This window comes from Amblyomma maculatum, chromosome 1 (assembly GCF_055883805.1).
Source record: "Amblyomma maculatum isolate TAMU_Amacu chromosome 1, ASM5588380v1, whole genome shotgun sequence".
Classification (NCBI taxonomy): Eukaryota; Metazoa; Arthropoda; class Arachnida; order Ixodida; family Ixodidae; genus Amblyomma; species Amblyomma maculatum.
In genome coordinates, this window is record NC_139344.1 from 388,914,827 (window position 1) to 389,059,005 (window position 144,179).

Consider the following 144,179-nt stretch of genomic DNA (forward strand, 5'->3'; position numbering starts at 1 on the left):
TCTTATAGAAATGTAGTGCGCGTTAAAAAGACCTACAAATGTCAGCCTGATAGCAAGTTGACACAATAGCACAGCGCCCGTGGCGTAGATCGCTCCAACCAGCGATTTCGTCACCATGGCCACAAAAAATGACAAGGAACCGATTAAGGATGAAACAAGAAAAACATAAGAAAAACATGGACCCCAATATGCACGATGACAGAAGACAAGCCAAAATCCGAGCACTCAACAGGGAATGCATCGACAATCCCAGCATAGCCTACACGGACGGAGAAAAATACCAATAACAACGCAAATCGGTCGCCGTGGAAGCGGGCACTGGAGGGAAAGAAATATGCAGTGCAACAATAACCAACCCAAGCATAGAGGCAGCTGAAGAAGCTGCGATCGCTCTGGAAATAGCGCACAGCGATGCAACAGGACAAAACCCCACTATAGTGACGGACTCCAAACACGCGTACCGAAGTACACAAGGGGCAGAATTGACAGAATCGTCAATCGTATCCTATAAACAACGACAAGACATATAAGAAACACTAAACACAGTATATATAGTATGGATTCCGGGACAAGAGGGGATGAGGGGCAACGAGGCAGCAGACGAGTTAGCTCGAGGGTACGTTGACGGAGCGGACTCAACACTGCACCACGGGCACCTTTGACCCTGTTATCCCCGCGTGCTAAGATATACTAGATCATTACGGAGACCAGCGAAAACGCTACCCAGCCCCACACAAAAGGCTAACCCAAGAGGAGGTAGTAGACTGGCGCAGCTAACAAACCGGCACCCGTCCACACCTAGATAAATTACACATTTTCCCTACACAATATGTAGACGAATGACCGTGGTGTCACGGTACACCGACACTGGAGCATGTAACATGGACTTGTCCTGAGGCAGACTCGGACCACATCGTAGACAACCCGAGTGTGACGCAGGGGGAACACTTGCTGACCAGCGATGACGAGGAAGAGCAACGATTTCTCGACGTCGAGCCACAATGACAGCGGGGAAGTGCGGCTTGCTAGACCTAGGATCGACCACGGCGCACAGGTGACCAGCAACGGTCACAAACACATCGAATCTGTACAAAATAAAGTTTTTTCCACCCATCACCTGAGAACCAGACGGGCGCAAGGCGGTTCGTTACAAATTTTCTCTCGACTGCGGCCTCGGTGATAGACACTGCGTCGATACCCAATGCGCGGATTTCATTGCGCTAGCAGTCCGGCCGCGAAGAGCGCATTGGCGGAGCAATCTACTCTAGACGTGCCACTGGCGCTTTGTTATTCGGTGCACTCGCCTATCAGGGTCACATTTGTGAAACTGCAACACCCGCTACATTTTCTTTTCAAGAATTTTGTTTTTTCCTTTATTACTTGGTAAGCGAGCGCCTGCCAACTCTGCAAATACAAAGTAGCCCTTTAAGTTTAAAATAAAAAGTTGATTAACGTGATCGTTTCATTACAAAATAATTGAAGTATTCTGCGTCTTGCCTCGTGTTCACCGTAGACCGCAATATAGCCGCTGGGTTAAAACAATCTAAAGTTAGCTATCAGTTTTTTTTAATTTTGGCCCTCCACTACTATAATCCTCTCTCTCTTTCCCCTTTCACTCACACCTTCATCCTTTCTCTTATGACCTAGTTCAGGTGTCCCCCACAAGTGTGACAGATACTGCGCTTTTCATTTCCTGTGAACCTATTATTATTATTATTATTATTATTATTATTATTATTATTATTATTATTATTATTATTATTATTATTATTATTATTATTATTATTATTATTATTAATGTTATTATTTGTTGACCTTAAAAAAAAAAGCCCCACCCGGTGTAGGAAATGTATTGTCATATTCTTTCATTCACTTTAAGGTGAAAGAATGTATTATTCGCTTTCTTCTTCTACTTCTATATAAGTAAAACAGCACAAGCACATAAAGCGAGCAGTACGTCTACTTGCGATTTTTGATAAGGATTGCTTGTTTTCTTTAGACAGCTTCACTCCTATTAATATGAAGGCATTTCTTGCCTCACAAGTGCTGTGACCACGAAATGTGAACAGAATATGTCACCATGAGCTGTCAGTTAAAGAAATAAGGAAGAACATGTCTACTGCAGGACTCGAGCCAACATCCTTCCGTGTCTCGGCTAAGTACGTTAACCACTATTATACAACAGTTTTTGTTTTCTTTATTGCATGAAAAAACTTCCGAATAGGAAAAAATTTAACAGCTCATGCCTCAAACCACCGGGCTGCCTAATGCGAGCTCGCCATACCTAAGCAATTCCCCATCATCACAAATGCCAAACCTTTAGAAAGCATCAAAATCTCAGTACGGTGGCCAGCTAAGCTAATTTTTTTTCTTTATTGCTGGTCAATAAGGTAAATACGGGCACGAAAATCACCAGCCTACCGTTTGCTAAAGCTATGTAATAAAATGTTTTCAAGTTGATCAATCCGTCGACCACACTCATCCACTGAGGCTGCTCTGGCCGACTGCGGAAAACATTTCTGAGAAATGTCACACTTCCAATGAATTTGTCCCTGATTGATCATACATTTTCTTCTGCGTGCCTAAATGCCATCCGTTTTTTCCAAATGCTGTGGAGGCCCAGCCCTATAATCATGTCGTACGAGACCTCGTCACTTTGTAAGGGTAGAAACCGGATGCCATAAGTATTAATAGGTAGTTATTTCTTTAAGGTTCCTTGTAATATATCCCGGTGAAAAACATGATCCCAGCCGTCTATAAAAACGCAATTGATGGTCTCTGTGTTTATTACAGATTGTGCAGATGAGGGTCCACAGTACAAATATACCTTTACCATTGTGCTGATAGCGCCTGTGCCGCGTCTGTGTCTGTCCGTGACGTCACTGGTCACATGTGTGCTTGCTATATAAGATGCTGTTCGCGTGAAATAAAGGGTTGTTGTTATCGTGCCGGGATCGGGGCAAGTCTCAGTTCCTTCTTGCCCGCTGCCCGGCCGCGCTCGGCGTCCGGCCAGGGACCGAACGCGACATGGTGTCAGAAGTGGGATCCTCTGGCGTTTGAGAGGCGTTGCCTTAACTTCCCTCTCACGGCATGCCCTCTCACGGCATGTTCGCGGTTCCAGCTCCGCCAAGGTTTGACTTCGACCGGACGTCCGAATGGCCTTCTTGGATCCAACTCTTTGATGACTACCGCTTCGCCTCGGGCCTAAATCAGCGAAATGAAGAAGCGCAGGTCCGGACGCTACTTTATACGATGGGCAGGCAAGCAAGAGAAATCTTCTCTACTTTTTCATTACCCGAAGAAGAACAGAAGCAATACGAAGTCGTCAAAAAGAAGTTCGACGAGCACTTCGTCGCCGCACGGAACCTTGTTTATGAGAGCGCGTGCTTTCACCGTCGCACTCAAGAACCTGGAGAGTCCGTCGACCAATTCGTTACCTCGTTGCACACGATGGCGGACCGGTGCGACTACAAGGAAAAGGAACGCATGATTCGCGACAGGTTCGTGGTCGGCCTCAGGGACGCTAAGCTCTCTGAGTCGCTTCAAATGGATGCGAATTTGACTCTCACCAGCGCTTTGGCAAAAGCGCGTTTAAAGGAGACCGTCCAACGACAGCAGCTGCAACTGCGAGAAACCGGCAACGAACCCTTGCTAACGGCGACCGGCAATCTTGACGCGGTCAGCAACCAAGGGCAGCCCAGAAAGTATTCTTCAGGACAGCACTCGGACAGCTCGTCAAAGAACTATTCATCTGGAATACAAGGTCCGCGTCCCAGAGTCAAGTCCTACCGACCGGGCACCCCCGGGTCATGCCCCAACTGCGGTCAAGGAACGCACCCCAGAGCCTCGTGCCCGGCAAAAGCAGCCAAATGCAACTACTGCGGTTGTTCCGGACACTTCGCAGCGGTATGTCGAAAAAAGGCTGCACGTGATGGAAAGAAGGTACAGCTTTCTTCTCTCCATATGGACAAGGCGGCGTTCTTCGTTGGCGTAGTGAACGGGGAGTACTCTAATTCTCGGTATGTACAGGTCGTCATTAACGGCACTCCGGCGTTCGCAAAAGTTGATTCCGGTGCCGAAGTTTCTGTTGTGCCCTCGACGTTTCCCGGTTTACCTACCAGGCTAGAAAAGTGCGACCTAACCCTAACAGGTCCGTCGAATGAGCCACTGAATGTTTTGGGAAAGTTTCATGCCACTATCCAGTGGAAACAAAACACTGTACAGCAAATTGTGTACGTGGTCTCACCATTACGCTCCGTACTTTTGGGTCTCCCAGCGCTTGAGGCTCTAGAAGTTATTAAATTTGCGGACTCGGTCAGTAGCGCAATAGCTGTCGAAGCTTCCTACCCGCAGCTTTTCAGTGGTCTAGGAGCGATAAAAGGAGAATACAAAATTAGACTAAAGCCGAACTCGACACCTTTTGCAGTTCATGTTGCGCGTCGCATAGCCTTACCTTTGCGTGACCGAGTTAAACAAGAGCTCGAGCGTATGGAGCGAGATGGCGTGATCCGCAAAGTAGAAGAACCAACAGAATGGTGCGCAGGAATTGTGCCAGTACTCAAACCATCTGGAGCGGTTCGTATTTGCGTTGACTTGACTCAATTAAACAAAAGTGTACTTCGCGAACGCTATGTCATGCCGACTGTGGATGATAGCTTCGGTCTTTTAGGTGGTGCGTCTGTGTTTTCGAAGCTGGACGCCAACTCTGGCTTCTTTCAGATTAAGTTGTCGCCCGAATGCCAGTTAACTACGTTCATAACGCCAGTTGGGCGATACTGTTTTCAAAGACTGCCGTTTGGAATAACGTCGGCACCCGAGATCTTTCAGAGGAAAATGTCGCAGATACTTGAAGGAATCCCAGGCGTGATAAACCTGATGGATGATGTGCTCATTTTTGGTAACGACAAGGCTCAACATGACGAACGCCTGCGTCTAACTTTAGATCGTCTCGCCAGTGCCGGTGTTACGCTAAACAAAGAAAAGTGTGCCTTTGGGGTAACTGAGATAAAATTTCTTGGCTGTGTGCTTAGTAAAGATGGCATCAAGCCCGATCCTGAAAATGTTCGTGCTATCAAAGAACTGGCGACGCCAGCTAACGTGTCTGACGTTCGACGGCTGCTCGGTATGGCTAATCATCTAAGATTCATACCAGATTTGGCTTCGAAAACGGCGCCTTTACGTCACTTGCTTTTGAAGGGTTCCGAATGGACGTGGGGACCAGCCCAAGAGCAAGCGCTGTCGTACGTCAAAGACGTTATCTCTTCGAAGCGCGTCATGGCTAACTATGATGTAAAGTACCCTATGATTCTTTCCGCTGACGCGTCATCATTCGGTTTGGGGGCCGTATTGATACAAGTTCAACCAAACAATGAAAAAAGACCTGTTGCATTTGCGTCACGCTCGCTGACGCCTGCCGAAACCAGATACTCTCAGATTGAGAAGGAAGCGTTGGCAATGACTTGGGCGGCAGAACGATTCGAAGGGTACATCAAAGGTCTTGAAATTGTGTTTGAAACCGACCACAAACCACTTGTAACGTTGTTGGGAAAATCACCTTTAGATGTTTTGCCTCCTCGTATTCAGCGCTTTCGCATGAGACTTATGCGGTTCAGCTTTACGGTTGTGCATGTCCCGGGTAAGAGCCTCGTTACTGCAGATGTATTGTCTAGAGCCCCGATTCAGGGAAACCAAATTGATGCTCATGCGCTGATTGTTGGCGAAGTCGCGAAATTCGTTTCGGGCTGTTTGACAAATGCCGTCGAGGCTAACCTTTTTGAACGAGTCAAAGCTGAACAAGCAGCCGATGAAGTCTGTCAAGCTCTCACAAAATTCAGCCTGGAAGGCTGGCCCAAGTTCTCATCACTGTCGATGGTGTTGCGTCCATACTGGCAGGAAAGAGCAACGCTGACAGTCGCTGAAGGCGTGCTACTCAAAGGTGTGCGGCTGGTGATTCCACAAAAATTACGCGCAGAGGTCTTGAGGCGCTTGCACGAGAGTCACCAAGGAATCGAGAAATGCAGAGCTCGAGCCAAAGAGTCCGTATGGTGGCCTGGATTGAGTTGCCAGCTGAGAGCGTTGGTAACTGATTGCCCAGTGTGCGCGGAACACAGGCAACAAAAGTCGGAACCAATGATTCCGACAACCACTCCACAGCGTCCTTGGCAAAAGCTAGGTGTTGATCTCTGCCATATTGAGGGAAAATGGTATTTGGTGGTAGTAGATTATTTTTCTAGATACCCAGAGGTAGCCTTGCTATCTTCGACAAAAAGTGTCACTGTCATTATGCACCTCAAAAGTTTCTTTGCAAGACATGGCATACCAGAGGTTGTCATCTCGGATAATGGAACACAATTTGTATCTCAGGAATTCCAGTCTTTTGCTCGCGACTATGGCTTCCGCACTGTGACGACGAGCCCCAGATACCCTCAGGCAAATGGGGAAGTAGAAAGGATGGTCCAAACAATTAAACGGCTGATTATAAAAGCTAAGGACCCCTATCTTTCGCTGCTAGCGTACAGGGACACCCCAGGGCCACTGGGAAAAAGCCCTGCAGAGCTTCTGATGGGCAGGCGGCTACGCACAACAGTCCCTGTCCCTCCCAAGAGCCTTCTGCCCCAGAAGGTGAGCCTGAAAAAGTTCAGAGATCGCGATGTAACCATCCGACAGCGGCAGCGTAGGTACTTCAATAGTCGTCATAGGGCTCTTCCGCTGCCAACCCTCAAACCAGGAGCGGAAGTATGGGTGACAGACTGCAAAGTGAAAGCGCGAGTCCTACGTCCTGCACAACGTCCGAGGTCGTATGTAGTTAGAACTTCTACGGGTGTAGTTCTAGAAAGAAACAGGAAATTCCTGGTGCGCTTTGTTTCCCAGCAGAATGACTGCGAGGAAGGAGGAGGTAGCTATGAGTTTCCGCAGGCATATGATAGTCGGGTAGAAATGGAACAGGAAACTAATCCATCTAAACCGAAGGCACCGGCCGATCCATCCGATACCCCCTTGCCACAAACTAGCCCTCCTGGATATAGAACACGATTTGGCCGTCATGTCCGACCGCCAGACCGATATGGGTTCAATGACTGACTGTTATGTTGTTTTGAGCATTGGTTGCATCCATTAAAAAGTGTTCATCCTTTGTTGGTGGCAGTGCTAAGTTTGTTGCAAATGCCAATGTATCTTTTCAGAGAAAAGGGGAGATGTGCTGATAGCGCCTGTGCCGCGTCTGAAACATTGTCTGTCCGTGACGTCACTGGTCACATGTGTGCTTGCTATATAAGATGCTGTTCGCGTGAAATAAATGGTTGTTGTTATCGTGCCGGGATCGGGGCAAGTCTCAGTTCCTTCTTGCCCGCTGCCCGGCCGCGCTCGGCGTCCGGCCAGGGACCGAACGCGACAACCATTAAGCCACGTTTTTACGGGACAGCTCCTCCGCATCAAAGTGCACTGCTCACGGAACTTTGATGACCGTGGAGATTTGGCGTGGTGGTCCATCATATAACTCTTCAACGAACTAAATAGTCCCATAAACAGAAATAAATCACATGATATATGACTTTTTTTTTTGCAACAGACACAAAAACGAATATCATACGGTATAATTTCAATGTCCTTAAGAGTTCTTGCCGGAGAGGAAAACATGAAAACAAATAAGAAGCATACTGTGCTGCGCGCACGCAATGAACAGTCTACGGTTTCTTTATCCAACGTCATAATCGAGCGTGCTGCACGCATAGCAGATGCCAAGAAACATCCCTTTTGCGCATGTCGACTTGGACAAGTACCTATACTTCTGCAGAATTATATCCGTAAAAGAAAAACAAACGGAGCTTGAACTTACCTTTCGCGACGAACAAGGCGAATTCAATGCTGCTGTCGCTCCGTCTCCCAGTGCGCCGCATTGGAAAGCCGTAAAATTTTCGTTAAAGATCCCCAGGTGGTCGAAACTACTCCGTAGCCCTCCACTACGGCTTCTCTTTCTCTCTTTCCACTTTCCCATCTTCCTCCCTTCCCTTACGGTGCGGTTGAGGTGTCCACAGAAAACAAGTGAGAAAGTTACCGCGCCTTTCCCTTCTTATAAAGCAATCAATCAATCAATTAGACAGCATGAGCCATTAAAGGCTTTCGCCTTAATAGCCCAGAAGACATAATATCGTAACCTAGTTAAGTTAAATTGGTTCACAGGAAGAGAAAGGCGCAGTAACTGTCACACTTGCTCTGTGGACACCCGAACTGCGCCGTAAGGAAGGGAGGAAGGTGGGAATGAAAGTGGAAAGAGAGAAAGAGGAGCCGTAGTGGAGGGCTACGGAGTAATTTCGACCACCTGGGGATCTTTAACGTGCGCTGACATCGACGGACGCCACTTCGTTTCGCCTCCATCGAAACGCAGCCGCCGAGGTGGGGTTCGAACCCGGGAACTCCGGCACAGTAGTCGGGCGTCTTACCACTGCGCCACCCCGGCGGGGTGGGCTTTTTAACGTGCACTGAAATCGCACAGCACGCGGACGCCTGGCTTTTCGCTTCCATCGATAAAGGCTCCCGCCGCAACCCAGATTTGATCTCGTCATCCCGCATCATTGCACGAAGACGTCGAGCGCCCTAACCGCTGCACCACCATGGCGGAAGAACGTGGCATTGCTCTTGTGGTGTAGGTACACCCTACCTATGGTAGGAGCTGTGCGATGTCAGCGCACGTTAAAGATCCCCAGGTGGTCGAATCGTAACCTAGTTCAGAGGAAAACGCTGAACCACAGACACGTGTGTCGTCGAGTGAAGTGAATTTATCGGATGTCGTCTAGTACACGCGATCGGCAGTGCAGATAACTTCGACGCTGCTCTAAATACAACGCCGTTGCACTGGTTGCAAGTGTGAGCGATATGGTTTAGAAGCTTGCAGGCAGTCAGCGCATGGCACGGTGCAAGTTGCTGCGAGCTCACTGCACTTGCAGCAACCATCGCCAACATATCAGCCTACCGCTGGGACCTGGCTGTCATGTCACGGCCACAGCTGATTTCATTCACTCAAACCACGGTTGAGAGCATCAAAATCGTGGCTCGCAAATGCGCCAGGCACGTGGTACTCGTTTTATTTTTCGGGCTTTCTTTAGAGCTTGGAAAAAAAGATACACGTAACACTTTCTTTATCTGAAATAAATATATTAGGGGTTTAAGAAGGTGCTCTCCAAATTCGCAAATCATATTTATTTTCTGAAGGCAATAGTTAGTAAATCAGAAAAAAATTAATCGTAATTACCCCTTTATTAATTGCAAAACTACTTGTGCTTCGCAAGTTTTCCGGCAGATGTATACAAGTTGTTTCTCTAGTCCACCTCAAACGTTTTATGTTTTAGCCCTTGGCTAAATTTAGCTCGGACACCCTGTATAATGCCGCTGAACATGCTCGGCCGTTTATCCCAGCAGAAGCGGCGAACAGCAGCATTTTTGAGGGGCGCCGTTGAACAATTGCAGCGCCACCTAGGCGGTGCAGACTGCCTATTGTATGCGTGCCTGCATGTGGGTGCTTGCGTGTATGCAGACGGTGTGTTCTTGTCGGTCAGAAAACTGGTGCATGACCTATGCGGCGTCGCATACTGGAAAACCGTGCTATGAACAGCGGAGAGGTCACGACACTTATAGCGAACGATTCCCGCGCATCCTTCCATAGTAGCTGGTAGTTTATTTTTTGGTCCCTACGTGTTTCACTGCCGCTTAACACGCAGTTTTCTAACCAGGGGCATGAGTGGGATGGATGCGTACGCACCCTGTGGGAAGGAGCACTTTTCAACAAGCATTAGTTGTCAGTTCAGTAGGGCGGTCGGCGCGTAAGCAACAGGAGGCGGCGTCTTCCAGAGCGGCGCGATATGGCGACCTTTGACCGTACAGTTTGTTTTGTGAGTTGGTCTGCTTGTTAATAACCTCTGGCAGTCTGAAAATTATCGCAACTTTATTCTCTGATCGCAACGTCAACCGTGGTGCCTGGTATTTGTGTGTATTTTTTCAACCTAGAAACTTGTAATTTCTTGGCCAAAGCAATGAATAGCCACGTTCAGTTTAAGTGCCGTTGCGGTTACAGGTCACTGGAGTTACAGGCAATATTTTTCCCGAAACTTTGTCCACCGTAAACTTCAGCACATCTCCGTTTTCCTAACGCTTGAGGGAGGAGCTAACTGAAGGAATCCTTTGTACAGAAGGGAGTTGATATATTCCAAGTGAGATGCGTGTGTTTTTCTTGTTACTCTATTATTTCGTGTGTAACCAGCCTTATCAGGGGACACTGGCGGTACTATAAGTTGCCTTAACCCAGCCGCCCCACTCAAGCTTGAAAGTTTAACATTATCTTGACCAACACATTCAATGCCTTAATTACAAGTTGTGGGCAAAACAATCAGCCACGGTGACGAAATAAAAGACGGCCGATATAACCGATGGCACCATAGAGCAATCACGAATGTAAATAAGATTAACATCGGCATGAGGGTACTGTCTCATTTCGTGCACACTGAATTACTGCGAAAATAACGTTTATAACGCAAGTTAGTGGAAGTCAGCTACAGAAGATATGAATTTCACGAAGTTTTCCGATAGAAATATATGAAATTTGTTGCAACGATAAAAATTCTGACAAACTGACGCCCCTGTGAACGCGTGAAGTCGATTATGATCCAAACACCCTCGTTGCATTATCTTGTTCTTCGTCCATGTTCTCGAGCAGCGTGGCGTCATCGCTTGTATTAATTTTCAGTGCGGAATTTCACGTTAACTTTTGACTGCCGCGCCGTGCTTGATTCTCTGGGAGTGTAACACCATAGGAAGGTCATAGATCATGCTGGAGAGTGTAAGGTCTTTCTCCCTCTATAGGTTGGTTAGACAGGGTTGCAGGTTCAATACCTGCTGTGATGGCCAGATATATTGATGAAGGGCCACACAACTGCCTATGCGCCGACGTTTCAGGCACTTTTTTTAGCGTATGCGGCCCTCACTAGCGATAGCCATTTCAATCAAGGAATGATAGTTCTAGGACACGCATAGTAGATAAGCTCCGATGGCAGCCATCGCCACGGAAGTGACTCGAGCGGTGCGGTGCGCTCTTTGACGAAGGGCTGTGTTATGTGCATTTCCACAGAAGCAAAGCACTGCTGCTTGCTTCTCTTGCTTTAGGAAATAAGTACTGGGGCGGGCTTGTCCTGGTCGTCCAGCGCTAGACTGCGGAGCCTCTGCTATCAAAATTGATAAATCGTTCTTGATATATCCGCGTGTAGTGCTTCTTTATTACTCTTGGCGTTTCTCGTACTTGTGGTTTGCCGTTCTTTATCTGTTTAGGTATTTTGCTCCTGTATTGCTCTTACCATTTCCTTCCACATATGGTTTCATATGTCTGCTTTTAATTATGTATCTTCTTCTTTTTTTTTTCTGGTGGTCACTAACACTGTACGAACAGCGTGTTGATGTGCAAGTCTCTTAATCCATTTTATTGCGAAAGCAATACTTTCACTTTCCAGCCCTTCGCGTAGCGAGGCGGTAGCTGCCATTGACCTTTAGCGTGAGAGTTGGCGCGCCGCCAAGCACAGCTGCGCAAAAAACAGGGGCCCCAACTCGCGCCGTGAACTCACGAGGTGGTAGCTACCAACCGCGGCCTAACTCCCGCTCCCTCCGTGAGGGAGCGCTACAGCCGGAGTGACGTCATCCCAATTGCCGCAAAAACAGGCACCCCAACTCGCGCCGTAGGCTCGCGAGGCCTTCTAGGGCACTGTAGCGAGGCGGTAGCTACCAGCTGCGGCCTAACTCCCACTCCCTCCGTGAGGGAGCACTACAGTCCGAGTGACGTCATCCCTGAGACTGTTGTGAGACCGTTTAGAACGACGTTTGGGGCGCCGGTTCGGGTACGCCCTTACACACCGAGAGTTAAGCCCAACGTTGATCTACGGTCGGGCAGAGCTGCATTTGTGCCACATGCTCCTAAAGCTAAGAATTACGGGGCTGCAGCCGCAGCTACCGCGGGGGTTCAACGTTGGATACTATAGGATGTGGCCTAGCGGCAGGTGGAACCAATGCGGTCTCCAGGGAGGCTTTCATTTCTGCTGGCGTAAAGAATGCCGTTGCAGCCGGTGCCGGAGCGGCAGTTGTACATTCTGCCTTAACCTCTCCCACAACCACGTATATCTTTGCTGCCACGGCACTCCTTGCCTCGCTACTAGTTATGCATAGAATAACCAGGTAGCACCACGCAATAAACAATAGTTGAACCATATGCCGGGGCCAGAGTGAATCACTGCATAACCATAGGCATAACCACAAGCACCACAACCAGCTATACCACCAGCTGAACCTAGGCAGGCGTAGCCATAGCTATTGCTTTCGCAATTACCCGGCTTAACCAAGCTAAGCCACTGCCATTTTTTTGGTGGCAGGTCGACACCGGGATGATGATTTTTGATTTGTTAGGTTTTCCTCTTGTTAAGGTAGTTTTTCTTTTCTGCTGTGTGTTTTATTCTTTAACAATGCAAGGGTAATCCCACTTCTGCATAAGGCCTTTTGCGAAAGCTGGCAGTATTTCTGAAATAAATAAATAAATAAAATGAATCTGCTATGATATCGCCAAGCCGCACTCCGCGTGCGATGAGGGTGAGGCACCCAACAAACTAAGCGGTACTTGAGGCAGCTTAGCATTTTAAAGATGTATTATATGTGTGTGTTTTCGTGAGCTTTGTCAATAATTCCTGAGAAGGTAATGAATTCAAAATAGAAACGAAAAACCTTCTGTCGCGGCAGGCACAGTATGATGTAGAACTATTCCAAATATCCAACCAATTGATAAGACCCATTAATAAACTTTTTAGTCCCAACGGGGTGTTCGAAGCTGTGACATGACGATGCGAGATGTTTTTTTTTTTTTCGATTTCCTTATGTAATGCAACATGCGGAAATCTGACGCCTTTTGCGTAAAGCCGCAACTGCGCCCAAGACAAGCGTAGGAAATTCGGTACAGAAAAGACGTATGGTGATTAGTTGAAGTGCCGACGCCGCCAAATTCGAACTTCCTGCTCGACTCTGATATGCAATGACTTAATTCGCTAAGCCACTCTTGAAAAAATGCTGAACCGAATGGGGAGCGAAAGCTTTGGCTGCATGCGACCGAGCTTTGTATCGAAAATAACCAGCGTTCGGTTGAACACATCAGTTCTGGCCTGGGACACCACTGGCCAACGTCTGCCGGCCTGCGTCTGATCGAGGGGGGGCCCCCGCCATCCGTCCCAAGCGACGGAGGGCCGAAGCTTCTTTATCCGCTGGTGTAAATAATAAAATAGCTGTGGCTTCGCTAAGGTTAAGCGTTGATATCTCGAAGCGAAAAGCCGCTCGTCTATCGTTGCGCTTTTCATATCTTCGCTGCCCTTTAGCCAACCCCCAAGCTACTTATGCGCCGTCCGACTGTTGCTTCTTCTCCGTCTATGGCGAGTGTCTGCGCCTGTTCTATGAGCACGCGCGCCCTTAATACAACCCCCCCCCCCTCCCCTTACAAATGCGCACTGAGCACGGTTGCGCCGAAAGTATGATTGATTTATAGGAAGGGAAAAGCACGGTAACTGCCTCACTTGTTTTCTGTGGACACCTTAGCCGCGCCGTAAGGAAAGGGAGGAAGGTGGGACTGAAAGTGGAAAGAGAAAGGTTAGCCGTAGTGGAGGGCTACGGAGTAATTTCGACCACCTGGGGATCTTTAACGTGCGCTGACATCGCACAGCACACGGACGCCTCCTCCTTTCGCCTCCACTGAAACGTAGCCGCCGAGGTCGGGTTATTGCGACACCTAATCAGCGCCGTAAGGGAAGGGAGGCAGGTGGGAGTGAAAGTGGAAAGAGAGAAAGAGGAGCCATTGTGAAGGGCTTCGGACTAATTTTGACCACTTTAACGCACACCGACATCGCACAGCACAAGGAAGCCTACATCGAAACGCAGCCGCCAGCGATCGAGATCGAACTGGGGAACTCCGCACACTACTCGGGCATCTTAACCACGGCACCACCGCAGCGGTGCGATCGGCGTTCTAGGCAAAATCCACTTTCATGCCCTGCGCATGCAAGTCAGATGAAGCTATACGCACCCTTTTCCCACACGCCAGCCCAACGCCTCCACCAGAAGTTTCCATTTTCCCAGTAAGAAACCCTGATCCAGACCTGGATCGCCCATTCTGAAAGGGAGAACTGCAAGCAGCCCTCGGAAGAGGCTGAGCTCGCGCCACACCCGGGCATGACCGAGTCAGTTGGCAGGAGCTTCGCAATTTCGACTCGGCAGCCCAGGATGCCCTTCTCGACATCATTAATTCTTACTGGGAGACCGGAACGGTACCGGATAATCTCAAGCTTTCTCTTATTCTTCCTACCCCTAAACATGGCAAAAACCCTCGACTTCCTAGTAATTTGCGTCTAATCGCCCTGACTTCACATCTCTGCAAACTCATCGAGCGCCTGCTGTATACCCGAATTAGTCACTATATTGAATACGTCAGTCCTGGATTTCATCCAGCTCAAGCCGGCTTCCGCCCTAACCTAGGAACGCTTGACTGCCTTTGGCTTTTGCGAAGAGGTCTGAATAGAGCTAATCGTAAAGCGCTACCTGACTATCTCCTGGCTGTCGATATACACAAAGCCTTTGACAATGTTCGCCATGAGGTTATCCTGGAGGAACTCGCCAAACACTTTCCTAGTACTCGTGCCCAAATCTGGATCCGCAATGCTTTGTCATCTGGACCCATTCAGCTACATGGCAAAGCTCCGGTATGGGTGCCCAAAACCTATTACTCGGATAGGGGTGTACCTCAGGGCTCCATTCTCGGACCCATATTGTTCAACTTGGCCATGAAACGCGTCGCCGAAAATCTGGAAATCAGCACAAGCGCAAGATTGCCGATAATATTACCGTCTGGACTGAGGCAGCGGATTACGTGGACAAATTGCAGAACCGTCGGTGCACTCGGCCTGGCACCAGAATTAGAATCCATGACTGCTGATTCGATTCAGAAAATGTGCTGTCTTATAGTTACGCGAGTCAAATAACACCAGTCTAATACCGCGTGCCCATCACCAGATGTCCCTTGCATGCGCGGGGAAATATTCTATGCAGACTGACCTTCAGGCGGCCCTTCTTTGTCTTGAGAATACACTAACCAAAATTGGCCTCGAACTCGCACCGCATAAAACAGAATTGATTAGTATCGACAGAAAACATAAAATCAACCCCAGTATGCAGATCCATCTTCACATCGGAGGCAACACCATCACCTCCACAAATGAGCAAATCCGCATTCTTGACCTGCCCATCTCAAGCTGCAACAGTCCCCAGAAATGGGTTCATCAGCTACAACGCCTTTGGCCAGCACTGCTACACACTGCTCGTCGCCTGTCCAACCGGCACGGCGGTGCGTGGCAACATGCCTGCCGTGCGATGGCCCGAGCAGCGGTGCTCGGAAAAATTCTGTATGGCACACCCGTCCTCCAACTATCGAAGACTGACTTCGCTAAGGTCGAACGCCTTCATCGCGCAACACTACGCACTATTGCCGGTCTACCTAAGTACACTCCTACAGCCGAATTGGAGCGTTTGGCCGCTCTTCCACCGCTCACTACCATCGTTACCGATTCACAGACGCGTCATCGAATACGTCTAGAGAACACTGTCCAAGGGCGTCACCTGCTGGCCTGCGATGAACAGCGTAACGACAAAACACCAGCCCTATATGCATCTCTTCCCCTTGGGAGATGCCAATAGTCACACGCCTCCATCGCCGACCTATAAACCGCGATTTTGTCATTCCCCGGGAGCTCCTCGCTGCCCATTACCGACAAGAGCGAATCCCTGATACCACTGACATATACACCGACGCATCGATTACAAGCGAATTTGCATCTATGGGCTGGGTATGCGATGACAACCCTTCCCTTTCAGGCGCTTATGCCTGCCACCTACCTCAAGGTACTCCTCTTCATGCTGAACTTCTCGCAATTTGGGGAGCCTTGTCAGGAGTGCCTTGCACCGGAACTGGTTTAATACGTATTCTTACTGATTTCTATGAAGCTTGCAAGGGAATCGCTACTCCGGGTTCACAAGATGCAACAGCTACGGCCATACAGCCCCTCCTTAAACGCCACCAACTCGGGAACAGAACTGTCACTATTCACTCGGACGAATCAGGGGGCAATGCGGCGGCACACGCCACGGCTGCCTTGGCAGGTGGGATGTCCACATTTACTTCCCCGCCCCCCTTGCTTCATCCTTACTCGACCTTGGGCGGGCAACTCACCCCTTCTCTCGCCCTTATGCACTATACTCGGGCCAGTCTTCGTAGCCTCAGTCAGCATCGCATGCAGGCGGCCACACCAAACCCACCTTTTACAAGAAAAACCCACCTCACCCGAAGTCAAGAAGTCTTTTTGAATAAGCTCATCGCCCATGCGGCTTACAAAGCACGTATTATGGCCCGCTGGCGTCAGTATACGGAGAAAATGATTACGTGCCCCCACTGTACGACTCCAACTCGCGGCGGCATATCTCATCTACTCTGGGATTGCCCTGCTTTTTCTACTGGACGCTCCGAGATCGAACCATATCGCCTAAACTACCGTTCCCTTCTAGGAACTGATGCTAACACGCAGATGATATTTTCCAAGTATGGCTCGCTTAGTGGCCTGGTTAGAGCAATGTGATTCGAGTGACGACCTAAACAATGAAGATTCTGTCTACTCCCCTTTATCCCCATCCTTGTGCCATGAGCCTTCCAATTGAATAAAGGACATTCAATCAGTCAATGCCAGCAGACTTTCCTGCTCCACTCAGTCAGTTCGCCGCACCGGCGCGCGCATCTGCTGGGATGCCGCTACTATCCTCCTCCCCGTTTTAGCGAGTTAGCGGCGAAACACCCGTGGAAAATCTCAGCTGGTTGCCATGGTTACGGCGCATAGTACACATTAGACCTCGTTTAGGCCTTCGCCACCTTTGTACTTCCGTAATGAGTCCTGCTGTTGAAGGAGTCCCACAGCCGAGCATATCTACTATGCACAGCGCAAGCTTAAGTAGTGCCTTGCTAGATTTCATGTCAGAGTCTTGCGCTTTCAGCCTCGCCTAACCCATCCCTTCCAACCTTTTGTGTCTCGTGCGTTCCACAGATGGGGCCACGTGCGCCGCGAGTTCTTTCATACCGCGGTGTGCATCATCGTCGTCTTCGTCGTCGTGCGCTGGTACGAAAGCACAACTGCAGTCTTACAAGAAGCCTGAGCGGCTGCGCCGATAGCATTGTGCTCTCGTGCTAGCGCACGACGATCACGACGATGATGATGCACCGCGCGTGTTGTTTCATCTCTCTCAGTGCATCATCGTCGTCCTACGCTGTAAACAAAAGTGACTTTTTCACCGCTTTACGACACTCAGCTCATAGTAAACATGTCAGACTGTGGGACGCCAGTAGCCGACTCATAACGGAAGTACTAATGTGGCGAAGGCTGGGCCCAAAAGCGGTTTAGAGTAATTGCAGCATAGCTACGCTCTGGTACGTGTGGAGGAGAAACACTCCAGTAAACAAATTATAGAAAAACTAACGACTAAAACCTATGCGCCAACAGAACAAGAATAAATGCTTTATAACCTCTTATAACAAAAATTATTTTATTTTAATTATGGTTAAACATTTTTAAAACTTTGCAACACTTTTGTGGCGCCCCCTTATGATCAATATGTGCCGCTTTGTCTTCTTCGAAAGTGAGGCTTGGCAAGCCTTGTCGTGGTGCTCGCGAGGGAGGCAAGGAAGCAAGGAAGCCGTTTTCCATCGTTCTTGTCTCGCTGTCTGCGCTGGGGCTGCCGAAAATGGTACGAAGTTAGCTCACTTTTCTTGAAATTCGCCTTTTCCGTAGTCTTCGTCTTGCATGCAACCTACTTCTCGGTTATTGCTTTTTGTTGGGATGCTTCTCAGGGACCAGATTACGGAAGCCTAACCCTAGTTTCTCGCTCACCAAGCTGTCGGCTCCTATTCGCCAACTGCCGGCTACAGTTTACGTCGTGAACGTGCCTATGTGATGAGTTTGGTCATGTAATTATGCGGACTGATTGTGAGTGACGACCATAGCTACTTCTCGGTTATTGCTTTTTGTTGGAATGCTTCTCAGGGACCAGATTACGGAAGCCTAACCCTAGTTTCTCGCTCACCAAGCTGTCGGCTCCTATTCGCCAACTGCCGGCTACAGTTTACGTCGTGAACGCGCCTATGTGATGAGTTTGGTCATGTAATTATGCGGACTGATTGTGAGTGACGACAATAGCTACTTCTCGGTTATTGCTTTTTGTTGGGATGCTTCTCAGGGACCAGATTACGGAAGCCTAACCCTAGTTTCTCGCTCACCAAGCTGTCGGCTCCTATTCGCCAACTGCCGGCTACAGTTTACGTCGTGAACGCGCCTATGTGATGAGTTTGGTCATGTAATTATGCGGACTGATTGTGAGTGACGACAATAGCTACTTCTCGGTTATTGCTTTTTGTTGGGATGCTTCTCAGGGACCAGATTACGGAAGCCTAACCCTAGTTTCTCGCTCACCAAGCTGTCGGCTCCTATTCGCCAACTGCCGGCTACAGTTTACGTCGTGAACGCGCCTATGTGATGAGTTTGGTCATGTAATTATGCGGACTGATTGTGACTGACGACAGTAGCTACTTCTCGGTTATTGCTTTTTGTTGGGATGCTTCTCAGGGACCAGATTACGGAAGCCTAACCCTAGTTTCTCGCTCACCAAGCTGTCGGCTCCTATTCGCCAACTGCCGGCTACAGTTTACGTCGTGAACGCGCCTATGTGATGAGTTTGGTCATGTAATTATGCGGACTGATTGTGAGTGACGACAGTAGCTACTTCTCGGTTATTGCTTTTTGTTGGGATGCTTCTCAGGGACCAGATTACGGAAGCCTAACCATAGTTTCTCGCTCACCAAGCTGTCGGCTCCTATTCGCCAACTGCCGGCTACAGTTTACGTCGTGAACGCGCCTATGTGATGAGTTTGGTCATGTAATTATGCGGACTGATTGTGAGTGACGACAATAGCTACTTCTCGGTTATTGCTTTTTGTTGGGATGCTTCTCAGGGACCAGATTACGGAAGCCTAACCCTAGTTTCTCGCTCACCAAGCTGTCGGCTCCTATTCGCCAACTGCCGGCTACAGTTTACGTCGTGAACGCGCCTATGTGATGAGTTTGGTCATGTAATTATGCGGACTGATTGTGAGTGACGACAGTAGCTACTTCTCGGTTATTGCTTTTTGTTGGGATGCTTCTCAGGGACCAGATTACGGAAGCCTAACCCTAGTTTCTCGCTCACCAAGCTGTCGGCTCCTATTCGCCAACTGCCGGCTACAGTTTACGTCGTGAACGCGCCTATGTGATGAGTTTGGTCATGTAATTATGCGGACTGATTGTGAGTGACGACAATAGCTACTTCTCGGTTATTGCTTTTTCTTGGGATGCTTCTCAGGGACCAGATTACGGAAGCCTAACCCTAGTTTCTCGCTCACCAAGCTGTCGGCTCCTATTCGCCAACTGCCGGCTACAGTTTACGTCGTGAACGCGCCTATGTGATGAGTTTGGTCATGTAATTATGCGGACTGATTGTGAGTGACAATAGCTCGCATTTCGCTCACAACATGCTCGCGAAGGAAAATGGCGTCTGTCTATAGGCGGCAGACGGCGTTCTGGTGAGACGTTATAACGGCGGCGCGACGCGATCAACGGCGAATGACGGTATACACAAACCCGTTTGGCATGCGTGTGAGGTGTTTAGACGCATATTCCAACTCGAGAAGGCTGGAGTGCAGTGGCTGTGCGACGCAATGAGCTGAGATGCACATGAGATGTACTGCTGACTTGTGCGCAGTCAAGCGGCGCCATGTACTGTGCGCGCTGTGATTTTTCACCTTGCAAGCCGCCATTGGCTACGAGGCGAACGTTGACCTCGCGCAGCCAGCAATAGCCGTGGCGGAGGGCATTTGCAAGTTTGCGTGCTGTGGAACTTGCGGTTCCCCATGAACAACAACACGGCGGCGAAGAAAGGCTTCCTTCGCCACGGCAGGTTGTGTCCACGACACACATCGCTATCAGGGTGTACGGGACAACGCTTCAAACAAGGCAGCTGTCAGGAGCTGCAAAGGTGAGTACGGCCTCAACAAGCATAGTGTGTTTGACCGCATTGCTCGGGTACAAGTCCGCACCTCGACAGCAGAATAAGCTTGCGCTGTGCCTGTTTTCAGATACTTGATGTCAGCCTGAAGATTTGTGCCCTGAACCCCGCTGACTCGGACCTTGCCACAATGGTTTCTCCTGCCGGTATTCTTGACTGCAAAGAGGTTGGCAAACCCGCTGCGTGCCGGCGAATTTTTTTCGGTAAGCAGTAAGAAACCCCGTCGGTCTTCAGATGTTCAGGTCTAGTGAAGTTAGAACAATGAGGTACGCTGCTCTTTGGAAGACAAGTTACAGTATGATCCACTTGCCTCACGTTTATTACCATCCTTGAGTTATAACAGCTGAAACGTAAAACACGTAGTACATTGTAAACATGCATGCTAATTCTGACCTGAGCAACGATGATAGCAATTCGTGTGTATAATGCTTTTATTGAGTAGGAATTGGGCACCATTTGTACTAATATGAAGTTGAAATTCTCTCTTTACAGCAGCGTTTTCTTGAATATCACGATCATGCATTGTCTACTCGACCATAAACGTCTTGTCAGCAAAACCTGGCAGTGGGCTACTTCATGTGGCACTTTTGCTGTATAGAGGAGCAAATGATATAAGGCTTTTGAGGTCAGCAGCGATGAAGAATATGGTTAACCACGGGTCATTTTAAATTGTCCAGATGATAGAGGTGCCTGCTGGAGACGTTTGTGCCGACGCCAGAGAATCCCAGTCCGGCCTCTCCAGAAAGGTTATACAATTCACATACACTTCCATGAGATCGATGATGGATCACTGATTCGGCATGATGAAGAGATTGTTCTGGTCTGCCAGCCGGAGTGTGCAGCCCACATTATTGCAGCATGTGCCACGCTGCATGACCTCTTTGGACGCCTACTTATCTGCGGACGAGGAGGATGTTGCTGGCTTGGGCAAGAAGAGGTCACGTCTATGGGATAACAGTTCCGTTATACATATACCTCCAAGGAAAAGCCATGCACATTGATGTTATGAACCTGATACCGAGAACCCGTCATCAGAGGCTGCCACACCTGCGTATGGTTCATCGACAGCTACAGCGCCAATCCCAATTCAGCAGCTGAACTTGATATACCACATCTGACCAAATCACACAAGCAGTCAAGTGCGAGATCATTTTCTTTTTATATCTGTGTCAAGAAACCTGCCGTGGCGAAGAAACATTATCTCGACTCGGAACTTGCGTCGAAATACAACAACCGTCAAGTCAAACTAGCCTTCTTCACCCTCTTGACTGCCCCGCCGGGGTGGCGCAGTGGTTACGGCGTTCGACTACTGTGCCCAAGGAAGCGGGATCGAATTCCGGCCTCGGCGGCTGCGTTTCGTTGGAGGCGAAACGGGGAGACGTCCGTGTGCTGTGCGATGTCAGTGCACATTAAAGAGCCCCAGGTGGTCGGAATTTCTGGAGTCCTCCACTACGGCGTCTCTCATAGCCTGAGCCGCTTTGGGACGTTAAACCTCTGAAACCAAACCAAACCATCACCCTTTTGACTATTGCTCGTAAGCGTGTAGGTTTCTTTGTGTGTGCGTGCGTGTGTTTGAGTGCCCAAAAAAAATGTTTCACAAGAAGGCAGCAATTGTTCATTATGCTTGTAGGAATGGGAAAGTCTCAAAAAAAAAAAAAGAAAAAACGTTGTAGCAGCCCATGTATTCAGTGTGCCCCTTTATTCTGCCGACATTTCGCATATTTTAACATGCAGCCGAAAAACAAACTGCCTGCTGTAGCATTGGCAGGGATTTCTGTAAGCATCAGAAAATACGCTAATTGTGCTATGCAGAGGCAGAGGGGACACAAAAGAATGATAGTTTGACTGCAAGTTGGTGCGGTACTTTTCGCAAGTTTGACATATTTCAGAAGCAAGCAGCAAGATATTGCGAATAAAATGGTGCTACGCAGATACAAATCAGATGCCCCTAAAGAATGCTTAATGATTAAAAGCTTGCCCAAAAGTTATCGCAGATTTAAAATATTCAGCAGCAGGAAACCAAATATCGCACATTACAATACAGAAACATGACACAAGCAGTGTTTGTACAATTTTCGCACTGACACCGCCGCGGTAGCTCAGTGGTTGGAGCGCTCGATACTGAAACAAAGGACGTGGGGGCGAATCCTGGCTTCCGCAGCCGATTTTCGATCGAGGCGAAAAATGAGGCGTCCGTATACTGTGCGATGTCAGTGCGCGTTAATAAACCTCAGGTGGCCACAGCACTCTTTGCGCGTGTGTGCCCGCCTTATATTCTCATTCCACAATGTTCGCATTTATTTAGTTTTATTTATACACAGTACCTACAGCGCCCTCACAGGGGCATTATTGTAGGGGGGAAACATCATAAATAAGAACTAACATCTAGTACACAATAAATTAGGCAAATGATGCGGTCTACACAGAATACAGAAAACCCATGCACTGTGGAAGCAGAAACAAACAAAGAAAAAATAAAAACCATTGCAGAAAGGCAAACATACCCTAAACACGCACATACACAACATACCCTAAACGCATTTGACAAATGTAAGGTATTGGAGCTTAAAACTGTTGTGACTGCATATTTACGTGTCTTTTTATCATCACTGCGAAAAATACTTGTCCAATAACCTAAACGTATTTCCGATTTGGGTCGTTACGTAGGCATGTCGCCCAAGCCAATATTCTGTAGCTTCTTAATTGAACTTTCTACCAGTAATTTTCGCTCTTATCGAATCTGTAAGAAAAAGTTTTCGGTGGTAAAAATTCAGCCATGGCACCAATTGTATGCCACTTCTGAAAATGTCATAGCTCGAAATTCAGGGGATCGGTATGAGCTCGCGGTACATTCGGATGCCTGAAAATGTTTTTCTTTTAAATATTTTTTATCAATGCCCGGCGATGGTCGTGCCACAGCTGAAAAAGCTTTCTATAACAGATCAATTCTTTCGTTTTCAAGAGTTACCAGTATTTATGTTGTGGTTGTATAGTTCCTTCACTTTCAAGTGTTACCAATATTTTTGCTGTACAGAAAAAAATGTCAGAATGTTGAGTCATCTTCCCAGCTCACAGGTGCATTTGCGATAACTGGCATTTTCTGTGCAGCCCAAATCCGAGAACCTCGCTTGTGGGCGGGCAGCAGCCAAGAATGCAGACGCAAGCAAAGGAAAGCTCCAGGCCTTCCGCCCTGTTCAAAACCAGAGACCAGTGCTCCGTGAGCAGAACCAACGCTCTGGAAAGGTGACTGCAGTTTCAGATCTGTGCACACTGTACGAACTTAGTGCGCTCTTATTCAGCGACGACCATTAAGAATACCTCACATGTCTTCGTCAAGTCTCCTATCACTGCTTGCGCATACAACTGCTTTGAGCTCATACGATTGGTTATGAGGAAAAGAGCCGTAGAAACGAAGTGTGGAGGAGGAGGAGGAACAAAACTTCGTTTTAGTCAGAGAAGTGTTGCACACAGGTTCCCTGGATCTCCGCATGCCCCCACTCATGGGCTAAACGTTCACGTGCGGTGTTCGTCAATAAGGTATACGCGGGCCCGGCTGAGTGCGATCTTCAGCCTGGTCTGATCAGCTGATCGCAGTGAGGTCTCCCAGTTCTACCAAGTTGGATAGAACATATCTAGAAAGTGCAGAAGCGACATAAACATCAGGTTTAAGCAAGTGGGAACGCCAGTGGCTAACGAAACGGTTCCTACCTAAAACTACAATTCCAGCACGTAATGCTAGCACCTCACCGTATTGAGTATTCCCTAAATTTTCAGGTGGAAACCGGAAGCCTTCCCTGCACCTGTTTAGTGTCCTACCTCCGTGTCAATGGTTAGGGAGCCACATCGGCTGGACCACCACTTTTACGAATACGGCCAGGTTGCTCGGCAGTTTCTATTTCGTTCAGGTGATTCCGCGATACTACGCTATTTCAGCAATATAGGGTTCTTGTGTAATTCTTCGCACGGAATCCACTTGACAACAAGCATTTCACTTTAGGTCCAGGGACCCGGTTAAAGGTAATGGCGCACGAATGCTGATCCAAAGGGCATTAGTACAATCCCGACCACGGCACTTTTTGATAAATCGGAAAGGCAAGGCGTCCGCTTAGTGTGCGGTGTCAGTGCCCGTGAAGAACCTCAAGCGGCAAAAATTATCCGCAGCCCTCCACTACGACTTTCTTCGTAATGGAGGGCTGCGGACACATACTCTGCCCATCGCACATTTCGCGGTATCTGAAAAAGAGCGGCAGTGCGCATGCGCAATGACCGATTTTACTACAGGCGCTCCGCGTGTTCCTCAGCTGGCTGCGGTTGCTACAGAGGAGAAGAGGGTAACTGCATCCCAGCAGATGCGCGCGCCGACGTAGAGTAAAGGGTAGTTTCCGGAGTATGCATGCGTGCGCCGCCGAGCACAGCTGACAGAGCGGAGCAGGAAAGCGTCGGCAGGCATCATATGGTACGGCATAAAGGGGAAGGGGGTGGCTGCTCCTAGCCCTACGGGGTAGGTCCAAGCCCTTTGCGGCGGGGGCTAGCCTGCCACTGGTGGTTGTGCCTATTGTAGGCCGTCATTGCACCCACCACTGCTTCGGTTGTGGCGGACGATGGCTGTTGCGACTCGCGTCTTTCTCTTCCTCTTCTTTTTCTCTTCTGTCCGCACGAAGAGCCCCGCCGGGATGGTGCAGTGTTAAAGGCCCACTGTTCACCCTCTTGTCGAAAATATTTTCTTCCTCGGTGACTGTGAGACTTACCCCTAGAACGCAAGGCCGCAAAATGTTTTTCAAAAGAGTAATTAATAACGCAGTTACATCCACCGCAATCACCCGATTCTGTCATGCTTCCCTCCTTCCGTTCCCTCGCAAAGGTTTTTCATTCTCCTGCCCGAGGTCGTCTAGCCTCCGCAAGACAAATTCCCCTTCCTCCTCCGCGTTTGGCGGGAGGTGGGGCATGGCACTCCGCGAGCGCGAAAAAAAAAATGGCCGAGGGAGCGCGCGCCGCTGGATTCAGTCTGGCCGTGGCGAGGGAAAAGCACGCAGCGAGCGTTAGACACCCATCCTTCTCCCGTCAGTCAGCGAGACGGACCAATGGACGTCGTTCGCGGTACCTACGTCATTACTGTGGCCCGTCGGGCTAGCGCAGGAAACGGGGAAGCTGGCTTCCCAAAGGAGAGTATGAGAGAGCTTTGAATTGTATTTTTGATCCTTGCGGCGCGCGTGTCACTGTAGCATTTTGCTCAGACTATCTCCGGTACCTGATCGAAACACTGGGCTCCTTTGCTTAAAAGGGCCTTCCCTGGACAGTGGTCCTTTAAGACGCTCGACTACTGTGCCGGAGTACCCGGGTTCGAACCCTCGGCGGCTGCGTTTCGATGGAGGCGAAACGAAGAGGCGTCCGTGTGCTGTGCGATGTCAGCGCACGTTAAAGATCCCCAGGTGGTCGAAATTGCTCCGTAGCCCTCCACTACGGCTCCTCTTTCTCTCTTTCCACTTTCACTCCCACCTTTCTTCCTTCCCTTACGGCGCGGTTGAAGTGTCCACAGAAAACAGGTGAGACTATTACCGCTTTTGCCCTTCCTATAAATCAATCAGGCAGGCAGCGGAGGTGACTCAGCTAGAGCTAGTAGTAGGCCCGTACATTTTCTTTTCCTTCTTCCTACAGTCGCAATAATAAGAAGAACGGCATAAAAGTGGATTCTGCCTAGAACGCCGGTTCCCCCGCCGCGCTGTGCTGGAGTACCCGGGTTCGATCCCGACCTCCTGCATCTGCGTTTCAATGAAGGCGCAACGGAGAGGCATCAGTGTGCTGCATGATGTCAGCACACGTTTAAGATCCTCAGGTGGTCGAAATTACTCCGGAGCCCTCCACTATGGCATCTGTCTCTCTATCCACTTTCACTCCGACCTTCCTCACTTTACGGCAGATGGGAAAGGCGCAGTATCTGTCATACTTGTTTCCGTGTGCATCTGAACCGCGGCGTAAGGGAATGCAGAAAAGTGGGAGTGAAAGTGGATAGAGAGAGAGGTGCCGTAGTGAAGGGCTACGAAGTAATTTCGACCACCTGGGGATCTTTAACGTGCACTGACATCGCCCTGCACACGAATGCCTCTTCGTTTCGCTTACATCAAAACACAGCCCTGGGCGGTCGGGTTCGAACCCGCGTACACCGATACAGTAGTTGGGCATCTTACCACTACACCACCACGGCGAGGCTTACATAAATGTTTTGCTTATGCTGAATTTTGGGGAAAGAAAGGCGCTGTATTGCACTGCTCAATGAATACCTAGACTTGTCCGAGGTGCATATGTGGTCGGTTCGAATCCCTATCACTAACTAGCCTCGCACATGACTATCACATGGACGCTAAATGGAAAGCCAAATGATGCGCACTGAACGCTGCACAAAGTATGGTTACGTCACAGCTAGTTTTGATATGAAGTCATGTGTACGCACGGTCTCAGATACCGTTTTTGTGGGTTATGGCGGCGGCGACGATTTTTCGGTTGAACGAGCTTTGCACGCTCGCGTAATGTGTGGCCAACCACGCATATACTTCGATAAGCTTTGGCTATAAGGCGCATCGACCAGCTTGCGATGTTGGCCAGTCTATATCGCGCATTCGTTAAGGTCACAAATTTTCTTTCTCAACCAGCAGGTGCCCACACAATGCAAGGACACCACAGCGAAGACGCTGTCCGACAGAAAGGAGAAGTCACCATCCAGGCTTAAGAAAAACGACGACAATGACTGCCCTGAAACGGAGCTAGAAGCACATTCTACCTCCAACCTACCAACTGGGGTCCCGGACATTGATTTCGAAGATGGCAAAGATCCCGTGCTCTGCGCTGAATATGCAAAGGACATCTACAACTACATGTTCTCGCTTGAGGTAAATCTGATTGATTGAATGGAGCATTTGTTGTTTTACTTGTTACCAAACCATGAAAGAGAAAATTCCTTGTTGTGAAACGGGACTATCGATTTTCCCGGTGACAAGATGGTATGAATGTGGGATTGGAAGAAGCTCTTAAAAGGTTCGGACCAGTGATTTTTTCGGTGAGAAGGTGGCATACTCAGGTTAAAATGTATGAAATTCTGAAAAAGTTCTCAGCAGCGATGCACCTCGTGCCAGCACCATGTGTACGGTTGCGTCGCGCCGTTGCTTCATGACGTTCTGGCAAGAAAAGTTTCATGAAGTATTTTCGTTTCATTAATATGCATTCCAACGTATCAATGTATTGTGACGTGCAGCATCATATGCCCCTGCATCACTCGCTGAAATCGCGGTGTCCGAGAGATTGACAGCAATTCGACTTATTTTCCGGCCAATGGTTCCTTTCATGTGGCAAACGTCTAGAATCCCTTGTCAAACAGCATATCACTCACTGTGTAGACTATCCATCAAGCTGAGCGAATTCCAGTGTAGTCCTGCTCCCTCTGAAATCAACACTATATTTAGTCGGTGTCTGGCAATGGTCTCTTAAGGCACGAAACGAACAAAGCAAAATGTCTAGTAGTGGTGCGACATAAGTAAACGAAGTTCAAGCAAGGCAGTTTATTGGGCTAGTTGGTGGAGTTTGCTCACTGTGGCGAAGCTTGAAGCGCAAAAATGACAAGGACGCCCTGTGTCTTCCTCATCTCCTTGTCATTTTGATCTTCAGGCTTCGCCAAAGTGAGCATAACTAAACAAACCACCCTACCTCTGACATTTAACACGCGTTCCCAATGGGTATGTGGGATAGACACTCGAAAAGTTAGTTAAATCCGCAGCTCTGCGTTAAAGTGTTAGTGTGCCCTGGTTTTACCGTGCCCTGGTTTTGCATGTGCTAATGTCATCAACATATCTGGGAGGTTAATGAATCAAAAGAAAATACTGGCTCCGAAACAAAAACTTTTAGATGAAGCTGTAAACAAAGTATGTGCAAATCTAATTTCTAAAATAACAAACTAACTAATGCTTGCAGGTTGCGGCTAATGCGACTTTTTTTTTTCTTACCTGGATTGCAGAGAAAATGGCCAATCCGAGCTCGTTTCCTGAGCTCGCAGTTGACAGTGACTCCTAGCATACGTGCTAACGTCGTTGACTGGCTGATTGAAGTTCACTCTTTTTACGACTTGCTACCGGAGACGCTGTTTCGGTCTGTCTCCCTTTTGGATCGCTATTTGCAGGTTGGTGATGCTCTCAATAACACCTGAGACTTCGTGTCGCAAAATACGGTTGAAACAAAGGTCCTATTTATTACATCACAAGCGTATTGTAAATTTAACGAAATGATGCTTAGAAACTGGCAGCTAGACAGCATGAAAGTAGACCACACATTGTAAACGGTATGATTTAGGATTTATTTATTTACAGATACTGGTGGTTCCTTTGGGGGACTGTAGCAGGATTGCAGAACAACAATTAACAATGAAAATGCGTCTTTTCAATAATAAAAAGTTATGCACTCAGCCACAACAAGACATGAACGCGTGACACAATGGTATATACTGGAGAAAGGCATGTTCATGCGAGAAAAACAAAGAAACCAAGCACTTTGCCAAAACCAAAATAAAAGAATCCATTGAGTGGTGCAGAGCAATCATAAACGCTTCTTGAATGCAAATATGGAAAGACTGTTCAGAAATGTGGTGACAGATGGAGAATTCACAAGGTTTGGGGCTAAGAGTTTCATTCCCATGTTTAATATAGGAAAAATGAATAACTAAATGTGTCTCTGTGGAATCTGTGTTCCACCCGGTTATTGTTGTATTTGTTCTTTGTAGCTATCAGGATGGAAGAAGACGAACTTTCTGTCGTCAATTTTGAGTCAAGTATTGAAGAGCTGATAAAAATAGTGTAAGCATAGGAACTTGGCTCGCTTTCTAACTATGGGTGACCAAGCTTTTCGTCAGCTAGGAGTTTTGAAGGTAAAATGTACCGATCATATTTGCTCTACACATCTGACTGCTTCACGTTGCATATTTTCCGACTTAGTTATACAGTAGAATCTCGATAAACGGAAATCGGTTAAACGGAACTACCGCTTAAACGGAACAAACGCCTCGCGATTGGTTGGTTTTGTATTAAGCCAATATAAAAAAAATCTCGTTAATCGGAACTCAAATTTTGCGACCACCGCGTTAACGAAACCGAAAAGCTCGAAACCGCAACTAGTTGGACAAGCGCAGTGCCATCGCGGTACGCATCAATGCTCCCCTCCTTCTCCTCCCCGCGTCACCACTCCGGTTTCCGTCTCCGGCGGTTTCCGGTTTGCTCTTACACTGCCCTCCGCATCGCTCGCTCGCGTTCACCGCGGTTGTGTTCATTTAGGCCTAAGCCATAGAGCCCTAGAGCATTTGTTCGGTCCGATGGCAGCGCTAAAACGACCGCACAATGCACTTGCGTTGGAAAGGAAGATGGAGATCATCAACGACTTCGAGAGTGGTGGCTTCACGAAAACGGCGCTAGCGACGAAGTAAGCCGTCCCCAAAAGCAGCCTAACAAGAATTCTTCAGGAATTCTTCAGGAATCCTTTTACACTAGCCAATAAGTGGTAATTCCCACTCTTTTGACATTTTTTTTTTAATTTCAGTACTAATACTACTGGAACAAAAATTCCCTGCTTATTTTTCTCTAATAAAGTTTGTTCTCATAGTGTACCGTTTTCCTTATTACCTAGATTTCGCAAATTGAGATCCGCTGAGACTGCCAACTGCGCGCGCGCGCGCCAGCCGCGTAGGGTTCACGCGGAAGCGGATTGCGCAATGCTGAACCTATTCTCTCTTTAAACGAAACTCCTGATAAACGGAACATATTTTCCCGGTCCCTTGAGGTTCCGTTTATCGAGATTCTACTGTACTTGTTTTAGTACAGGAGACCCAACAAGGTGGATGTTAACATCAGTTTGAAGCAGATTTTGCAATAACGTATATGAGATATGTTTCTCCCATTTCAGTACGTTCTTGAGGGGTACGTATTAAAAGATATTTAAATGCCGTCACTTTCTTAACTTTGGATTTGTGAAGACGATAGTGGACAGTGAGAGGCTCTTTTTCTAGCTGTAGACATATCGACTGTATCACCGGCGTTGATGACCAGCTGCCATGTAGCGGGCCAAACTGATATCTGCGCAAGAACAATGCTCAGGGTCTGCGGATCCTCGGGGCCGTTGATTACTTTATAAATGATGCAGTCACGTGCAAACATACGAAGAAGCATTGACGTTATGTAGGAGATCATTAATGAAAAGTATAAAGAAAATTGGAACCAGAACTGTACCTCGAGGGACGCCAGAAGACATCAGTGTTAATCTCTGCGGAAACATATGACAAAAAAAAAAAAAAAAAACCTTCAACCAATTAGCTAATTATTAGTTTCAAAATACCTAACCAATTTATGGAGAAGCTTAGAATGTTAGGTGCGACAACATTCCTGTAATAAATGTAAGAAAATATCACATCCAATGCGGCTTATTTTAAAAAATGGCATGGATGATGTGAAAACCCACTATACTCTCAACGACGTGCCGCGGCTCCGCAGTTGGTTTTCCGGTTATCTGCTGAACCCAAGTTCGCGAGAACGACATCCGATGGTGGCAGCCGAACTGAGAGGAAAATGGTATGAGCATGTGTTCTGTAATATCGTTGCATGGTAAGAACTCTTGGAAATTGAAATTAACCGGAAGCGAAGCCGGAAGTAAGGCGTCCACCGTAGGGATTACGCAGCTTCCATTCGATAACCGTATACCTACTGTACCAACCACATGAGTATAGACAAATAATAAAGGGAACAATGAAAAATGTTCTAGAAAAACTTTTAGAATTAGCGCATAGTACCGAGCACGAGTAGTCTAAAGCAAAAGTTTTTAGTCCTTGAATCCAGTCAGCCTTGGACCCTACTTGATAATAGTCAATACTTAGCACAGCGCAAGGATGCAATATCATACAGCTGAAACACTTTACAGCGTATAATGCGCCATAGCAATTACTCAGTACGAGGCTTCACAGTATTTGTAGGGTGAATGCGGTCGACGTTTAAATTTCCGCTTTAGTGATGGCATTAAAAAAACTGCCCAGCGTTAACGTGGAGCACAATGTAACACGATAAGCGCTGGATCATCTATGCTGCAGAGATGGATCATTTTGGCAGTTCTGGAGACAGCTACACGGCTGCGCAATGTGGGCATAGAACTTTGAGAAGTTCGCTGCCTCATGACTATTCTGTCTCCTTCTTCGTGCCTCGGCGCGGTGATGCAATGGTAAGACGCCCGACTACTGTGCCGGAGTACACGGGTTCGATCCGGTACGCCAGCGGCTGCGTTTCGATGGAGGCGAAACGAAGTGGCGTCCGTGTGCTGTGCGATGTCAGTGCACGTTAAAGATAAATAAAAATAATAATAATTGGTTCACAGGAAGGGAAAGGCGCAGTATCTGTCACACTTGCCCTGTGGACTCCTGAACAGCGCCGTAAGGGAAGGGATAAAGTGGAAGTGAAAGTGGAAGTGAAAGTGGAAAGAGAAAGGGAAGCAGTAGTGGAGGGTTACGGAGTAATTTCGACCCCCTGGGGATATTTAACGTGCGCTGACATCACAGAACACGGACGCCACTTCGTTTCGCTTCCATCGAAACGCAGCCGCCGTGGTCGGGTTCGAACCCAGGTACTCCGGCGCAGTAGTCGAGCGTGTTACCACTGCACCACCCCGGCGGGGTCGTTAAAGATCCCCAGGTGGTCGAAATTGCTCCGGAGCCCACCACTACGGCACGGGGTATTTAAGCTCCACCTTTAAAAGTACTACGGGACAAAGTTAATGAGTATACCGTCTACGGCTCTCTTTCTGCTTTCACACCGCCGGGGTGGCGCAGTGGTAAGACGCCCGACCACTGTGCCGGAGTTTCCGGGTTCGAACCCGACCTCGGCGGCTGCGTTTCGATGGAGGCGAAACGAAGTGGCGTCCGTGTGCTGTGCGATGTCAGCGCACGTTAAAGATCCCCAGGTGGTCGAAATTACTCCGTAGCCCTCCACTACGGCTCCCCTTTCTCTCTTCGCACTTTCACTCCCACCTACCTCCCTTCCCTTACGGCGCGGTTCAGGTGTCCACAGAGCAAGTGTGACAGATACTGCGCCTTTCCATTCCTGTGAACCAACCAACCTCTAACAAGTGTGACTACAGTGCCTTAATTTCCTTTCACGTGAACCAATTAATAATAATAATAATAATAATAATAATAATATTATTATTATTATTATTATTATTATTATTATTATTATTATTATTATTATTATTATTATTATTATTATTATTATTATTATTATTATTATTATTATTATTATTATTATTATTATTATTATTATTATTATTTTCTCCTTCGCAGAGCCAAGCAGTTGACAAATCGAATATGCAGCTACTGGCAGTGTCGGCCCTATTAGTAGCAAGCAAGTTTGAAGACGCCACGCCAGTTCTAGTAGGTGATGTGGTGGACGTCTCTGCTTCCAACTGCAAGAGAGGAGATGTGTTGGCCATGGAGAAAAAGATCCTCTTTGCAGTCGACTGGCACCTTGAGCGACCCTTGCCGCTGGACTTCCTTAACCGGAACTACAAGGCTGCTGAGGTTAGTGTGTGGCACGCTTCTTTCTGAAAATAGTTCGCTGAGTGCTGTTGCTCACTGCGTCGCTCTCTAGGGAAAAAACTCGAGTTGGGGGGGGGGGGGGGGGGGGGCAGCGAAGCGGGAGTATAAGCCGTAATATAAATGTTTTTTCTGAGATGCTTGTAGCCAGTTGCTTCTATTCAGTGTCTGGTAAATGTTCAACTCCTGGCATGCTTGACCTATTGGCTCACAGATATATGTGCTTGAACACATCAAACACTTCATTAGGGTCTTATGATGTTCCCTTCATTATTGAATTATTTATGTATGTTTTGATGAGGCCTCCACAAAGGTGTATATTCCTAAACTGAGGGTAATGTAAAATAAACCACAACCGTTGAGTACTGCACAGGCGGCCATACTCCTCTAGTGACGCTGGTAGACTAAAGATTAAACTCTGCGCATTTTTAAATAGTCTGGTTCCAGGTAGCGGTTACCCCAGCGTTTGCTACCTGTGCATAAAAATAAACTGCTGTACTGATAAGACAGTATAGCGGAGCTGGTGAACAAAGTTCTGAATGCTTGCATCTTTCCTTTGCGGCAGCTTCTGGCTCCATCTACAATCAAAGCGGCGAAATTATGGGGTATTTAAGCTCCACCTTTAAAAGTACTACGGGACAAAGTTAATGAGTATACCGTCTACGGCTCCCTTTGCCAATTTGCATTCGCGTATATCTGCTAATATGCTCTTTTAGCCACTGTAATCCCATAATATGTATTATTTAACTGAATTGAAGTTTATTTGAATCCTATCGCACATTATAGGTATCTGACTCTGGAAGCGCGAGGAAAAATGTCTCAAGGGCGTCTTGACAAAGCCCACACTCCCATAGCGGCATCACGCAACACAGGCAAACACCTCAGTGACAAAAACAACAATCAAAAGCAGCAATGACACTATGCATTGAGAATGATTAATGTATGCAGGTCAGCATACTGCGCAAATGAGTCAAACGCAAAGAATGAGGCAAAAGTGGCCAAATAACTTAAAACACTAAAGTCAATTTACAAAAAAAAAATTAAATCGCACGGGACTGAAATCAATAAAAAGAAAAAAAAATTACAAGAGCTCAACGCTGCTGAACCAAATATGGAGCGAAAGCATTAGCTGCGGGTGACCGAGCGTTCTTCTCTTTTTCTTCCTCCTCAGCCCATATGGAAAGTACCGCTTTAACCAAGCCATATGAACGTGCCTTAGTGGCCTATAGGGGTAACGTGAAGGCCGGGGTCCTAACCGGCTGCTTCTGACATAACCGTCCCATGTGAAACGAGAGTCCCAAGTTGGCAGCTCCTGCCAACTTAGCCGTGGCTCCGACCGCGCCACGCCAACCGCTTGAGTTGGGAGTAGGGATAGGTAGCTCCGGAGCGAGCCGGATATTCGGAGCCGCTCCTTTCCAAAAGGGGGACTAGCCATTTGGCTCCGTAAAGTCGGAGCCGGATCTGCCGGAGCCGTCGGACCTTTCGGAGAGCTGGTTGCTGGTTCTCTCGTTCAGTGAACCTCTCCGTCACAGGCGGTGGTGACTTCCGCGCCATCTATTAGCTATGCGAGAAAGCAACCTCCTGCCCTTTCTCGCAAGATTCACAATGATGTCCTCGCCCTCGGCTGTATTTTGAACGGAGTGCGCCGTTCTTTTGGAGAGCGAATGAGGAGGTTCTTTTACTTTTGTACTCTGGATGGACAAGACCTGGTTATTTGGAGGAATATGAGAGATGCCTTTGCCCTGCAGTAGGTATAGTCAGGTGGAGGATGACGGCGATGATGATGATGACTATGGATGTAGATCTGCTAGATGGCTGAACGGTGGTTCGTTTGAAAATCCGGTTCTCTCTCGTTCAGTGAGCCTTGTCTGTCGGAACCGGGTGAGATTTTCAAAACGCAAAATGAAAAAGCATCTATAACGCCCTTCCTTGTCAGTGCCACAACCAACCCATTGCCTTCGGATCTTCCTGCAGATACCGCGGGCGCACTGCTGCTGGTGCCCGTACTTTTTTTTTTTTTTTGTCTTGAAGTTTTTGTCTTTTCGTTCCATGCCGACGAGTGGGGACCTGTACTCGTACTCGTCCGCTGTGTAAAGTGGTCCGCGGCAATCCCTTTGGCTCTGTATGGGTAATATAGTGTGACACCCGATGCCACTGAAGGGGGAAGTAAAGAAGCCTTAATTGGCAAAAATTGCGCCGTTCATTGCCATGCTGCTGTTCGAACGATGCCTCACGACACTCATCGGCCGTGCGTTGTTCGCTGGTGCAACAACACCATTTGAAGACGAAGTCTTTCGTGTCTCAAAAGAGAATCAAACGTGCAGTTTACTCTTGATGAAATAGCGCGTGGGATGAGGACGAAGATAGAAGGGGACCCAGAGAGTACTGACCACAATTATTATACATCTGATCGGAAGAGAAGTTAAAGAAGTCAGTGGGAGGTAAGAAGAGGGAAGTAATGACTATATGCCCGTCGCGCTAGTCACACAACTGCCGTTCGCTCCAAACACAAAGGAACATCGCACCGGCAGAAACACGATAGTTGCCGTTCTGCCATCCAATGCCTCCTGACTGACGGCGCGCGAACAAGGCGAGGCGCCGAGAAACCAGCGTGCCGAAGCACAGTGAAAAAAGAGAGAGAAAATGCGAGCCAGCGTCAAAATGCCAAATGCCACCGCTTGCTGGTTCACGTGGCGGCCAACACTGATTTCACCTTGTATTACTATTATATATATATATATATATATATATATATATATATATATATATATATATATATATATAATCCGGCCCATAAACATGTCCGTGCGTGCGTTCATGCGTCCGTGGCAGCTGTCAATCAGAAAAATGAAAATTTTGTCTCCACCGGGAATAGAACCCCCATCACCTCGGATCCCCAGCCGAGCGCTTTAACCAGCTGCGCCACACGCGGGATCTTGAAACGCGCCTCGCAATTCTCCTGGTCTAGCTGCCGTGAGGATAATAGTAGCGATGACAATGACGCTGCAAATAGTGATAATGACAATGATAATAACGATGAATTTAGCTGGTAATGATAGTGAAAGCAAACATAATGCACCGTATGCAGCAGGAACGCGCCGGCTTTCGCATTTCTGCAGTATAGATTCCACAGTGCTCTGAGAATTTTTTTTCTTAAGTTGTGTGAAACTAAATTTATTTGTTTCATGAAAGTTTAGCTCCCTCCTTAATGCGTAAAGACCGCTAGTTATTCCGTCTAACAAACAGAGCAAACAAGTTATTAGAAATGAGCTGCACGTTTGGAGCGTAGCTTCCGGCATTTCTTTCCTATAAATCTCCAGCCGCAACGCTGTTGCGGTTGCGGTTTTGAGCCCTACGTCAGGGTGTTCGCTCATTGCCCCGTAGCGTCAATATTCGTATTTTCATTGCATGTATTTTCACAAAATTCAATACCTGAAAAACCGACTATTATATATATGCCAGACATATGGTTCTTGCAATATAAAATATTAGCTGCACTGATTTCACACACTTCCAGTTCAAAAACAGCACTTTACGTTGGCATTTCATTAAATGAGGGGATCTGGAGAAAAATGGCACTCCCTTAATACGCCTCATATACGTATGGCCGAAAGCTTCGCTGTTTGGGTGCCTGCAAAGAACATACTAAACGCTAGCACTGATTTCTTCGGTCTACTCAAAACATCGCATTCCATAAAAACAGATGTATAGTTGCTTCGTGATGTAACACGAAATATGAGAAGCATTGATATAATATCCACAGGTCCCAAGGCATGTGGAAATTGGTAGCAATGAGAAGGCCGACGTAGCCGCTGCACAAGCTGACAAGAAAGAAGTCAAGAAAATTAGCATGCCTTTAGTACACTGCATAATGGGAGATCAATTGCAGTATATGTGGAAAGAATTAATCAGTTGCTTCTGGTAAAACGCATTTTTGGAGAATAGTTGTTGTGCACGAATTAAGTACGTCTCAATGGCCTGACTTATTCCCTTCTTCAAAAGTTATGGCACCTAAAAAAAATAAAAGAAAGCTACACCATGCTTATTCTGGGTGAGTGTTTTGTTTTATGCCTACACATATGTTTGTGAAGTTTTCTGGTGAGTATGTAGTACCCTTTCTGTGTCATAAATTTCTATACTGAAGTCATCAGTGCTTACTTTCTGACACTCTTTCGCCCTATATTTCCGTGTGTGAATGATTATTATTATTGATAATTATCAGAAGCCGACTACGGCTCCCGCGTTTCGATAGAGGCAAAATGATAGGCGCCCTTGTGCTGTACAATATCAAGGCAAATCGGAGAAACCGAGCTGTCGATTTTATCCGAAGGGTCCTCTCCTATATATGGCGTCGCTTATACGCTTAGTCTCTTTGCGATGATGAACATGACAACCATACCAAATTTCGCAATAACCCTACTGTGGCTCTCACTTCTCCGTGTACAGGCAAGCGCCATCGAAAAAAACACGGCACTGTACATTCTGGAGTTGAGCCTTACCAACTACGTCATTGCTTCAGTGGCTCCCTCGAAGCAGGCTGCGGCAGCTTTGTACTTTGCGTTGCTGCTTCATGGAAGGCCTGAAAGCTGGTACGTTGCATTTGCACTGCTCGCGTTTTGTAGACTCACCATTAAGATTGAGCGTGCGGGCAGCACTAACTGCAAGTTCCTTCATCACGCAGAAGAATATGAAGAAATCTTTATTACGCCAGCGTATTTTGTTTTAAATTAGTAGCGAAAATATTGGTATTCATTTCATATCATTTCATTATTTCTAGCCGATACGAAGGAACTGTTCGAATGTTGCGTCCAAACAGAATGCTATGCCTTGCGCGTGATATCTTTGGATGCATATATGCATCATGAAAGCAGTGACCGACAACCTAATCCCACATGGGATATTCGTTCTGTTTCGCACTGGATGGCCTCTGCCTATTGGCACCCTGTCACAAGGTGTATAGCTGTATTCAAGGATGGACCAGGTACCCGGGTCCTCTCACCCCGGACAAGGCAGAATCGGGCCAGAAAAAAAAAAGCTTGTAATCATTGTAATAATGGTGGACATCCAGTAATTACGACTCAATCTAAGTCCGTATTTCCCGCCAGCGAGATGACTGTTCACACAAATGCCCATTATTAAAAGATCATATTCGAATAGGTTTAATAAAGAAGCTAGGCTGTGCTTTTTTTTGGTTTGTTTTGTTTTACGAACGACCTATCAAAATCTTCTACACACTGAATGGTGGTCGTTCCTAGGATATTTTGTCCAAATTGTCGCATTAAAGAAATAACCATATTTTCTTCCATGTTACCATAACATGGACGCTAGCAATAATTCTAGAACACCCTCCAGCATGCTTGAACAGGCCCAAATTTTCGAGAAAGAATTAGTAGCAGTCTAGTTCAGGGAGTCCATTGGGACCCTCATCTTTCTGGATTGTAGAGTGGAATAAGGGAAAGGGTTGGTAGTAATTGTTTCTGCTCTCTTTTCAGCTGGGATGAAAAAATGGCATACTACAGTGGGCATACGGAGCAGTCCCTCCGACTTATCGTCCGGCGAATGGCTCAGCTCATGCTGGACGCACCAGACAAGATGCAGACGGTTTGTCTATTGTTATTTTGTCAGTACATAAACGCTAGAAAGCTGCATTTCGTTAACGCTAACAGCTCAAGTGGTCTGAGAGGAAAGTGGTACATAAACTAGTCGAAAAAAAACTACAGAACCGTGTCAAAAATACAACACAATGGTATGTAGTTCTGTCGTAAATGTCAGATTTTTCTGTAGTTCTGTGGTACTTTTCTGTAGTTCTGTAGTCTTTCTGTAGTATATGTCTGGTGTCTGTAATTAAGTAGCACTTTTCTGTTGTGAATACAGAAATTTCTCATGTCACTACAGTGTGTTCTGTTGTCGCAACAGGTTTCCCGTCAGAAACCGCACAGAAATTTTGTCGCAACAGAAACTGTTATGTAGTTCTTTGCGACAGGGAAATAATAAGCATTAATATTTTAAAGTTGAGACGAGTTAACGTTCACCTTCATATGCGTTAAGTGGAAATGTAATATTTGTTGTGGAACTGCACGATACTTTTTATAATCTACTTTGTGTTCTCTTATGATCTAATACAACGGCCCTTGTTAGTATTTTTGCACCGCATTTCCACACTTACATTTTTATTTCATGTCATTACTATTATAGCACGAGGCTATTGTATCATAGTAATTCTTTGTTTGGTTTCTGATCTATTGGTACATTGTGGAAGTCATTGACACAGTCATAGGAGGTGAGAGGGATGTTCATGCCTTGGATCTCGGTAAGCTTTCAATGTCTGCCAGGCAAACTTTGCCTGTAGTGCTTGTCTAACAGCCTCTCTAGCGAATGGCGAAATCTATGCTTCCATAAGACGAATGCAACTTTGGAGAAAATGTAGGTTTAAATTTTAATTTCAGTCAATGAGTTTAGGAAAAAGCCAAGAAATGAATTTTCCACCGAAACATTGAGTTCGGAAGACAATCAATCCTTTTTGTTTAAATTCTAGACATGGTCGTTATAAACTGTTATTTGCTCTGTTCGGGTTTTTTCTCGTCATGTATGCCTTCACCAACCGAACCTTCTTTTTTCATTCAATTAAATCAAAATGCCCAAGCACAGTCGAGTTCAGTATCACAGGCAACAGGATATCACGCTCTGGGAGGTTCCTTCCATAAATTCGGTTGTGAACAACGTTGAGCATCTCGCTTTTAATTGAAACAAAAGATGGTCCATGCAGTAAATACTTGCGGCCTGACGCGATGTGAAGGCTACACTGGGTTCCAACTTACACCAATGCATTGAGCGCCGCATGAAGCGTGAATGTACATTTACTGGCTTGAGTGAACTAACAATTATTCCTTATAATGGAATATTTAGAAATGACTGTTGCGCATTAATTAATTGATGACTCACTGAAATAAGAAAATTCCTTCCTGGTTGTCCAGAAATAGTATACTGCTTGCTGAAAGGCTACCGGCAACCGTCGCTCTTTAGTCGCTGCTCATGAATGCTCTTTATCCGTGCCGCCTGAATATGACTCATGTAGTCCTTTTTTTGCACTAAAAATATTAGCACGCGTACCTTGGTTATTATTTTCAATACTTCTGGCAATACACGTGGTCATATATTGTTCTTTGTTATGTTGAAGGCCGCTTACAAGAAGTTCAGGAACACCAAGTACGACAAAGTTGCCATCCTGTCGGCAACTCGCGTCGAGAAGCTCCGCAAGATGGCTGGACGAGTCGGCTGATGTCAACGCCGCATTTTGCAAGGGCTTCGGCACAAGAAGCCGCTGCTGCACTTGGAAGCACTGTTGCTTACCGTCAGCCATTCTTCCTGCCCTGTAACTCGGTACGCTTCTAACCGTTTGACAGAGGAAATAAAACTCAAATGCCCCTGAACCGGCGCTGTGTTGCGTGCGTTTCGTAGTGAAAGTTTTAACACCTATTAGGATTTGTATGACTGTAGTTAAGTAAAAAATTCAGTCAGGTATCCTAGTCGGTGCCTAATTACTTACCAAGGAAAGCTATTCCATTAGACTGATTTACCATTACCGTAATCTTTATCCCTTCTTGACTACTTCACTGTGTTCTGTTTATTTTTAGTGAAGTTTATTTCGCTAGCCGGCACCTGTTGTAAAAGCATCAAAAAAAGAAACGCTTACGCAATTATTTTCAGGCACTGATGCTTCAAAATGCGGTAACGCCCACCACGATGGCGCAATGGTTAGGGCATTCGACTGCTCACCCGAAGGGTGCGCTCCAATTCATTAGACGTCTAACGAGCGACAGTTTCGTAGACGTTATTGTAGACGTCTACACGTTCGCGTAATGGAACGCGTCTATGTCGCGCGCTACCTCGCGGCATAAGAGCTTAACTAAAACGTATTATAAGGTATTTCAATATTGCTTTTTTTTTTAATTTAACGATAAAACAGGTGAAAACCACGCTTTTAACTGTTCATTTTTTTTTTTGCATCGAGAATATTGCGTGTTTATTCGTCACAACGCAAATCTACTGTTGGGCGGTTTACTTGTAGCAGACCGTACCAACTGTTAACGCAATCGGTCCACCCACGGCTTGACGGAAGAGTACGTTAGCGATGTTTTCACTTTTTTATTACTAATGTTGAAGTGTACATGCTTCTAGGATGTCTCATGCACGCAGCTGTAAGCATGAAGAAATCTGTACGCTTGAGAGGATTACGGACGAAAGGGCATAGCCGGCTACAGCAAAAGAAAAACTTTGGGCCGTTACATCTGTCGTCAGCAGTAACTAGGCGGGACACCCAAAGACGGCAATTCATTTTAGTAATATATAGCCAGGCTAAAATATGCGCAACAAGCGGGCATCGTCAGGTGAGTTCGTTCTTCAGAGATTAACTGAAAATGCACGGAAGAGTTTGCCATGGCTACTACCGCAAGGGAAAAACACATGCGTGCCGTACCGTACAGCAGCCATCCTGACTCTCTCTGAGGTTCTCAGAAAGCGACGAGTTCGTCGATCCGATCAAGACTCAAGTAAAAGTCACCGTCAAGTTAAAGAATACGAACAGCATCCAACTATTAGCAAAAATCTCAACTGCACGCTTTCCTCTTGAGCGATTCAAGAATATGCAATGCTATGAATCTCACGACCATGAAGACAACTTAATTTGCCTCTGGCTAGCGTACCTATTGAGTTAACAACCCACATTTCAAATATCGTGCATATGCATACACCGGCGTTCGCAAAGAGCACGACCACCTTACAGTCACTGCAACCACCACAAGCATGACTCGCGCAGCGCGATCTGTGCGCTGTCCGCTATGTTCAGACAGCAAAGTAGCCTGCATCGATGTTGACTTTGGCGAAGCAGTCTTCGCGAGACTGCTTCGTGAAAATCGGAACGCGTCCCAACATGGCGGCTGCCCGGCAGCCGTCTAAGTGGACGTCTAGTAGAGGTATTGGAATGCACCCAAAGATGAGGTATCGAATCCCTGTCGCGGCGACCACTTTTCGATGGAGGCGAAAAGCAAGGCGTCCGTGTGCTGTGCGATGTCAGTGCACGGTAAAGAACCCCAAGTGGTTGAAATTTCTGGAGCCCTCCACTATGGCCCCGCCGGGGTGGTGCAGTGGTAAGACGCCCAACTACTGTGCCGGAGTTCCCGGGTTGGAACCCGACCACGGCGGCTGCGTTTCGATGGAGGCGAAACGAAGTGGCGTCCGTGTGCTGTGCGATGTCAGCGCACGTTAAAAATCCCCAGGTGGTCGAAATTATCCGTAGCCCTCCACTACGGCTCCCCTTTCTCTCCTTCCACTTTCAGCCCCACCTTCATCCCTTCCCTTACGGCGCGGTTCAGGTGTCCACATAGCAAGTGTGACAGATACTGCGCCTTTCCCTTCCTGTGAACCAATTATTATTATTATTATTACTCCACTATGGCTTCATTTTATTGTCATAGCTTTAAAGTAACTGCTTTGCGAAAAATCAGGCGTCGTCGGCACTGCATGCACTGTGAGCGAGAAAAGCAAATTAGACGGTCTCTCAGATGTCTCAAGAGGAGAACGGCGAAAGGCTAGCTTTCAACTATCATTTGCCTCTCATATTTTGCCTCTTCTCTTTGCCTCTATTCGAAGTCATGAGTCATGCCTAGGCATTGTAATCACTGTCATTCATCGCTGAGAATTTTTTTTAGTTTCCAGTTAGTTGCAGTCATGCAAGTCCTATTGGACATTTCAAGATATTGGACATTTCGTAGTCATAAGTCATGCGTAGTCATAATTATGACTACGCATGACTTATGACTACGAAATGTCCAATATCTTGAAATGTCATAATTATGACAGCTCGCAGGTAAGCCTTTTTTACTCATTTCCAATCGGATGTAGTCATTACACGTCGTCATTTGACACATTGGTCGTTTCGTAGTCATGAAGAGACATGCCTAGTGATTGTAGTCATTAGCACTCATCGCTAAGCATTTTTACTAATTTCCAGTCAATTGCGGACATTACAAGTCATCGTTTGACATATTGGTCGTTTCGTAGTCATAAGCAGTCATGAGTCATGACTAATAATTGTATTCATTACCACTTGTCGGTAAGCATTTTTACTCATTTACAATCAGTTGCGGTCTTTACAAGTCATTTAGTCATTAATGATAATTATTAGCCATTACCATAAGTCATGAACTCAATCGATGTTCATTTATAACTTTTATTCTTTACCTACCACCATCAATAGTTTTCATTCTTAATCGCCCCCCTCACACGTTCACTATTTGCGAGCGCACAGATGCGACGCACAGATCACGAGCACAGATTTTTGCTCCATGAGCCCAGAAAGGCTTTCGCCTTAACATTGCAGCCAATTTATCCCAGTTAATCAAATGCTTAAAGGTCAACTCGGGTGGTTTTTCCATCATTTTCTGTTTTTCCTTGAATTACATTCCTCGGCACGTCCTGACTCCAACACAAAAAAACCGTTTTCCGAAATTCCAATTAGAAGTATTTTTAAAAAAAGAAAAACAGCAAATCGAAACCGAAACTGCTTTCACGGCCAGAAACGACGTCCCAGGTGACGAAATGGTGACGTCACACTCAGTATTAGAAAAAACACTCGTACGTGCATTGGATGGTGCAAATAACGTATGGAAATCATGAAGCATTGCATAAAATGTCTGAGGTAGTTCAATATAAGCCTCACAATTTCATAATCATGCGGAAAGTGGACAGTAACGCCGGTATACTGTTTATGACGTCAGAAACTCAGTGTTGCCGGCAGAAATAGTCTCAACTTAAGCCATGAAAACAGCATATTTTAAAGTCGTGTTGCGCGCGAGCGGATTATCGTACGGCGCCCAAATTTTGTAGAATGCGTCAGGACGGAGAGAAGAATATACAGTAAAATTTTTATTAGAATATTCGAATGTCAAAAAACCTCCGGAGTTGCCCTTTAAGGTTGAAACTGAAACTTAAGGAAAATGAAAAGGTTCGAGGCTAGGCTTCAAGAAAATTCGGTGAAATCGGTGATTGCCGACCGTGATTGTAGCGCACGATAAAATTTCGGACCGCTTAATGACTGCGCATCAATGGAAATGAAGTTGACGTTATGCGTTCTGCAGGTGGAGCTATATGGCATCTAAACATACGCGATGATAACTTGCGGCGATAACATATAGTTCCTGGAGCGGCCAGCAAATCGCATCTGTCTTAAAGCCATGAAGTTGTGGCGGTTGCCTTCTGGCAAGAGCGACCAAAACGAAATGCGCCGTCATTTTCTTTTATTAACGCGGCATCGTTATGCTTTGTCAGACGCGAAACCTACCACAAGATTTTTGTCCGGAAGTGTCTCCACCGGAAATGCTATCATTTGTGACGTTGCGCACGGAGGCTCACCAACTGTTTTTAGAGTAAAAATAGGGAAAGAAAATTGGGATCCAGGTAGGAATTAAACCCGAACCACCGGCGTGAGAAACAGGAGACGTTTGAAGCTGAAAAAGGCGCGTCTAGTGAATGCACAGTTGTCCTAAACACAGTTGTCTTAAAAGTGTATTAAGGCGAAAGCCGTTAACGGATAATACTCTCTGCCACGATTCTCTCACACACGTCCATCACACTATAGTTGATGTGACGTCACATATGGTTAGGAGGAAATTTTGAAATTTAGTCACCAGGAACAATGTCAAACTGATGACGTCATCAGAAAAATAAAAATCCTGTCACCACTGCGAATCATACCTCCATCCGTCGGATTCCCAGCAAAACGCTTTAACCAACTGCTCCACGCCCTGGATCGTGAGAGGAGGAGGAAAAATCTTTATTGATTGAAAATTCAGCCAGACCCTCACAGGAGGGCCCGCTAGTCCAGAAGCACTCTGGCCATTCCCTCTAGCTTGGCCCGATCTACCAGACGTAGCCGATCGGCAGGTTGCGTGGCTAGAAGAGTGACCTCCCTGGAGGAGGGAGTGGGGTTTTTGATGGGAGGAACGCTGGCGGGATGTGGGTGGTTTGTGGGCATTCCCACAGGTAACGGTAGAGAGCAGGCGGGGTGGCGTTGCAAGTGCTGCAAAACGGCGGGAAGACCGTGGGTGAAAGATGGCGAACTGCGGAGATGGGAACAAATGTGTCTGTAGTTGTCGCCAATACGTGCTTTCGATGTAATTGGGCGTGTGATCGGGTGACAGGTATGTGACGCGGCAACGACGGTTGGGGTGGACAGTCGTATTGTAGTCAAGACTTTGTGGTCAAGGTTGGAAGCAGGTATGTTGTGCGGCTCGTCTTATCCTCAGAAAAGCCCAGACTTAAGCGCTCGCGCATCAAACGGGAAAAAGTAGCAGGGGGCTACAGCATAGAAAACCGTTCATGAAATGCGCAGAAGGGGTAGTGCATGAAATCCCCCTCTGGTGTGGACGCACAAATGTTTGACAAAGTGGGCGCTACGTTAATGAGCGGATCAGGGAGCGCAACAGAAACGTTTAGCAAAATAAAGGGGGTCAAATTTAGCGCAACATATGAGGTCACGTCCGTCACACTCTTGTGAGCCATATTTTTCTGGGCGCTGCCCGCTCCTGCCACCACCATTCACCATTCCGTTCCTACGCAAGCTAGCGCTATCGCAACTTCCTCTGCAGTCTCTATGTTGCGGCCTGTGATGGCTGCCGCGGATACCGGCGCCCCTCAGCCATTGACTACCGAGGCTACCACCGCACCTGTTCTGCCACTTGCCGCATCAACATAGACTACTTCCTTCGCTCCCATGTTCTTGAACCTAGAGCTTCGGCTCGTTTGGCCCTTCTTTCGACTTTAAATTCTGGATGCATGTTTTTATGAAAGGGAGGGGGGGGTACTAAGGTGTTCCTGCTTTCCCTACTAATTGTGACTCTTCTTTTGAACTCCTCTGTTGCATCCGTCAGTCGCTGCTATCTCTTCGCCGCGCAACTTTCCTATGGGCCCATGGACTGCCTCCCGCGACCTTCCAATGACGTAATTGCTCTCTTCGTTTCTCCGACCACAAATCTTCCTTCATGACAGTCAAGCACTGTTAGTGGAGTGTTTCTTGAAGGAATATGTGAGAAAAATAAAATGGTTGTCAGTAATAATACATACAAGACTTGCTCGAAATATTTGCCTCAATCAATCGAAAAGGTGAAACAGCTTATGAGCTACGCTCAAATTTCGCATTAGGAAGTAACATAATCGTTGCAAAAAAATTTTTTTTTTATCGAGAAGAAAGAAATCATCAGCGTCAGTGACACATCGATATCTCTGTATAAGGCCGAGAAAAACTATTTCTCATGCATGTAACCATGTATGTAACAGCACATCATTGCCGAAATTTGTAACCCTTCTAGAAGAACTACTACACAACACGTAAACCATTTCGAACCAAATATAACAAACCAATTACAATACTCAAACTGAAAGCTATCGTATTACTACACTATTTACCTTGATTAACTGCATTATTACCTAGATATGCTGTGTATGACATTGTTTATCACCTGCTACCTGTTTGTTTTTCTGTATTCATGTATTTGTACCCTTTGTATCGCCATTATTGTAGTCATTATTCAATTATATGCCCATCCTGTGAAAATCCCAATGGGGATTGACAGTATCTGAAATAAATAAATAAATAAATAAATAAATATCAACCAGGATTAGTGATGCCGCTCCTTGCATGTACTACGGGCATGCATTTTAGGGCTCTTCCAGTAAAGCAGTTGTGAGTTGCGCTCAGTCCCATTACGTTTCTTGCGTTCTCGCGTCTTCAAATTAAGGAGGTCAGTACGTGGATTATCACCCTTGCAGAAGCTGTTCTTCTCATCCATTATTTTTTCAGTCTTGGAAACGAAAAGCAAGGCGCCGGCGTAGTGTGCGATGTCAGTACATGTTCGAGAATTTCAGAGGTGATCGAATTTCTGGAGTCCTGCGCTATATAGCACCTCTCGTAGCCTGAGTCTGCTTGCACGGTGTGCGTGTGCGTGTGGGCAACTACTGTCATCATGCGCAAAAAACAATGTGTGTGTGTGTGAGGGGGGTGGGGGGGGGGGGGACGGCTGACAGTGACCTGAGCAGCCCCTTAAATGACCCGAGTTTGAACTCCTAGGTCAGTGCTGACGAACACGGCCTTGCATTGCTCGAGAGCAGGAGCTTGTATTGGACTCCGGGATGGCACCTCTTTATTCCTCAATATGTTTTCATAAGTGGCTGTTTCACCACACAGTCTACGTTATGGGTAGTAATCGCCAGTGCAGAATTCTGACAACAGGTCCTGAGTCATCACAGATAGCGTCTGGAGTCACCTTCAGGTGGTCTCCTGCTTTGTCTCGAGGTGGCAATATCATCCTTCCAAGTAATGCCGCGAAATGATGCTAGGCCATCCTTCGAGAAATTCTCAGTAACTACCGCGTCGCCTGCTCGGCTGACAAATCCTCGAGCTTTGATGTGTGCCGCTTTGTACCAGGGTTTTCCGAGTGAGCCGGCACCTCATATAAATTGAATAATTCTGTCTAAGTGCCTAGTTTGACCCGATATGTTCATCGCTGCCTAAGAAATTCTGCACGTCTGCAGAATTCTGCATCTTGGCTGTATGTGTTGTGTAAAGCTTTTGCCGTAGCTCTCCTTCTCCCCTCGTGGTGTTCAGAATACATGTTCTTAGGTATCGGCTTGACTCAGTGCCTTAGCGTTTCGTTTAGGTGTCTGTGTTTTTGTATCTTGTGGTGGCAACTCGATGACTAGCCTTAAGCGATCAAGTATAGTCCTTCCTGCTTTGATGCGGGAAAGGAGTTTTTTTATATACTTCCGTTTTTCAGTTTGCACCTTTTTTAAGTTTTTTTGAAGGATGTTGTTCACCTTGCAAAAGCTCTCCTCTTCTCATCTATTTCTTTTCCTTTAAGATATCTTGCTCACAAAATAAATGTACAGTGAAAGTTAGCGCTTGAACCAGTATTGTCTCCTTCTCCGTCAACGTTTGTTTTTCCCTGATATAAATTTCCAATGCATTACACAGTTTAGTGTAACTCACCACTTCCTGTCTCATAACGCACCGCATGCCATAGACAAATCACACTAGCATTTGCAACAGGACGTTTTAAAGTCCAGAAAAGCTACATCTGAAATCTGCGCGTGCTTCTTCAATAAATTTGGGTTTCAACATACAAAACGCTGCCCCGCCGGGGTGGTGCAGTAGTAAGACGCCCGACTACTGTGCCGGAGTTCCCGGGTTCGAACCCGACCACGGCGGCTGCGTTTCAATGGAGGCGAAACGAAGTGGCGTCCGTGTGCTGTGCGATGTCAGTGCACGCTAAAGATCCTCAGGTGGTCGAAATTACTCTGAAGCCCTCCACTACGGCTCCCATTTCTCTATTTCTACTTTCACTCCCACCTTCCTCCCTTCCCTTACGGCGCGGTTCAGGTGTCCACAGAGCAAGTGTGACTGACTCCTGCGCTTTTCCCTTCCTGTGAACCAATTATTAACATGCAAAACGCTCGCTCCTGCTTCGGAACCGATTGTGTTCTTTAGAGCCCATAAAAACAGTGTAAATCCGGAACCCGTACGGTTAAACACACTGCGTTTCGTTTGCAGAATATTGGACATATATTTTTACTGTTTTATTTCTCTTTTAGTCAGGCTTGACTCCTTGCTACATGTCATAGTCTATAGAGTGCCTCAAATTCTTTTAAATGCTTATAATGCAAGCTAAGCTTGCAAGTCGTGTTTTTAGGAATTATATCTGAAGTACAAACACTTTAGAAGAAAGGATCACACGCCCTTGCTCAAACAGAAGTTTCAACCGCAGTGATTTTGTTATCAAGCTAGGCTATGAAATTAATGATCTCTCACAGCTTTACATTCAACTCCTTCGCCGCGCTTGAAGAATGAGCACCAGCTGTTTGCATAGCGTTGCCTTGCATCTTAAAAATGCTCTGCAAGGCAACTGCGAAGCAGCTCTGCAGTGCAATGAAAAGTCGATACTGAACGCTCATAGAAACCATGAGGCCAAAAACTCAGCTTTGGCCCAGCTAAGTCCCGGAGTTTAAGTTATCAAAACGGCCAGCTTGAATTGTAGCGTGTGCCTGCATGGGTGCACATGAGCAAACAGCACGATGCAAATACCAGAAACTCACAGGAAGCTCTACTAGAAAAAATAAATATAAAAACATTGTTGTGTTTCTGTGTCAAAGCAGTTCGTGTGCTTTTACGCTGTCTTGAATTAGGCTATGATCCGACGTTATCAGCGCGACCCTTTTCAAAATTCAGAAGCAGTATCATTGTGTCTATCTTGTTGTATTATTTGAGCTCTTTGCAAGAACGAGTATTTTCCAGTTACAGCCTCCGGAGTACTGTCTTCCAAAAAGAGACTGCCCCAGTTGCTATTGTCTGGGGCAATGCCAGTCTCCTGACAACTCCACTCGACGTCGTGCACCTCGACAAGCGCCGCCTGCACAATTAGTTTCCGTGTACAAAGTTCCTGTTCCCGGCTTCACGCATTTAGACCTTGCATGGATCTTCAAAGCCAAGGGCCACCTCTACACGAAAATGTTTGAAATGATGAATGCCTACTCCGAATGTAGGAGGAAATGTCACATTGCTTGATTTTTATAGATTTTCGTCTATGAATGAACGAATGAATGAATGAATGAATGAATGAATGAATGAATGAATGAATGAATCCTTTATTTGAATGAAGGAATGGTTATCGGCCTCGGTTTGGGTAATTAGGAAGTTAGAAGGAATGGGAGTGTAGCTTCTTCGCGGTTCTTCAAGCTGTTTCTCGTTGCTTGCCATATGCTGCCGATCTGCGCCGACCTCTGTAAGTCTGTAAGTCTCTGCGATCTGTAAGTCGACCTCTCTCACACTACTGGAAGCAGGCCGTTCTCACTGCCATACCTGGAAATATGTTGTAGTTGGGTGCCTGATAGAATCTGATGTGCTAGGGTGGGCATGTCGTCTTAAGGAATATGCATGATTTTGTTTCTTCCTCGCGAATATGATGCGCATTGCCATATAAGATGTTTTAGGTCTGCTGTACGCTGTTTCTGACAGTGGGTGCGTATTGTCACTAGTGGTTACAACGCCGTTGTTAACAAATGAGGAGGCATTAACTTCATTTGAATAAACTCTTTATTGGGCGGACTTGCGCCCGCAAACGAACTAAGCAATCGGCAGCGGCGACAGCAACAATCGTGCTTGACGGTCGTCGAACAGAGAATGCAGTTTCACTTCAGCGCTCAGTTTAAAGGCGTCGAAGAAAGATCTAGATAAAACCGCGTACTGTGACTAGCATACCCTGGGACATTGTAGAATCACACGTGCGTTGCTGGAATTTTTCGAGATACGTCCCGAATGATCTGCCGCCACAAAGGAAATGAAAAGCCGCGTCCTGCGACAACGAACATGAACAAGCAAATAATATAGAATTCATCCGTGCGTTCGAATCAGAGTGATAAGGTTGCATGCCGGCAGCTGCCGAAAAAAAAATAGACGTTAGAATGGTCCGCAACACTATGTTGTGTTTGAGTGTTTCGTGCGGTGTGGTGTAGGCTGGGTTTGATGTTACTTTGTGGAGAAATATCTCTCGTGGTCTCGAGTGACCCCTTTTGTGTTGTCAAACACTGGCGTTGGTGTTGCTTCATATAACCTATACCTGCTGTCATGTTTTACTTTGGTGCGTACATAGTGAATCATCGCTCTGCCAGGGGAGGTTTTAGTGAGCGTATGGATATACGTCTATCGGCTTAGGCATGGAGTAGAGATGTGGGACGTTGTACCTGTCAGCAAGCCGACCCGCTTGCGCTGCGACCGCGCGCGGCTGCGTTTCCCCCGTCTGTGCCAGTATGTCCCAATGTCCATATAATTTGAATATCTTTTCCAACTTCCCGCATTCGCTTCAGCCTCTTTCTGATGTCGTTGGCCACTGTGTCTTCTGTAGTTGGTGGCGTCAGCTCTGTAATCTCTGCGTTTGAGTCAGTTAAAATTCGATATCCATTGAAACTGTCTTGTGGCTGCAGCTGTCGTAACAGTGTTTATGGCTCCCCATATGGCAAAGCAACTGGGCTTGCAAAACTGTTCCTCGGGTAGGTGGCATGTGCGCTGTCAGTTGTGTTGGGGCGCTGGCACAAAAACCCATGCCGCACTCACCCTTTCATTTCTAATTGCATCGTCAGTGTAGATGTCTACTGTGTTCAGCGGTCTTGTGAGGGGCGTCCTCTGTTCTAAAAGGTGCCTAGCCACACATTCCGTCTACTAATAGGTCGTTGTGGCCTTAGTGCGATTACCGGTGCCTCGAACGGGGATGAGGTGTCTGTACCCAGGGGCTGTCCCATACCATGATCTGCTTCCCTTGCGTCGTGTTTTCTATCGGAATCGCATTCGTACTTTTGCTTCCCGCATAATGTCTCGTATGGGTGGTATGCCGTCCAGATTAAGAAGCTCTTCATTTCTCGTGTGCATAGAAGTCCGGTAATGTTGTGAAGAGTGACCGACCCTATGTAGCTTTTTGGCGTCTTTCAGGTCACGATCAGAAAACTCATACGCAGGTGCCGCGTACAGAATCCTGCCGACAGCAACCACTCTAGGCAGTGTTTGGCGCGAGTTTTGCCGGGCTCCGCCCTACTTGTTTGAAAACCTGCGAATCATATGCAACATCGGAGTCCAGTTACGCTGAAATGTACAAATCCATTTACGAGGACTGTTACAACAAATAGAAATCTGCGCCCCCAAACGTTTTGTCTACCCGTTTGCAGACATGATGTTGTGTTCTCTAATATGCAGTGTAATCTGTTTTTAGGCGTTAGTAGCATTCTTGTCATCTATGCTTATGAGTTGTGTCTTTTCAGGCGACAGCTGTAGTACCAATGCTTCTAAGCTCTGAGTAAGGCTAATGATTGCTGCTTCCAACTCGGTCTGCATGCTTTCTTCATTTGGGTAATCCACTGCTTCTGTCCATAAGGCGACATCATCTGCGTAGATGGTGAAGCGGGCCGAAGTGCCTCTCTCGGGCGCTTCTGCTACGCAGGTCATGGCCAAATGCTGTCAATAACTCGCCAAGTACTACCATTGTGTTGTCAATTGTAATTGTCGGCAATGGTAGTGTGGGTAGCTCAGAAGCATGCGGGAAGAACGTGTGGATCGCTTTTTTTCACTTGTGAGGCAGAGTTTTCTTGCAGTAACAGCTCTGTCAACAGTAGTGCACTTTTCGTTTTCCTCAGCAGGTTTCGTAGAATTCCCCGCAGCTTTGTAAGTTCCGGTTCGCGGCCGAGCATCGCACAAGTTCTGGGCCATGCATCGATTTCGAGCTGTTTTTGGTAATCCTTGATGAGTCAACACTTTTCGATTAAGGCTTATGAGATCCCGGTGGCGCTTTCCTTTATATATGTATTGCTGCGTAAGGATGTTGACCTTTCGCCACAAGTTATGCAAAAACATTTCTTTCATAAACGTATACACAAACAATCAGGATTTTAGTTTGTTCCGATTGTACAAATTATGGTAATTAACATCATATTTTTGAGCACAGCTTTTGTATAATAAATCTATTTGGAATCTTAAGATTCTAAAACTTTCATCACTTTCGTGGCAGACCCGCGATCTGACCATCCATTTTTGGGGATTTTAGGAAAGCAGTTTTTATCAGGCAGTCAGCGCGCCAACACGAAGCAACGTAGCCAAAATGTATTGGATTATCCAACTGAAATACCAGAAGCATCCGAAGCTCATAAATACAGATATGTTTGTCTTATATACGTTACACTTCTGACAAAGTTTTCATCTTTCGTGCATGCCAATGTACGTATTCTTTTCCTGCACCTAATTTTCAATGCAGGCAAAAGAGAACTGAGCCACATTGAGCATTTTAGAACACTTAAGCCTCGTCGAAGTATAGCATGCAAGATAAAAGATGTAAAAAAGAAGGACCTACCAGATGACGGCACATTATGCCATTCGATAAAATGAGGAGCATTTGACGAAGTGCTAGGCAATAGCTCATCTCAGAGCTGCTCCCCTTAGGATGATAGGATGAAAGCTACCGCTGGAGAAGTAATAAGCAAATGTCGTGCACCCGAGCCTACTTTCCCCTCATGGGGCTCCAAACGTCCTGCTAATGCCTAAGTATGTAAGCTAACATTTCATGGTATACCAAATATCCTCGCAATTTTCAAAAGCAAGTTTTTAGTTCTACAGCAAGTAACAGAATTGTCAAGGACCTGTAGCCTGTACCAGTTACTTACCACACCCCTCTCCGTGCCCCCTACTTGCTGCTACAGTTTTCTATGACGAACTGAGGCAATTCTCGTGTGGCTATGTTTAAGTACTAGCGCCACTGCAGAGGGTAAGCAAGACATGCTGGGCTTTGCAGAGGCTTGTTTTGATTCATCGGAAAATACAGAACGCAGGAAGAAGACGAAGAAGCAACGTAATCTGGTCGTCAGCAGCGGCCAGCCTAGTCAATGATGGGCCTCGTCATGATCATCAGCCTAACTGCGTCTACTTAACGACAAAGGCCTCTCCCAGCGACTTTCTAGGCTAGCTGCGGCCACTATGCACAGCAAACTTCCCGATTTCACCGCCCCAAGTTTTATCTGACAATACTGCCACGCTGTATATATATATATATATATATATATATATATATATATATATATATATATATATATATATATATATATATATATATATATATATATATATATATATATATATATTGTGAGCCTTCTGTGGACCTTCTTTCATTTGTACATACCATCATCATCGTCCCGCGGCGCCAGCTGCGGCGCGTGCCTGGGTTCGTGATCGGATTAAAACGCTAGACGAGGCTTCGTTGTCCTTGCCGTCACTACCTCGCCGTCTCGACCTAGCCTTCTTTTACAAGATATATATATATATATATATATATATATATATATATATATATATATATATATATATATATATATATATATATATATATATATATATTAGTTACGTACTGAATGCGTAGCGGAGTGTTTATTTACGGAGTAGGGAAACGAACGCTTCCTCAAGGCCGCCGAACAGCTTCTGCTTCTGCCCTCCCGAGACGACCCAAAGCACGTGACACTCACACTCTCTTTCTCTCTCTCCCTCTCTGTTTGTTTATGTGCGTGTGTGCAAGCGCGCTCGCTATATTGTAACCCGCGCTAACCGTGTCAGTTCTGGAGGGAGAAGAAGACGAGGTTCTGCGGAGTGCGCGTGGTTCTGGGACGCCGCTGCTTTTGCCTGGTGAAGCGCCTGCTCTCTGCCTCCTGTGCCTCAACCCCGTCCTTTGACCCTGTCCTTCTGGACTGCAGTCCGGGTAGCGATAGAACCCGTGACATTCTGGTGGAGACGCGGGGTAAATGCAGCACAGCCCCTCAAAACCCGCTACTCTGAGTTCGCCCCCAAGTCTCAGCCGCCGCCCCTTCGACGAGGAGGCCGAGATACGTGCCAGCCGGCGACTTCAAGGACTTGCTCCTGAATTTGGTCTGTTGCCGAACTCCGGCTCACCACAACTTACAATGGCCCGGAGTACCACGACCCAATGTCAACAGACGGACTCGTTTCTCGCACCGTCCGTGGTGTACCTACCGATGGCTCCTCGAGCGGCTGCCACGTTCCATGGCGATGCCTCCGAAGATGTGGAGGATTGGCTGGAGCAGTACGAACGTGTGGCCCGCCACAATGGCTGGAATGCCGAAAACTGTCTTCAGAATTTGTATTTCTGCCTGGACAGTACGGCTCGGCACTGGTTCGAAAACCACGAGGCCTCCCTTACATCCTGGGACACATGTAAGGAAGAGCTGCGACGGACGTTCGCCAATCAGTATCGGCGACAGCGAGCAGAAGACCTTCTGCAAACACGAGTACAACGACCCGACGAAACTGTAACGAGTTTTGTTCAAGACGTCCTACGACTTAGCTCCCGTGCCGACCCCCGTGCCACCGAGGAAAAAAAGGTGCGTGCACTCATGCGGGGCGTCAAGAGTGACATTTTCGGCGGGCTTATTCGTGATCCGCCGACTACAGTGGCACAATTTGTAAATGAGGCGACGAACATCGAGCGAGCCTTGGTTACGCGAGCGGACCATTATCGTCGCCTTGCTGGAGGTCCCAGCGTTTCGAACCTTTCAGCTGCTCGTTTCCCTGTTGGTTCCTTCGACACCGCAAGCCTACGCGAGATCATCCGCGAAGTTGTACGCGAGGAAATACGGCAGCTGCTTCCACCTGCTGATGGTACGGCATCCTGCACCCTCACGGATGCTGTCCGCGAAGAAGTACAGCGTGCCCTTTATCCACAGTGCTCCGTTGCTTCTTCACCTACTCAGCCCCCTACTCAGCCCATTGAGACTTACGCGTCCGTTGCTAGTCGCCCGCCGCCGCAGCAGCCACCACCGCCGCCTGCTCGTCGACAGTACTTGCCTGCACAACCCCGTACCCCTGTGTACGATCTTCGTCCGCAGCAGCAATGGATGAGCAAGGCTGACGTGTGGAGGACAACCGACCAACGCCCACTATGCTTCCACTGCGGAGAAGCAGGCCACGTCTACCGTCGCTGCCCTTACCGCGAGCTTGGTCTTCGCGGTTTCCAGCGGAATGCTCCCCGCCCGGAGTTCGGCGAGCAACCCCGCGACATCGCGGATTATCTGCGCCGTTCACCACCACCCGACCGGTCTTCACGTCGCGACCTTCGCTCGACACCGTCCCGCCGATACGATTCTCCCCTTCGCAGCAATCGACGGCAAAGCCTGTCCCCTCATCGGGAAAACTAAGCCCGGCGACGTCTGGAGGTGACGTTGCCGAACCCGTTCCTGTTAAAGAGCCTCCACGTTTTTCGCCCCGCTCCCCCACGCGACCCGACGATCAACCCGACGACCTTCCCGACGAACTTCGCGCCGAACTTCTCGCCGAACTTCCCGCCGAGCTTCCCGCCGAGCTTTCCGACGAGCTTTCTGACGAACTTCACGACGAACTCCCCGACGGAGCTTCCGACGACCGTCGCGCCAGAGTGTACAATAACCTCGATGTTGTGATCGACGGATACGACGTGACGGCACTCGTTGACACTGGTGCAGACTATTCTGTTATGAGTGGGGAGCTATGCCGCCGACTTCACAAGGTAACGACGCAGTGGGATGGCCCCGACATCAGAACCGCTGGAGGCCACCTCGTGAGACCAATCGGCAGATGCACTGCTCGTATTGAGATTAACGGTCTCAGGTGCCCGGTTACCTTTGTTGTACTATCGAAATGTTCCAGAGACATTATTCTCGGAATGGATTTTTTGAGTGATTGCAGCGCTGTAATCGACTTTACCGACCGCCGCCTCACGCTTCGTCAACCTCGATATACCTCGGCGCAAACAAAGCCCCAAGTTTGCACGGCACGCGTCTTGGCGGAGCACGTAACCGTACCGCCCCAGTCTAGCGTATTTCTCCCTGTCACGTCCGACCACGTTGCTTCTGGCGAAGTTCTGCTGGAAGGAAGTGCTCAGCTGCTTCTTGAACGGGGTCTTGGTGTTGCTCGAGGTATCGCGCAGCTGGATACTGGCTGCGTACACGTCCTAGTCACCAACTTTTGTGGCACTCCACAGCGCCTTACGAAAGGCACGGCTCTCGGTACCATGGAGAGCATTACCGCCCCTATTCAAGTTGTTGCCCTGTCCGAAGGTGCTTTCTCCTCCTCTTCGCAGCAGAACGATGCACCATTGGGTGTAAGCATTGCACCTAATCTCTCTGTGAGCGAGAGGGCCAAATTGATAGCGCTGCTTGCAGAATTCCAAGACTGCTTCTCTACGTCATCCGGAGTTCGCCAGACGACCATTGCCAAACACAGAATAATTACCGATGACGCTGCTCACCCTGTTCGTCAGTCGCCTTACCGAGTTTCTTTCAAAGAACGTGAAGTTATTCAGAACCAAGTGCAAGAAATGCTGGCCGACGATATAATCCAACCCTCGCACAGCCCATGGGCAGCTCCAGTGGTACTAGTAAAGAAAAAGGATGGCACTCTTCGATTCTGTGTTGACTATCGCCGTCTCAACAACGTCACCAAGAAGGATGTTTATCCCCTTCCTCGCATTGATGACGCACTTGATCATCTACGACATGCCCGTTACTTTTCATCCATAGATCTGAAAAGTGGTTACTGGCAAATCGAAGTGGATGAGCGCGACCGAGAGAAGACTGCTTTTATCACCCCGGATGGTCTATATGAGTTTAAAGTGATGCCGTTCGGCCTCTGTACCGCCCCAGCAACCTTTCAGCGCGTTATGGACACCGTCTTGGCCGGACTGAAGTGGCAAACTTGTCTGGTCTACCTTGACGATGTTGTAATCTTCTCAAGCACGTTCTCCGATCATCTTCTTCGCCTGAGAGCAGTACTACAAGCTATAAGAAGCGCAGGCCTTACTCTGAAGCCAACAAAGTGCAAGTTTGCCTACGATGAATTAAAATTCCTTGGCCACGTCGTCAGTAGCGCGGGTGTTCGTCCAGATCCCGATAAAACAGCCGCCGTCGCCTCCTTTCCTACACCATCGGACAAGAACGCCGTACGGAGGTTTCTGGGCCTCTGTGCTTACTATAGGCGCTTTGTTCCCAATTTTTCTCATGTCGCTGCACCGCTTACTCACCTCACGAAAGAGAACGTCGCCTTCCAGTGGTCGGATGAACAGCAGCGTGCATTCGACCGCCTTAAACAAAGCTTACAGACCTCCCCTGTACTCGGGCATTTTGACCAGGACGCCGAGACTGAAGTTCATACAGACGCCAGCAACAAGGGCCTCGGAGCCGTGCTCATTCAAAAACAGAACGGGACCGAGCGTGTAATCGCTTACGCAAGTCGAACATTATCGAAGGCGGAGACTAACTACTCGACCACTGAAAAAGAATGCCTCGCGGTAGTTTGGGCGATTAATAAGTTCAGACCCTACTTGTACGGACGCCCATTTCAGGTGGTTACCGACCATCACTCTCTGTGTTGGCTCAGCACTCTGAGAGACCCTTCAGGGCGACTTGCACGGTGGGCACTTCGGTTGCAAGAATTCGATGCTACAATAGTTTATAAGTCCGGTCGCAGGCACACAGATGCTGACTGCCTCTCCAGAGCGCCTATAGAATCAGTATCTGACGGTCAAGACGACGAGTATGAAGATGCTTTTATAGGTACCATAAGCACGGTTGATATGGCAGCGCGGCAGCGACACGACACTGAACTCCGTGAAGTAATCGCCCATCTGGAAGGTCAAGAAGGCACCATTCCACGCGTCTTCTTGCGCGTTCTGCCCGCATTACGTCTTCGCAACAATGTGCTATACAAAAAGAGCTTCGCAGCGAGTGCGAGGTCTTGGCTACTGGTTATTCCGGCTGACCTGCGTAATGAAATTATGGACGCCTGTCATGACGACCCAACTTCCGGGCATTTGGGATACAGCCGAACACTCGCACGAATTCGTTCCAAGTATTACTGGCCTCAACTTGCTAAGACTGTTCGTCACTATACCAGGACCTGCCGCGAATGTCAAAGACGTAAGACTCCGCCCGTACAACCCGCAGGACATCTTCACCCCATTCCGCCGCCTATGACTCCGTTCCAGCAGGTAGGCATGGACCTGCTCGGACCTTTTCCTACGTCCAACTCGGGACACCGCTGGATTGCTGTTGCTACGGATTACCTCACACGGTATGCCGAATCGCGAGCTTTACCTTCTGCAACAGCGGCTGATGTAGCGAAGTTTTTCGTCGAGTCCATCGTCCTCCGTCACGGTGCTCCCGAAGTCTTGATCACAGATCGCGGTGCCGCGTTCGTGTCCCAGCTAATGGCAGAGATCTTGCGTTTAAGCAACACGCACCACCGCAAAACTACCGCATACCACCCCCAAACGAATGGGCTCACAGAGCGCCTTAATAAGACTATAGACGACATGATATCTATGTATGTGGACGTCGAGCACCGTACATGGGACGATATTCTTCCCTACGTAACTTTCGCTTATAACACCGCAACTCAGGAAACAACCGGGTTTTCGCCGTTCCGCCTGGTTCATGGCCGAGAGGTGATTACCATGCTTGACGCCATGCTTCCCCATGAGCCGGAGGCCTACTCCTACGACGATGTCCAACTGGTAACCCAGCACGCAGAAGAAGCCCGACAGTTGGCACGACTACGCATCCAAGACCGCCAGCACGTCGATGCACGCAGGTACAACCTCCGGCATCGTGAAGTTAATTTTGCACCTGGTGATAAAGTGTGGGTGTGGACTCCCGTTCGCCGTCGCGGTCTCAGTGAGAAGCTGCTAAAACGTTACTTTGGCCCATACGAGGTCGTTCGCCGTATAAGCGACGTGAATTACGAGGTGATTCCGATTGTTCCGAGCACATCTCGTCGGCCCCCTCATCCTGAAGTGGTGCATGTGGTTCGCCTCAAAACTTACTGTGAACGCTAGAACCACGTATTCTGACTCTGAGCTCTGCTCGATTTAACGTTTCAGTAACGCTGGAGCGCGCATCGGGACGATGCGCCTTTCAGGGGGAGGAGTAGTGTAACCCGCGCTAACCGTGTCAGTTCTGGAGGGAGAAGAAGACGAGGTTCTGCGGAGTGCGCGTGGTTCTGGGACGCCGCTGCTTTTGCCTGGTGAAGCGCCTGCTCTCTGACAATATTAAGGAAGCCCTTTATTGCCTCATCGTTGTCGTCAGCAAAAGTGTCACGCTTTTGCGGCGACTTTGATTGGTCGAGATGGGATGACGTCATAGAGGTCTCGACCAATCACAGAGTACCACTACAGTATGCGCGAATGCGAGCCTTATATGTAAATCAAGACCAAATACTAATAATTATTCATTAATTAAGTACTAATTACTTATTAATGACTGATTATTTTATCACCTAAATAATAATTACTGCTTACTAATTATGGAGAGCTTTTATAATTAATGTCTAAATAAATACTAATTATGCCAGTTTGTATGACTAATTAATTACTAATTTATGCCGCACACCCTGTAAAGTCAACTACTCAACCACACAACAGTAAACGTAGAACAACTGCGAAGATACAAGGAGCGCGATCTCGTCGCTGCCAAGCAGAATACACTGAATAAATGCACTCGCAACATGTGAAAAAGTAGTAGTTTGCTTTACTCGTAGCAGCATTCATCGCTACATGTGCAACAGAGTATGTAGCCCTGAGGCTTTCGCCTTTGATCCCTTTAGTCGCCAAAGTGTCCTCGAACTTCATTTCCTGCAAATTGCGGCTTGTTTGCTGCGACCGCAGAGTAATCCACTCGCGTTTGTCCTCACGCCAAGTGTTCTCTCTTCCTGTCTCAAAAGTTGCACTCAGCCTTTCTTAGGCGAAAGCCTTTCTAGGCTCATGGTGCGTCGGCTGAACGTGACCGCCCGACGCGTAATCAGAAAATGACCACTGTACCAAGACAGATTAAGGAAGCAAAATGATTGTTAGTGATAGCTAGTGATTATTAGTGGTTAAAATGACTAATAATTAGTTTAATTAACGATATGTCTAACGACGACTTGTAGAGACTGCCAGTGAATAGATACGTAAAATGTTTAGTAATATGTAGTGTTGATTATAATGACTACTAATGACTACAAATGGCCAATGTGTCTAACGACGTTGTGTAACTCCATTTTATTATAAATAATTAAAGATGGTTAGTAATGACTAGTAACGACTAAACTGAGAGGCCAAGACAAGGAAGGAAACAGAGATAGGTAAAACGAAGAGGCAGGTGAAATGCGAATGATAGGAGGATGAGTAGGCTTTCGCCGAGGTGAACGGCTAAAGACTCTTAAGGAGACCCTGTAATTTTTCTTTTTCCACCGCTATCTTTACTTCTGCATAATTAATTTACCAGCTTTTTGGTTACCTCACAAGTTTCTGACCAGTAGGTGAATAATGACACAACTAAATCCTAAAATCTTACTCTCTCAACGTGCCAACTGAGGCGATATCCTATAGTGAGCAATTTTTCATTTCAATTTCAATGGCCCATATCGCGGTTCGGATCTTTTTTTTTTTGTCTCCTTATTATTGGGCCACCTTGATGATGAAAAGTTTAAAGGCTTCTCAAAATCATGCATGAAAGACTATAGTATTTCGAAAGGAGAGAAAGAAAACGTCCTTTTACATGAAAACCAGGCGTCGCCTCTGATACAGATCACCTGCATTCTGCCAAGGCTCCTAAAGGCACTGTTCACATTTGACAGACACTCTTAAGGCACCGAAAATTTTAGACAACATAAGATATACAGCACATGCTCGAATCTAAGCCGAACTGCATAAAAAATAAAAATCAGCATTGAGGCAAGAAACACTTGCGCCCCTATCAGGGAAGTTGGCAGAGTTAATCACTAAACGAAATTAGCAGTGCGTCGGTAGCAATTAATTCTCTGCTATTCGCAATCCAGCCAAAGTGATGAGGTCAGACATCTGCGAAGGTTGCGTTAATCGGAACAATGCAAATAATACCGCGCCAGATTGAGCTCAATCGCCATAACGAGCGCAGCGACTCACCTGGAGGGCGCGAGGTCTTTGTCCAATAAGCACTATTAATGGTCCCACGAAGCTCGACAATCGAAAGCATTATTTCACGCAACAACAAGACCTTTTCTAACGAAGGAAGACAAATTGTCAGCGCCTGTCCCAACCGCTCTGTTAAACGTGCGATGTACCGAGCAGGTGCGGTTTCAATGTATGCCTTGTCTCTTTTTTTTTTTTTTTTCGGCAAAAAAAGAAACGCAAGGCCATCTGGGCGAAGTGCATTACGGCTTCTCTTTGAACTCGACTTGCTAGACTGGTTTATTGTTAAATGTTTCCGTGGAACCCTCCTGCTGGTCGTTGTACCGTAATCAATAGGTGTCGATATTCTGGGAAGGACAAAACGTATACAAAAATGTTTCAGCTTCGCATTGATACCAGAAGGCAATCGCCTACGAACATTTCGTGCTGGTATGCTGAAAGTAAAATTTCTCTGTTTTCTAGTGCAATGTTTAGCGCGTTTTTCACCGTCAAGCACTGCCTTTCTAGCGCCAGACGAAGACGCCAAGAGAAATACCGTAAGTTGAGATATTCGCTTAACAGTCTACAGCCGTTGTGTGTCTCGTGCATGCTATATTCCTCTTGTGTTCTGAAAGGCGTCGCATATATGGATAGTATTGTAGCGCGAGAATTCCTTCAGGGGCTGCAATTGGAATCCATTAATAGGGTCCACTCGTTACTACTTGCCTACAGCTTCTTTCTTCCTAAGAACTCGGCTCCAGATTGCGAAATAGCCGTGTACTAATATAAAGGCAGTGCCGATATTACTTGGCAAAAGTTAATTAAATCTTAATTTCTGCGTTATTCCTTATGGATCACGGGGTAAACATACGCTTCATGGAGTAGACTCAATAGCCTAAATAAAATCACAGAAGGGTGCGATACTATACGGTATCAGTTCACAAATTTATTTGCAGACTCACATCACGTTAACTAATTCAATACTCAGTCGTAAGAACAATAAGTGTACGCTTTCTTTTATAGATGAAACGAGAATAATTTATGTATGCACTGTGTTGACACAACACAAAATAAACTTTGGAATCATCAGTGCGTTACCGAATAACTAGCACAATCAAGTGACAAAAAATGACTGTTACATTGACTGGAACAATAAACCTAGCCGTTCAGCTTTTTGCAGTATTGATTATAAGCATAAATACACGCGTGACATGTTCAGCTGCAGAGATAACAATGTTGTGCGTGCAGAGTTTAAAATTCGTAACGATGCGCATATAGGAGTGCGAATATATACCCTATAGGTAGAAGGTTAACCAGGCATGCACGTTATTCGCAAGGAAAAGGGGCATCTTTTCCTCAGCCATCGCATCAACGATTACACACCACCCTAAATAAAAATGGGCACGCCAAACTTCACTGCAAGGAAAATGGCAAACTGGCTGTCCTTTTAAGTTGTACTCCGGGACTAAGCAGAAATAGTGTTTCTTTAGCGATTCGCTGCTCCCGTAAACTGTGACGCCTGCCTCGCCTTAATTGTATTGAATATTGGCCGGTCCTTGTTGCATATGCGTTTCTCTAACATATCTCCAATGCCCTCCTTCTCTCACGAAACAAACATTCCAGTCCGAGTTAATAGCGAGCAAGGGGTACCCTGTGGAGGAGCACACTGTAACGACCAAAGACTCCTACCTAATCTGGGTTCAAAGAATCCCGACGGGACGGGCAGGGTCAGAAGCACCCAGCAGACAGAGAAGACCTGTCGTCTTCTTGATGACTGGTCTCCATGGCACCAGTGCAGACTACGTGGCAAATATGCCTGACCAAAGCCCCGGTAAGACTGCTTGCTTAGAAGCTACGCCTACCAATATGATTTCCGTTTTCTAAACACTGAGTGGTTCTTGTTTAATCAGTAGCTTTAAATTTACAACTGCCTACGGGGACGTATGATCTCTTGCCTGTATAGAGTCAAGTTGAAGAGATACTTTAATTGCTGTTATGCATCCAGGCAAGTAACAATAAGCTAGGATTCAAATTTCGGTCATTGCACTACCCCCCCCCCCTTCCATTCTTTCCTCACAGAAATTCAAAACTTACTTCTCATAAAGGTTTGCTTTATTTTTTTTTTTCGCCGTAGTGGCAGTGAAACATTAGACAAGCTAAAAGGACTCTGCTCTAAAACTATTCAGCATGGGCCTTGTAGCAGCTTATATGCGCATTTCTTTGTGCTGTTAAGACCTTTTCACGGCATGAGATTATTGGGCCCTTTCAAAAGACTGTCACGCAGCCCAGTGTCCTGATCTATGCTGCTTTCAACGACTGTATTTCCTGGTGATTTTAGAGCCCGTTTTAATAACAGCATTCCTGGGAACTGGTGCTCTGCATACGACTCTTCGGAAAGTACGTTATCTTGGAGACATAAATACATAACTATATCACATATAGATATATATGATACTTTAGGTTTGCATATTTCATAAAACGTTGTATATTTCATATGAATTAACCTGTAGCAGCTTTTTGAAACTTTTTGAGAAAACTGGCAAGGTAGATTTAGGCCGACAGTTAGCGAAGTTATTTGGTTCTGCACCCTTGAAAATTACAACCTTAATAATTTGTAGTTTTTTGGGGAGAGCTCCCGTGGAAAAGGACAAGTTTACTATATTGATACGGGGCAGAAGGCTAACACAGGAAACCACAGCAGGTGATGAGCAAGTGTTCACAGCCCAGCAGAGAAGAACACAGAAGGTGTTCAGGCAAGCCCCAACGGTTTCTTCAGCTTCGTCGTCTCTCACTTTATTTTCTATCGTCGTCCTCTTCAGTGGCATATACGTAACATTACCCCGCCACGAAAAGCACAGTCCCGGTGCGCACTAGGACAAACTACTGCAAGGGTAGTACGGCTTCATTCTGGCGGCATGAACAATCTCGTTGCGTGGCATAGAGGACTGTCTCTCACTCTATTTTCTATCGTCGTCCTCTTCAGTGGCATATACGTAACAATATGTTCTAGTATTGGGGCAAGTATGTGCGACACAAAGCCTGCAATCCATTCTAAATCTCGAGGATTTAACAAAAACATTTACCGTCGATAAATTGATGTCACAAAGGTAAATACACAACTTTCCATCTACCCCATTTTATGTATAAGTGGTTATTATAATAACGAGTGGCCATGCAGACTAATGGTTCATTGCACACTCTTGATCCCAACTTGCTTCACTGACTACCGGTATACGCATGCAGGTTTATTTGTATCTTTCTTAAACACAAAACTCATCTATTCAACGTCGTATCTTACTTCAACGTTAGCAGATAGTTCGTGACAATATCGCGCACTTTCTGGCAAAGCCCAAGTATAAGAGAAGAAAATCAAAGAAGCAGAAGAAACATATAGGCTTCGCCGTGCTTTCCTGCCTGTAGAACGTTGTAAACAAACGACGCAGTACGCACTCAGTACTCTGTTGTAGTTTTACCCAACACTGGTCTATCTGATCTTCTGACCATCAGTACTGCCGGAAATATCTCAAAACAGTCACGCTAAGCGAGCAGCCCCCAGGGGGCAATCTACAAGCATCTGTCTGAAAGCCCTACTGCTACGCTTCAAATTGAACACAAAGCACGTGAATATTTCGTTTTATTTTGTTCCATTTCCACTCAATCGCACAAAATCGTTCGAGAGCGCAGTAGTTCAAAAACATGTCACAACATAAAAGCACAAATGCGAACCAAATGCAAACAAAGGGATTCTAGTAAGTAATAAATAAGGGCACATTCAGTTGATGAAGAGCGCTACAAGGAAACAGCAAAACTTACGTTCTTTATAAAGGCTTTTATTTGATGGAATGCTCACAGATGTTTCAAGAAAGTAAAAGAAATGACTTACCGTGTATTCAGGTACACATCCATACGTACACAAGAAGACTGAAATTTTGGTTGGAAAACAATTTCCCATCCCCTGTACCTTTTCAAGTTCCTGCGCTTTTTACAACGTTAGTAGGGCTTCTGACCTCGGGCCTTTTTACCTCACTATCAACTATCATGTGTGAGCCGATGATAACCGAGAAAAATGCTGCTAAGAAGATGGCGCCTGTGATGGGAAACATGGGCGGCAGCCATGTGGCGAGGATCAACGACATCCTGAAACCCACAAAAAAGCCAGTGGCTCTCAATAAACCTGAGCCTCCGGGCCAACTCGCTGTCAAGTCAGGGCTATTTCTTGTCGAACGCACATCGTAAGGTGATGAGGTTAATGTACACAAGGAAGATAGTGGTGGTGAAGCTCAGAAGAGAAAGCTAGCAGAAGAAATTCATCTGGAGGGGCAGCGACATCTGCATCGACACTCTGGAAAGAGTGCCGATCGTGTTGTCCTCAACCCTGAGATGGTCCCCAATATCATCTTTGAAAGCGATATCAGCGACGGTTTGGAACAGTAGGTTTTTCAGCACGGTTGATCAACAAGAACAGCGGTAGTACTGGTAGTAGTTAGAACGTAAGGGTGAAGAGTCGCTCAAACCATGTACATGCTGTTCGTCGTCGAGGTCTGGCCGTAGTTGATAATGACGAAGAACACAGCCTGCGCGAGCGCCATGTAGTAGAAAATTGCGATACTCAGTAGCAAAACGTGACGTGAAGGATACAGCTCCAAACAGAACTGAGTAACACCCATAGTTCCTCATTGTTACTCATGCTCACGAGGCAATGGTTGCGGCAAGGGTGCATCGGCGGATATGTTTATCTCCCTGGCGGAAAAAAAAAAAAAAAAAAAGCTGTCTAAAACTTACATGATGCCGCGCCTGAAGGTATCCGGTTCTTTTGCGCTCAAGCGAAGAAGACCGGCTTTGGTGAGAAGTCACTAACTTCACCCAGAAGGCGTAGAATCACAATACGAAGCCGCCGTTGTTACTACTTGGAGCGCAAATTCGCGCGCAATGCCCTCATGGACGTTGTGTCGACCTAAAAGCCAATTTAAGAACAAACACCCCGGCCTACACAAAGGGAAGAACACGTCTTTGCTGCCAGGCTGTAAGTTTTCAGTATAAAGAAGCATGCTAACTGCAGTGAATAAAAATAATATTGCAAGTAATTTAATTCATGAGACTGCGACGAAAATGATACTGTTTGCGTCAGCATGGTCAAATATGTAAAAAAATGACTTTTTTTCTCTTTCTGCTTTTACTCCGCCTTCCTCAGTTGGTTTGGAAAAAGGGCGACAAATACTTTACATATAATTTTCTGCAAACCAATTGTTATTATTATATTAATTAGTGCTTGTGTATTCAAAAAATACTGAAAGATTTATTACCGACCTGTATATACTTAAAATTTTACTAAAATATCTTTTTTTTTCAACGCTCATCACAAATCCATCTTAAAAATGGGATTAATAATAGCCACCTAATCGAAAGCAGAGCGCTACTGATGTCGACCAAGATGATTGCTTTAATAAATTTCCCCATGTTAATCTCTCACGTTTAGGTTTCATCCTGGCAGATCACGGTTTTGACGTGTGGTTGGGCAACGTGCGAGGTAGCAAGTATTCCAGCCATCAGCGCCTAAGTAAGAAGAACAAAGCGTTTTGGGATTTCAGGTAAACACGAGCAACGAAATGCAACTATTTTTTTTTCCTGCCGCACTCATGGTGGCGCATTCGATTCGTACTCACAAGAGCAAATTAGAGAGAAATAAAAGGTCCCTGAATACTGGGGAGCTGGGATCATTAGTCACTAATATTAGCAACATACCTGAAACATAAGGAACAAGTATATGTAAAATACTCACATGCTTTAACTTTCTGATGATTAAGTAGTTGCTACATTTACCGGTAAAGCGCGCACTCGACACAGTGTATTAGTAATCTATGTAACAAAGCATCTTACTAAAGAGTTGAAATAAATTGCAAAAATGAGCTTCGCATTACGGTCGACACACATTTAGGTCGTCCCGGGCATCGTTTCTGATATTACTCGAATCGTACCGGGCTCGTTGTACCGAAAATGCGTCGCCGTATCCCCGGTTTGAGAGGGAGCTTTCAAGGACGAGTCAAATTCCTTCCGAAGCAAATATTTGAGTGCCGCCGTCAAGCGGCGACCACAGGAACGCCATACCTATAGTACGCCTTGCCGGGATAGATGGCACCTGTACGTTATTGCATAAATCACTACACGTCTACTTCGAGAGCGAGTCAAAAATAATGCAGCAAAATGACGGGTGCCTCAATCATTTAGTGTTCGTTGATTGATAGGGCTAGTTGATAGTGTGACTGATTGATTAGTGAAATGTATTCGGTGAATTAGATCAGTGTGGTACACATGAATAATCTCGTGAGTGTGTCGCTGAGTTTGGATACGTGTGATGAAAGCTGTGGTTGGTATTATTCCGGCGGTGTTGTTCGACGTCTGACATAGTAGCAGGCGCGCGTAACAGTTCGAGAACTCATTTGAGGATGTGTCTTCTCGTGATGGTTATACCCGACTCGAGAAGGAGAAAAATGTTCGGTGAGGCACCTAGACCGTTGAAGCGAAGGCGGGATGCTAAGATACGAGCATTAGATACAGAACAGAAGCACTAGTACTACAGCGCTTCGCTTCCGTCTCTAATGCTCAGCTTCCTCTGCACACTAAGATGAGCTGAAACTACCAAAGATTGTAGACGCAGTGCTAAGCTAATCCTTAAAGCGTAAGATGGCGAGCTGAAAATTCAATGCCGTCTATAAATAGGAAGAGTAGCGGGTTCGATCAAAGTAGCACAGAGTCTAAGCAACAGATGAGGCAATGAGTGCGCACGTACGCTATCGCGTCTACCTTTATGGACTTGAGCGTCCGCCTGTTTTTTGATACCGCCTCTTTGCTGCGCACCTCCGTGTCTCTACTGAGATGCGCATAGCACTACATCACACTGCCAGGAATCAATAAAACTGTCCATGGCTACATCAGGTGCAAGTGAGGTTTTTGTAAAAAGATCTTCCTGCGCGATTTATTCCACCTACTCCAGTCGAAAGCACACTAGTGAACAGAACCGTATAGAACAGCGCAGCCGCAAAGCAGTGAAATCGTCTTGAAACCAGTCTTGTCTTGTTTTCTTTTTTTTTTTGTAGTTCGTGCCAAAATATAGTGAGCCTACCTAAAGATGAAAAACCAATTAGCCACCATTACCATATACCAGGGAAGATGCGTGTATGGACTAATACCTGTTTCAGCAGAGGGTGGGGAAGACGGTAAACACTAAGAAGTTGCCTACTGAAATGCAAGCGTATTCAAAGCGTACTATGAATGAAGTTTTGCACTGACGGCAGTTAAGAACCTGTCTGAACAATGGTTGCGATGGCAACCACCCGTAATGTAGTTACCATAAAAGGAGGGTATGTGGCAGGGCAGAAGTGCACGTCCAAGGGGCGATTAACAAGGAAGGATGGAGGAATCGGCAGCTGGGGGATTGTTATACTTGAAGCGAAAGGTTTTGGAGAGTTCGATTCGTGTGTGTTCAGATTTCTTACCGTTGAAGCAAGATTCGGAAAGTAACAATGGAAAACATAAAGAAAGTTGGAAACGGCTTACAAAGGAGATGGTTGCAAGAAGGACAATGCGGAGGGAGCTTATCGCCGACAAGAAAACGAGAGAACATGACGAGAGTAGAGGAATACGGCAGGCCCCGTCTAAGGCGCCCGATGATAAACGCGCCCATATAGAAGAGTACCAATGTATTTATCTCTAAACACGCTTTGTTTAACATACATTGCTCTTACTTACCTGACCTTTTTTTTGTAGTTGTTGACGTACACTCCTTTATGCAGCTTTGACGAAATGATAGAATATGACCTACCAGCGCAGATAGACGCCATCTTACACAAAACGGAGCAACAGGCGCTGTTGTACGTTGGTTGGTCCCAGGGAACTTTGATAATGTTTGGCTTGCTTGCCTCAAGACCGGAGTACAACGGGAAGGTAAGCAGCACGCTGCAGTGACAGTAAATGGTAAGATGCAAATACTTTAAATGGCGATGTTATCACTGGCAGGCTGTCTGATGGCTGAATAAATCCGTTTTATCAGAGGAGGCAGCTGGTGATCTCCTGGCTTAAAAGGTTAGAAATTCGCTATAAATATTTACACTACCCTCGTTGCAACAGTTTTTCTTGTATTGGAGCTATGTATGGATTTGCGAAGAGCTTAATCTTCAGCCTCCTTCTTCTACGAACACAGCCACATCTTTAATATGGCGGCGTCTTCTACCTCTTTTTGAATGCTATGTACTAGCGGCGGCAAGAGCTATGACTGACACTTAACCACTTGCTGTCACTAAGCACTCTTTGTGCGTGCGCACGCGTGTGATTGTGTGAGGGTTTCAGTTTAAATAGCCTTCACAGCATAGTGAGGAACTGCGTAAATTATCAAGGAATCAGTGCAGTGAGGTTTTTTACGTCAATGTGTAAGCTTCCGTATTGGCGCCAGCAGCCGATGTTGAATTGGATTATCTCATGATGGAGAATTCGTAGTAATCATGCATTGTTTCATCATCTATTAGTGCAGCAAATGAGTGCACATTCCATATTAGCAGTATACCAAGGTTGTGCACATTTCATATTACCATGCCTAAAAAGGAGGTTTTATTTTGGCTTAAATGCTGTCATTCGGGCTGTCAAATAAATTTGACAAAAAAATAATCATTATGCCGCAAACAACACGCAAGGGCTAAATATGCTGACTTCAGAGATCCTCTTCCTCCTAACCTTAATGTTATATTTTTGGATTCGCAGTGTAGTGTTTCAAACCTAATACAATGCCGGTTGTTCCATTTGAACATTCAGGAATTGTATATAATGAACCCAACACGTCCGCAAATTACAGTTTGTCAGTCTTATATTTATCTTCTAAAACAAACCATTCCTGAAATCATTAATGAGGTAACATTTGAGTCATAATAGCTGCACGAACATTTTTTCATCTTTTATCATGAAATTTCTTTCGATATCTAGTCTGATCTGTCTATTTTTGTAGTCGTTAAAGTAGTCAGTCCATAAGCAATGCACTGAAACATTCACAGAAAGACTGAGGTCACAGGTATCGATGAAAAAGAAAAATAATTTTTCGCCCGTGAGTACATTTCTTCTGCTCAGAAAAGTTAAATGAGTTCTTAATGATCGAGACAGAGGTCTAGTAGTTACAACGGTGCATCTTCCTATTGCAATAAGGAATGCCTGTCATATGCGCACTCAATTCACTGTCGAGGTAGTTACGAAGTTTTCTGAATTTCTCTCTCTGCTCTTGAACCAAGGTTTTGCTGTTCAACGCCTTTGCGCCAGTAGCCTTTCTGGGTCACATGACTTCGAAGATTAGGACCTTGCTTCCGTTCGCCGACACGATTGAAGTAAGTACCACATTTTTTGCCAACAAATCAGCAGGCTCTGAGCCAACATTCAGATATCCATGGTTTTAAGACATTAGCTCTTCATATGTCCTTTTCTTAACCTATATATATATATCTGTAAAAAACACACTTTTTTAGCCAGGCGTAAAAACTACCGTATAAACGTGTGAGAAAAAGTTCGAGTGGTTAGGGCTTCACCTCCCAAAGTGAGTCAGATTTCGAGGAATGCCGTAATAGGAGACCGCGCACAGTTTCGAGCACTGAGGGTAACATGCGCTGACGTCATGCGCTTCTCCTGCGTCGAAAAGCGGCCTCCGCGTCTCGGGTCAAACCCACGCCTTTGGGACCAGATGTCGAGTTCTCTAACAGCCTAAACGTCTGCAGCATCGTTTATGAAGTAGGAGCTAGACTCTACAATATTTTCAGCCGAAAATTTTTGTTGAAAGGTTTATACATTTTTTTATTTATCGCGAAGATTATGCTAAGGACCTACCTCGTTCAACGCTAAGGACTACTTCGTTCAACGTTAGAGCAAATGTTGCTTTTTGATGGCTTCTCATACATATGGCTAAACTGTTCTGCAGGTTTAGTGCATCCTATTTCAGAACATAACTCATTGTAATTCACAGATTATCAATTGTAAACTGATCCTTCTTAGTATACAATTCTGATAGAGAGAAGCTTCTATGCGTGGCCATAAGCGTCTTTTGAAGTAAAAATCACAGGTAGGTCCGACTCATGAACAAGCAAAGTACGTAGTGCGGCGGCCAAAGCATTGCTGAGTTGGCTCCGAAGAAGACAGGATAATTTCTTGGGATCACAAGTAATAATACCAGCGGAATAGCTATTCATTACTGATTTATTTATTTATTTATTTGGACACTATCACGCTCTTTGATATGTTGCAAAAATTACAGAAAAATCTTTCCCTCGGCTTTCTCATGTAAGCAATAACGAGCCCCTCATCTTAACTGCATTTGATTAAAAACGGAGTGTTTCTTAACGTAGGTGCACATTTGAATGGTTTGAATGGTTAAGATACAGAAATGGAGATGACGTAGGCGGGCACGTGGATCAAATTTGAGCTGGTGTCGAGGAGGAAAGAATGAAAGTACTGGTTAGTTCAACAACACTTGCAACCATTACTTTAAACATGTGGTCAGTGCGGGAGTGTGTGTGGGAATTTGTAGTGCAGGAGTTTGTAGCAAAAATCAGTGCGGGAGTTTGTAGCAATTAGAAACTTTGTTGGAGTAATTCGTTTGAGTAAATATTTTTTGCAATGTGAAAATTCGTGAAAGTTAGGAGGTCGTTCCTAATTTTGGTTAAGTAAGGAGCAACAGCATTTCAAGTGCTGAAGCGCGCTCCATAGTATTGCGAACAGGATTACACCGAGAAGGATCTAAACTTTCGAGTTGTATATTCAAAGGGCGCAGCCGTCCCGTAAGTTGCAGATATACCAAAAGGCTTGATATCCGAATCGGTGTTTTCGCTCGCAAAAAAGCTCAGGTATCTCTGATGTTCCTAAATTTATCCAGGTAAACCGTCTTTTCGATTTTATTTCTTTCAGAAAGTGCTGCAGTTGTTCCTCAAGGGAGGTGCCTTTAAGAAGCAGAGCATCGCCATAGATGCCATGAAAAAACTATCATGCGGACGCATCCGAAGTGGCAAGTTGTGCCGTGCAGGCTTCTACTTCCTGAATGGAGGATTTCCTATAGAAATGAACCAGGTACCTCATGTTCTCATCATTCTATCAATAAATTATATTTAAATGCATAATTTTCAGTTAACAGGCACTAGAAAAAAGATCGAAATCGGCGCTGTTCCACCAATGTTAGCGATCTATTTGATACTGGCAGAATATTATTGCCAGCTTCACAAAGCTTGCATCATCCTCACCCCAATCCTGTAATCCTCAGTAATCGTAAAAAATATGCTTGTGTTGTTATGATTATTTGTGACCTGGACAAACTCAGTTACTCTTTCGATTAAAGTTACCAGTTCTCTAAAAAGCATTCTTCGCACTATTAAAAATATTTCACGAACCAGATTTTGTACTTTTGTAATTATGTATAAAGGGGGGCAGAGTAGTAGGAAACAAAACGCACATTTCTTCCTCATCTTCCTTCTGTTATAGTGCATCAATAACACTTGATTATAGCTGTATGAAGTTCCATACGCTTTCTGTATTTGAGAAGCAGCTTTGGTAATTGTTTCCTTTCTGCTGTCTCGCTGCGAACCCCCTAAACAGTGGGTTTTAGTGATGTCCAATTCATGTGCGGCATACAGTTAACAGGAAACCTTGCGCATCATTTCCCAAATTGAAGTGTGTGCTTTTTTCATATTGTGTGATTAGTTACGAATTGTAATTGTATCACTTTGCCCCGTTAAGCTCTGTCACAGCGTATTTTTGTTTCTTTCTTTTGTTTTTGTTTATTGCCAAGGCATTCATGCTGAAACGTGCGCTAAGGAGACAAATCTAGCCCAAGTAAATGGTATTTGGATGAATTAAGTAGACAAAGCTATTCTGGGGACATGTGTTTTTCGTGTGGGAATAGGATTCGCTCTCTGCGGCGCCCATGCTGACAGCCCGTTGAGTCGTTGAAAACTAGGCCTTCTCATTTATGTCCACAAGTTTGGCGTGAATAATCCGCGTTTGCTTGTGCGAGAAGAAAAAGCTTTGTTCGCGATGTTGTCGGAAGCTAGAAGATCTTTTCGTGCAAGGCAAACAAAAATAAATAACCGATGGAATGTTCTCTGTGGGTACTTGAACAGTCTAGCCAATCTTCTTACCCTTAGCTTTCCCTTCGCTACGACATTGCTAAATAAATAGGCTCATTTTGTTCTTGGTTGTCTAGACAGAACATGTGGATGCAAATTTCCTATCAAGAACCATCGAACAGTAACTACAGAATGCTTCCACCATCCCATGTGTGGGTAGCGGACAAAAAAAAAAGAAAGAAATGAACGCTGCCTTCGCAGCTGCCTCAGTTTTAGAGCGAAGCTCTTATGATCCAATTCGACGGTGTAGCCACGTCGCAGTTGGTGCCGTTGCTGGTGTAATCGAGCGAAAGGGAGTCACAAGCCACAGGAGAGGCATGAGCCACAAGAAAGGAATGGGTCAAATAGAATTTCTCAGAAGAGAAAGAAGAGCCACGAGCTCTGAAATAAGAGCCTAGAGCTCTTCGCCGCTCGCTCGTGGCTCTTATCTCGTTTCTTCTGAGAAATCCTATTTGGCTCGTGATAAAATAAAGAGGGCTTTACTGGGCACACGTACACACAAGCATCTCTCAGATTATTCGCCTCAATAAACCGCAAAGGCGCTTAAATATCTATGCTAAAATTTCGTATTTCGGAGAATCGTAACTTTCTTTAGAATTCTTTTTTTGTAGAAAACAAAACGTACTGTCCCAGAATATTCTTACTTCCGTGACGTCATGACAGAGACGCACTAGCTGATACAGCAGGCCAGGTACACACGGCCAGCGGGCAGCAACACGTCACAAAACGAGGTCAAAAAAGGCGTGCACACTTCGTTATGTTCTTCTTTCCTTCTCCCTGCTCTCCTGAAGACATCAAGTACGTAACACTTCCCCGCTCGCAGGCGAAGCCCTCAGAGTGAGTCAGTCCTCAGCAGGATTGTGACAAGATTTCACCCTAGCGACGTAAGTAACATCAGTGCGTAGGGTACGTCGGCCCCTTTTGATGAGGCTCGCAATCCGATAGGCGAGGTCACTCACTTTCTCCGGGATAACTTAGGGGCCAATATAGTGAGCGAGCATTTTATGCCTTAAAGCACGCTTTTTTGCAAAACCTGGAAGCCAGACCAGCTCTCCAGTGAGTTAGGCGACGCGGCGATGGTGATCGTCGTAGCGAGATTTGGAGCGCTTCTGTGAAGCGAGAATTCTCAGGAAAACTATCCGGCGGTCTTCTTCAGCCCGGCAGAGGATCTCAGCAATCCCAGGGTCGTCGTCCGGGAAGACGGGAGGATGGTGTCGGAGGTGTGCGGGCACGAAGGAAAAAGAACGTTTTGTTTTCTGTTGAGCGGCATATTTGCGTATGTTACGAGTGGTAGCACCGAGTCCTACTCCATGTGGTCAGCGGTGACGCAAATGGAAAACATGTTGGTGAGCTTCCGGTTGATTCACTCGGTCAACTCATTTGTGTGTGGTCGGTAAGTGGTAAAATGCCGGAAACGCGTTGCGCTCAAACGAAGGAGCTCTTCGACATCACCTGTGAACTGGTGACATCGGTCGCTGAATAAACCGTGTAGGCCTATGGTGCAATATAAAAAAGTACAGTTAGAAAGAGGGAGATCTGGCATGCAGTAGTCGAGGGAAGAGCTGCCGGCCATAGTAACGAGTGAGGTAATCACTGGAGGGGGAAATCCAGTGGTTGCGGGCATGATACTTGGAAAGGGGCCCCAGTAGGTCTGCCCCGACCTGCTGGAAAAGAGTTATATGAGACGTCATAAACCGTAAGAGATTGGAAAGCGCCCCGGAGCGTTTGTGACTCACGCCAATGGCACAGCTAGCCACATGTTTCTTGCATGGTTCCACTTATGCGCGGCCAATATAATCTTCGTGGCTGCTATGGAGTGTCCTTGCTGATCCCCAGAAGTTCCGAAGTGGAGTCGCCATGCATACCGCACAAAATAAAAGATTTATAGGCTGTCAGGTAGCACCAGAAGGTAGCGAAGACCAGGGGCAGAGTAGTCCTTGCATAAAAGACCACCCACTAAACGAAGGGGACTGGAAGCGATGAGATCCTGTCCAGCGATAAAAATGGTTTGAGATCCTCGTCTTGACTCTGACCAGTGTGGAAAGTATGAGCATCAGGGTATAGAAGTAAAATCGTACCGATGTCATCATCAAAGTTTTTGGCGCTACATTCTGTCATGACAAGTGGCAAACTTGAGAGACAATCCTCGTCAGAGTGCTGGCGTCCACCTTTGTACGAAACTGTGCAGTTGAGCTCTTGCAAATGGTTTGTTTTAGTTTGGGAGGCTTAACGTCCCAAAGCGACTCAGGCTATGAGCGACGCCGTAGTGGAGGACTCCAGAAATTTCGACCACCTGGGGTTCTTTACCGTGCACAAACATCGCACAGCACATGGGCGCGTTGCTTTTCGCCTCCATCGAAAAGCGGCCACCGAGGCCGGGATTTGATCCCGCGTCCTTGGGAACAGTAGTCGAGCGCCGTAACCACTGCGCCACCCCGGCGGGGATTACCCACATTATTCATCGTAAGCCTTATGTACAGTCTTTGTTCTTTACCAAAATAAAAGCGGTGGCCCAGGTACTGCATGACTCTTCAATAATACCCTTCTTGAGCATATCCAGAATCTTTTCAACGACGCATGGTGTTCTGTTAGCGACACTCTATACGGCATGTGTCGAATTGAATGTGGGTAGCCAGTGTCAACGCGATGCATTATTGGAATGCACCGTGAACCGCTGAGTTCCGAAAAGTGGAAGGTCAACGTGTACTTGATAACCAGCACGACGCCCAAAGTACAGAGTTCTTCACTATTTAGGGATTTCTTGATCACTCGACTTTGTTGTGAGTCAGGGACTGCAGCGGTATCAACTTCGCCATGTGCGTACGCATTGAAAGCCACCAACGGAGCGGCATCTTCGCTACACGCGGCAATCCTCATATTCACAGACAGAACTACAAATTACGAAGACCAATTGATGGCCTGCAGTTGGGAACGCTCCTTCACCACCGACACTAGGCAATCTATATATAGACCAGAATCAGTTCCTTTGCACAGTTAGAATGAAGCACTGCTACCGTATCATCAAAAGGATATAGAAACCACGGTTGGAGCACGAACATGGGACACTCACTGTAGAGTGAGCTGGCACATTGGTATCATCGGATACGCAAAACGCATCCACACGCACTGTTGACTCCTCCAAGTGTCCAGAGAGAAGGGAACTCTCAATTCAGAGTTCTCAAGAGCGACAGTCCTCTCTAACGCCACGCATTCTCAAAACGTCAATACCTAGGATCACGTCACGCGTGCATCGCGGAAGCACTGCAAAGGCCGCTGCGAATATTCTTCCGAGGGACACCACAACACCGCATATTCCGAGAGGGCAAAAGTTCCCGCTCGCACCATGAAAGTTGATATTGGGGTCCCAAACGCACTCAACACTGCGGCCTAACCCCTTCTTAAGCGATAAACGTCAAATAGAAGCGGTTCCTCTCGAATCCACTAAACCTATTCTCGCCGCACCATGGACAAGCAGATATACGGTATTCTTTAACATAATAACAGGTGGAGGAATTTCTGCAGGCAGCGCACTGTTTCCAGCGGTTTCACCTCCAGCAGCCGCGCTCACTAGTTTTCCAGCACAGGCGATAGAGACCGGTGCGCCATGGCCGTGAAGACGAACAACGGCGCGTAGATGAGGCAGGCGGTGTGAAACACTTCGGTCGGAAGCAGGGGAGCGGCTGCGTGGTCCGTCGGTCTGAGGAAAGTCGTACGAACAGCAAGGCTGCCAAGGAAAGTCATAAGGAAAGTCATAAAGTCATAAGGTCATAAGAATGCGTACGTAACGGAGCATGGTTGACGGGTCGTTCTTCCGGGTCATTGGACGGCTATGACAGTAGCGAGCGATGTGTCCTTCGATACTGCAGCGGTGGGGCTGTGCGACGGAGATCCCGTTTCCAGAAAGACTCCGAGGAAGTAAGACGCATTGGGTAGCCAAATGTATCTTCAGCCCTTCGGGCTGGACGCCGGAATGAGCTTGAAGGTGGTGGTTGCGGACGGTACTTGTATGTACTGCATCGTACTGCGCTGAGAGGTGAGCCGGGCGTGAGTTGCAGCGAGGCGAGTGACCCAGGGCTACCGAATCTTGGCCTCATGATGTTGGGGAAGATGATTTGTGCAAATGGTTTAAACACCAGAGAATTGGATGGACCTTGTCTTGTGGCACTAGTGTTGCTGCCCGCTGGCATGTGTACTTGGCCTGCTGTATACCAGCCAGGGCGTCTCCATTGCGACGTCATGGACGTAACAATGTATGCGAGTTATGCAGAAAATGGAAGAAGTTTTACGGTTCCTCTCGGTTTATTAATCTGTCATCTGATGGGTTGTCAGTGGCGAAAGTAAAGAAAGGAAAAGTGCTAATAACAGTTTTGCATCGCGATAAATCTATTAGTGCTTTTGTTGTTCTGAATAATATTTGCCTACACCTACGTCGACGTATTTACACGTTTGGTTTTGTGAATGAGTTATGTTATCTATTTTCGCGTAATTATTATATTTGTGTTTAAGCTACAATGTTGGTGTCACCTTTGGGGTACCACAATGAAATATTTCCATGCACCTGTTCTTTCATTCCGTATTTTTGTTAAGTTGTCAGCTATCATTTTCTTAGAGCCTAATCTCGGATTTGTTTTATGGTTGTGATATGAAATATTTAGGAATGTCATCACCTTGACAAGCCATATATTCACGACGTGTTTTCTCTGGCTGCCTCAAGTACTTCGCGTACCGAAGCGCATGATTTAAGCGGTCCATAATGCAAATATATGTTCTTCGGTGAATAAAACAACAGTAATTCCTACTTCTCGGAATCTTTGGTACAATGAGATGTAGAAGGGAGGAGGAGGAAACAACTTTATTCAACCCACTATTAAGCGTCGAGAATGTCCTGGGCCAGAGTCCTGGGACCCCGCCGGGGTGGCGCAGTGGTTACGGCGCTCGACTACTGTTCCCAAGGACGCGGGATCGAATCCCGGCCTCGGCGGCAGCTTTTCGATGGAGGCGAAAAGCAAGGCGTCCGTGTGCTGTGCGATGTCAGTGCACGTTAAAGAACCCCAGGTGGTCGAAATTACCGGAGTCCTCCACTACGGCGTCTCTCATAGCCTGAGTTGCTTTGGGACGTTAAACCCCACAAACCAACCAACCAACCAAGGCCAAGATGTATACAAAGTCAAAGGGAGCCTCAGCCCGTTAGTCTCAGTTCACTTATCGAAACATTGGCTACGCCATTGAGGCTTTTCCTCAACCCTTGTTCGGTTTCTTTTCACTTGAGTGTAATGAAGAAGTTCGTGAAAGGCTTTTATATATATATATATATATATATATATATATATATATATATATATATATATAAAGCTTCGATACGTTCCTATTCTTAATAATACAGCGCGTAATTATCCGTATAAATGCATGGTTAGTGATGGGCCCTTACTGCCGACATTTTTACAGACTGCCGTCTCCCGCAGGGCGAAAACGAATGAAATAAGCTTTAAGAATCAAGTATATAAAACAACGATGTTTGATCATGTCATCTGCGCACTATGTGCAGAGAGATTATTGCCCAAGGTAAACTCTAAAGGAGCTGCAAAAAATTCAGTTTGCAATCATTTGAAATTCTGTAATGCTTGATTGTAATTCTGAAATGGCTTCATGAGTCTTTTTGAAAGCATGCGCGTCTCAAACCCAATGACTAAAACGAAGCACCAAATATTGTCCGAGGCAAGAACTTATGTTCCAAGGTTATGCTAGAATCATTCAATCAATCAACTGCGCGGTATACGAAATTGCTTCCCTAAATATTTCAACAGAGAGCGTGAAACCTTGAAGAAATTTGATCTTACTCTACAAGCAAATAATTCTGTATCGCCAAACAGTCCTCAAGACAAGCAAGAAATCTTTGCAAACCCGCAAATCTCATAGTTTATTCAGCTTTCCAGTATTGTCACGTTTATGTTCACTGTTTTCCTACTATCATGAGAAAATTAAATGACAAGTTATTTCACTGCTCACCCAGACGCGGCTACCAGTGTACTTGGCCTTTGAACCGACGGGAACTTCAGTGAGAAACTGGCACCATTACGCACAGGTATGTTTCCTGTAATGTGCATGCATTACTTCTTTGTCTAGTTGTGCAGTTTCGTTCCCTTAATAAAAGAGGGCAAAATCTATAACGTAAGCGCACTATAACTACATTCGCTAGTTCAGTTCAATTCCATACTTCACTCCTATTTTAGCCGCCACCCTTTGTGTTCACCATACAGCAGAACAATTAACAACGCACGTCCCTCTTGAGCGTGATGTTGCTGGTTGACTGATGTTGGTCTTCATAGTTATTGTCACGAGCAGTGTGGCAAACTCTAACATGCCGTTCGCCATTAAAGACAGTTTAGAAATATTATATTCTGGAAGAGAGCTACCTGTAGTCAAAGGGACGTACTACCGGATTCGTTCCCTTTGCAGGCGTGACGCTTTCATTACAGCTGTTTTAGCTGCGTTATCTTTCACTTTTGTTATTCAGCATGCGCTCATTGTGTAAATCCTTCCCAAACAGTCTACATAAGCTTCATACTGACCCTAAACGCATGTGATAAACACGATGTGATCAAAAGAATCTGACGCAGGATGAGTGTGTTAAAGCAAAAGGAAAAAGTCTCCTTTTCTAGTCCCTCTAAAGGCGCTGTAGAATTGCATTTCGTTTTAGATGGATCTTTTGATCGGAGACTCATCCTCGAGTAGGCTCGCAGAGCCCTCCAGCGATGGCGCTAATATATTTCGCCGGCAACTTCGTCGCGGAGGTAGCTCACAAATTGCGTAACGTCTGTACACTGGCACATGAGGCGTGAGATATTGGCGGTGGCTTCTATCGTGCACCACCGAGAAGTATTTGGGGGTGGCACTTTTAAGCGAAAGAGGACATGGTGTTGAGGAAGCTACAAAAGCATAGCTGATTGCCGTGTTGGTGAACCCTGAGGATTGAAAGGCCAGTGCTTACACAGCCTTGCAGTAGAACGGCGTTGGTGCTGCGATACATGCAGCGATGTATGGGCTGGTAATATGCAACCATGATGTCAGCCGTGATATAGTATAGGCGGCATAGATGAAGTCGGTTTTCATGGAATAGCAGCCAAAACCTCTCGGATCCGGAGTAAAAAAAAAAAAGAAATATCCGCCAGACGTTTTCCCCTCGGGTAACGTGCTTTTACATCGCATTTTTATAGCTGCAGTCGGCTTCGTAGTGTTCTTGACTCTTCGTGCACAATTAGAAGTCACTGCTTTGGTTCTGTCGTTTCATGCGTCACTGTCTGTGAATGTGCTATCATTGCGGCCGCTTTTTGCATCGCTCATATACAGCATCTTCGGCTTCGGCCGCGCATGTAGCTGATCCATGACATCGGCATCGCTGAACCTCTGCTTGGGCCGCAGAGCCGCGTCTGTCTCTTTCACCATAGTAGAACTGGCCGGATTTCATCATCATCATCATCATCATCATCATCATCATCATCATCATCATCATCATCATCATCATCATCATCAGCCTGATTATACCCACTGCAGGGCGAAGGCCTCTCCCATATTTCTCCACTTAAACCGGTTCTGTGCTAGCTGCATCCATTTGACCCCTGCGAACTTCTTAATCTCATCCGCCCACCTAACTTTCTGCCGCCCCCTGCTGCGCTTTCCTTCCCTTGGAATCCAGTTTGTTACCCTCAGCGACCATTGGTTATCCTCTGTTCGCACTACATGTCCTGCCCATGTCCATTTCTTCTTCTTAATTTCTACTAGAATGTCGGTAACTTGAGTTATTTCTCTGACCCACTCTGCACGCTTTCTATCTCTTAATGTTACCCCTACCATTTTTCGCTCCATAGCCCTCTGGGTTGTCCTCAACTTAAGTAGAACTCTCTTGGTTAGCCTCCACGTTTCAGCCCCATAGGTGAGTACAGGCAAGATGCAACTGTTGTATACTTTCCTCTTGAGCGATACCGGTAAGCTGCTAGTCATAATCTGCGAGTGCTGGCCAAATGCACTCCATCCCAATCGTATTCTTCTTATTATTTCCTTTTCGTGGCCCGGATCAGCGGTTACTACCTGTCCTAAGTAGACATATTCGCCTACTACTTCCAGTATTTCGCTACCTGGCCGGATTTATTGTGCCGCTTTTTTGCATCACGAACCATCCACAATGAAATCACCACCTGGGTGGTTCCCATAACAACAGCCTTCTGTTTAAACAATCGCAGTGACACCGCCGCGGGGGCCTAAGATGATCCCTTAATTGAGTGCCAACCTCTGATGCTCAATTATAGCTTCCTCTGCAAAAAAGTGACATCTCCATCGTTGCATGAGATATGTCTAGACCTGGCTGACTGGAGGCAGTCATTGAAAGTACCGCAAAACGCATCACCTGCGTAACACAGCACATACCTCCTGCTGAGTTTTGCAATTCGTGAACCATAATATAAACGTAAAGAAAGCAGTGCTACGGATAATTATTTTTGTCTCGCTACCATTCTGTCTGAAAAGTTGGGACCTTTAGTAATTAGTTTCTCTTTATGTTCGACCTCAGTCTCTCTGCGGTTTCCGGACGATATTGGCTGAATATGAGCTAAAGGCTTTTTGCCCAATAAACTTATCCTATCCTATTGGGCATTCACAACAGCAGGAACATAAGATGATCTCGTTTTCTGACTGCGCTGGACCAAACACGAAGGGGGGGTACACGCAGCGGCGAACGGTGGCGGCAGGAGCGCTCGCTTCCCCGGCTGCTGAGCTGGTTATGAGGAACAGCGGTGATGGCAACGCGAAACGCAGGAATGGGCGCCAAAGAGCTGCGCTCCAATATTAGAAAACAACCTCAAGGCCCATATATGTTTGATTAGCATCCACATACGTGCTAGGCGGAATTATATCTACGCCCATTTTAACTTACCCCTGAAAAACGGATGCCTATGGTGAGTCCTTGGTATAGACTTTGCACGTGCGAGAACCTTGAACAGTCTACGATATGACTAAAGCTTGCGACCAAACTTTGCACCACATTATAAAAATCATGATGTTGAAATAACTTACACACTCAGTTCATACCACGTACCCTTTATTGTATATTTTGATGTCATCTGCCTTATGTTATATATACCCGTATATAGCTGTGCACTTCTACATTAGAGCTTATTTTCGCCTTTCTTCTCTTAGTAGTGACATCAGAGGGAAATCCTTTGTTGTGAAGGTATATATATATTGTCACGGACAATACTATACGGACAATATCAATACTTTTTCTTACTATATTACTTGCCCTCTGTCTTCCTGATGTTTTTTGAAAAGGGCCTCTGGCTTTTTACTAGTATTTTGCATTCAAATCTAGAAATTCTAATCAGTACGTTGTACGCAATCTCGTCTGGTGCACAAATATTCAGTTTATTTTATCTTTCACTCCTGAATGCCATTTTTATTGTTAATGTTACCATTATTTACGAAGATATAAATTTTTTGTTTGTTTCCTGTAAATACATTGGTTTACTTTTGACACTTGGTGTCATGCACATTCATAGTCTTTCTCCCGTTGTGTTCATTACTAGCCAAAGACTAGAGCTGCAAGCAGGGCTTGCGTGCATTTTCTGCCGCGTCAAAAGGACCACGAAGAAGAAAGAAGGCTGAGGAACATTAACTAAGCGGCAACCGTGAAGGGATGTGCATCACCTACTCTTAACTAAAGCTACCGGAAAGCGGAAAATACGTAGCCATGGCACCATTTAATTCTGCATTCCTGTCATAAATGTTTGTCTTCCTCACGCAGCTAATTTTTTACAGCGAAGTATTTTATTGGATTGCTTTATATATATAGTCCTGCATTCTACAGTGATACCTACAGCGTCATACCCGAATTATTTAGAGAAATAATTTATTTTCACCCGCTATAGTGAGGAGGTTAATTGAATTGAATTTTTTGAAACAAATTAACTTGATTTCAATTCACTTTCACCTGCCTCGATGTGCAGGTAGCGAAGTGGAAGAAGGGAAATCCTCCTTTCTACATTTACTGAACATTATGGAGAGAGAAAATAGAAGAGCGAAGGGAGAGCTGGTTTGTCCGCGACGAGAACCCTAGTGATTTGCAAGGCTGTGATGAAGGAGGAGTAATGCGCAACACGGAAGTAGCTGTGTTAGAAAAAAACCCACCAGGTTGAGCAAACCGTCACTCAAATATTGGAATATGCTGGCAATGTACTGGTCCGACTTAGGGCCGGAGCTGTCAACAAAATGCCAATGTTGCGTCCATGAACTTGCGCTGCGTGGACAAAAGGTGGAGGGTGACAATGTGGGCAGACTAATGTGCAACATGAGGATAGTTGCATGACAAAATGAGGGCTACATGTGTAAACCAAAGCTACGACGGCTTTCGCTCCTTCACGATGTTAATTCGGTAAGCCTAGTTCTATTTTCTTTTTTTCGCAGATAATAAAGTCCAACCGGTTTCATAAATACGACTGGGGACGCAAAAGAAATATTGAAATCTACGGAAAGGTATGTGTACATCACTCTAACTCAAGCTGAGGAGGGCGTCGCTAAAAATTAGAGCTAAGTAGAAACCATGTTTTAATAAAACAGTAGTTAAACATTCACTAGCCCGGCCGCTAATGCATAGCTACCTATGTTTAATACTGTGTCTATAAGCAATGAAGATCAGCGGAGCCCTCTTGCCTATCAGCGAATCTATAGATATAGCACCAATAGTATTTTGCTGCGTATATTGCCTAAAAAATTGACTCATTATTTTTAAAACACGGCGAAAGACGCTCAGCATAAGTATCTATAGAACGCATCTGATCATTAGGGATCAATTGTTCAATTTTTCATGACACTGCCGTCGTAGGGAGAACTGGTATAGGTTATTCTTTCATCCAGAAGAGTACTTAAATTTACAGCAATAAACATTTTAGGATGAGTTAGAGAAATAATTTAAATTAGGGACGGAACTAAATCGATAGTAGTTGTCCTTATTAGGCTACTTCATAAATATTGGCGGGAAATCAGAGTAGTTCCTTGAACGCTACATAGTGGATGATGCTTACTTGCGTGCGCGCTAACTAGTCCGCCTGCTTGGCATTATTTCTTGGCCACAGAATCTACGAAGGCACTTCAATGGCCCATTTTTCTTCACCAATAGTTCTTCTTTCACAACTGGTTACACAACAGTGGAATCAGAAAACATAAAGTCCAGAGACCTATAACCTGGCTGATTTTTGTCTCCTAGCTTAACACCCCTTAGTTCCTTGATATTATTTTCCCTCCTTTGCAGCCATGGCCACCGCAGTACGAACTGAGCAACGTAAAAGCTCCGGTAGCTCTGTACTGGAGCGACGGGGACGTGCTGGCCACTCCAAGGGATGTGGCAGAGGTTGCGAGGAGCCTGCCTAACGTGGTGCTGAACTACAAGGTGCCAGTTCCCGGCTTCACGCACGTAGACTTCGGCTGGAGCATCAGGGGGAAGGAACACGTGTACAAGAAAATGTTGGAGATGGTTATTCGATACTCCCGGATGTAGCCAGATGACTTATCGGGGTGTAGTGAACGAATAAAAACTGCACATAGAGCAGCGGAAGCAATTTCTTGTTCCTTTTTGGCCTGTTTCAAGCTTTTTAATTGTAGTAGCAGAAAACGACGCTTAGGTTAGCGCTTAAGCCAAGTTCAACTGAGAAAAAGTTACTTTTTGCAATAAACGACATTGCGTCTAGGTTTTCTTGCAAACAAGCATTGGGGAAGTAAATTTAGGTGATCCCTCGCGAATCGCGATAGCTCCAACCCCAGCAGCCTAAAGAGGGTATTTCTTCCTGACAGGGATCAGCCCAAGCTACTGTATAGTTTTTGTAATCACAGCATATGTAGACAGAGGAATAAACAAAGACATGTAGTCCCTTGTTTGCACAGCAATAAATACTAACGTGGTGTTTCATCTCCGCAGCTTGGCAATTCCACAAGATTCGTTGAACATTAAGCGGAGTGTAACAGCTTTCAAGGCAAATTTTTAAAATGCTCCTTACCCCAGGGAAGATGCTTTAAGAGCGCGGCTCGCTTATGTTAGGTAAATATTTAAATAAGCCTTACTTAGGAGCGCTTATTGAGGTCTCCATTGGAGAGCCCAATTCTTGGAGTAGGAAAAAACCTAGCTCATGCTTCCATACCTCGCTTCTTGACATGAAGTATGCTTCGCTGTATTAACCACTCGTGGGTTTTGCTGTTGACAAAAACCTTCGCCAGTGGACTTCATCTGCGGTCTTAATTACTCGATGTGAACAAAGAACCGAATTAAAAATAAAGTTTATTCTGCGTGCTAAAACATTTGACCATTCTGTTCAATATCCATAAGAGCATCTTACACTGTGCCACAGTTACCTCCCAACTAAGAAAAATGTCCATGAGAGCTGTATTTGGCGGCAGCAGTGCCTTATTCATTTTCTCTTCTTTTTGGTCCGTGTCCTATTCGAGCGATCCGTCGCTAATTGTTTCGCGCCTGCCTGCATTCATGTCTGAAAATTTTCCATTAAATAACCACTTGAATGTCAGCGTCAAAGTTCTGTGTCTTATCGTCATCGCTGTTCTTGAGTGTTTTGTTTTTCGCAGCTCACTGCGTCATAAATACGGTGGAACAATCACCACAGCATTGCACCGTCACGTCAGAAATACAAATAAAAATACATTTACTTTAACATCATCAAGGATGTTAGAAGTGTATTCAAAAAGCCTTGGACTGGTTTGACAAAGGCTTTGATGCACCCCTACGTACAGGAAAAGCGGCAGCAGCAGAGCACGGCCGGAAAGAAGAGAAGCATAACAATAACAAAGAATTATATATATAGCTAAGCATTATCAGAAAAAAAATTATGAGAAAATTATACAAGTGATAACTGTGAAAACACTAACGTCTAGAGACACAATAAATACTGAACAATTTGAAAAAACTGTAAGAGAAGTAAAAAGAAACAGCAAATACGACATCAAATACGACATCAAATACGACATCAAATCTCATTACGTGAGTAAAGATAGCTTGGGATTATAAACCGGAGCATTTGATGGCCGTAATTTCTACGAAGAGATGGTACATACCATTCACGTTTTTGACGTGTTCAGTAATAAATGATTTTGGGGGGTAAGTTAGATCATCGTAAAATGCATTATGATTTTTTTGCACGTTCCACAACGTTCCGATAATAAATATTTATAGAGTTAATTTACTGACGCAATATTTCATGGTGCGAAAAAAGTTTGAGTATGAGCTTTAAACGGAGCGTTTGCAATTATACGAATAGCCTTCTTCTGTATTTTACGTAACCTATCTGTGTTTGACCATGTAGTTGGGCCCCATACCATATGGTATTTGTTCGATAGAAATAATGCGTTATAAATTATAAGTTTGACACTAAGAGATAAGGAAAAACGAAGTTTGCATAACGTGCCTGTGCATATCGCCAGATTTTTTGGCAACGTTGTCGATGTGCACGTCCCAGGAGAAGTTACTGAGTATGCTATTTAAATGTGCTGGGAGCCAATTAATATAGGGAGTGGTTTGCTTTTTGGACTCAAAAATACGGCTTTAGACTTCACTGCATTTATCTTAAATGAGCATTCTGAGCTCCATGCAAATAATCTGTGTAAGTTTTCATTAGCTTTGAATGTCAATTCGTTTAGCGCATTAGCCGTAAAGAATATGCTTATATCATCGGCGGACACGACGTATTTAGCGCTATTGTAAATCTTCACAATGTCATTAATGTAAAGGTTAAACAGTTTGGGTCCAACAATACTGCCTTGTGGTACACCATAATGTATAGATTTCAATTGCTATGATAGTTGTTAATTACCATCAGTTGCTGACAGTGCTGCAAATAAATTTTGATCAGCTGTAGGTAATTACCCGAAAGCCATAATGCTTAAATTTGAGGATTAAATTTGAATGCTTTATAGAATCATAGGCTTTTGAGAAATCTACGAAAATTCCTAGGGTTATATTTTTTTCCTCAAACAATTGTAAGCTAATTTCTTTCATAGTTAGCAGCGCCGTTTCGGTTGATTTCCTTTTGATAAACCCAAACTGTGAATGAAGCTGTGATAGGAACCTGTAGGAGCTTTTCGAAACATTATGAGAAAGCTGGCAAGGTAGATTTAGGCCGACAGTAGCGAAGTTATTTTCGTCACCACCCTTGAAAATTACAGTAACCTTAGTAATTCGTAGTCTTTTGGGGAACGTTCCCGAGGAAAAAGACAAGTTTACTATATGTTCTATCTAGTATTGGGGCTAGTATGTGCGACACAAAACCTACAATCCATTCTAAATCTCAAAGATTTATAAAAAAAATTTACCATGGACAAATTGAGGTCACAAAGGTAAAGACATCACTTTCCATCTACCGCATTTTATGTATAAGTGGTTATTATATTAACGAGTGGCCATACAGGCTAATGGTTCATTGCACAATCTTGATCCTAACTTGCTTCGCTGACTATCGGTATACGTATGTAGGTTTATTCGTATCTACAAGTCTTGCTGCATCTCTTCGTGAGAATGGTATTGAAATTGTCCTTGTGGAATCTTTTAGTTCTTTTCCAGCGGCGTCTGCGAGGTCGTTGCCCGCGATGCCGCAGTGAGCAGGTAACCACTGTAGCACAATGCTGTGACTCAGGTCATAGGCCTCTGTGTGTAGCTTATTTATGTCAATGACGAGCTCTTCCTGAATTCTTGATGATTTAAGCAATTGTAGTGCAGCGCGACAATCGCTGAAGATAACCCATGCTGCAGGGCGTTGTTGTAGAATATATATAATTGCTTCTCTCAGAGCTGTTAACTCAGTAGCCACAGCTGAAGTGCGATGACTGAGTGTTGCCGAGATTGTGGTGTGCATTGATGGTATCCACACGCCGATGGATGAAGAAATAGCTGTGACAGAGCCATCAGTATAGATGTGGCAATGATGACTGTAGCGTGCACAGATGTGCTCAAGGGCGAAGTATTTAAGTGCGGGTCCTGGGGTGTGGGCTTTTCTTTTGATTTTGATGCCAGGTATAGTTGTCGAAATTTGCCATGAAGCAAACCTCCATGGTGGGAAAGATGACGGTACTGCACGTTGATATTGCGCAGGCAGTAGATTGGATGTCATGCTTTGCTCTGAAAAAGGGTGGGTAGGTTCACGTGCAAAGCGCAGCTGGGCGCGAAGCAGCTCCTACGGTATCAGCACGGTTACAGATAGACGTCTGCTCTCCGCCAGAGTGCCCACTGTGGAAGTGTTTTTTGGAAGACCAAGGCACACTCTCAAAGCTTTGGCCTGCATGGCTTCAAGTAGTTTAATGCTTGACTGCGAGAGGCCTTGAAGAACAGGGAGGCTATAACGCAGAAGACCTTCACAAAGTGCTCCATAAAGCCGTAATAAGGAATCGGTAGAGCAGCCTCTTCTGGTCGTTGAGAGCATGCGGAATATAGATACGTATGAAGAGAGTTTGGTCTTAAGTTGTTGAACGTGTGGTGACCATGAAAGAGACCTATCAAAGGTCACACTTAGAAATTTTTGATGGTTAACATACGGTATAGGAGTGCCAGCAACTTTCAGTACATAACGGGAGAGATCACGTCGTGAAAATGAAATTGCTGCGCACTTTTCTGGAGATATAACAAGACCTCGCTTGTTTAAAAATAATGCAATGCCAACTATTGCTTTTTGTAGCCGAGCATGCACAATGCGCCTGTTTCTTCCGGAGCACCATATGCAGATGTCATCTGCGTAGAGGGAGATTTGAACAGTAGGTGGCAAGGACCTGTCCAAACCAAGAAGAGATATATTGAAGAGGGTTGGACTTAAAATCCCTCCCTGAGGAACGCCACGAGACACATGATGTAAGGACGTGTCACCTTGATCCGTTGACATGTAAATGGTCCTATCCCGAAGATAGTCAGAAAGCCAGTTATACATTCGTCCAGCAATGCCAATTGAACGCAAGGCTGAATTAATCGCCTCTTGCGTGACATTATCAAATGCTCCTTTAACGTCAAGAAAAACAGCAATAATTAGAGACCGCTCAGCTTTGCTGCGCCTGACACAGTTGGCAAGAGCAATAACATTATCAATACTGCTTCGGCCTTTTCGGAAGCCAGACATTGATGGAGGGTAAATTCCCCTATTCGTCAAGTCCCAGGTAAGGCGTGAATGAACCATTTTTTCCATCAATTTCCCAACACAGCTTAGCAGTGCAGTAGGACGATAAGCGTTTAGATCAATTGATGGCTTACCAGGTTTAAGAACGGGTATTACGCGCGCAGTCTTCCAGCTCTCTACAAGGCTGCCAGCTATCCAAGAGTTGTTATCTATCTCTCTCTTTCTCTCTCTCTCGTATCTTTCTTAAACACAATATTTATCTATTCAACGTCGTCGTCATCATCATCATCATCAGCCTGATTATACCCACTGCAAGGCGAAGGCCTCTCCCATATTTCTCCACTTAACCCGGTTCTGTGCTAGCTGCATCCACTTGACCCCTGCGAGCTTCTTAATCTCATCCGCCCACCTAACTTTCTGCCGCCCCCTGCTACGCTTTCCTTCCCTTGGAATCCATTTTGTTACCCTCAGCGACCATCGGTTATCCTCTCTTCGCACTACATGTCCTTCCCATGTCCATTTCTTCTTCTTAATTTCCACTAGAATGTCGGTAACTTGAGTTATTTCTCTGACCCACTCTGCACGCTTTCTATCTCTTAATGTTACCCCTACCATTTTTCGTTCCATAGCCCTCTTAGTTGTCCTCAACTTAAGTATACTCTCTTGGTTAGCCTCCAGGTTTCAGCCCCATAGGTGGGTACAGGCAAGATGCAACTGTTGTATACTTTTCTCTTGAGCGATGCCGGTACGCTGCTAGTCATAATCTGCGAGTGCTTGCCAAATGCGCTCCATCCCAATCTTATTCTTCTTGTTATTTCCTTTTCATGGTCCGGATCTGCGGTTACTACCTGTCCTAAGTAGACATATTCGCCAACTACTTCCAGTATTTCGCTACCTAATGTAAACTGCTGTTCCTTCCCGAGGCTGTTGAACATTACCTTAGTCTTCTACATACTGATTTTCAAGCCTGCCTTTCTACTTTTCCTGTCTAGGTCATCAATCATTATTTGCAGTTCATCCCCCGAGTTGCTTAGCAAGGCAATGTCATCAGCAAATCGCAGATTACTGAGGTATTCTCCATCTACCCTTATCCCTAACTGCTCTCATTCCAAGTCTCTGAATACTTCCTCTAAACAAGCTGTGACTAGTACTGGGGAGATTGTGTCTCCTTGCCTAACACCTTTCTTTATGGGAATTTTGTTACTTTCTTTATGCAGAACTATGGTTGCTGTGCAGCCACTATATATATCTTCCAGCACTTTCACGTACGGCTCGTCTACCCCCTGATTTCGCAATGCCTGCATCACCGCTGAGGTTTCAGCTGAGTCAAATGCTTTTTCGTAATCAATGAATGCTATGTATAAGGGCTGGTTATATTCCGAGCATTTTTCTATCACCTGATTGATGGTATGGATATGATCAATAGTAGAGTACCGTTTCCGAAACCCTGCTTGATCCTTTGCTTGATTGCAGTCTAAGGTTGTCCTGATTCTATTAGCGATTACCTTAGTAAATACCTTATACGTAACAGACAGTAAGCTGATTGGTCTGTAATTTTTAACGTCCTTAGAGTCGCCTTTCTTGTGAATGAGGATAATGTTTGCATGTCGTATCGTATAATGTCGTATCTACCTTCAACGTTAGCAGATAGTTCGTAACAATATTGCGCACTTTCTGGCAAAGCCCAACTATAAGAGAAGAAAATCAAAGAGGAAGAATAAACATATAGGCTTCGCCGTGCTTTCCTGCCTGTAGAATGTTGTAAACAAACGCCGCAGTACGCACTCAGTACTCGGTTGTAGTTTTACCCAAAACTGGTCTCTCTGACCTTCTGACCATCAGTGCTGCTGGAAATATATCAAAACAGTCACGCTAAGCGAGCAGCCCCCAGGGGTAATCTACAAGCATCTGTTCCTACTGCTACGCTTCAAATTGAACACAAAGCACGTGAATATTTCGTTTTATTTCGTTTCATTTCCATTCAGTAGCATAAAATCGTTCGAGAGCGCAGTAGTGGAAAAACCCGTCACAACATAAAAGCACGAATGCGAACCAAATGCAAACAAAGGGATTCTAGTAAGTAATAAATAAGGGCACATTCAGTCGATGAAGAGCGCTACAAACAAACAACAAAACTTATCTTCTTTATAAAGGCTTTCATTTGATGAAATGCTCACAGATATTTTAAGGGGGTAAAAGAAATGATTTACCGTGTATTCAGGAACACATCTATACGTACAGAAGAAGACTGAAATTTTGGTTGAAAAATAATTTTGAAAAATAAAATAAAGCGCGGGAACTTTTCAAGTTCATGCGCTTTTTACAACGTTAGTAGTGCATCTGAGCTCGGGCCTCTTTACCTCACTTGTCCTTGGTACCTCCACGTAGTAGTATAGCATGAACCATACATAGCCTGTCCAGCAAGATCCACTCGAGACAAGCCAAGGTAGAAAAAGGCTAAGAACACATTGCAAAAATAATTTAGAAAACCGATTTCCTCTGCAGCTGCTGCGCATGTGACTGTGTGTTTCAAGCGTTTACTTATTTTAAGTTCGAGCGCACAACGTTCAAAAAGTACATATTCCGCATCTCCAGTGTAAATGAACCCACTAAGCAAGACCACAGACTGGCTACTATTTCTAATAACTTTCAGATGCTAGGAGCAATGCACCATGAGCGCAGGAGAGGTATGATATGTTCGGTTAATGTATCTGTGTTAAAGCTCTGTGAAAAATTGGAATACGGACATAGACTGCGCCGTTCTCACGTACCAACAGATCGGTTGTTAAACTGAGTTTCAGATAATTTAAGGTCATCGAAAGCCTATACTTAAAAACATGGTCATCGTATCTATTGCCGCAAACCATTCAAATCTCTATTTGATGTTTCTTTTTTTTCTTTTTTTAACAGCTACCGGCATGTGGCTTTATCAAGGTGATTGGAGCGCACGGATCGATTATGTATTGTTTGGTTTGTTCCTGCTCGGTGTCGCGAGACGCGGCGGTATCATTTCCTTTGTTGTGGAAGATGCTTCGCGATGTATCACGAAGGATTCCAGCCACCCGCTTGTGTTTCTACAATCTTCCAGGTTATGCTAGTCACCGTTCGCGGTTTTATCTAGATGTTTCTTCGCCGCCTTTAAATTGAGCGCTGACGAGCGGAACGGGCATTCTCTGTTCGACGACCAGCAAGCACATTTGTTGTGACCGTCGCCGCCAAATCGTTTAGTTCTTTTGTGGGCCCAAGGCAGCCCAGTAAAGAGTTTAATTAGTGCACTCCCTGACTCTTCATTTGTTGTCATCACCACGTGACACTATTTTGATCTGGTAATGGGTATCGCAGAAGAGTCGTCATTCTTGTTACTGCTGAGAGATTGTACAGCGATTGAGGGCGCTATGGAAACATGTTCGAGCATGCGTTCGGAAAAGCACTTGAAATCACCAAACGTTGTATGCGCAAAGAAGTGCAGGGACTGAGTGCAGTGTAAAGCTTTGTACATCAAGAATTGTAAGGAAAACAATGGTGTCACGTCACTTTAGCCCAAGTTGATGCGGAGGAGTATTCAAAGCAATAAACACGATATGTACATTTCCCAGAAACGAGGCTATTTCTGCGGGCTAGTTGGTGCAAAAATGATTAAGCGCAAACAGCCCATACACATGGCACAAGTAGGAACGAACAACACAGGCCCTGACATATAACTGAAGTTTATTCGAAAGAAGCGCGCGCACTAAGTAACCTTGAGGCGTACCTTTCACCTACATATCGTTATCATTTTGCATGTCACTATTCCCACAGCCATCTCTCCTGGTTGAAACAAACCTTTTATAACTTTCAAGATTTTATTTTTTCTTACTTTAAATCTACTCTTTGCGCCATATCTGGTGTTGACTCAGCTGAAAACGCGCCTCAAGGTTACATGGTATTTATGCTTCTTTCGAATAAACTTCTGTCAGCGCCTGCGTTGTTCAATCCTGCCTGTGTTCTGTGTCTACTCTGTTCCTTTTTTAGTCATTTTCCTCCACCCTCAATAAATTCGTTATAATCCGCGGTAAAGACACATCAAACAACGGAAGCTTTTTCATAAGGGCGGGAGTAATCAGAGAAAAGTTCATAATATCGACCTCAGTCGTCCACAATGGTCATAACGAGCGCAGCAAGGCAACCCCCACGTCATCCGGTTTTGTGCGCCTACACTATCAATGGGCGCATGCTTCTACATAATAGAATGTGCCCTTTCGTGGGACAAATCCCGGTCTAACGAAGGGGAAAACACCGCAAGCACCTGGTGCAGGCTGTCGGCTTAGCGTATGTTACTTCTGCACCTGCTTTTATATGGCGTCCGCTCTTTAGCTCCGCCATGACAATATACGGAAACATTTTCGGCCAAATGAAGTACCCTTCTTCTCTAAACTCCACGTACAATGCTGGTTAAGTACGTCACTATCTCTAACTAAAGTGTCCGCCGTTGTAGTCTCCCTAGTGTATCTAGCGCTTCGGGGACGAGTGTTGTCGACAGTCTACTTTAACGCTCCTGTGATAACAGGAAACCGCCCTTATCAAAACGCGTTATAATGATAGGTGCAAATCTTCTTGGCTCATTGCCACTGTCTGTAGCTTTGCTTTCACTGTCAACCTATGCGTTTCTAATCTTTGAAGAAGACACCAGAAGAAACACGGTAAGCTGGACCTCTGAAATATAAATTCGCGAGAGCTATCTGCTCTTATCATGATGGTACGCATTGCTAGTAGGTATACTGTATACTGTTTAATCAAGTTGCCGGGGTTGGCGCTTGCGCTGATGATTAAGGATGATCCATTGACATCAAGAATTGGCACAGCCCACACAAACTACAGAACCGTGCTAAAAATACGACAAAATGTTCTGTAGTTCTGTCGTAAACGTCTGGTTTTTCTGCCGTTCTGTAGTACTTTTCTGTAGTTCTGTACGTTTCGCTGTAGTAGATTTCTGTTGTGTGTAGTTCTGTTGTACTGCTATGTTGTAACTACAGAAGGTGATGGTAGAAACATTCACTGCCGACATTACGGAGAGTGCGAGGGTTGCCCTCTACATGGCAATTGAGAGCCCCCTCCATGTACGGAGGGCCCTCTTGCAAACCAAAGAAAGCCCTTGGAGGGCTAGCTCTGATGCTACTAGAGAAAGTTCTGTTGTCACAACAGGTTTTCTGTCAAAGACAGCACAGAATTCCGTCGTAATAACAGAAAATTTTCTGCAGTTTTTTTTTTTGTTTCCCCCACTAGGATGGCTTGTTTAATTATGCAATGTTCTTAGGGAAACACACACGCAGAGATGAAACGGATAAATGACTTCATTACGAGTGTTCAGGAATTCAAGGTGGCTTCTATTATTAAATAGAGGCCTCCACTTATCCACGTTCCTGGTACTCATATTTATTTAGGATGTACAATCAATTTAGTTCCTCACCTTAATTGGACCAACCATAGGTACTCATACCCTTGAGGTGAGTGACATGAGGTAACGTGAGGTCGTCAATGTCATCTAAAAGATGAATACATCACCTTCAGCGGCGTATAAAACGCCTGATGAACGCCTGATGAAATGGGCGACGAAATTTTTGAAACTCATGCAAACATAAAACAATTAAGGACACAGGGACGATATTTGTTAAGGGGTTAGGAACATCAGTACAAATGATAACGGTAAATTAAGTATCAGTGGTTGTCTAGCATTCCCCTGGTATAAGGCGACTGTCTTAGTACGCGGCCACAGCAACCACACTTTCATGGATGCGCAACGTATGGAAGGTCGAGCCCTAGTATTTCTGGCAAAAAAAAAAAAAGGAAAGAATCAATTATGCGGGACTGTACAAATTTCATTATAGTTGGGTTGTTTCTTGAAATTGTAATTTGTTTTTCACCAAGAAACAATATTTTCAGTCCCAGCTGATTGCGAGCAAGGGATATCCCGTGGAAGAGTACGTGGTCACGACCAAAGATTCATACGTCCTTGTAATTCAAAGAATACCAGCTGGACGCTTAGAGGAAGGACCCCCGTACGAGGGAGGAAAGCCCGTCGTCCTACTTATGACAGGCCTTCAAGGGAGCAGCGCGGATTATGTGGCAAATATGCCTGACCAAAGTCCCGGTGAGGAAGACTGTGCATTATGCCCTTTGTCTGGAGTGCATTTACTAGAATGCATTTTTATCGCACGACATTTTGTTTTGTTGAGAGTTCAGTACTGACATTAGAACTCCCTCTCTTTGTAGCTGGCTCAGGTAACGTTAAAATGGGTATGCTCTCGCACATCAGGTGATTTAATACTGATGATAGCGCTAATAAGCTGTCCGTGCACTAAACTTAGCATTCCACTTTCGAGTTATATGGTGAGAAAAAAATTAACCAAATTAATTTCGGCCATTACAGGCGCAACTTCGAGGACTACACAGGGCCTCTTAGCGATTAACTGCGTAAGGAAGTGCCTTAGCAACTGGGTTCGCTGTTACACGGCATAAAGAAGCTGATGCTATTAGAATTCGACATTTTAGCTTCAGACACTTTTTTTAAGTATTTCTAACTTACTCGAAGACATTTACATTTGTCATCGCCGATTACGGCATCGCAGTGATGCGTATACGTTGTACCTGGTTGTAAAGGGAAAACAAAGATGCAATAACATTATAGCTTGGATCATTTGGAGAGACACACTCGATTTGTCCGGGTGGCTTGTAGAATTGAATAATAAATGTTAGCCGAAGCGTGTTTATCAAAAGATTACTTCATACGGTTTCAGTAATCGGAAAGTTAAAGTACTAAACTTACTTAAAAGTACGCCAGCTTCGTTAAACAAATCTACGGCGGTGAATGACCGCTGAAGAACTCACACGCGACCAACTGCTTACCTAGATCAACTACCGGATCATTTCGCAGTTTAACCATAAGATAAAAGAGGACGCTTATCATTGATTTTTCCTTAGTACTTTGAGGATTATTACAACCGCGCTAATGAAAACGGTCGAGTAAAAACGCAGACAATACGGAGCGCAGAACTTCTGCTAAGTTTTACTTCACAAATAAACACATCTAATGTGTACATTCATGGCTGGCTCTGGCTAGCTCTGTATGTAGTGTGACGCATATGTGAACTAAAACTTAGTTCAAGTGCCCTCTGATGCCCTGAGACAATAAATATCGTTCATAAAAAAAAAAAGATACTTGCATGCTGCGTCCTGCCTGTCTCCTTCCTCGTCCCTTGTCCTCGCGTGTTTAGAATATGCATTTAAGTATGAACCAGCAAATAGTCTGCTTTTTCCTGTTATGTTTTCCACAGTATCAGGTTCCTAAAAGGAAGGTAATTTTGAGGCACTACACAGCTCTGCAAATATTTGAGAACCCACAAGCAGCTTTAAGTCTAATAATGAGCCAGTTCAGATGATCTATTAACATTTGACTTCAATAACAGCGCAGCATCACACAAGCTGGAGAGAAGAGGCTAGAAACAGATTCCATTCATATTCCACAGAGTGAAAAAAAATAATAATAATACTGCATGAAACTTCGGGGTATAATTGCTAGTCTGTAAATTAAATCGAACAGAATATCATAGCATAGTGAACGCACAAGCAACCGGTTGCTCTCTTTCCACAAGCCTTTATGCCCCACACAGCCGCTTATAGAATGAAAATTGTGCACGCACTGATAAACCAGCCGGTGATGATTCGCATGGCCTGCCACATATGGCTTGGAAGGGCAACCGGGTCGGGCGCATGCGCGTTCGAAAACGAGTTGCTGTGCGCGCGCTTGTTCTGCCTAAACGTGGAGGACCCTGTACCTGTTGTTGACGTTGTCGAAGCTGCCACCCCGTCGCTCGCTTTCGAAGAGTTATGTGAACCGTCATCTGCACTTTGCTTTTCGAAGCAGCATGAATAAATTACTGTGACTTCTAGAAGTAGTCCAGGGTCAGCTCCGTTCACACCGAACTCTGGGTTCTCTCATATGACAAGGAATAGAATATCGAGGGATCTGTGAAGGTCTTCTAATCCCAGAAACACAACAGCTCAGTTTGCTAAACTCGCAATTCTTAGCTAAGTGTGGCCTCGTGAAATACGTTATTTTGGCTAACTATTATTATGCATAAAACAATTTTCTCTGCCTTCATGAGGCACCATCACGTGGTTAAGGCATTCACCATCAGTTGTTAAGGCGCTTGACTGCTCGTCCGGGGAAGGAGGATTCGATACTGGCCGCGGCGGCAGCGTATCGAAGGAAGTGAAACGCAAGGCGCCCGTGTACTTGTCAGAGCATTTTAATGAACAACTCCTATTCTGAATTACCGGAACGCTCAAGTACGGTTCCCTCATTTCCCTGTCGCTTTGGGAAGCTAAGACATGTATCGCGCGCGCGCGCGTGTGTGTGTGTGTGTGTGTGTGTGTGTGTGTGTGTGTGTGTGTGTGTGTGTGTGTGTGTGTGTGTGTGTGTGTGTGTGTGTGTGTGTGTGTGTGTGTGTGTGTGTGTGTGTGTGTGTGTGTGTGTGTGTGTGTGTGTGTGTGTGTGTGTGTGTGTGTGTGTGTGTGTGTGTGTGTGTGTGTGTGTGTGTGTGTGTGTGTGTGTGTGTGTGTGTGTGTGTGTGTTGGTTGGTTGGTTGGTTGGTTTGTGGGGTTTAACGTCCCAAAGCAACTCAGGCTATGAGAGACGCCGTAGTGGAGGACTCCGGAAATTTCGACCACCTGGGGTTCTTTAACGTGCACTGACATCGCACAGCACACGGGCGCCTTGCTTTTCGCCTCCATCGAAAAGCTGCCGCCGAGGCCGGGATTCGATCCCGCGTCCTTGGGAACAGTAGTCGAGCGCCGTAACCACTGCGCCACCCCGGCGGGGTTGTGTGTGTGTGTGTGTGTGTGTGTGTGTGTGTGTGTGTGTGTGTGTGTGTGTGTGTGTGTGTGTGTGTGTGTGTGTGTGTGTGTGTGTGTGTGTGTGTGTGTGTGTGTGTGTGTGTGTGTGTGTGTGTGTGTGTGTGTGTGTGTGTGTGTGTGTGTGTGTGTGTGTTGGTTGGTTGGTTTGTGGGGTTTAACGTCCCAAAGCAACTCAGGCTATGAGAGACGCCGTAGTGGAGGACTCCGGAAATTTCGACCACCTGGGGTTCTTTAACGTGCACTGACATCGCACAGCACACGGGCGCCTTGCTTTTCGCCTCCATCGAAAAGCTGCCGCCGAGGCCGGGATTCGATCCCGCGTCCTTGGGAACAGTAGTCGAGCGCCGTAACCACTGCGCCACCCCGGCGGGGTTGTGTGTGTGTGTGTGTGTGTGTGTGTGTGTGTGTGTGTGTGTGTGTGTGTGTGTGTGTGTGTGCGCGTGCGTGCGTGCGTGTGTGTGGTGTGTGTGTGTGTGTGTGTGTGTGTGGTGTGCGTGTGCGTGTGCGTGTGCGTGTGCGTGTGCGTGTGCGTGTGCGTGTGCGTGTGCGTGTGTGTGTGTGTGTGTGTGTGTGTGTGTGTGTGTGTGTGTGTGTGTGTGTGTGTGTGTGTGTGTGTGTGTGTGTGTGTGTGTGTGTGTGTGTGTGTGTGTGTGTGTGTGTGTGTGTGTGTGTGTGTGTGTGTGTGTGTGTGTGTGTGTGTGTGTGTGTGTGTGTGTGTGTGTGTGTGTGTGTGTGTGTGTGTGTGTGTGTGTGTGTGTGTGTGTGTGTGTGTGTGTGTGTGTGTGTGTGTGTGTGTGTGTGTGTGTGTGTGTGTGTGTGTGTGTGTGTGTGTGTGTGTGTGTGTGTGTGTGTGTGTGTGTGTGTGTGTGTGTGTGTGTGTGTGTGTGTGTGTGTGTGTGTGTGTGTGTGTGTGTGTGTGTGTGTGTGTGTGTGTGTGTGTGTGTGTGTGTGTGTGTGTGTGTGTGTGTGTGTGTGTGTGTGTGTGTGTGTGTGTGTGTGTGTGTGTGTGTGTGTGTGTGTGTGTGTGTGTGTGTGTGTGTGTGTGTGTGTGTGTGTGTGTGTGTGTGTGTGTTGAACGCAGAGGTAAGCAGCGCCACCAGGTTCATTCTAAACTCATGAGCTTGCCCATTACTCAAACGAGACATTTCGTAACCTTATGCGCTGCAGCAGCAGAATTACATTTCTCATCATTGAGAAATTATGTGTAGCCCTCAGTAGATAATAAAGAAAAGATTCATACAGATAATTATAGCTACACCGTATCGGCAGCACGGATATGGTGTTGAAACAGAATTGTACAACGTCATAATGTTTATGACTGATGCTGCCCACCTCAGACCGGGAATCAGAAGCCATCCTTCGCGAAGCCAAACAAACCCATGTACAGCTTCTAGAAGTTCAATTTCCCATAGCATTTCATCTTAGAAATCTAGCATTGTTTTTATTAGGGACATCTCTCCAACTCCTCCGTGTAAATACCGCCTGCATGCAGGCTTCATCCTAGCAGATAACGGCTTCGACGTCTGGCTTGGCAATGTGCGGGGCACAAGATATTCCACCCACCTCCGCCTGAGTAAGAAGGACAAAGCGTTCTGGAATTTCAGGTAAATGAAAAAGAAAAGTTGTCATTTATGTCAGTGCATGTCTTTCAATCTCATACGCAATATTTGTCGCCAAATTCGTTTTAATCCCCGTGTAATATAAAAGGGTTACCTAATAAGATTGGAGGACGCTCAAGCTCTGCCTTCAAGGGTACGGCGCGAGAGCATTAATGGCTCCCATCTGCAGTTCCCCTTATTAGTATTAGAAATTAGGGCAAATTATCTCGAATAATCCCATATACCTTAATTTGTGCCTCGATTATCTCTCATAAAATCAATCCTGGCGCACAGGGTTGTCTGATTCTGAATGCAAGGCGGGTTCGATTCCCACTACATAAGAGCGACCCAAGTTGCCAGCTCCTGCCAAGTTAGCATCATGAAAATTTCGTGACGTCACAATAGCCGCCGGCAGATCAGTACCCTAGCATGCGACCCGGCAACTACCAACTGATCGTGTCATTTACGTTGCAACGCCAACCACGCAGACGTCGCTGGATTTTCTGCATAACGGGGCGTTAAGATCTGCCGCTTTAATGCGATGAGGAACTGCGGCGATGACATAAGCAGCCAGTACAAAACGACCGAGCCTCGAGCAAAACGACATCGGCAAGTTTAGAAACCAGTTGCCCTTCATTCAAAATGCGAAATACTTGAGCTAATTACACCACAGCACGTATCAACACCCATGGATATATATCCTTGTCCCCAAAATAAGGGTATGATGATAGGTTTGATGGCTGCTGGACGTGTACAACTGAGTGTATCGCACGTGTACCTGCCCGCAAGAATTTTCTACAGTGGCGTTAAATAAACCGTCGCTACTGCACTCGTCCCGTCAACATGAAAAGATTGTTGTAAGTACGCCGAGCTGCACCTTAGATAGTTATATCAAAGGAGCTAAGCGCAATTAGAGTCAAATCAGCGGCCTACTATGATGAGTAAGAGTAGCACGTGTAGAGACTAATGCGTTTTTCTAAGCAATCCTCGAATTCCAGATTTCTTTATCAGCAATGAATGTCAGGTAACGGCAGGATATTGTTGGATAGCGATATAAAGATACTGCATGGATTTATTCAATTCTTCAATGAGTTGGTGAATGTGCCAATCATGGAACGTTTTTGACAATGGTAACAAACATATAAAGGCCTCCGAGATCAGATGCTAACTCTTATAGTGTAATATTACAGTGTACGAAAAAATGCCTTCATAAAGAACTGCACATGGCCATAATTTCTGTGTATGGGCTAGAATTACACTGTTGAAAGTCAGAAAACGAGAAATATACTAAGCCTGCAAAAAAACAAAAAAGAATGAAAAAAGTGCATTATTCCTTTAAAAAAAGAAAATGTGACAGAACAAGTGTGATAAAATTTATCTTATTTTTTTACACTATTTAGCGGTCATCACCTTCGTTTATCTCTATATAGCAACTCCGTTCAGTAATGATCCATAGCTGGTATCCAACGTGAATTGCGAGATGTAGGATGTTTAGAAACGCCTGGCTGTTCATTCTGACGCGCCACGGTTTTGTTTGCACAGCTTCGACGAAATGATCGAGTTCGATCTCACGGCGCAAATAGACGCCATCTTGCTCAAAACTCAACAAGAAGCACTGCTCTACGTTGGGTGGTCCCAAGGAACCTTGATAATGTTCGGCTTGCTCGCGTCAAAGCCCGAATACAACAGCAAGGTAAGCGACGTAGGCAATAAAACGGTTATAAAGCGAAATGCCGCCGACTGCGGGGTTACCTATCAATGCAGCTAGCACACATAATTGCTGAGGATGGGTCCATCCATTTCAGAGCCGTAGTGTGGCTGCAGTTATGAAACCATCTCAAGGTAACTAATTCAACTTGCTTTTGTGCACATAAGCAAGAACCGAAAAACAGAAACCGTCCTTTTTGCTGATTTACGCTTCCAGAAGCTCTGGAAGACACTTCAACCAAAGCGTGAGCGACCGTCAGTGACGCAAGGTCTGTCGCTATTAGAATAAAATCCACATCTGTCAGCTTACGCACGAGAACCGTTTTCAAATTCTTTCTTAGTTTAGGTAGCTATAGTCAGAATTCTATAAATAACAGGTAAAAAGCAGAGCGGTATGAATAAGGTATTTATTCATTCCTTCCTCCCGCATTCAACTGAAAGACCTACACGAAGGGCGCCATCAGCTGATCTGACCAGTGGCGTCATCTCGTGAACAGATGAATTAAGATTGAAAAATTATGCACCTGCTTCATCAAATAGCATGCGCATGTGGTGCATGCCGCTATTTTTGCGCAGTCTCCAGCTTTGCCTCTTTCCAAGACGCCAGATGATGATTCAAATTGGTTTTCTATACTATGTTATGGTATAAAATGACGCGCCACACTGCGTCTTTGCACAACGCCGACTTTTGCCTCATCAGACAGTAAGAAAGCTTAGCTCAGAAAACCGCCTGCTTGTCCACGCCCAGATTTCAGAGAGAGAAGGCATCTGGGTATAAGATTATTTTCTTACATGTGTTTTGGTGCAGAACTCACCTGATTCTGTCAATTGTTCTGAAGCCTCTAGGGGCATTGAACCAAAAAATAAGATATCGGCGCAACTGTCTTGCCAGTGCAACCTCCGTTCCACTGCTGCATTATGGTTAACTCCTTAGGAATGCTCGTTCTTGTGTCAGGCAAGGGATGACGCTAAGTTGTTTCTGAATACAGCCGGGATAGTTTGTAACCTTCGGACAAATTTTAGAAGCTTGTTTTTTCTGTTTCGGCGTCCTTGCTGACAATACAAATCAATTTCGATAGAATGAGGCTGTGCACCTCCTAAACATAATATAAAGCAGGCTCCACCTTTGTGCGAAATTTGACCGAGAATTCAGAGGAGGGACCGACAGAAACATTCTTGGCGCCTACCTCACGAATCCCCAAACAATATCTCCATGTTTGCGTCACAAAACGCGTTATTTTCTAATCGCAATACTTGCAAGCGCTCCGATTATGACAGTCATTTCTAACTAGTTTTCCGAAAATCGATATTTCTGAGCATTTCACGATGATTAGAGGAATTATTCAATGCCACAGTGTCATTTATTTGCCTTGAGGATACTACTACATTTGCTTGCACTATTTCGACTTTATTTTGTACTTTTAATGTTTAATGCATACCAAGTTATTTAGAGGGATGAAGTCTGATTTTCTGGTCAACTTAGCCCATCAGATGGTCTCAGCGCCTGTTTCCTCTCAGCCAATAAATAAGTAGAAAATTTCAAGGCCGCCATCGCCATTGTATCGAATTTTTACTGCAACGTATCAGTTTACGTTTATGGACTGTGCGTTCACTAGAACAACATAAACTTGCCGATATTACGGCATTTTTCCTGTTGTTGTTTTTTTCTACCCTTATCTCAAGGTTTTGCTATTCAACGCTTTTGCACCAGTTGCATTTCTGGGTCACATGAAATCTATTATCAGGCACCTGATTCCGTTTGCCAACCCACTGAAGGTAAGTATTCCCTCTTCGGAGCAAATATGGTAATGTTTCGCGCCATTTAGAATTTTGCGCGCAAGGCGTATTCCGTTTAGTGCGTCTTTTTAATCGAGTCAATCACCCTAAAAAAACATGATATACCTCCCGCTACGATTGTACTACAGAGCCACCCTATCTTTTCAATTTGGTTCCAAATCCTGCTTCTCAAGAAGCTTCGAACTGAGGTATTCGTTGAAGCTTATATCAATACAGAAATGAGGGAATTGCATTTTAGATGTTATGAATTATGAATAACTGAACGAAAATAAATCTTCGCTCTAACGCAGACTGGAGCGAAGGTTTCTTCGAGGAGGTAACGGATTATTATACGGTCAGTTGTCCTGAGTTATGAGAGGCACATGACTTTTGTAGGTATAATTCAGAGCTTTCATATATTTTACGTATTTTGCTCGCGTATTAGTATTTATTGCCGTGTATCATTCTGTAATATGCATTGTTAGGCATTGTTGTTACCACTTCTATTTTGGTCTTGTTTTCCTTACAGTATATGTTTTTACAGGAGGGCTAAAGAAACCGAAGCCCAGAAGCCCAGTATCAAGTGCGATCGTAACAAGTATTTTTCTAGAAAATATAACGAAAGTTACGGAAAGGTAAAATAATTGCTGGGAATTCAGTTTCACACCACACAATAAATAGCTGAAGGCCAGCGAACATCAGACTCCTCCCTTTCTTGTGAAGTTTAACTTCTTTTTTTTTTTTTTTCAGGGTATGAATAGTAATATTTACGCCGTAGCAAGTTGCCCGACTAGCCACTCTGATAAACTTCGTTTTCATTTCCCTTTGTTTCAGAAAATTGGCCAGTTTTTGCTCAAAGGGAATTTCTTGGGAAACAAGAACATCGCGGTCGAAGCTATTAAGAAAATAACCTGTGGGCATATTCCAAGCAAGCTGTGCCACGCGGCCTTCTACGCTATAAATGGGGGATTCCCAAAAGAAATCAACGAGGTAGACCACGTTGCAATCAAAAACAGCACAATGGCTAAATGATGGGCCTAAAGTGGCGCTAGAAATTAATCACAAATGCAAGGTTTCCGAATGAAAGCTGTCCGCTTAATGTTAACTTCGAATAGTACTCACCGAGCCGAATGTTTTAATTATTATGATATAAACAGAAATATTCCCATTATTATTTCATAATTTTGCTATATTCTTCTTGGCATCGAACGCTTCATCGGGTGCCTTTTTATGAGCAGCTATACATGCCAGTATACAATAAGAGCTTATGCAGAGAGGACTTGTAAACGTTCTTATCACTTACAGTGAAATGAGATATTTTTCACCGCAATCGTCCTACTGTTGTATAGGTAAATATGAGGAGAAAAAAATTAGAGGATTGCACTGAGGACTACAGCGCAGTAGAAACACGGACAGAACAAGAGAGGCGGAGGCAAACACGGGCGCTGACTAACAACATCGTTTTCATTGTCTTCAACTAGCAACTGGCAGAACAGGCACCGAGTCCAGAATAAGTCAAAGCCAGTCCTGTGCGCGTCTGTCTGTGCATTCGTCTTCGTTAGCGCTGAGGAACATTTCATTTTCGCTTATAACAAACCGATGTCGCACTGTGCTCACGAATGCGTCCCCAAGCCTATCTAGCTCAGCTGCGCACTTGTTTAGTTTTATTTATTCATTTTTTTGCCGCTTGCTATCCGCTGTGCTTTCATATTAAAGAGTCCGTGGAAAGGAAGCTGGACGCACCGCCATCTCCTGCCCGGCGTGCGCCCGGGTTTATTCGCTGCCGTGTTTGGCGAGCCAATAGCAACCTCTTTTCAATGTGGTCACGCGTGCCTTAAGACGTTCAGGGGCAGGTTTCGCGCGAGCGAGCGGCGCCATTGGTCAAAGCAAGGCGCAGTGATCGCAATTTTAAAAATATTTTACAAATGTTCGCTCACTTCTGAGGATTAGAACGTCTCATGCATGCTAAGGTGGCATTTTCCAGACGCGTTTCAAGGGGCGAAATATAATATTTTAAAAAGTACGGATCTAAACTGTTGTCAAAAGAGCTGTCAAGATGGCTAGGTGTTTGCAGGCAGTGTTCTTTATTACTTCAAAGGACTGTCACGACAAGGGTAGGAGACGTTTAAGAAGGGCCTGCCGACATCTTTTGTGATGAACTTAAGGAACAGGCCCCAGCTTAGAAGTATTACCCTCAAATTCCCACAATTCCTCGCCACCTAAGAACCCAGTATCATGGACTTCGCCGGCACGCTGCGTTTAAAAAATAGCTTGCGATATCGCTCCAGTCAAATCAATAGTCCGCATTGTGACAACTGTGGACTGTATCCTTCCTGAGTACACTTCGTATGGTGACAAGCGTGTGTACTACGAACATTACATGGAGAAGCTCTGCTCAGCGCCTCTAAAAATAGACACTGTTTTAGGCCCCTAATTATGCCTTGGAAACAAGGACATGCAATGAATTTTTATTTGCATATTTGAATCACATTGGACATATCCACAAGCTCTAATGCCACCTTGAATATTACCGTCACGCTTTTTTTCACGCAGTTAAATTCGTCAGCTTATTTTTGGGCTATGGACTTCATCAATTTGGTATAACATTGCCCACCGATGCATCTTAGGACGCATTGAATGGTCGAATTTTGTCTTCTCGCCTTCTTTGCGTTTTTAAATTTCTGCACCAGAATTCCTTCCGTCTTCATCTCCCCAATTCTATATTCCACACAGAGTAGTATACCATCGAATTTCAAACGCCGCTAAATTCTCTTTTAAGGCGAGAGCCTTTCTAGGCTTTTGCATGGGTGTGTGAAGAGAGTGCCAAGAGAGTGCATCCGCGAGGTGTACGTCCGCCCAAAACTTTTGCCCACCCTGCTATCTTTTGAATGAATAAGGAGAGGAGAAAACAAAAGTTTGAGATCGAGCAAAAATAAATGAGCCTAGAAGCCAAGGTAAATGACTGTAGATTAAATGATCACTAATTAGAGCAACAAATGTCAAGTTTGCTTCGAAATATCGCTGGTCGTCGTATAGTAAAGAGACGTGAAAAAAGCTCGAACATCGAACTAGTAGAAAAAAACTTCAAACTTAGGATAGAAATGCTGCATTTGTATCGAATTAGATTTTTAACATGTAATTAAGAGTAAGTAATACGTAACATCACCGCAGGACCTATTATTTTGGTAGAAATGAAATAAAGAAACTTGGATGAAGTGACGTCACATCCGGCGGAAAGACGTCGAGGTAATGAGAGATCTCATAGAAACTGTAAAAACAGCGGATGTGTGTCGAATTAGATAAAAATACCTTATTAATCAATTAATAGTTAGGATCACCGGAGGACCTATAATTTGGCAAAAAAGAAAAAATAATCAGGTCAAACGGGGAATAAGTTCAAACGCTACAAAATAGTGGAAAGAGTCGCATAGCAGCTTTCACCTTACCGTACTTAAGAATTATCTAAGTGCCATCAGCGATTTCTTTCTTTTTTTTTTTTTCAATAAGGGTTTCTTATTTTTTTCTCTCTCAATCTCTAAGCGGTAAAGAGACTTTGTGAGAAAGCTTTTCTGGTACTAATCAAGCAAAGCATGTAAATTATACTCGTGCGTACGCTATATGCTTACGGAGTTTCTAGATTTTCATTTTGCCTCACTGAGTGTGCCCGAATGGCTGTCGTTGCAGTCGAGGATACCAGTGTACCTGGCAAATGAGCCATCCGGAACTTCAGTGAGAAACCTCCACCACTTCGGACAGGTATGAACTCCGTGATGTGCAAGTAATAATATATGTGCCTATTGTGGATTTTTGTTCTCGTCGAAAAGCATGAGAAATCAGTGCCACAGCCAGTAAATGGCGCGAAAATATATGAAAGATGCCACTAATAAATCGCTTGAAATTCAATACTGTCAGCAAGACAGGACACTTCTTGGGACCGCAGTCAGTTCCGAGCTTAAATTACCTAAACACGTTCTTTTTTTCTTTTTTTTTTTTTTTTGTCGCAGATAACGAAGTCCAACCGCCTTGAGAAGTATGACTGGGGACGAATCAAAAACCTTGCCATCTACGGAACGGTAAATACCTGCCCAAGGTTGCCCATTCTTGAATTGAAAACTTGAAGTTTTTTTTTTTTCTTTCTACTGAAAGAGGAGCCGAGACAAAAGGCCAATTGGCCTGACGAGGTCCCAGCACCTGTAACGGTGACGGTGGCGCTCAACACGTGCCAAAAATGCACAGACGCTATAATTATACGGCAAGAAAATGGATAGAATTGATGACATTCTTTACATAAACCCAGGAGGAAATGCACTATAGTATTAGAAAGTGTGGCAGTGGTATACAACACAAACTAAATATATACTCATATACATGAAAATGTAAGGCATAAAAATGCAAGTCAATAAGCACTGCAACCTCAGTGGAACACAAGATACGTAATAAATATAATATAGTGGTGATAGCAATATACAAAGCACGTGAACAAGCACAGTAAACACAAATCATACAAACGCTGAATATTTAGTAATGACTGAACAGAGTAGAAAATTAAGAAAAATGACCAGAACAGATTAGTAAAGAATAACAATGTATGTCAAAAACAAAAAAACCTCAGCAATTTTTATGTTTCTATTGGCTCAGTTTCTAATATACACTTCTTTATTTTTTTTTCCTTAAACCTTAAAACTGTTTAGAGAGAGGTCAAATTCAGTTTCAAGGTAAAACATATTCAGAATACCTGGTATCTGATAATTCAAACTCTGTTTCCCCTAGTTTGTAGAGATCCTTGGTACAACGTTCATTATTTTGCAGAAGGGGTATATCGTTGTAGTAGTACTATTGGTGGTGTCATATAATCGATTTTTGTGCATATGCTGCAGTAAACGGAAGCTATATATCTACTTCGGGTTTAGTAAGCTCTATTTTCTGAAGAGTGAACCGGTTGACAAGTGAAACTGTATCCTATAAAATCCCTCCAATGACAGGAAGACTTTTTTTGGACCACAAAAGGTTTTTAAATATTACCACTTGTCGTGGTTCCGTTCCCCAGAAGAATATACAATATGATAGTCTGGAAAAGAAAAAGCAAACATAATATCTAGCTAGCTAACGCCATACAGGTATTAAAGGCGTAACCTTATAGATGCAACCAACAGTTTTACTTAGTTTTGTAGTTGACTTATAAATGCGAACGTTCTAGGAGAGGGCTTCATTAAACCAGACGCAAAAAAATGGAAACACGTGCGCAATTGCATATCTGCGCATACAGGTGAAACGTTTAGCTAGAGGGTAACATCGCCCTACAGAGTACGAGTTATCGAACAAAAAGTCTAACGCTATCATCTTAACACCGTCAAGGATGAAAATCTGCGCGTTTGTATCGATCCATAACATATAAGAGAGCGCAAAGCCAGGGCGACGGAGGTAACTTTTCTTTGGGGTTTGGCGTATGCACTTCTCATTCCGCTCGGACCTGGTTCGCCATTGTCGTCTTGTGTTTCTTTCACTTTGAAGTTAGCGCAGATGGTGTGTTTTCTATCCATTGTCCTGGTTTTTGCACTCTCTCTCATGTTATGAGTTAACTCTAGTTATAAAAAGTGCGCGGCAGCGCCCTATCCGGTTCCTTGAAATCTCTCGCTGGCGCCTGTAGCTGACGAGAGCTACTCGCGAGCAGTAGATGTTCGCTGCTTGTCTCCAACCGATAGAGTTCGAGGAGGAGAGAGAGGCGTGCAAGCTCAGAACGTGTCCGAAAGCTTTATTTTGCCACAACTTGAAAGCTGCCTTTTAATACAATAGGAGTTCAGAATAATGCAACAAGGACACAAAAACGTGACTAACAAACGTTTTTGTTAGTTAAAGCTGTTCGTATCGCTTATCACGAGTAACTACTCCCTTCACCGTAGGCGAGGGGAAGCGTGGGGTAAAAACTGTGCGCACACCCGTCATCACATTATCATCTCCGGTGCCCATGCTGTGTAATGCGTAAAACTCGGATAGCAGAATTACGTAGCCGCTCTAGTGTTCCTTCTCGCTCTAAATACATGTGCGCGTGTGTGTTTGCTTTTCATTTTTCCGAACCACCTCTACAGCCGTGGCCACCGCAGTACGACCTAAGCAGAATAACCGCGCCAGTGGCTCTGTACTGGGGCGACGGAGACGTACTTGCCACACCACGGGACGTGGCCGACCTCGCCAAGAGCCTGCCGAACGTGGTGCTGAACTACAAGGTGCCAGTTCCCGGCTTCACGCACTTAGACTTCGGCTGGAGCATCAGGGCAAAAGACCATCTCTACAAGAAAATGTTGGACATGATGAACCAGTACGCTGAGGCAGAACCGGAAGCTGAATATTACGCGTGGCTTGACGACTTGGTCGTTGATATTTAAGATCTAATCTGCGCAAAAAAAAAAAAAAAAGCATGAAAGAGGCAGTTCACGTATTTTCTAGCCTGTTTGTTGTCCCTTCTAGTTCCAACTGGCCCAACGGCCTCGTTCATGTTCTCGCTAATTGCGTTTTACGCAGTTTTTCTCTTAAAGACAGCCTACAGCATATATCGCTAGCTTTTCAGGTGAATAAAACACCATTTGCGATTTCGTAAGAGAAACCGAACTGCATCCTTGTTGCGTCTTCTACTTTGGAGTCAGCATTACGTTTCCTAGGCGTATAAAGAGCCACTGATGACACATAAGATAATGCAGCTGAAAAAACCAACGACCTATCTGCTGGAGATGATCTTAGTGGCTAGATAAATGCATTCCTCATAACGGAAGACGTAACTCAAATATGATATCAAGCCATGAGCTTCGCCTCAGTAAAAATAGGCGGCGTCAGTAAATCTGTGCCCATCCTAATTTTCCCCTCACCCTTTGCTCTTCCTTCTAGGTGTAGAAATGGTAAAACAATTGAAAAGAAATTAGGGGAAAGCTGAAGCTTCGCATTTAAGACCAGACGCGAAGGGCCTTTAACGCCGCGTTTTGATTGCGCGAATTTTTTTCTTGCTTCAATAATTTCAGTTTTAAAATTCTTATTAATGTAAAATGATTACACATCCCAAAAACACCTTAGTATGTCATGTGCACCGCAACGCGTTCACAAAACGTCCACTTAACACGCTTGGTACTTTAAGGAAGCCATTGTAAGGTATTGTGAAGTTTTCAAGCTTCTGTATGCAGCACCTGATTGGCTGCCGCCAGCGTTAAAGTCGTTGAAATGATTTTAGTCATGTTACCTCGGTTAATTACAGCCGAGGGATCATCTGTAACTATTGTATATTTTGAGTGCAGCAAGGGAAAAGAAACCTTCGTGCCTTTGTTTTTTTTTTCTTTATTACCAATTTTTTTAAACACACAGCATACACTCTCAATACACAACAACAAAGCAGAACAAAAGGAATGCTAAAAGCACTATGCATGTTCTGCCTAAAGCGCTACATTTAAAAGGGCCTCACTGAAGCCAGCTGGTCCAGTACAGGTAGCCACTCCGGAGAATTATCTTGTGCACGCAGAATTTCTTTCAGGTATACCACGCTCTCGATGAAGTAGTGTCGAGCGGGGTGTACAACGGTTCGCTCATGCCTGACATCCACACGCGTTTTCCATACGCTATGCATACATAATAGCATCAGCATGTCATTCGGCACTCCTTCAGGGTCGGCGCATGGCAGATATCGGATACCGAATGGCGTTATTGGCAATTCCTATTTTAAAGTTCCTACAGTAGCCAAAGTAGTCAGGACCGTAATGAGATTGGCAGTAGGGAAAAACAGTCAGACGTTCCACCAGTGACGAAGGACGAGGTCAAGAAAGCACTAGAAACTATGAAAAGGGGGAAATCAGCTGGAGAGGATCAGATAACTACAGATTTGCTGAAGGACGGGGGGGATATCGTGCTAGAAAAACTGGCCACCCTGTATACGCAGTGCCTGGTGTCATCCACGGTACCGGAACCATGGAAGAATGCAAACATTATCCTCATTCACAAGAAAGGGGACTCTAAGGACCTTAAAAATTACAGACCAATCAGCTTACTGTCTGTTACGTATAAGGTATTTACTAGGGTAATCGCTAACAGAATCAGGACAACCTTAGACTGCAATCAAGCAAAGGATCAAGCAGGGTTTCGGAAACGGTACTCTACTATCGATCATATCCATACCATCAATCAGGTGATAGAAAAATGCTCGGAATATAACCAGCCCTTATGCATAGCATTCATTGATTACGAAAAAGCATTTGACTCAGTTGAAACCTCGGCGGTGATACAGGCATTGCGAAACCAGGGAGTAGATGAGCCGTACGTGAAAGTGCTGGAAGATATATATAGTGGCTGCACAGCAACGATAGGTCTCCATAAAGAAAGTAACAAAATTCCCATAAAGAAAGGTGTTAGGCAAGGAGACACAATCTCCCCAGTACTATTCACAGCTTGTTTAGAGGAAGTATTCAGAGACTTGGAATGGGAGCAGTTAGAGATAAGGGTAGATGGGGAATACCTCAGTAATCTGCGATTTGCTGATGACATTGCCTTGCTAAGCAACTCGGGGGATGAACTGCAAATAATTATTGATGAGCTAGACAGAAAAAGTAGAAAGGTAGGCTTGAAAATCAATATGCAGAAGACTAAGGTAATGTTCAACAGCCTCGGGAAGGAACAGCAGTTTATATTAGGTAGCGAAATACTGGAAGTAGTAGGCGAATATGTCTACTTAGGACAGGTAGTAACCGCAGATCCGGACCATGAAAAGGAAATAACAAGAAGAATAAGATTGGGATGGAGCGCATTTGGCAAGCACTCGCAGATTATGACTAGCAGCTTACCGGTATCGCTCAAGAGGAAAGTATACAACAGTTGCATCTTGCCTGTACTCACCTATGGGGCTGAAACGTGGAGGCTAACCAAGAGAGTTCTACTTAAGTTAAGGACAACCCAGAGGGCTATGGAACGAAAAATGGTTGAGGTAACATTAAGAGATAGAAAGCGTGCAGAGTGGGTCAGAGAAATAACTCAAGTTACCGACATTCTAGTGGAAATTAAGAAGAAGAAATGGACATGGGCAGGACATGTAGTGCGAAGAGAAGATAACCGATGGTCGCTGAGGGTAACAAACTGGATACCAAGGGAAGGAAAGCGTAGCAGGGGGCGGCAGAAAGTTAGGTGGGCGGATGAGATTAAGAAGTTCGCAGGGGTCAAGTGGATGCAGCTAGCACAGAACCGGGTTAAGTGGAGAAATATGGGAGAGGCCTTCGCCCTGCAGTGGGTATAATCAGGCTGATGATGATTATTATTATTATTATTATTATTATTATTATTATTATTATTGTTATTATTATTATTATTATTATTATTATTATTATTATTATTATTATTATTATTATTATTATTATTATTATTATTATTATTATTATTATTATTATTATTATTATTATTATTATTATTTTAAAGTTCGCTTCAAGATATCCCAGAGGAAAACTGAGTCATGGCACTCCAAGAAGATGTGTTCAATGGTCTCGGGTTTTCTGCAAATAATGTAGTTAATAGAGCAAGGTACAAAGAGCCCTTTGTTCTGCAGCCATGGTTTGACTGGAAGAGTGCCGGAATGCAATTCGTGGCCGTCTGGCATGCAGAGGACCTGGGTTCAAACCCCAATGTCGACATCTCAATTTCGTTCAATATGTTTTATACCTCAATTTTGAATATGGGGTGTTGTAAATTCCTACACGGAGTCGTGTGATTGTGATGTCATAACCCTGTCGCCCAATCAGGATTTTGTTTTCCACGAATATTTAAAATACGCCTATGCCGACATACTACTACTACAACGCCGACGGCGTTTTGACCTAAACAGCTGTAATGCGCTTCGCGTCCAAGATAATAGAAGCTTTCAGTTAGGGCGCGGTGTGATTTGGTGCCATTCTAAAACAACGCTTAGCAATAGCAATACGCTTCGCCTTCGAGAGGCAAACAGTTGAGGCCATTGTTCACATGTTCAAATTCTCTGAATCGGCGCGGCAATAAACCGAGTTTTCGTAAAGAATTCGAGATGGCGCTACCTGCACCGTAGAGCACGCTCCTCGCAACAACGCCTGGCAACAGCTGGTGGGCGCGACCTCGAATGTGACTTCTCCTCACGACGGACAGCGTCGTAGTAAAGCCTGGCCTAGAGGAGACCGGTCTGGGCTGCGGTTGTCGCAGAGTTCCGAAACAAAGCGAAATAAAAATGCTACTTCTTCGATAGATCGACTTTGTCAATTTATTGCAAAATTATAACTAAATCAGCTTGAATATTTTATGCGAGTGAAGGTTAATAGAATATTGGAATATTATTACGTCACAGATATTTGTCTTCCACGACAACAGAATTAGTTTATCCCTTTCAAGAGTGCTTAAATATCAAGTATCATGTCATATTTCCACTGGTATTTGCAGTGGTGTATTATTTTTCAAATAATCATTGCAGATTCATGACTCATCAAGATCTTTCAGGGCTATTTACAGATGTGGCCGCATAGTAATCCAAACTAACCATAATCCTCCAAACATTAACTATAAGCAAGCAGCAGGAAGAAATACAACCTATGCGCAGGTGAAACTGTATTTGCTGACAAAGTGTCCGCTGAGTGACACCCCAGTTAAAAGAGGCTGCAGCAGTTTACGGGCGAAAGCAGTGCAGTACTTTGGGTTAGTGCTCCACGATCTTACATGGCGCTGTCTTTATATTCTTTTGGCACACCTGCGTTCTGACCTGCGCGGCAGGCACTGTGCCCTGCTTTGGCATACTGATTAATTCCACTTAAATATATGAATCCAGCAATGCAACGGTACCAAGACTAAAAAAAAAACACGGGCGCCTGTACAATGCCTCTAGTTCTGGGTAATGTTTACCTTTTCCGAACTCACTGAGCGCTAGCAAGAGTGCTTCGCAGCGTAGGTCAAAATGGAGCGAAAATGCGATGCAAGTCAGCATCTGTACGCGACTGATAAACGACAAAGGATCAATGCAGCCAATTTTATTTCACGCAGCTTCAGAACAGCTCGCTCTCCCTTATTGACACCCATATTTTATAAGTGATTGTAGATGCGACGTCGGTGCTCTGCTTACGTCAGGTGTCGTTTCTTTTCTTTTTCTTCAAGTGAATAGAAGTTTTTCACGCGCGTGTGTACTTGCACCATACCTCATAAATAACGACTCCTCAGTTCCTTTGCTTTGAATTCTTAAATCTTTATTCTTCAATTTTGGCCCTCGGGCGAGAGCCATACGCGCGGCATCCGTGCTACGAGCGTAACTTGTTGTATAAAGACTAAGCCTTGCTCCTTCATACATATTCGAAGGGCTTTATTATTGTCTTCTCTATTTTCACTTCGCGAGCGAAAGGAGCGCAGCAAAGAGGACCAACGGCGGCACTAAAGAGTTATCAGAACGGAGAGAGTAAATAACTCAACAACAGCAACTATTAACTGCAGTTCGTGTTTCATGAACAAAAAATACAAATTTGTCTCCAGGCATAAGCCCGAACTACTCAGGGCATTTTACTCCTGCTGGGATTAGGGAAGAAAATCTATATAGAACGCTTCCCTACCAGAGGACAGATAGCTTTCGATAGCCACACTGAGGTGATGCGATTAAAGATATTCATAAAGCAGAGGTTAGCTGTCCTATCTATGTTCTTTTACGCGATAGTGTATACAGCTCGTTCAGTCAAAACGGCCGCCGCCGTAACCTGCAGTTGAGAAGAGCATGTCGGGAAGAATAATCACGTGATTTCTTATCAAACTTCTGGCTCCACCGTTTTTTGCGCAGCGCTCAGGGTGGTGTCATACCATTTCACAATCATGATGGGGATTAGTTTGTGATAGGGTTCCTGACCAACGACACGTGTACTTCCAGTTAAATGCTACCCAATACGGGTACCCAAGCCAGTAATGATCCATGTGTGCAGGAGCGAACAGAAACAGAGCACGCTTTTCTCTGCGTTGCAATTACGCCAGCGGTATAGGACATAATAGAACAATATTTATCCAAGCGAAAGCGCTATGACGTCTACTACCAGCTAATACATACCAGTTTCAAATAGTGAAAAATGTTAAAAACAAATAACGTACCCCGTTCACTCTTGTCCACACCTGTACAAGCACAGCAAAGGATATAAAAAAGCCTTTTTTTTTTTTTTTTTTACAATCCCATGGGCATAAAAAACAAGTGCAAAGGGTGAAAGACCAGAGGAAATGAAAGAACGAAAGAGCTGAAAAATGGCTTTTTTATTACAGCGTGTTCTGTATTGCATCATTTGGCTTCTAACGTACAAGCTGTTTTCGCTGAGCCATAGCATGAAAGCATTTATGCTTACTTTTTTTGCACCTTGCGCTGTATTTGTATGAAAACTACAGGACGCCCACCGCTACACCCAAACTCTGGTACTCTTGATCCACATTCAAACCGAGTGATGCCTTTTATTCACCGACGTGAGTATGATGGCACATGAAAGGCACCGCGCACTCGTCTCCCAGTGTTCTCGCCGACCCGACTACGGCTCCCTGCTCCCATGACGACAGCGATCATCATTAGGCCCAACTTGTCACAAAGTTGCCGCCCAGAGTAATTTGCCGCGCAGTCAACCCTGCGGAGGACGCGGCGAAGATCATCATACCCTGTGGCCCTGCGGCGACGTGGAGTTGGGTAATGTGCGCACTCGGCTGTATTATTTCAGAGACACTATAGCCGCTGCAAGCGACATTAGCAGAACACTGTGGTGGTAGGTGCGCACGGTAATTTGTGAAGAATAAACAATTACATCAGCGTCCACGAGTGTGTCGTGACAAGAAACCAAAAAATTTACTTACTGACCGATAAAATGTTTTATTTAATTAGGCTGAGAGATGGGCAGCCTCATATGTGTTCCCTACCCTCTGTAAAGTGATGCAAGGGCTCAGAAAACAAAAACGTGAATTGTGGGGAGGAAAACTTATATGTGTATTTATTTTCTATAGGGGTGGGAAACAAGAAATAAAACGGGCATGTCCTCCAGGGCCCGTAAATATGATATTGAGCAAGTATATTTTGACAAAAATTTCAATTGTGATGCATGGCTTTGGTGAAGTATTTAAAAAAGTGCGTAGTAGCGCGCCTAATTTAGTATTATGTTCAAGTTCTAAAATAATTCTGAGTTGAAACATTTCAGCGCTAATCTGTCTCTTCGTAAACGAAGATTGAAAGTCATAGGTGGCGCACCGTTCTAGATCACAACGCGTCTACATGGGAAAAATATATATATATATATATATATATATATATATATATATATATATATATATATATATATACACTTTTTTTTTCCGCTGCTGTTCCCTCCCTTCTTCTTATCTATGCCTGCAAAAAGTTCCTCCCTCCAGAATAAACAGAGCTTGTACTACATTTTTGCCATGCCAGCATTACAAAGACTTTAATTTTAAAGAAATGCTGCATTTAAGTGCCAATCATGGAAATGATAGAGAAATAAAGCATGATCAGGACAGAATATTCTCTTTTATTGCAACATGTGCAGATTCTATGTAAAGCTAGTTAATTTTGTTTCATAATTTTCCCGGTTGTTAAGCTCTTTAATAACTCTGTCATGTCCAACGCAGTGAGTGCAAATGACGACAGCTCGAATGCTTCATGCGAAGATGAGCTCTTAGCAAGAAAGCTGTCCAACAGGCATAAATCTTTTCTGGCAGTGCCCCAACAACCATATTTTGGCATCTGCTGCTGCTAACACATGTCTTTAAAATGCGGACCTTTTTTATCACCTTGCTGTTTTCGGCAACATGCACTAATATCTAACAATTTCACTATATATTTTGTTCTTAGGGATCGTAATGAGACGTCATACTTGAAACGTTGATGTGTAGAGGTAACAGTTACCCACCTTTGGCCGCATTCCTCAAATTACAGCGCTATTCAGCATGCGCCTTCTTTGGCCCCTGTGAGTCCAGACAAAGAATCCATCAAACGCACTCCAACAAATCGAACTCGTTTGGGGTGCCAAAGAACTAAGAAAGAAAGTGTACATAAGAACAAGTATTCATGAACAAAAATCTCGCTTATCAAACATAGGGATACAACAAACTTTGGCACGTTCATAACCTATTTCGTGAAAACATGGCAAGCCAAAATTGAGCAGGATACCGGGACACCTTTTAGTTGTGATGCAACTATGAGGTATAAAATTTACTTGTTTAAGCCCATGTTGACTGGAATTGTCGAAGTTAAATATGCGTAAAAAAAAATCCTTTGAAGTGTTGGTTGCGCTCACAGCAAAGCCAATGTCCGTGTTCTTGAAAATTAACAGAAAACAAAAGCATAAACCTGGTGCGGGAAGATCATCAGAAATATTTATTTTTTTCTGATCTTAAAAAACATGTGAAACAACCACATCCAGAAATTCGTTCCCCAAAAAATTCGTTCTCCCGTCCCTTTGTCCGGCCTTCGTCCGATGTCTTGTTTCAAGCCACTTGCAACTAAACTTGCGGTGCGTCTGGAAAAACATCATCTGCGCATTCTTGTTCAAAGTATCTCATTTTCAAATGTTTTTCTTTTTTGTTTTTCTAGTACTTAACATTTTTCCAAATATTGAATCTATGCCTTTTTGGCGAGTTGATGTCCGTCGTGTAGATCGTACGAGAGCCCCTGAACACTAACTAGGCGATGAAAATGAAAATGCACTCAAAGAGGTGGGAAACGGTTCGCCTTTCACCCCACCCTAAAAGTAGGCGAGTCGTATCTTTTCCCAAAGCTAGTAGAATATCGCACAGTTGCGCTGCCGACTTTAATATGCACAGTACTCTTGAGAGTTCCATGGACTACCAGAAGATAAAATCAGTCGATATTGTCGACCATAAACCCTGACTGCTCATTGGAGGGTCAAATTCTAAAGTTAAAGCTCAGCTACCTTGGTCATCTGATGAGAAGAGAGGAGTCGCTGGAGAAAGATTTGATGTTGGGAAAGGTTGAGGGTCGCCGGAGAAGGGGTAGGCAGCGAACGCGATGGTTAGATAGCATCCTCGAGGCACTGCAGATGAAGTTATGTGATGTTAGGAAGATAGTGAGAGACAGGAAAGCGTGGCGTGACATGGTCAATAGGGTCACGAAGAGTCGGACACGACTGAACGACTGAACCGAACTGAACTGAGACCACTAAAAGCAGTTATCTGTCTCACCGACACATTAGACGTACCATCTTTGCCAAAAGTAACCAGGTTGCATGTTCCGCTTCTCAGTCGGGTAGCAGAGAATTCATACCACTTCTGAAGCTGTAAGTCGGTGCAAAGTAAATGAGAGTTCCTGTCCTCACTTACCAAAAACTTATGATCCTCTGTGGATCCATGTTGGCTTTAGAATGCAAGCGAGAAGCAAAGCATGGTGCCTTTTGCTATTGAGGATGAATATGAATAAACGAGAGCCCCATTTCAATGGATAAGAGGAAGCTATGACCTCTGATATAACCAGGCTAATAATGCGAATATAATATGCGACCACGTCTGAGTAAGCCCGGTTTTTATGCGACAGCGCATAGGGCCAGTTCGGCACGTGATTTCGCATCGAAATTGTGACTTAACAGTTCTTTGTGGAACGTTAAGGATGGTATGTCATACCGCTTAGCATTTAGCACCTCTCTGGTAGTCAAGTTGGGGCTAATTTCTGACAGGGATTCGAACTGACGACGTACGTACTTGCAATTGTATACAGTTAATTGTAACTATAGGCTGTCGAAAAAAACAACAGAAAATGTTCTGTTGTTATGACTGAATTTCTGTACGGTTTGTGACGGGAAACCTGTCATGGCAACAGAACGTTCTGTAGCAACATCAGAAATTTCTGTAATTGCAACAGAAACGTGCTACAGAACTACAGACAACATAAATATACTACAGAAAAATCTTACGTTTACGACACAACTACGGAATATTTTGTCTTATTTTTGATACGGGTCTGTAGTGTTTTTCGACTGGAGAGCGAGACAGATACTGCGCCTTCTTTCTCCAAAAACCAAACAACTAAAAAAAATCGCGAATCAAACGGCAGTGTTAAAGCCGCTATCGCATCTACTCCTGAGGCGAAGCTTAGATGTCCTTCTAATTTTGGAACAGTCTTCGAACAATAGTACGACGTGCCTAATACGAACTTCGTGCCAATTATGAAAAATGTATTCGAAAAGTTGAGAACATATCTGTTTTCTTACTAACGATCTTGATGTTTGATTCGCTCGAGGAGTCGAAATTGAGGTTAATCAATTGGCAACTGGAAGACATCAAATATTCTCAAAAGTTCAAAACAGAGACTAACGGTATGCGAGAATGTTCAGCTGTTCCCCAAACGACGATGCCACATACTTCTGATGAAATCATGCTGCTTTACGCTCAGCAGAGATTTTATTGGTCTTGTGTTCTATGCAGTGCACTCGTAAGCTTTGTAATACAGCTGCTTTTAGCTATGACCTACTAATAATGTCATGACACCAGATACGAGGGGGGAATTTCCTTGCGCATTGGTATAAAAATTGTACGCACAAGAGAATCTCAAGATGGCGTGTGTCGGTTGTGTGTGCGTGTGTTTATGCGCGCGCGCGCTCTGTGTGTGTGTGTGCGCGTGTGTGCGTGTGTGTGTGTGTGTGTGTGTGTGTGCGCGTGCGTGTGTGTGTGTGTGTGTGTGTGTGTGTGTGTGTGTGTGTGTGTGTGTGTGTGTGTGTGTGTGTGTGTGTGTGTGTGTGTGTGTGTGTGTGTGTGTGTGTGTGTGTGTGTGTGTGTGTGTGTGTGTGTGTGTGTGTGTGTGTGTGTGTGTGTGTGTGTGTGTGTGTGTGTGTGTGTGTGTGTGTGTGTGTGTGTGTGTGTGTGTGTGTGTGTGTGTGTGTGTGTGTGTGTGTGTGTGTGTGTGTGTGTGTTGCGGGGGGGGGGGCGAGGGGTAAAACCAAGGCTTCTAAGCAGTGAACGATCGATGTACTTTTCTACCCAACTTGACCTTTGTGGACGTTCGGCCGTGACTGACCGGCTTTCCGGCTCAGTCTTTTTTGGTTACGTCTTCTTTTATCTTTCCGTCTATTTTCACTCGGTGGCGAAAACAGAGCATCGAGCGGGGAGCGTAATATCGCTGAAATCAGCAAGCTGAGTACAGGCACGCCAGAGATGACCTTTCCTTATTTTCATCCAAGTAAGGGAGAGAGAGAGAGAAAGTACTCGTACAACATCCCTGCGCCGGGTGCACTGGGGCCCAGTGGGCGCGATCGATCACTGCGGCCATAGTAGCGCCGCATTAGTGGCCTTGAAACTAGTGGCGCGTACCAGCTCCAAGAGCGGATTTGCTTTTCCGGTCGGCTAGTAGTTTTCCGATGCGTGTACATCGTTTGTCCAGCTCTGAGAGCGAAGCCTACGAAGGTATATTAGCGTCTGGCACAGGTATAGGATGTCAATACTATTCTTTTTTTTATTTTTCAGGAATACAAAAACGTGATAAAATGCGCTTTGTTTTTCTTCTTTAAGCCCTTTTTGTAGATAATTTAATGAGGCATATTAAATAGTTGTAGCTTAGTTGATTCTAAGTAATTCGTCATTAAGTCTGGCTTCCACATACATACATACATACATACATACATACATACATACATACATACATACATACATACATACATACATACATACATACATACATACATACATACATACATACATACATACATACATACATACATACATACATACATACATGCATGCATGCATGCATGCATGCATGCATGCATGCATGCATGCATGCATACATACATACATACATACATACATACATACATACATACATACATACATACATACATACATACATACATACATACATACATACATACATACATACATACATACATACATACATACATACATACATACATACATACATACATACATACATACATACATACATACATACATACATACATACATACATACATACATACATACATACATACATACATACATACATACATACATACATACATTGTCGCGCAAGATGCGTCGGGATGCATCTCGAAGATTCCAGCCGCTCGCATGTGTTCCTACAATGTTCCAGGTCATGCTATACGCTGTTTGCGGCTTTATCTAGATCTTTCCTCGCCACCTTTAAAAGCACTGACAAGTGAAACAGGCATTCTTTGTTCGACGACCGCCGAGCAGAATTCTTGCTATCGCCGCCGCCGAATCGCTTCGTTCTTTTACGGGCGCAAGTCAGCTCAATAAAGAGTTGTTCTTCAGTGCATTCCCAGTCTGTTCATTTGTGTCATTGGCCTTGTCACTTCCACGTGACAATATATATATAAATATATATATATATATATATATATATATATATATATATATATATATATATATATATATATATATATATATATATATATATATATATATATATATATATAAGCAAGGCGCCCGTGTGCTGTGCGATGTCAGTGCACGTTAAAGAACCCCAGGTGTCCAAATTATTTCCGCAGTCCTCCACTACGGCATCCCTCATAGCCTGAGTTGCTTTGGGACGTTAAAACCCACAAACCAACCAACCATGTATATATATACATACATACATACATACATAGATACATACATACATATATATATATATATATATATATATATATATATATATATATATATATATATATATATATATATATATATATATATATATATATATATATATATATATATATATATATATATATATATATATATATATATATATATATATATATATATATATATACATACATAGTAGACCGCAAGCGTAGACCGGTCCTTTTGTTTCTATGCCGATAAAATCGCCACATGTCATAGTAAGTCTGAAGAGTAGATACAATTTCAGATCCCTTATATATCTGCACAGATGGGGGAAGGGGAAACCATGTAATCCCTTCCCTTGCAGAGTTACGCAGAAATTTCGTGCTTAAAGGATGATTTAGTTACACGACTAATATTCCGTACGTATAGGCTATACGGTCTATTGAAATAACTAACGTAACTGCAACGACAACTTTTCAAACCTGCAAAGACTTTTCAATCCACACCGGTGGATTAGGGGTTGCGGGATTTGATTAATGTCAGCCCAAGGTAGTCGGATCAAATCCTATCCGCGGCAGCCAATTCTGACGAAGGCAAAGGCCGTTCGTATGCTATGCGATGTCAGTGCACATCTGAAACCCCTGATGGCCATATTTATAGCGCAGAGACCTCGGAATGGCGCATTTTGTAGCCAATGTGGAACTTACATAAATTTAAGCCCAACTTTTCAGACAGTACGATACGTAACCACTAAAAATACCCCTACTAGGATTGAAGGTATAAATCTAACCCATCTCACATCTACTTGTAGGGAGCTAGAAAAGTTGGTTAGGAATTCTCTAACCCGTGAACGTTCTGGTACCAACAATCGGACCATTTCTTACCTTGCAAACATACTATCCCCGACAACTATAGTTGAGCTGTTGGCGCATTTTTCACCTCTCTCTCTTCTTGTTATCGTAAAAAAAAAAAAAAAAAAGAAAAGAAAAGCTTTGTGGAAACGTAGAACAAGAGTCTCTTGTCTGATCAAGAAACGAAACCGGGTCTTTTTGTTGCATCTCAGGCGTTGCAGGGTAGGGACATTTGTTTGTCGCCTCCGTAACGCAGCCAGCCAGCCGCCCTAAAGAGGGCGCAGCATCTTTGGCTGCTGGAGCCATAAATTAGGGACCCGTGCCTGGCACGATCCCTCTGTCCACTCGAGGCGACTATATATACTGCACGCATTTCGATAACCGCGCATGCGACCATGTGGTGAGGGTGTATGCGGGCAGCGAGATCCTTGAAGCCCACGCGGCCAGCTATGATTCAGCTTCGCGTCGTAGCTCAGTGGAGTTATTTTTTTTTTTTTCGCGTTCGTTACATTTCAGGTGCCTGCGCTGGACTGCTTAGCTCTAGAATCTCTGATTTATTTTTGCTTGAATGCACAATAAATAAGTCTCTTCTGCCTTCTTTACTGTTTTCCCTGTTACCGCTATGCTGCCTTTGCATCAATGCCGAATTCATAAAAATGACTAGACCAAAACGGAAGCTGCGACGTTATAAATACAGGTTCTTCCAAAAGACCGCTTTGATGATGCTATAAAGAACAATATGGCAATAGCAGCTGTCTTTATTAGTGACAGTCAGGCGCCAAATATATAACTCTATAGTATTTATATGCGTTGTGTACTTCTTCACGGTAGAGCACTGAGTATTGCCTTCTGTTACAAAGAACTAAGTTGCCGCTTTGATCACGGCTGCACTTTGAAAGCATTGGAATAAGAAAACACTGTAGCGCACCCAAATATCAGGAAACTTAAAGCACACAGGCATAAGCAAGTAGGTCACAAGAGATCAGAATTAACCTCGATCACTGTTCGGCGGAGGTCCTCATCAGAACAATTTGTGTTTGTCAAGTAGACATTTATTTATTGCTATGTGCTAGTGTGCAATTCGCATTTTGTACTTTCAACAAGAGGCGGATACCACAAATGAAGAGAAGCTTCGATAGAGAGCGAATCTGACCTTTGAGATATAGAACCTTTTGTTTTTGTTCTCTTGTTCTCGTTTTGTCTTGCCGCGCTGTTAAAACATGAGTACGTAGGCCATTTATTTTTTTTACATAAAGATAGAGCAGATGAACCCTAAGGCCAGCCTAATTCAAGGAGGCAGACGCCATCCGATTTAACAATTTAGAAATTCTTGATCGCACTATAGTTCTCCTAAACAACATACCCCTGCCTTTCAGAAATCCCGGTCTAGAGGAAGCGGCCTTCTGGCGCTAACTGTAGACTAAGGCCCTCTCCTATCTTGTCCTTGGGAACAATTTTTAAACTACACACGCTACCCAACAAATTTAGCTTTTTGTGCTGCACAATATAACCTCTACATTTCTTTTAGGGAATGCCCCGAACCTCCCTAGTACCCGCGCACCCACCCCTCATCATCCCAGTGGAAAGCCAACCTTCAAGCACGACCCTGGACGACCAGAGTGACTCGATGGCCGCTGCAAACGGGGCATGTGTAGCCTGCGTGCCTCCCTCTAATCTTTTCTTTCTCTCAACATGGGCAAAGACAATATATAAGCAACACGCTTTGTAAATTCATGTTTTGCTAGCTTGATTGCTTCCATCATTTTATAGTTACGTCATCAGGTTATAATCGCACTGGTATCACGATTCTAGACGAACCGTGTACATTGAGCAGGACTATGGGGTCATTGAAGCACTCGCCCTTCTTCGCACAGTCTTTCAAAGTAATCACCGCGTTAACGGGGCGTTGGCTTCAAAGCAGGAAAACAGGGCAGGTCCTATTGACGTACTTACGGAACTCGGGCCTAAGCGCAAGGTTATAAACATTCAACGTGTGTCTTTTATACACTGACAGTGATGGTCTGTACGCACTTGCAGAGTGTTTTCCTGTTACCCTTTCCCTCGCCTTTCTTTCCCTTTTTCCCCCGTCTCAACTGCAGGGTATGGGCGTTTCCCAGTTGACCTAGGGCCTTCCTTCTTTGCTTTCCTTTCTGTATTCCTACTACAAGAAGATCAGTCCGCGCAAGGCACGTATATGGGTGTAGAGTCCATTGCCTCTGCTCGTCGAAAGCAGTGAAAACCGCTCGCGCTTATTACGAAATGCTTGTAATGCGATACCAAAGAACGCGCCTTCTCCCTCGTGCAGAGTGCGATGGAAGGAAGGAAAGAAGACTCGCAATGCAAGTAGTGCTCATCACCCTCTCTCCTACTTTCCTTTGTTCCCCTCGGCGCTCTCTAATTGCGACAAATGGGCCCGGCATTGTTCGCCTGCAACGCGAGTCTGGCACCGCATTTATCACAAGGCGGGAAACAACAGAGACTCCCTCTCCGTGGCCGACGATGGCGCCATTGGACACATCCAGGGACACCCTTCTGGAGCCGCTACGGCTCGCTAAGCGTTGCACAACAAACAGCTCGCCGCGCTCCTGCCGTCATTTGCGTGTTACGGCTCAATTTTCGTCTCTTTTAACGGTCTTACTCAGGAAAACCAGACGTCGGCGTGTGGAAAGAAATTTAACGAGCATGCCAGTGGCAGGTAGTTGGCATGTGATGTGGTACTGATCGGTCGGCGTGCTGTGTGACATCGCAAGATCCAGTGAAATGTTCGAGTTGGCAGGTCAGCGCATTTGCCTTGGGAATCAAACTAGGCTTCCTTAGGTCCCCGTGTCAGAAGGCAGCCATGTTTTATGAGTTAGTTAAAGCGGACTTTGTAGCTCTGTAGGGTGGTTTTCCACAAAATGAGGTAGCTCACGAGTGTTTGCTAACGGGCAGGCGAGAGGTAACATAATGCACAAATTAAGGAGTTAGTGATTAAGAGATTATGCAAGTGTACGTACGAGAACGAAGGTGAGAAAGGGGACGTGCCCACGAAAGGTGTTAACGCTGTCGTCCTTAACGGATGACCTTAAGGGTCCCTCCAATTTGTTTGGTTCTATTTGTCACGTGCTAGCGTTTTTCGTGTTTCAAGAACTGACCGAAAATGAAAAGTACTCTTCAAGATTCTTTTTTTTTATTTTTGCTTGTATGTTTTGGAGCCGCATCACGCGAGAGCGCTGTGCACCTTTTGCCGAAGGCCCATGTACTGCCTGCGCTTGAGCTCAGCAATAGCCCTCAGTCATTTGGAGACATACTTCTTTGCAGTCTTTTCGAAAGCGCTGTCTTTATATCACACGCTGTGACTCGGAATGTGGGGAAAAAAGGAGCGTAGTCTCGATTGTGATTAAAGACGAAGAAATCTGTCCATATATCTATCGCTCGTATACAAATGTGTTTCAAGCTGTCGTATTTTTCAGCGTCAAGGTAAATATTTGGACCCGGCAAAACAAAGAGGCCAAAAAGAATATTCAGTGCTTAATACGGGTCAAGGCATTTTGAGCCTAGTCAGAAGATGCTGGTGCACTGTTGGTGATATGGGGATGGTGCTTGAGTTCTTTAAGTGTTTTTTTGCACCTCCTCGTAACTGACTGTTTAGTAAACGTAAACAGAACATATCAATTATTTAAACATCTTGTTTCGCAACGTCACCGATTTTAACTTCCGGAAATGACGTTACACAGCGGAACTGAGCATCGCGTATTTACTCACTACCCTCTCGAATTGTCGACCGTTCTCCTAATCCATTCTCTGAGGAGCGAACACTACATGCAGGCGCCGAACGAAGCGCCTGTTAGAAGCGATGTGCGCAGTTCGTTTTGTTCCGCATCGCCATAAATTCTTTACTTATTATTCTAGAGAGGAGGCAGAAAAAGCGTTTTCGCTGCCAAATCGAACACGGGAAGAGGCCTTAGTTCCCCCTCTTTTATTTTCATTCCGCGCTGTCTCGATCGAATGTGAAGGTGCTTTCGAAGACGTTTTCAACGAAGAAAAATGCTGCTCGCCCGATGACGCCTCGCCTGCTCGTTCTGGGCGCTCTTCGTATATGTATGCATGAGATGCATGAATAGCAGCACCGCCCGACCCCGGCAACTCAGGAAGTCGCGCTGAATAAGCGTGGCGTGAAATATTTAGCTCTCTAGGTCTTTTGAAAACAGTCTTGTCTCTTTCCACTTATTCTTTTCTTTTTTTTTTTTGAAGTGGGCCGATTGCAAGTGCAACGTCGTAGTCGTTCGAGAATCGGGACGGGCTTCTGTTCGCGTAATGTTTGCTGTGGACCCGAGGCAAACTCCTGTGCGGAAAAGAAATTGAGATGTCGATCGCCAACGGGTCTTCCAGTTGTTCTCGAACAATTTTCTTGCGAGGCGTTTTGTTTCGGTTGGTTTGGCAAAAAAGGAAAGAAACTCACAGCTAAATATCAGCGAAGTAATATAGACACTTTCACGACCTTCAAAGAAACTCGTTTTCTGGGCTGAGATGTAGGTGCTCTGGTGTTTACTCCTCAGCTCTTTCTTACGCTACCAGCACAGCCCAATGTTCACTAACGTTACGCCCCTCTACTTATCTTTAAAGATTTTCCGCCCCTTTTGGACAACTCTCTTAGTTGTGTGCCTTCTCTTAGAAGTTATGGTCTTCTTATGTCGACCGTATAGTCACATTATATTATCACTCAAAAGCCAGCTCATCCAAGACATGATGCTTATTTCCTCTTCTTTTCATTGTTATTGCCATCATATTTGATTATTAAAGAAGAGCACTTCGATTTAATTCCTTTCGAGAGCACAATAAGCAGACGAACCATGCCAAAAAACGTGCAACTCTAGATGACGTGGAGCCAAGATAATCACGTTTATCAATCTAACAGGACTAATTATCTCTAGCCCGAGAGAAATTTAAGACCCACTATCTCTTTCACCAGTCAATCATCAGATGGCTTAAGTACACATATGGCTTATATGACAGGTAAAGCCCTGCGACCCCTCAACAATGCAAGCAGTCCCGTGCTTCCATATAAAACACTTGCGAGCGCAAGCAATGCCTGCGGCAGTTTTTATTTCCATCATCTCTCTATCAAAACAAACAAACTGTTCTACTGGCGGTGCACACCGCCATTTGCGTTAAACAATATGAAAAAAGACAGGCCTGACGAACCAACAACCGATTTATGCGACAAGACCTTTTCTTTTGTACACAAGACAAGGTGCATCTTTTGAATGTCTACCTACCTGGCCTATTCGAATTTTTTTTGTTAAGCAGTGCGTCCATCCTCTTAACCATGCATGTTATTCTGGTACTACTTCGCCAAAATTGCGCCAGTCTGTTGTCCCTTTGTCTTTCTCTTTTCTGTGTGTTACTTTGTGCACCTCGTTTTTTTTCCAGTTCTTAAAAGATGTTAGACCAACTAGCCCGGCAACATGCTTTAATGCGCTAAAATGTGTGGTATCCAAAATGAAAGCTCGCTTACATTTCCCATCTGACGAAAACGCAAGGATGGAAAATTTCTTCCTGCATTCTTCGGCTTCAAAGAATTCTGGCTTTTTTCGCAAACAAGACCCGCTGTCACTTGTGTTTGCGTGCATCCAAGACCACCACGGGATTATCCAGGTCTCGCTTTTTTCATCGTGCGACATTACGTGCATACAATGATTATTTCCTTTCAGAGCACAGAATGTTGAGCTTAATCAACAGCGTATAGGTGCAGAATCTAGGACGTACACTCAGCTGTTTGCTATAAGCGACAGTTAAATGACAATTTCTTGGTTCGATAAAGCTGCAACACAAAAGGGCTAGTTCTATAGGCTGCAACAGTGCTCAGATACCTTAGTCAAATAGAAAAAAAAAAAGGCTGGAAACCTGTAGTGAATTGCCACAGCCGGGCAGAGCGTCTGCTTGTTTCTATCGCCCCAATCCGACACCTCTGTCGGCCGAACTTACTGCCCACTATGCCAGTTCCGAATAATACGTCGCGCCTTTATGAATTTATTACCACTACATAATCATTCTACACTCCCCTTAAGGTACTAGGAATGTTCCTGCTTGCAAAGCCTGGTGGAGGAGCAAAACGTATGCAATGCAATCGGCAACTGAAGAACACCCATATAAACCTTCCTATTGAGCACGGCAAGCGAAAAATGAGAAGGGTTTAACGCTGCTGAACCGAATGTGGAGCGAAAGCATTATCTGCGGGTGATCGATCGTCATTCTTCCTCTTCGTCTTCTTCGTTTTCTTCTTTGTCATCTTCGTTACCTTCTTTTTCTTCCTCTTCTTCTTCTTCTTCTAGTAGGTACGCCTCTTCACGACGTAGCTGCGGCTACCCGAGGTCTCGCTTTGAGTGTCGCAGTGCTGCTTTCGAAAGCAACCGAATATGAGCCCAAGCAGCCCTGTCTGGAGGTACAGATGGGAAAAGTCTAGACTAAACAGACGCATCAACATTTTGTCCGGAGGTACACGTACCGTGGCTTTTGATCCCGATCCGCGCAGTTGCACCCACACAAAAGTAAAAAAAAAAAAAAAAAAAAAAAAGAAAAAGAAATTGTTCCTTAATAGGGACGTATGGCGACAAATACAAACTGCATTAAAATGAAATGTACGCCCACTTGTAAAATCTCGTCTTCCACGAACCAGCCGCACGCCGCGCACTCCCTCTGCGACCCGCGCCAACAGCGACACACCACGGCCGACTGAAGAAATGGAAGCGGGAACAGGAACTTAGCATTTTGACCGAGGACTTTCCTTCTGATGTAAAACGAGATAATCAGTGGCAGCGGACACTAATGTCTTAGGATTGCACTGGATATGCACTGCATGTGGGACAGTGCAATGGATCCAGTGTTTTTGTACCGAGCGATAAAGGAGATGAAACACTCAAGTTGGTTTGGACTCGTCTACATACCGCGTTCTGGCATGGGCTTGTGTTACCGCGGGGAATGTTTGTATCTGTCCTCGCTCTAGCCTTTAGTTGTGGCCTTCTAGTGTGTCCTAATCTCCCCCGACCGTAAGGCTTGGTGAGTGTTGCTCTTGCCCGGTGGAGAACGGGAGCATACGAACGAACGCGTTTCATTCCCAGGCGCCCATGTGAGAGTATGGGAAAGAAAGGCGGAGGTGTTAAGAGTATGCGCAACTCCCTATATGGGCTGGTTCCGAGCATCGCGTGTCTGTGCGCTGTTCTTGAGCATAATTTTACAGCATGCTATTGAAGTATGACTACTTTAAAGTCAAAACAACTCTCAAATTTCTGTTCTACAGCTGTTTTTTTTAATATGTACAAATGGCGGCAATTTATGGTTGTCGAGATGCGATTCGATAGCCAAGACCAGTGCTACGCACTCAGTCTACTGATAGCACCATGTCCACGGCACAACTGCTATTCGTGTAAAGGTATGCTGCCCGTCCACAAATTCTTGGTGATGCCAGCTGAGTTCTTTCATTAGGGGGTTTAAGTCAGCCCCATAAAAAGTTTATTTGAACGACACTTCAGCCCACTCTCTTTCTGCCGCCAGCGTTGTCACAACCCGTGGCAATATCCGGCTCACCGCCGCCTTGCCTGGAACTCAACAGGCCACAGGAAAGCAAATGAAACTGAAAAACAAATATTGATGCCAAGTTCAGCCCAATCCTTGAAGTAGACAAACATAGACGTCATGCCACCTTTGTTGCGCTGCGCGAGTGCTTACGAGTCACGTAATGAAACGAGCACCTAGAGACTTATTTGATAGCCGCGTTTGTTGCGTAAACATGGGAACAAAACAGGACACAGTATACACATGCACTTGTGCCGTGAGGTGGCACACATATTGCAGAAATTAGAGCGGAAATTTAAATTATCTTTGTATCCCGCCTTTTGAATTAATTACCTTCTTGGCATTTAGCCTGCACAGGTGGAAAAGAATGTCATCGTGGGTTAAACATGTTTCTTATTTTCGTGTTGCTGTCGTACATTTGTATCCTTATAATGGTGCTTCCTCCTAAATTTAAATATGTTCCACGCATCCTGAATCCTCGCTTGCTTTGATCGCCTTAAGGTTCGCAGTATTTTTTCTGAATGAATCAATAAAATGGTTGCCTGTTGCCTGGAAACGATAAAACGTGCTCGTTCTTTCGTGGTTACATAATAAAAACTGATTACCTGGTTGCTGAAACGATTCCCTTGCCGGCCTCTTCAGCTTCCGAAGCTCCGACTGAAATGTGAAAGTTCAGCGTCCGAAATCACCTAGGTTTCGCGTATACCGGCTTACCCCAACGCAGCAGCGTATGCAGTCAAATCAACTTAGCGAGGCAGTGCATATGGGGCTTTAAGCTCGATCGATCTGAGCGCAGCGAGACTGCGGGAGAACATCGCCCCCGCTGTTTTTGCGCAACAGGGATCCTACAACGACCGCTGATCTGGTTCGAGAACGTTAACTCTGCATTACGTACAGCCCGAGAGCAACTATTATTCCCCGAGTGCATGCACCGCTGCAAGAACGAGTATTGCGAGGCCGTATCATACATGATTGCGGCTTTGTATTTCTGCAATGTCTGGGCCCCAGTGCCATGCAGTTAAAAAACGCGGCTTAAAATACGGGTTGAGAGCCGAGGAAGACTAGCTGCAAAGAGGACAACGTATATCGTCGAAACTGAGTTATCTTTTTTTAAGGGGTCAATGGCGAAATCTACTCCATTTCATTCGAACCACTTAAGCACAATCTTTGACCAGTCTAGCGCAGATTGCCTGCACATCCTTTTCTTGAGCACATCAATAGCAATCGAAAATAAAGAAAAAAAAAAAAACAACTACAAAGTAGCATGTTTAGGACTACGTTTTCAAACTAATAAAAATCTTTCTTCTTGCCCACATAAAGGTAAACCAAAGAAAGTATTTGTACTGCTGTAGCTAGATGATTTATTTGCACTAACTTGATACATTTATGTTCTCAACCATAATATTCGGCAATAATAACTGCGCTGAACTCGCTACAAGCAAAGTTAATTGATCGGTTGCGACTTAACCGGGTTCAAGTATTAGTTGTAAGCATTATCTATGCAAAATTTTGCATTGATCTGTATTTGATTGTATTGCCTCATGGGGTTTTACGTTCTAAAGCGACGTGGGTAAATACGGATAGCATAGTCGAGTGCTCTGAATTAATTTGAGTCATCGGTAGCACAATACGTTAATAGCAGTCAGCCTAAAACGTACAAATATTGCTGCGAGAGGAACAACCCGAAGAATATTTTATTTCGCAGGATTACTCGTCGTTGGCGCAAAGAACACCATAACGAAATTGGTCACATCTCTCGAGTTAATTATTGCGGTAGCTTCTTACAGTAGGCTTTTTTTTTTTCTTGCTTTACGTTCGTTCAATACACATGTCATTTGTCTGTGGTCGCTCAGATTGCGGTCGCTCAGAAGGATCAAAGCGGGTCTTATTAACGGAGCAAAATAGAAATTTAAATGAATCTGAAATAACCATTCTCTTTCAACAGGTTAACATTTTTTAAAGAAAGCTTATTTAGCAACCATGGGAGAATTTTGAGCCGGAATTTCTCAGGCTGGACTGGCAAGTAAGGCAATTTTAGTGCTCAGACTTTATTAGCTACTGTTACCGGACAGCATAACGACAGCGTGGCAGCTTTGCCTAGTTAAGAACTTGCAGGTACACTGTTTAGAAAACACACAAACAATATATAAAAAGAAACATGCGCGCCCATAGTCCGGTAGGGCATTGAGGATCTGCTCAGGGAAGAAGAAACGAAAGGAGTTAAACCAGGATAATATGTGTACCTGATGCACTCCACTGAGAGTTTGGCTGTGACTGATGGTTACTAGACAGGGCATGCATCCAGCACGCTACTGTTATGCCCCGCCGGGTGATGCAGTGGCTCAGCTACTGTGCGCAAGGATGCGGGATCGAATCCCGGCCTCGGCGGCCGATTTTCGATGGAGGCGAAAAGCTAGGCGCCCGTGTGATGTGCGATGTCAGTGCGCGTTAAAGAACCCCAGGTGGTCGAAATTTCCAGACCCCCTCCACTAAGGCGTCTCTCATAGCCTGAGTTGCTTTGGGACGTTAAACCCCACAAACCATAAAATACTGTCTCTACTGTTTCGACGAGCACTACGTTGTGATTGTAGGCTGGTGTACTGGTTTAAGGACTGCGTGTGTTCCAGAAGTGGGAATCTTGGCACAACATGCAGGGACACGGCAGAATCGAATCAAGGTGTCATACCTCTCTGGGGTCGTGGCCAGAAGTACATACATGTGTGTACCGTCCTTCTGGAATGCGAACTGGCCTCCTTGATCACACTGGCGAGACAAGGCGAAAAGGATAACAGAATACCATCAAATAACCCCCTTTTTTTTTTCGAAACTATAATGGAGGTGGCACAGAAATAAAAATCAATGTCGGCTCAACTCTGTTAAGCATGGATATGCGTAGCGAAGCCTACCAAACAGATTGTTCGCAAAGTCCGACTCGAGCGTTTCGTGGCCGATGCCCTGGCTGCACTGGCTGCAAGCCGCATGATGAGATCGGCGATTCGGCCCGTCTTCTTGGCGTCTTTCGAATATTCTTGCTCCATTTGGACGGCTTCTTCTTCTCCTCCCTCTTCTCTCTCTTCCAGGCTTCTTCCCTTCTTCTATCTATTTTTGTGGTACAGAGGAACTAGTTGCGTTGCCATTGCGCAGTAGTGACTAGCGGCACTTACCCGAAATGCGCCGCTGACTATCCCAGTGTAGCTTTCGCTACAAAAAAATGTTGAGAACCAATCGTTTTGACAGGGGTATGTGCCCCTTATCGCTTTGAAACTACCGCAGCGAAGACAGAGAGAGTGATTTCTATGGCATTGCTTAATAGGCGTGATAACGTAATAAATTTGAGGAGGAAAGTGATGATACATTCTTTCTTAGCAAGCCCACACACGCAAGCCCGCACACAAGCATACATGCACAATACTCGTAGAGGGCTCTAACTTTTCAGCGTTGACGTGATGCACTACCTGTTTAAATGCAGCTTTTTGGGGCACCTTTGAATTATGAGGTGATATTTTAAGATAATTTAATGCGTATTACGATGTAACAGTCTGAGGTTTTGAGGCCTAATTTAAGTGTTTACTGCGCTCGCTTCGAGCAGCTGAAACTGCAAAAAAAAAAAAAAAGCAAATGACCTGCATTTTTTAAAGAAACTGCGATACATCTAGATAATATTATAAGCTGCTCATATGAATATGTCCATGGAAATGATTTAAGCTTAAGGTGCACTTCCCTAGATTTGCTTCTGAAGTTAGTCCCGCGCTCACAAAGAAAACAAAGGCTGCCATGAAAAACGAAAGGGGCATGCTTTTGAAAATAGACATGAAAAAAAAATCAACATGCCGGCACGGGGAGGATCTTTGGATATTAATTGATATTGTGTGGTTACTTGCGCAATTATGTGAAAACATTACTTCCGAAAACTCTTTCACACAATTTGTTCAAAATTTCTGGATATGTCCCGCGCTGAATCGACTTATGGAGCTTGAAGGTTTGCGTGATGGCGTGCTAAGCCACCGAAACCTCCGACCATCGACACGACCGGCTTCTACGATCGATTCTTGAACAGGTGCGTATTGCTAACTTGCAGGGTGAGAGATTTGCAGCGTCGATTGCGTTCATTGAAACCCATGACATAACTGTACTTCATGCGTCATTGAACACTTTTATCTCACCGCAAAAATTAACACCTTTCGGAACCAGCCCGCATAGCTAAGGTGTCTAGCGTAATGGTTGAATAATTCCAGTTATTTTCTTTTTTCACCATTTTCGTCAGATGAACTTTGCGCATTTTGAACAAAAGCTTCTTAATGCGTGAAAACAGCCACTCTAAGTGCAACGCAAGGAAGGAATGAAGGGGTATCCGTATACGGGACGATTGCGACAAGTTCTCCCCTATGCTTCCCTATGCTTCCCTATGCTTCCCTATCGTTCCAAACAATACACAACGCGATGGTTCCCAGTGATTGACAACCACCGTTAAAGGGAGTTGTCGAGCTCTACGTCGGAAGTGACATGAGAGTAAAAAATGTGGCCATCCGCATAGCAAATATTTGCAGCATGCCCAGCTGTTGCGTGCGTACCCGTTGCATCATTCGGCTAGTTTTTTTACTTTAAGCGCACGCTTAATATGCCCATTTATTCTGATTCAACGCAAAGTTTACTAAAATTTAGGTTTCGGCACATGAGGACCTATAGAAGGAAGGTGTAGCTGAGCGGCACATATTAATTTGCGCTACTACAAGTTCTCTATGGCCACGAATAATAAGTAGGGCTTTTTTTTTTTTTTTTTTTGCCGCAAGCTTTGTGTGGCAACGCTTTTCACTAAGTCTGCCCTCGCACACGTTAATTAAAAAAATAAGGAAAACTCTTCCACAAATATACAAACACAAATTTGCAGTGGCTTGCATATGCACTTGTATAGCTCAAAAAAAAAAAAAGAAGTTGCAATTTCTTCCCGCGGTAGCACTGACCAGCAAACTGAGATTGCTGAAGCTTAAAAACGTCCGTCAAAACAATATCTCTATGAGTTGATGAGCACGAAAGGGCCTCAAATTTTGCCAAGTTTTCCGCTACCGCACCCACCACAGCTGCCGTTTTATTATTTGAGAATGAAAAGTGCAGCAGGCTCTTCGATAGCACAACTCGATCAAATAAGCAAATGAATAAATTAACTGAAATGACTCGGAAAAAAAGTCGATACAAACTCCGTCGATATATTCTGTGTATCCGTGTGACTTTAGATTAGAATAATCAAGAGCTGGCTGCCGGGGTTTTGCCGTTATGGCAAAAGAAACAGCTCCTCCGAGTATCACACTATCTCTGGATGGCTAGGCGACATCTGTGTTGACAAGCGCTCTTGTAAACACTTCATCGACAAGACGCCCTACTGTTTCTTCGAGTGCGATACTCCGACAATTCGCTATCGCCCCTGAGACGTGGCCAACATCACGGACACAGCTCGTCTCCAGACGGAATCTTCCGTTTTACTCCTTCTACTGGACACACCATGACGTTTGACTGTCCGAGGAGTAGCCGATGTAAAGTGCTATACCGACGTTGTGCGCAGAGCGCTAGCTAGAAGATATCAAGGATGGTGCACATGTTATACTAATATGCAACTGAAAAAAAAAAAAAAAAAAAGAAACAGCAGTTGCATCTATCGGCAGTGGTACGTGGCATATGCGTATTACTCCGCTGAGCAGTAAACGGAATAGATTTTTAATATTTCACAGTACCAAATAAACCAGAGGCCACGAAACTTTTGCATTTTTATTTTGCTCTGATGGTTAGCTTTCTATTTGGGCGACTAGAAAAGCCCTAACAACGGAATAATTTCTCTACCGGAGGAATTGTGTGTCTCGGTTACTGCAAACTTGAGTTGTATCCTACTAGAGAAATGAAATGGTGACTTACAGGAAGGGAAGTATACATCCTTCGCATTGTATGAAACATCGGAAACGGCGAAGCGGTAGCCAGAAAACTGATTATCTACTGGCTTTTTTTTTTGTTTTTTTTATTGCGAAAGCAATACTACGACAGCCAAAGCGAGACCTCGGGCGGCCGCAGCTACGCCGTGAAGATGCTGCTACACCGTGAAAGGCAGCTACGCCAGGAAGAGGCAGCTATGCCGTGAAGAGGCGCAGGAACGGTCTGCTCATAAAAAAACTATCCTGCCATGATATTTGAATTCACGTTACCCCTATGCCTCGGGCAGGAGCTGCCAACTCGGGTCGCTCTTTTCATATGGGAGGGTAATATCGGAATCAGCCTGCCAGAACGGTTTGCATTTTCGTTACCCCTACGACACTTTTTTCTTTATTGCCTAATTTATTATCAGATTTTACACATAAAGAACATTACTCCAGACACACACACACACACACACACACACACACACACACACACACACACACACACACACACACACACACACACACACACACACACACACACACACACACACACACACACACACACACACACACGCACACGCACACGCACACGCACACACACACACACACACACACACACGCACACGCACACGCACACGCACACACACACACACACACACACACACACGCACACACACACACACACACACACACACACACACACACACACACACACACACACACACACACACACACACACACACACACACACACACACGCGCACACACAGATAATATTACGCGACAAATACACAACACGGGTTAAAACAACGCGATTTGGGCTGCGTGATCCATTACAAATCAGTTATTTGCAGCAACACTTCTATTCTCGGAAGCCACTCAGGCACTTCGTCTTGTCTTGAGAACTTCAATAACACTCGCAACGGCTCCGCCGTATTTTCCTCGCATCAACGTCTGCATGCCTGAAAGCCATTCTGGATCGCCAGATACTGTGCAGGCCCAATAGCATGATCATGTCCAGCAATAGCCCATAATCATCTTCAATTGATAAAAATCCAATTCCGAATGCATCCACGAGTAGGTTTTTTTTACGTCTACGACACGCAGGCACGTTCATGCGGCTTGGTTGAAGCGGGACTTTATATATGGGCTGGTAGCTTACGCTCTCGCGTCATACCCTTAAAGGATGAGCTTAAGTGTCCCCATTAATGTATCACCTCACTGATAGGGCACGATAGGGGAGTAATGTAGCAGGCAAAAGGAGTTTCCGCCACTGCTTTCGCAATTCAACTAGGATTAACCAGAGCTAAACCACAACTAATTTTTTTTCCCTTATATTCTGCGGTATGACATCGGGGGCGTTCAGGAAGAGCATCCGCCTCGCATGCAAGAGAACCGTGGCTCGAATCCCGGTGCCGCGCAATTCTCCACCGGTGGGAAAAAAATATATATAAAAAATCCTCGTGTTGATGTAATTTCATAAAAACAGGTTTGAGGTGCGTCCTGATGCCGGTGAAAACCTCCGGCAAGGAAGTGGTAGATGTCTACTTAGGACAGGTATAGCTAGTGACCGCAGATCCGGACCACGAAAGGAAAATACCTAGGAGAATAAGAGTGGGATCGAGCGCATTTGGAAGGCACTCAAACATTATGACTAACAGCTTACCGGTATCAATCAAGAGCGAAGTATATAACAGTTGCATCCTACCGGTACTGATCTAAGCGGCTGAAACGGGGAGGTTAACGGAAACAGTTCTACTTATGTTGAGGACAGCGAAGAAGGTGATGGAACGGAAAATCGAGGTGTAACGTTTGAGTGACAGGAAGCGAGCAGAATTTCTCAGAGAAATAACAAGTTACTGACATACTAGTCGAAATTAAGAAGAAATGGGCATGGGCAGGACATGTAGTGCTAAGAGAGGATAACCGATGGTCGTTTAGGGTAACAAACTGGATACCAAGGGAAGGAAAGCGTAGCAGGAGGCAGCAGAAAATTAAGTGGGTGGATGAGATTAATAAACTAGCAGGGGTCAAGTGGACGCAGCTAGCACAGGACCTGGTTAATCGGAGGAAAATGGGAAAGGCCTTCGCCCTGCAGTGGGTATAGTCCGGCTGATGATGATGAGCTTGAGTTAACAATAACCTGCACATACTACGTGTAATGACTGCCCTGACTTCCTTATCAGTGCGAAAACACTTTCTCTCCCCACCACCGACCAAGAACCTTGTCCCATCTTGTTTGTGCCGTCGCTCTGATTGTCTAAGCTGTTTCGGGAGATCAAAACAACGTGACCACAAGGGAGTAATTCAAACTCAACCCGGTATAGTCGCTCCAATGCGCGATCTCCTCGACAGGTCTTTCAAGTTCACCAGCCAGCAGAGAAAATGACAATGCCTATGACTGATTACTGATTGGCCATGACCCCTTGTAGAGTTTTCACAATAAAAAGAAAAACAGCAACATCGCAACGGGTTGGAATTGGACGGGTTCGAACCCGCAATTTCGGGTTCAGTACCCGAGCGCCTTAATAAATAGGCCCCCACAGCAGGTGCTCTCGCTCGTTATAACCAGGCTTAACTATCTGCCCATTGACGGGCGGCTCGGCTCCTTCATGGCGCCACAAGTAGGGTTAAACCCGTGGTTTCCGCAATCAAGCGGGCCGTTGCACCTTAGCTTATTGCGGAGGCCATGGTCAGACTTCCGCGATTTGACGCGGCGGCTCACAGATGGAGCCACGTGTATTGACGACAAGGCAGTTTCTCGCGCTTTTGCACTATAACCGGTTTAACAGAGATAACATCTGTCAGGTTTTACCTTAACTAACATTGTTATCATCACTTGAAGGATTGACATGTGGTCGTGTTCCGATGGAACGGCAAAAATATTGACACTCTCTACCTGCCATTTCACACCCGTTTCAATGAATCGCATGCGCTCGTGGGTAGATCACTTTAGTTAGGTTGCAATGAGAGAGAATTTACTAATGGCCTTACATTATGGCGTCCGCAGCTGAAAAATGTAGCTGGTCTTGAAAGCTAGGAGCACTATAAGCTTGATGTGGATCATACAGTTGTGCACCGCGTTTCTCATTCCCAATGTGAATATGCCCTCTTAGATACCAAAACATGAAAGGATTTCGGTTGATTTCAGCGTCACAATGCTTGATGTTCAGTGTGTGACAAACAAACAACCAAAGAGATTAAGAAGAAAGGGATTAAGCGATGTAGTTCCGAATGCAGCCGACACCGCCGAGATTATGCCACGAAAGTTTAAACTCACTTAGGATACAGCATGAACTAACAGAAGGAAATGATTACAAATTGCATTGTTTGCACGAGTCAGCGTCTATCTAAAGGGAATTTCGGTGCCACTGGACGTAACACGAAAGAGGCTACACGGTAGATAGCCCCTCCCGTTAGCGTCTGGGCTTTGATAACTCATAAGGTACATTGCCTAGGAAATGCTACAAAGTCCGGCACCGTTGTCTCACGTCGGCGGGTAGCCCCCAGCTAGGCCAAAAATGACTTTACCCTATTCGGTACGCTATCCGATAGAAGGTATCTTCCTTGACGACGCGACGCGCCGCCTTCCGTTGGAAAGAAACAATGTCTCGCGTCACGGCTAGAAGACGCGACATTCGCACGATAAAGACCGTCGCGCCACTTCGCTGACTGCGCCAGTCCCGCTTTTTTGTGCTTCGCGGAAAACAACCTGAATGAAATAAAAACGGTCAACGAGTTGTACTCCGCATTCAGGAGGTCTTTTTCTTTTCTTTTACCAGGGATTTGTGACGCACAACGATTACATCGAAGCTATTTGTTAAATAAAAAAAAATAAAGCCCTATTCAGTTGAGTTCATTTAGAGAAATAAGGGCACCCTTATCAGCCACAAACGCATGCCTTCGTGCACTTTCAAACTCACACAATGCCAACATTGTACTTCACTGTAGGTCGGGGTCAATGAACTTCGTTTTGCCCCACAAATGTCTCTCCCATGTCCATTATTCCTTCTATATACTGCCGCTGCATCGCGAAGAGCTTGGCGGGGACTTTTTTGAGTTCTCATCTTGAGATCTCATCAGCTGATAGCAGGTCTATGCACAACTGGTCATATTTACATTCACAGCGGAAGGGCTTTTTAAGCAATTTGAAAAAAAAAAAACATCAAGTGGCACTTTTCTACAAGTGCGCAAATTAATATTTAATTCGAGGGTATTCGTAACGAAGAAACTAACGGTTATGACTAATTCAGGCGAAAATTGAGATAAGATATATGCTCTATAAGAAGAAGGTAAATACGTAAGAGTACCTAAAATATCTGACAGCAACAATCAACGTCGTTTCACCGGAATTTGAGGGAACTAACTGGCCGGAACTAAAGAAAATATAACCAGCGAGAATATACGCCATAATTCCAGCTCTAAAAATTATAACAAATAAAGCGTAAACATTTATTCTTAGTTTTCCTCATTAAAAGTTTTCTCTCTCTCTCTCTATCTCTCTCTCTACAACGCGACAACCGTAGGAACGCATGTGCGTGCCCGAAGTGAAGATGAAAAGGCTTTTAGCATTTTTATAACGGTACTCCTATGTAAGGAGATGTTTACTCGATGTATGCGCCTGCAAATTATAGCCACTCGGAGAAAGCATTAACATCTCAATTTAATGACAGTGCTCATATGCATGGGAAATGTTTGCGCGCTGTAAGAGTCTGCAGGTTAGAGTCGCTCGGAGAAAGCGCTACCACCTTGCCAACTACTGTTTAGTGTCTTTTCCGCAGCATTTTTATGCAACCGTATTGAACACTGTCACAGTGTATATACTGCGAAGAGAAAACACTGATATCTCGGGTCGCCAACCCTTCTACGAAGCTCGGCAACCGATAGTAGTCGGAAGAAATCCGGCGACTTTTCCGTCCACCTGAGTGGATTTTGCTAATACCAGCAATAACGCACTAGAGGCAGCGCTTTAGACAAGTCACTTCGCGGCTATGACACGGCCATTTCCTTGTTGTTATTATCTCCTTTTATTAAAGAATATAGAGAAGTCGTGCCCTAATATGGTTTTGTTCCCACGTCCATTTGGCTTTGTTTTGGCCTATGCGACCACGCTCTGCCTAAGCTATGAATCGGAAGTTCTGCCGTTCTAAATTCGTGTGCTAAGTCGAGAACTCACGGCAGAACGAGGTGACGAGGTTGGGTACACAATGTCAAAGGAAACCGTACAAATGTTTTTCGGATCCCTTTGACCTTGGCTCAGATAAACATGTTTATCCGCCTTCTGTTGAAAAACGAAAATGAAAAAAAAACAAAAAAACGCCGATGCTTCTGAAACAAAGCACCCGGCTAAAAAATTGGGCCCCGGCCGAGGCTGCTCCGTAGCGAAACTATTGAGAACCACGTGCCCTTAAACGTACTCTAGCGCCTCTCTCCCCCAGGCGTGTGCGCACAGGCGCTGTATAGGGCCTACGCAAAAATCGATGCGATGGAGTGCCACCGATTCGTGCGCGGCAGCTCAGAGAGGACAATCGCGTTGGGCCCTCTCGCCTCTTCCAGCTGCTTTCCCACCTTTTCTTTCTCCACCCCTACGCATGAGGAGGAGTAGAAGGAGAGAGAAAGAGCATCTCAGGATGATCCCAGTCGAGAAACAAGCGCGCCGCTCTCTCGCTCCTCGCGTGGCGATCTCATGGCGTGACATGTGGCGTCGAGGTCCCTCCTTGACCCAAAATGCTATCCGCTCCTCTGGCGCTGAAGATCCTGCTGCTAGACGAGCACGTCGTTTGTTTTTGGTCTTGCTGTTTCTATGATAGCCACTGAAGAGAAGGTTGTTCAGCTGCAGGGTCAGAAAGAAAGAAAGAAAGAAAGAAAGAAAGAAAGAAAGAAAGAAAGAAAGAAAGAAAGAAAGAAAGAAAGAAAGAAAGAAAGAAAGAAAGAAAGAAAGAAAGAAAGAAAGAAAGAAAGAAAGAAAGAAAAAGACAAAACGAAACACACAGCGAAAGGGAAAAAAAGAGAACAAGCAAATCCGAGACTGCTAATAGAGTCGAAATACTAGCCGACCTTTCAGTGGGATACAGAACATGGACACCCGAACAAAACGCTGAGTTATTAGCATACCCTTTCACAGACATAGCTTTCTCTTCGCTCTGAGAAATGTTTCTGAAGGAACGTTTATAAAATATGAACGCAGAAGCGGTTGACCCAGCCAGTACGCCGCACCGTTACGAATGCACTGAAAGAAATGTAATTACTGGGGCGCACGCACATCACAGCGGAGTAACCACGACTTTCAGGCAGATAGGCGCTCAAACTTATTGATGCAGTCGGCTTAGGTTGGCCCGGATATATCTGTCGGCAACGCGGCGTCAATCGTCCCTACTGGGTTGTAAACTACCATAACATGTATGAAATGCCCGGGAAAAGAAGCATTAAACATGGAAAAGGGGTACCATGTTTGAAGATGGAGATAGAGAAGACATGTATTGAAACTATACCTCCGTCAAGCTGTCAAGAAATATTATCAATAAATTTGTTTGACATTTGCGAGCTCATTAGCAAAAATTAAAAGTAAATAGTCGCAAATAACATTTACTCTCCACAGCGCGTACTAAATATAGAAATCAAACCAGTCTTTTCTCTGCGTTAGATCGATACAAGCTTCCTAATAGCATTACGTCTTCAATATCTTTGAGTGTTTTAAAGTGTGAACAGTTTCATAATTTATGCTACAGAAACGTTTTTGGTTGTAGCGTCTTTTATAGCGTCTGTTATTCTGTTTTTACCTATTTTATTTCTGTTTATATATGTTCATTTTTTTTTCTCGTCTTACTGTACTTGCTGCTGTTATTTAGTTTATTTGTATTTGAATTCACAAGACTACCGATACACGGTTCCAGTGTGCTTTGTTTTGTATGATCACTGATGCATATATGGTCAATATCTCCAAATAAAATCTTCTTCGATCAATTGCGTACAGATAAAGTTGATGATGAAATCTACATACAATGTACAGTCCGAGAGACAGGCAGGAGAGAGGGAGGGGGGGGGGTGCTTATAGAGACTTATAGGGGCTTTAGAAAGGGAAGCTGTGGAGCCTGGAAAGCACAAAGATGACATTTGCTTTGTGAAACAAAAGCTCGAGGAGCTAGATGAATAAAAGTACCCAGGCGCACAAATGAGGTCGGAAAAAAGTAGAAGCTGGCGAGAGGCCGCCTACGTGTGCTCTACAAGGTTGACGACTGGGCGAGTTGGTAACGGTTCATTTTAAGCCAGCCAAAAGACGAGGCACAGGAAAGAAGAGAACAAGACAAGGCTGGACTAACAACTGAATATTTATTGAAGTAAAGAAGACAACGAAGACTCGTTCTAAAATGCGCGCGCACAACCCAACCGGTGAAATGGCAGGAAATTTCTTCAATAAATATTCAGTTGTTAGTCCAGACTTGTCTTGTTCTCTTCTTTCCTGCGTCTCGTCTTTTGGCTGGTTTAAAATGTGCTCTAGGCCTTGAAGGGAGAACACGCAACTTAATATGATCAGCCACATTGAACACAATGGGTCAGTAACGAGTAATCATATGGCTACTGAAAATGCTTTTTACTATATAACTGCGGGCTCTTTGCCCATCAACCTGTAAGCGATGGCCTGTTTAGGGAGAATACTAACCCCTACTGGCGAAAATGGGCGACGAGATGAGAAATATTTTGGAACAACCATTTTCTCTTACCGTAGTCTC

At 45.0% G+C, this 144,179-nt stretch overlaps 3 protein-coding genes across 3 annotated transcripts; all 3 read left to right on the top strand.

Moving 5' to 3' along the window:
* The first annotated feature begins 17,748 nt into the window (after positions 1-17,748).
* Positions 17,749-40,216, top strand: LOC146208495 (G2/mitotic-specific cyclin-B-like). The gene is made up of 8 exons (XM_084587287.1): positions 17,749-17,844; positions 23,302-23,436; positions 26,844-27,077; positions 28,196-28,357; positions 32,543-32,779; positions 37,241-37,383; positions 38,287-38,395; positions 39,972-40,216. Exons 1-8 carry the CDS (start codon positions 17,842-17,844, stop codon positions 40,071-40,073), a joined length of 1,125 nt encoding a protein of 374 aa, XP_084443413.1. The 5' UTR covers positions 17,749-17,841; the 3' UTR covers positions 40,074-40,216.
* A 940-nt stretch (positions 40,217-41,156) lies between these two features.
* Positions 41,157-85,002, top strand: LOC146208496 (gastric triacylglycerol lipase-like). Its single transcript, XM_084578691.1, has 10 exons — positions 41,157-41,181; positions 61,849-61,877; positions 62,944-63,151; positions 66,797-66,908; positions 69,111-69,261; positions 70,590-70,682; positions 72,250-72,408; positions 79,471-79,542; positions 83,913-83,981; positions 84,757-85,002. The coding sequence occupies exons 1-10, from the start codon at positions 41,157-41,159 to the stop codon at positions 85,000-85,002; spliced, it is 1,164 nt and encodes a 387-aa protein (XP_084434817.1).
* Positions 85,003-94,176: 9,174 nt separating this feature from the next.
* On the top strand, positions 94,177-109,988 carry LOC146208497 (gastric triacylglycerol lipase-like). Its single transcript, XM_084578701.1, has 9 exons — positions 94,177-94,281; positions 95,522-95,729; positions 99,987-100,098; positions 101,635-101,785; positions 103,483-103,575; positions 104,410-104,565; positions 107,260-107,331; positions 107,580-107,648; positions 109,662-109,988. The coding sequence occupies exons 1-9, from the start codon at positions 94,177-94,179 to the stop codon at positions 109,956-109,958; spliced, it is 1,263 nt and encodes a 420-aa protein (XP_084434827.1). The 3' UTR covers positions 109,959-109,988.
* Positions 109,989-144,179: the final 34,191 nt, after the last annotated feature.

What these genes read in the sequence shown, in the direction of transcription:
- LOC146208495 (XM_084587287.1), top strand. An exon ending in TTTTGGATCGCTATTTGCAG is followed by an intron (nt 28,358 to 32,542) that starts GTTGGTGATGCT and finishes TCTCCTTCGCAG; the next exon opens with AGCCAAGCAGTTGACAAATC. An exon ending in GGAACTACAAGGCTGCTGAG is followed by an intron (nt 32,780 to 37,240) that starts GTTAGTGTGTGG and finishes CTCCGTGTACAG; the next exon opens with GCAAGCGCCATCGAAAAAAA.
- LOC146208496 (XM_084578691.1), top strand. Translation starts at nt 41,157, where the DNA reads ATGCGCAACAAGCGGGCATCGTCAG. An exon ending in ACTGGCACCATTACGCACAG is followed by an intron (nt 79,543 to 83,912) that starts GTATGTTTCCTG and finishes TTTTTTTCGCAG; the next exon opens with ATAATAAAGTCCAACCGGTT. An exon ending in ATATTGAAATCTACGGAAAG is followed by an intron (nt 83,982 to 84,756) that starts GTATGTGTACAT and finishes CCTCCTTTGCAG; the next exon opens with CCATGGCCACCGCAGTACGA.
- LOC146208497 (XM_084578701.1), top strand. Translation starts at nt 94,177, where the DNA reads ATGATAGGTGCAAATCTTCTTGGCTCATTGCCACTGTCTGTAGCTTTG. An exon ending in AAAGCGTTCTGGAATTTCAG is followed by an intron (nt 100,099 to 101,634) that starts GTAAATGAAAAA and finishes TTGTTTGCACAG; the next exon opens with CTTCGACGAAATGATCGAGT. An exon ending in ACCTTGCCATCTACGGAACG is followed by an intron (nt 107,649 to 109,661) that starts GTAAATACCTGC and finishes CCACCTCTACAG; the next exon opens with CCGTGGCCACCGCAGTACGA.